The sequence below is a fragment of the Bufo gargarizans genome, chromosome 1 (genome assembly GCF_014858855.1).
Source record: "Bufo gargarizans isolate SCDJY-AF-19 chromosome 1, ASM1485885v1, whole genome shotgun sequence".
Classification (NCBI taxonomy): domain Eukaryota; kingdom Metazoa; phylum Chordata; class Amphibia; order Anura; family Bufonidae; genus Bufo; species Bufo gargarizans.
Window position 1 is genome coordinate 733,595,971 of NC_058080.1, and position 144,179 is coordinate 733,740,149.

Consider the following 144,179-nt stretch of genomic DNA (forward strand, 5'->3'; position numbering starts at 1 on the left):
TACAACTTTTCCCATTTTTTTTATACAAAGTTGGCATTTGACCAAGATATTTATCTCACCCAGCATGGGTATATGTAAAATGACACCCCAAAACACATTGCCCAACTTCTCCTGAGTACGGCGATACCAGATGTGTGACACTTTTTTGCAGCCTAGATGCGCAAAGCGGCCCAAATTCCTTTTAGGAGGGAATTTTTAGACATTTGGATCCCAGACTTCTTCTCACACTTTCGGGCCCCTAAAAAGCCAGGGCAGTATAAATACCCCACATGTAACCCCATTTTGGAAAGAAGACACCCCAAGGTATTCAATGAGGGGCATGGCGAGTTCATAGAATTTTTTTTTTTTTGCACAATTTAGCGGAAATCTTTTTGGGGGGGTATTTTCTCACAAAGTCTCCCTTTCCGCTAACTTGGGACAAAAATTTCAATCTTTCATGGACTCAATATTCCCCTCACTGAATACCTTGGGGTGTCTTCTTTCCGAAATGGGGTCACACGTGGGGTATTTATACTGCCCTGGCATTTTAGGGGCCCTAAAGCGTGAGAAGAAGTCTGGAATATAAATGTCTAAAAGATTTTACGCATTTGGATTCCGTGAGGGGTATGGTGAGTTCATGTGAGATTTTATTTTTTGACACAAGTTAGTGGAATATGAGACTTAGTAAGAAAAAAAAAAGAAATTCCGCTAACTTGGGCCAAAAAAAATGTCTAAATGGAGCCTTACAGGGGGATGATCAATGACAGGGGGTGATCAGGGAGTCTATATGGGGTGATCACCCCCCTGTCATTGATCACCCCCCTGTAAGGCTCCATTCAGATGTCCGTATGATTTTTACGGATACATGGATCGGATCCGCAAAACACATACGGACGTCTGAATGGAGCCTTACAGGGGGGTGATCAATGACAGGCGAGTGATCACCCATATAGATTCCCTGATCACCCCCTGTCATTGATCACCCCCCTGTCATTGATCACCCCCCTGTAAGGCTCCATTCAGACGTCCGTATGATTTTTACGGATCCACGGATACATGGATCGGATCCGCAAAACGCATACGGACGTCTGAATGGAGCCTTACAGGGGGGTGATCAATGACAGGGGGTGATCAGGGAGTTTATATGAGGTGATCACCCCCTGTCATTGATCACCCCCCTGTAAGGCTCCATTCAGACGTCCGTATGTGTTTTGCGGATCCGATCCATGTATCCGTGGATCCGTAAAAATCATACGGACATCTGAATGGAGCCTTACAGGGGGGTGATCAATGACAGGGGGGTGATCAATGACAGGGGGTAATCAGGGAATCTATATGGGTGATCACCCGCCTGTCATTGATCACCCCCCTGTAAGGCTCCATTCAGACGTCCGTATGTGTTTTGCAGATCCGATCCATGTATCCGTGGATCCGTAAAAATCATACGGACATCTGAATGGAGCCTTACAGGGGGGTGATCAATGACAGGGGGGTGATCAGGGAGTCTATATGAGGTGATCATGGGTGATCAGGGGTCCATAAGGGGTTAATAAGTGACGGGGGGGTGTAGTGTAGTGTTTTGTGGTACTTTACACAGCTACCTGTGTCCTCTGGTGGTCGATCCAAACAAAAGGGACCACCAGAGGACCAGGTAGCAGGTATATTAGACGCTGTTATCAAAACAGCGTCTAATACACCTGTTAGGGGTTAAAAAAATCACATCTCCAGCCTGCCAGCGAGCGATCGCCGCTGGCAGGCTGGAGATCCACTCGCTTACCTTCAGTTCTTGTGAACGCGCGCGCCTGTGTGCGCGCGTTCACAGGAAATCTCGGCCCTCGCGAGATGACGCGTATATGCGTCACTCTGCGCAGGGCTGCCGCCTCCGGACCGCACATCTGCGTTAGGCGGTCCGGAGGCGGTTAATTCAATTCTAGGGTTTTCCTGACAGGAATCCGGTTTTGGCTGGTTCCCCTAGTGATCTGCCTGGAAACGGGACGCTTTGAACAGCTGTGAGGATTGGCCAGCTGTCTCTGAAGTGGGAAATGCTGGACAGCTGATTGGCAGCTGTCATTTTGAGCGAGAATTTATGTGAATAAAAGTGACAGCGCACAGGTGCCCAGCTGTCAGTTCCAGTGGAGCACCCTTCAAGGAGCAGCGCCTGTCAAGACCTGGGATGGAGGACTTACTTCGCAGCCTGATCCTGAGAGCGAAGTCATCGGGAGGAGAAGAGTGTCTGAGGCGCTGCCTCGCTCAGCCTGTACCTGGCGGCGGAGTAGCGGCGGCGGATCCAGGAGAAGAAGAAGCGCTGGAGCCGGGGGAAGTTGAAGAAGCCGTCCTTCGAGTGGCCAGTGGGGAAGCGGAGGTGTTGGCGCCGCGCAGCAAAAGAGCTAAAAGACATGCGCGTGTCGGGACCCCGCCCCCTGAAGACATCACCGCTGCCGGATCATCGCCATGGCGACGTCATCAAAGAGCGCCGGCCGGCAAGGCTCCTAGAAACAGCCGGCGGCTCTCCACCGCAGCGATGGATCAATTCAGCGCTGAGCAGCCCTCTGCAGCAGCGCATGATGAGGACGACGTGGGTCATGCTGGCACATCTGTGCAGCATGCATTTGCTGTATCCGGCCAATATCCTGGGAAGATCAGGATGAAGATTCCTCAGTCCGGTTCTGGGCACGAGTCCATTCCAGTGGTGAGCATTCAAACATTGATGTCATGTTTAACAATGAAAAGTTTCTTTCAGGTCTTAACTCCTTGTTGGCTGAATTTCTAAAAAGTAAGCTTTCAACTGCGGGTGTGTGGTCATCCCTGCCAGCGCCGCAGTCAAAGAACTTGCCCATTTTAGAAAAAGGTTCAGGGGTTCCAGAACTCTGTATAAAAGAGGTTCTCCCCTGTGAAGTATCTACTCTGGGTTTCCATTTGTCTAATGGGATCAAAAAGAAGATATGGAGCTTTGAATTTGTGGATTTATTATCTTTGCTTCCTTCTAATAGGGAACAAAATGTGGAGAAAAAGGATGAAAAAAGTGAGGATGTAAGAAAGCGCCTGCAGCCAAGATCTTTTAACAATTGGTTGCAGGCTTTTTGTATATATGCTGCAGTGCTGGGAGAAAGGCATCCTGAGAAGTGTTCGGGCCTTTTCCAGCACTTTGATATCATACTGGAAGCATACAAGAACTTTGGTGGTATTGCATGGTTCCAGTATGATGAGACGTTTAGGCAAAAACTGGCAATCCACCCGTCCTTAAATTCCGGTGTTAAAGACATAGGCTTGTGGATCAATTTGATGCTGCCACAGAGAACTGTGCGGCAGAGGCAGACTCCTGTGAATCAGTCTCTTAGGAAGGGAGTTTGTTTCGCTTTTAACAAATCCACTTGCAAGTGGCTTTCCAGCTGTCGTTATAAACATGAATGCTCCCTTTGTGGGGGCAATCATCCTTTATTACGTTGTTTTATGAAAAATCAGCCTTCCTTTCTTGCTTCCAGGGAGCAATTATCAAAAAGCATGGACGCCAGTGAGATTAATAGAGTTGGTGCCATGGCTAAACAAGTACCCAGACAGGGAGAAAGCTAATTTGCTTTTTAATGGTTTTTTTTTATCGGGTTTGATATTTAGCAGTTTAAGGGTTCTGGTTGTATATTTGTTGTTAATTTGAAGTCTGTTTATGTTTTTCCTGATAAGATTAGTAAAGAATTAGAGAATGGTAGGTTAGCGGGCCCATTTCAGCACCCACCTTTTAAAATTTTTAGATTATCCCCTCTGGGTGTAGCCTCAAAGATGAATCCAGGGGAATTTAGGTTGATACACCACTTATCTTACCCCAAGGATTTTTCTTTGAATGATGAAATTGCCAAGGAAGAGGCGGCTGTTTCGTATGCCTCCTTTGATGAGGCGGTAGACTTGTTGAGGAGGTTCGGTCATAGAGCGTTGTTAGCTAAGGCAGATATTAAAGCTGCGTTTAGATTGCTCCCTGTAAAACCGTCTGGTTTTAATTCACTTGGTTTTAGTTTTGAAGGAGAATTTTTCTTTGATAAATGCCTACCTATAGGTTTTTCTAAATCATGTGTCTATTTTGAAGACTTTTCTTCCTTTTTAAATTGGGTGATTCAAGAATCTTTTCCTGATGGTGGAATTTTGCACTATTTAGATGATTTTTTTGTTTTTAGGTTTTGCGGATTCAGTGTGTTGTGAGCAGTTATTGCAGGGTTTTCTAAGCATGTGTTTGAAATTTGGTATTCCAATAGCTCAAGGAAAGACCATATACCCATAGGATCATTCCTATGGGGAGAGTATTTTCAAAGCGGTTATGCTTTGCCACAAGAGGTTTAACCACTTCAACCCCGCTAGCTGAAACCCCCTTAATGACCAGAGCACTTTTTACACTTCTGCACTACACTACTTTCACCGTTTATCGCTCGGTCATGCAACTTACCACCCAAATTAATTTTACCTCCTTTTCTTCTCACTAATAGAGCTTTAATTTGGTGGTATTTCATTGCTGCTGACATTTTTACATTTTTTGTTATTAATCGAAATGTAACGATTTTTTTTGTCAAAAAATGACATTTTTCACTTTCAGCTGTAAAATTTTGCAAAAAAAAGACATCCATATATACATTTTTTACTAAATTTATTGTTCTACATGTCTTTGATAAAAAAAATGTTTGGGCAAAAAAAAAAAAATGGTTTGGGTAAAAGTTATAGCGTTTACAAACTATGGCACAAAAATGTGAATTTCCGCTTTTTTAAGCAGCTCTGACTTTCTGAGCACCTGTCATGTTTCCTGAGGTTCTACAATGCCCAGACAGTAGAAACACCCCACAAATGACCCCATTTCAGAAAGTAGACACCCTAAGGTATTCGCTGATGGGCATAGTGAGTTCATAGAACTTTTTTTTTTTGTCACAAGTTAGCAGAAAATGATGATTTTTTTTTTTCCTTTCAAAGTCTCATATTCCACTAACTTGTGACAAAAAATAAAAAAATTCTAGGAACTCGCCATGCCCCTCACGGAATACCTTGGGGTGTCTTCTTTCCAAAATGGGGTCCCTTGTGGCGTAGTTATACTGCCCTGGCAATTTAGGGGCCCAAATGTGTGAGAAGTATCTTGGCAAAAGACAACTTTTCCAATTTTTTTATACAAAGTTGGCATTTGACCAAGATATTTTTCTCACCCAGCATGGGTATATGTAAAATGACACCCCAAAACACATTCCCCAACTTTTCCTGAGTACGGCAATACCAGATCTGTGACACTTTTTGGCAGCCAAGGTGGGCAAAGGGGCTCACATTCCAAAGTGCACCTTTCGGATTTCACCGGCCATTTTTTACACATTTTGATTGCAAGGTACTTCTCACACATTTTGGCCCCTAAATTGCCAGGGCAGTATAACTCCCCCACAAGTGACCCCATTTTGGAAAGAAGACACCCCAAGGTATTCCGTGAGGGGCACGGCAAGTTCCTAGAATTTTTTATTTTTTGTCACAAGTTAGCGGAAAATGATGATTTTTTATATTTTTTTCCTTACAAAGTCTCATATTCCACTAACTTGCGACAAAAAATAAAAAATTCTAGGAACTCGCCATGCCCCTCACGGAATACCTTGGGGTGTCTTCTTTCCAAAATGGGGTCACTTGTGGCGTAGTTATACTGCCCTGGCAATTTAGGGGCCCAAATGTGTGAGAAGTACTTTGCAATCAAAATGTGTAAAAAATGGTCGGTGAAATCCGAAAGGTGCACTTTGGAATATGTGCCCCTTTGGCCACCTTGGCTGCAAATAAGTGTCACACATCTGGTATCGCCGTACTCGGGAGAAGTTGGGGAATGTGTTTTGGGGGGTCATTTTACATATAACCATGCTGGGTGAGAGAAATATCTTGGCAAAAGACAACTTTCCCATTTTTTTTATACAAAGTTGGCATTTGACCAAGATATTTATCTCACCCAGCATGGGTATATGTAAAATGACACCCCAAAACACATTCCCCAACTTCTCCTGAGTACAGCGATTCCAGATGTGTGACACTTTTTTGCAGCCTAGATGCGCAAAGCGGCCCAAATTCCTTTTAGGAGGGCATTTTTAGACATTTGGATCCCAGACTTCTTCTCACGCTTTTGGGCCCCTAAAAAGCCAGGGCAGTATAAATACCCCACATGTGACCCCATTTTGGAAAGAAGACACCCCACGGTATTCAATGAGGGGCATGGCGAGTTCATAGAATTTTATTTTTTTTGGCACAAGTTAGCGGAAATTGTTTATTTTTATTTTTTATCACAAAGTCTCCCTTTCCGCTAACGTGGGACAAAAATTTCAATCTTTCATGGACTCAATATGCCCCTCACGGAATACCTTGGGGTGTCTTCTTTCCAAAATGGGGTCACATGTGGGGTATTTATACTGCCCTGGCATTTTAGGGGCCCTAAAGTGTGAGAAGAAGTCTGGAATATAAATGTCTAAAAAAATTTACGCATTTGGATTCCGTGAGGGGTATGGTGAGTTCATGTGAGATTTTATTTTTTGACACAAGTTAGTGGAATATGAGACTCAGTAAGAAAAAAAAAAAATAATAATTCCGCTAACTTGGGCCAAAAAAAATGTCTGAATGGAGCCTTACAGGGGGGTGATCAATGACAGGGGGTGATCAGGGAGTGTATATGGGTGATCACCCGCCTGTCATTGATCACCCCCCTGTAAGGCTCCATTCAGACGTCCATATGTGTTTTGCGGATCCGATCCTTGTATCTGTGGATCCGTAAAAATCATACGGACGTCTGAATGGAGCCTTACAGGGGGGGTGATCAATGACAGGGGGGTGATCAGGAAGTCTATATGCGTGATCACCCCCTTGTCATTGATCACCCCCCTGTAAGGCTGCATTCAGACGTCCGTATGTGTTTTGCGGATCCGATCCATGTATCCGTGGATCTGTAAAAATCATACGGACATCTGAATGGAGCCTTACAGGGGGGTGATCAATGACAGGGGGTGATCAGGGAATCTATATGGGTGATCACCCGCCTGTCATTGATCACCCCCCCGTAAGGCTCCATTCAGACGTCCGTATGCGTTTTGCGGATCCGATCCATGTATCCGTGGATCCGTAAAAATCATACGGCCGTCTGAATGGAGCCTGACAGGGGGGTGATCAATGACAGGGTGGTGATCAATGACAGGGGGGTGATCAGGGAGTCTATATGGGGTGATCATGGGTGATCAGGGGTTCATAATGGGTTAATAAGTGACAGGGGGGGGGGGGGGTGTAGTGTAGTGTAGTGTTTTGTGGTACTTTACACAGCTACCTGTGTCCTCTGGTGGTCGATCCAAACAAAAGGGACCACCAGAGGACCAGGTAGCAGGTATATTAGACGCTGTTATCAAAACAGCGTCTAATATACCTGTTAGGGGTTAAAAAAAATCACATCTCCAGCCTGCCAGCGAGCGATCGCCGCTGGCAGGTTGGAGATCCACTTGCTTACCTTCCGTTCCTGTGAGCACACAGGTGCGCGCGTTCACAGGAAATCTCGGCCCTCGCGAGATGGCGCGTATATGCGTCACTCTGCGCAGGGCTGCTGCCTCCGGACCGCACATCTGCGTTAGGCGGTCCGGAGGCGGTTAAAGTCCCTAAGGCACACATTAGACTATCTAGACCTTTAAAAGACGACTTATTGTTGTGGTTAGAATTTTTAAAGAAATGTAATGGTATAATTTGTTTTCAGGAAGAATTTATGGATTCGGATGCGTTACAATTGTTTACAGATGCAGCTGGTAGTGTAGGCTTTGGAGCTTTTTGGAATAATAAGTGGAGCGCTGGGGCTTGGCCTGAGTCTTTGATTGTAAATAAGTTTGTATCTAATCTAGTTATTGGAGTTATTCCCGGTAGTTGTAGCTATTGTTATCTGGGGTTCACATTTTAGTAATAGGCGGATTCTTTCGGTTCACGGATAATCAAGGGGTTGTTTTTGCGGTAAATACGTTATCTTCAAAGTGTGAGAGAACAGCTCGTTTATTGAGACATTTAGTATTATGCTGTATGAAGTTTAATATTTGGTTGAAGGCTAGATACATTACAGGAAAAAAGAATGACATTGCAGATGCATTATCTCGACTTCAGTGGAAAAGATTCCGGGAGTTCGCGCCAGAAGCAGACTTGGAAGGAGTCCCGAGCCTGGAGCATCTGTGGGATTTAGTTCTGATCTAATAATTAAAAAATCTCCAAAGGTCACTGGCACCTAGAACATGGGATGCTTATTCATCCGCATGGTATAGGTGGCTTTCTTTTAATCAAAGTGAAGGTGGGACTCTGAATATCAACACTGAGAATGAAGGTTTAGCCTTCATTTTATCTGTTAGAGAAAGATTGCTCCTTTTCTCACATTTTAAAGACAGTTGCAGGAGTTTCCTTTTTCCAAAAGTTGTAAGGTCAGCCATGCTAAGCGAATTCTTTTATTATTAAGCAGGTCTTGAGGGGTGTAAAGAGGAGCAATCAAAAGAAGGATAAGCGATGTCCAGTATCTCTACGCCTTCTATTAAAACTAGTTGATGTGCTAAGTACGATTACAAAAAATCTGTTTGAATCATCATTATTTAAAACTGCGTTTATTCTTGCCTTTTTTTGTTTTGTTTTGGAGCTTTTAGGATAGGTGAGTTAGTGGCTGACTCAAAAAGAGCGGATCCGAGTCTGCTCTCTTCTGATGTATCCTGGGGTCAAGAGAATGTTAGAATTAGGAAGTCAAAAAAACGATCAAATGGGTCGTGGTCAGATAATCACATTAAACAAATGGTTCAATTCTCCGTTTTGTCCTGTTAGTGCAGTGTCTTCATGGCTGGAAGTCCGGCTGAAGGTTAATGGGGCTTTCTTAATCCATGAAGATCACAGTCCATTGACAACATTTTCAATTTAATTCCATTTTTAAGAACTGCTTGAAGGCAATCAAGATGGATCATTTGCATTTGTCCTTGCATTCATTCCGTATCGGAGCTGCCACCGAGGCTGCAAATTTTGGTCTTGAAGATGCAGTCATAAAAATAATTGGTAGATGGGCTTCTAATAGGTTTAGATTATATGTTAGACCACAGTTATTATCGTTCTAAAAATGTTTTGTTTTGCAGGTTCCCGTATGGTTATTTGGTTAGTGGGACATTCTTTTATTTATTGGGCTCGAAAGAGAGCTTTGAAGAGGCAGTACACTGAAAATCTCTCATTTGATGTTAAAAAATGTTTAGTTTTATGGTTTGGTGTACGGGGTTTACAGTGGTATGACTTGCTTACTGTAATGCAGAAGTTATGTTCAAAGTGGCCTTTGCCTAACCTTATTGTCTTTCATTTAGGTGGCAATGATGTTGGGAGGGTCAAGACGGTAGATTTATTATCAAAAATGAAGCAGGACTTAGCCTCAATAAAAGGCATGTTTCCTGATACATTCTTGGTTTTCTCTGAAATTGTTAAAAGGATGGTTTGGGCTGGTGCAGAACAACGGAAATTAGAACAAATAAGGAAAAGAGTTAATAGAGCTATATGTAAGTTCATGCCATCAATTAGGGGTCAAAGCTACCGTCACATTGATTTAGAAGGTTTCGTCCCAGGGTTGTCCAGATCTGATAATGTACACCTATCAGATATTGGTCTGGACATTTTCAATCTAGGGCTGCAAAGCAGTATAGAATTTGGTCTGTGTTGCTTTTTTGGGGGAAGGGGCCATGCCTGTTAGGCATTGGCTTGTGGGGTGATCGGTCACCCAGCTCGTGCTGGGTGGACTTAATGGTCCATAAGTTAATGAGATTTAAGTATTTATTCAATTATTTATATTTTATGGTTGGATTATTTATTGATATTTATTAATTCAGTATTTTGATAAATTGGTATGATAACCTTGGTAAACCCCAAATAAAGCAACACGGCCTATTTATTCCACACTGGATTGTCTTGTGTTTTAATTATCTATTAGGTAAGGTTATACGGTTTCAAGAAATGTGTCCTCTGCCACCCATGAAGGTCGTGCCACTGACTATCACAGTCTGGAGGAAGAGGCAGTGGTGAGACCGAGCCAACAGCGTAGCAAAAGAGGGAGCAGTGGGCAAAAGCAGAACACCCGCCGCCAAGAGACTCCGCCTGCTACTGAACGCCGCCATCTGGGACCGAGCACCCCAAAGGCAGCTTCAAGGAGTTCCCTGGCATGGCACTTCTTCAAGCAATGTGCTGACGACAAGACCCGAGTGGTTTGCACGCTGTGCCGTCAGAGCCTGAAGCAAGGCATTAACTTTCTGAACCTTAGCACAACCTGCATGACAAGGAACTCACTCAGGCTCCCCCTGCTACCTCTTCTGCTGCTGCCGCCTCGGCCAATTCTGCTGCTGCCGCCTCGGCCTCTTCCTCCGCCTCTGGAGGAACGTTGGCACCTACCGCCCAGCAAACAGGGGATGTACCACCAACACCACCATCTCCGTCACCAAGCATCTCAACCATGTCACATTGCCGCGTTCAGCTCTCCATCTCACAAACATTTGAGAGAAAGCATAAATTCCCACCTAGCCACCCTCGATCCCTGGCCCTGAATGCCAGCATTTCTAAACTACTGGCCTATGAAATGCTGTCATTCAGGCTGGTGGACACAGACAGCTTCAAACAGCTCATGTCACTTTCTGTCCCACAGTATGTTGTTCCCAGCCGCCACTACTTCTCCAAGAGAGCCGTGCCTTCCCTGCACAACCAAGTATCCGATAAAATCAAGTGTGCACTGCGCAACGCCATCTGTGGCAAGGTCCACCTAACCACAGATACGTGGACCAGTAAGCACGGCCAGGGACGCTATATCTCCCTAACTGCACACTGGGTAAATGTAGTGGTGGCTGGGCCCCAGGCGGAGAGCTGTTTGGCGCACGTCCTTCCGCCGCCAAGGATCGCAGGGCAACATTCTTTGCCTCCTCCTCCTACTCGGCTTCCTCCTTCTCTTCTTCCACCTGCTCATCCAGTCAGCCACACACCTTCACCACCAACTTCAGCACAGCCCGGGGTAAACGTCAGCAGGCCATTCTGAAACTCATATGTTTGGGGGACAGGCCCCACATCGCACAGGAGTTGTGGCGTGGTATAGAACAACAGACCGACGAGTGGTTGCTGCCGGTGAACCTCAAGCCCGGCCTGGTGGTGTGCGATAATGGGCGAAATCTCGTTGCAGCTCTGGGACTAGCCGGTTTGACGCACATCCCTTGCCTGGCGCATGTGCTGAATTTGGTGGTGCAGAAGTTCATTCACAACTACCCCAACATGTCAGAGCTGCTGCATAAAGTGCGGGCCGCCTGTTCGCGCTTCCGGCATTCACATCCTGCCGCTGCTCGCCTGTCTGCTCTACAGCGTAACTTCGGCCTTCCCGCTCACCGCCTCATATGCGACGTACCCACCAGGTGAAACTCCACCTTGCACATGGTGGACAGAGTGGAGTTTCAGCTGCAGCACGCATGGGTCAGTCGCACTGCGGAACAGCACCACTTCACCACCAATGACTGGGCCTCCATGCAAGACCTGTGTGCCCTGTTGCGCTGTTTCGAGTACTCCACCAACATGGCCAGTGGCGATGACGCCGTTATCAGCATTACAATACCACTTCTATGTCTCCTTGAGAAAACACTTAGGGCGATGATGGAAGAGGAGGTGGCCCAGGAGGAGGAAGAGGGGTCATTTTTAGCACTTTCAGGCCAGTCTCTTCGAAGTGACTCAGATGGAGGTTTTTTGCAACAGCAGAGGCCAGGTACAAATGTGGCCAGCCAGGGCCCACTACTGGAGGACGAGGATGAGGTGGAGGAGGATGAAGCATGGTCACAGCGGGGTGGCACCCAACGCAGCTTGGGCCCATCACTGGTGCGTGGCTGGGGGGAAACCCAGGACGATGACGATACGCCTCCCACAGAGGTCAGCTTGTCCTTACCTCTGGGCAGCCTGGCACACATGAGCGACTACATGCTGCAGTGCCTGCGCAACGACAGCAGAGTTGCCCACATTTTAACGTGTGCGGACTACTGGGTTGCCACCCTGCTGGATCCCCGGTACAAAGACAATGTGCCCACCTTACTTCCTGCACTGGAGCGTGATAGGAAGATTCGCGAGTACAAGCGCACGTTGGTAGACGCGCTACTGAGAGCATTCCCAAATGTCACAGGGGAACAAGTGGAAGCCCAAGGCGAAGGCAGAGGAGGAGCAAGAGGTCACCAACGCAGCTGTGTCACGGCCAGCTCCTCTGAGGGCAGGGTTAGCATGGCAGAGATGTGGAAAAGTTTTGTCAACACGCCACAGCTAACTGCACCACCACCTGATATGGAACGTGTTAGCAGGAGGCAACATTTCACTAACATGGTGGAACAGTACGTGTGCACACTCCTCCACATACTGCCTGATGGTTCGGCCCTATTTAACTTCTGGGTCTCCAAATTGTCCACGTAGCCAGAGCTAGCCTTTTATGCCTTGGAGGTGCTGGCCTGCTCGGCGGCCAGCGTTTAGTCTGAACGGGTATTCAGCACGGCAGGGGGGCGTCATTACAGACAAACGCAGCTGCCTGTCTACAGCCAATGTGGACAAGCTGACGTTCATAAAAATGAACCAGGCATGGATCCCACAGGACCTGTCCATCCCTTGTGCAGATTAGACATTAACTACCTCCCCTTAACCATATATTGTTGTACTCCAGGGCACTTCCTCATTCAATCCTATTTTTATTTTCATTTTACCATTATATTGTGGGGCAACCCAAAGTTGAATGAACCGCTCCTCTGTCTGGGTGCCGGGGCCTAAAAATATCTGACAGTGGCCTGTTCCAGTGTTGGGTGACGTGAAGCCTGATTCTCTGCTATGACATGAAGACTGATTCTCTGCTGACGTGAAGCCTGAATCTCTGCTATGGGACCTCTCTCCTCTGTCTGGGTGCCAGGGCCTAAATATATGACAATGGACTGTTCCAATTTTGGCTGACGTGAAGCCTGTGTCACGGAAGGTGTACAGGAAACTAGAAGACACAAAATGAAGATCCGACTGACTGGATCCAAAAACTAAGGAACAAAAGGGACAGCCCTGCATCAGACCTGGCTCTCTCCCTAACTGCTCAGCATATGCGAAAATCCCAATAGTAGATGATCGCATATCCTCGTACCTCGACTGTATAACACCTGAACACCCTATAATAGTGAGGGGACATGACCTCCGGCTCCCTACACTTGATACGGAGGGAGTCAGGGTCACCTGGGATCCAGCAAACAGGAAAACACAAATGAACGAACAAAACTTATCTGTAGAAGACTCAGAAGTAGGATCAGCATGCACACACTCCAGGAAGGAATATAAACCTCAAAGTGATGCAGTATGGGGAGGGATTTAAAGGGATGCAATCAGTGCAACTACATGACAGCTGAGAGAGGCTAGCGAGATGAGAAAATGAAAGCAAAACAAAAGGAACCTCAAGGAGGAGGTTCTGAAGGACATCTGTCAGAGCTTCTCAGATGTCTGGTGGTGACAGCCTGATTCTCTGCTATGACATGAAGACTGATTCTCTGCTGACATGAAGCCTGAATCTCTGTTATGGGACCTCTCTCCTCTGTCTGGGTGCCGGGGTCTAAATATCTGACAGTGGCCTGTTCCAGTGGTGGGTGACATGAAGCCTGATTCTCTGCTATGGGACCTCTCTCCAATTGATATTGGTTAATTTTTATTTATTTTATTTTTATTTTTATTCATTTCCCTTTCCACATTTGTTTGCAGGGGATTTAACCACATTTTGCTGCCTTTTGCAGCCCTCTAGCCCTTTCCTGGGCTGTTTTACAGCCTTTTTAGTACCGAAAAGTTCGGGTCCCCATTGACTTCAATGGGGTTCGGGACGAAGTTCGGGTCGGGCCGAACTTCTCGAACCCGAACATCCAGGTGTTCTCTCAATTCTAGTCCTTAGCCTAAGGATGCCACATCTATTAGGTGGACAGATACCCTCACCTTAGGGTGCCGTCCTACTTGGAAGTGCGACCATACACTCCATCTGAATGTTTTCTCCTGGAACCAATCGTTCTCCTGATTATAAGAAACACTAGCCCCGTGTCCCCCTGATGAATGTGGGGCTATTTATAAATGGATGAAATGCGTTGGAACACATAAATCCTTTTTTAAGCACGTCTTTATAGTTTGTTGTGCACTCTTTACTATCTCTAGTGGTTGGGTTCTAGTACCCTTTGTTCTTTTATGTGTATCTCTACAAATATAGCTCCTGATGAAGGGGTCTCTTATACCCCGAAACGCGTAGAGAAAGATACCTTCACCCCACCCTGTGGTTTAAATAAAGAGGATTGACAAGAGGCTCGACTGGACTGCTGTCATTCCGTGAGATCTTATAGGCGACCCAGGCGCGGGAGGTGATCTGGTGGGTGTTTTGAGTTTATCCCATCCGGTACCTCCTGGGTCAAGTGAGTTAAAATTGTTTTTATTTTCATTTATAATATGACATCATAGCCGCTATTTGAGCCTGTGAATATATGTACTAGTAATTTTAAGCCTCCTATGAGTGAAAGTTACAGTGCATACATAGTAAGTATATTTAATAACGCACTAAACTTGAATTTTAATAACTTACCAAAAAGTTTAAATTTTATTATATATTTCTTATCCAAGGGATGGTGGCGCCGTGTAAAGGGGTGAAAAACATTTGTTTGTTCTACCTCTTGTGCTTATACCTCATCCATTAGGGGACCCCCCCGATGGTTTTTTTCCCCCTGGCAGCCTAATATCCCTCTAACAGCAAAAATACGAAAATACATAACACTTTTGCCTTGGCTAAATACATTTTCAGGTCCCTCCTCTGGCGCCCTGCTGGATACTCTCGAACTTCCTTTGGGAAGAATAGAGATTAACCACCCCTTCCTTTTTTATCTCCTTTATCCCTCAGACAGAGGCCGGTGCAGGCAGCGCAATGACCTCATCGCACTGCCTGAGCCGTACAGCGCGGGACACACACCGGAAGAGGTCTGCATCGCATCGCTGTGTGATTGAGGTAAGTATAAGTGTTGTTGTTTTTTTTTATGTGTACAATACTGGTGGCTACTGGCACATGATGGGGGGAGGGCTCTGGCTACTGGCACATGATATGAGGGGGGCTCTGGCTACTGGCACATAATAGTGGGGCTCTGGCTACTGGCACATGATATGAGGGGGGGCTCTGGCTACTGGCACATGATATGGGGGTCTCTGGCTACTGACACATGATATGGGGGGGTTCTAGCTACTGGCACATGATATGAGGGTGGCTCTGGCACATGATATGGGGGGCTCTGGCTACTGGCACATGATATGGGGGGACTCTGGCTACTGGCACATGATATGGTAGGGCTCTGGCTACTGGCACATGATATGGGTGGGCTCTGGCTACTAGCAAATTATATGGGGGGGCTCTGGCTACTGGCACATGATATGGGGGGCTCTGGCTACTGGCACATGATATGGGGGGATCTGGCTACTGGTACATGATATGAGAGGGGCTCTGACTACTGGCACTTGGGGCTCTGGCTACTGGCACATGATATGGGGGGCTCTGGCTACTGGCACATGATATGGGGGGGCTCTGGCTGCTGACACATGATATGAAAGGGGGGGCTCTGGCTACTGGCACATGATGGGTGGGCCCCTGACTACTGGCACATGATATGGGGGGGCCTCTGGCTACTGGCACATGATGGGGGGCTCTGGCTACTGGCACATGATGGGGGGGGCTCTGGCTACTGGCACATGATGGGGGATCTCTGGCTACTGGCACATGATGGGGGGCCTCTGGCTACTGGCACATGATATGGGGGGGCTCTTGTTACTGGCACATGATGGTGGGGGAGCTCTTATTACTGGCACATGATTGGGGGGCATCTATGGGGGCACCTATTACTGGCACATTATTGGGTGGCACCAGGGGCGTAGCTATAGGGGAAGCAGCTGCTTTGGGGCCCTGACCCAGAAGGGGGCCAATCCAGGAGGAGGACTAAAAGATTTTTCCAGGGCCCCCTCAACAGTATGAAACAATTAAAATGGGGGGGGGCATTATGGTGGGCTTTATTACTCCCCCATGGTATGAGCCCCTAGTAGCAGCACCAGCCTCTCCCTGCTCTGCTATCCCTCTGCCCCATCTCCAAATTCTTATTATGAAATCTTTCTCATTAGGATAAAACACAACATCAGCTCCACCGAGCCCCCGGCCAAAGTGTTGAAGTGGCGACCGAGACCCCCAAGGGTCAAGTAACTGTAAGTGTTCATGTGAAATATGTTTATGTTATACACATATAGCCTACACTGTGCCCCACAATGTACAGTATATCGCTACACTGTGCCCCACAATATACAGTATACCTCTACACTGTTCCCCACAATATACAGTATACCTCTACACTGTGCCCCACAATATACAGTATACCACTACACTGTGCCCCACAATATACAGTATACCTCTACACTGGGCCACACAATATACAGTATACCGCTACACTGTGCACCACAATATACAGCATACCTCTACACTGTGCCACACAATATACAGTATACCGCTACACTGTGCCCCACAATATACAGTATACCTCTACACTGTGCCACACAATATACATTATACCTCTACACTGTGCCCCACAATATGCAGTATACCTCTACACTGTGCCATGCAATATACAGTATACCTCTACTCTGTGCCACGCAATATACAGTATACCTCTACTCTTTGCCACACAATATACAGTATACCGCTACACTGTGTCACACAATATACAGTATACCGCTACACTGTGCCACACAATATACAGTTTCTTCTGTATAAACGTCCACAAATTAAATATCCAGAGTTAATACGGGACGTTAAAGTCAGCAAGTGTCATGGGGGGCCCTTATTGTTTTTCGCCGCAGGGCCCCATTTCACCTAGAACCGGCCCTACTGTGGGGCTCAGTCCTCACGTAATGTTTTATCAGGTGTTTACAGGCCTGGTAGGTCAGAAAACCTCTTTCTTATTTTTTTGCAGAAACTCCTTTACTTCTTTTTCTGGTGCCCTGACAATACCTCACAAATTTTTACTGGGGGAATTGGTTGCGACACCTCCTTAGTCATGGTCTGTGTGGCTACCAAGGATTCCCGTTCTTTCCACGGCTTGATCAGATTTACATGGTTAATCTGGAAGTGTTTTCTCCTTCCGGGTTGGTGCACCTTATAGTTCACCTTCCCACCTTTTCCACGATCTCGTAGGGACCCTGCCACTTACTCTCTATGGTGGGAATTAAGATCAGGACACTGTCCCCGGGATTCACAGACCCTTACCCTGGCAGATCTGAGCTCTTTGCAGAAGCTCTTTAACTATGGGCATCACTGTCGCTATCCTGTCTTGCATTTGAACCATATGTTCGATAACACTTTTATAGGAAGTAGCCTCGGTCTCCCAGGTTTCTTTGGCCACATCTATTAAACCCCGTGGGTGACGGCCATTGTTACGGATATCTTACACTACACCTGAGTAAATTCGTACAGTGTCTCCCGAAATCCAAGTAAATCCGAAGGTGTTGAGAATATATAGCTCCCAATCCCCCCCAAACAGGAGCCAAGACTTCAGGAAGATGTAAAATGATCTATTTTATTGATGGCCACAGCTCGGCCTTTTATGCAAGTCCTCCAGCAAGGGTTACTCCCACGGGTACCTTGTGGAGGACAGACACACAAAATACAGTGACCAATCAATATACAGTAAGATATAACACACTCCCACATGAACAGTAACATCTCTCCTCTCTATTCTGGAGATAATTGGATAAAGGGGCCGGACATAGTTCCATGCGGTCGATGACCAAGGCCATTGTGTTTGCTAAACGTATCACAGGCAATGCCCATTGTGTTTGTCAATTGCATCACAGGCAATGCCCTTTGTGTTTGTCAATTGCATCACAGGCAATGCCCATTGTGTTCGCTAACTGTGTCATAGGCAGACAGGGCGGTTTGTGTACATTTAAAGGGCGACATAGGGATAACTACATGAACAACAGACGAAATACAAAAGACTGGGCATTCCTAAAACAGGGGTTTTGTCACACACGCCCTCTATCTCTCCATTCCATGGCTGGATTGCAGGAATTATTTAAAGGTGCTTCCTCCTCCAGGTAGGCGCCTGAGCAATCTTGGTCACTGGTTTCGCTAGTTCCTAGTGTGAAGGTGTTTTTAAGTTCTGCTTTTCTGTGTACTGGACCCTGCTTCTTGATTTAATGGACTTTGCTTGCTCGCTACCTGCCCTGACTCTGGACTTCCTGACTACTTCTTTCTCCTCGATGCTTTGCACCTTTGTCTCTGACTTCCAGGTCAGCTGCCACTGACTCGGGGACTGCTCTGGAGTGGTATCTGGTGACTACCCTAACGGCCCAAGCCTATGCTCAACATCAGAGGCTCTAGTGAAGACCAGGTAGTTACTTAGTCACACCCCTCCTGGGTATAGCCGGTCAGTGGCACAGAGGGTCCACACCCGCTTGCTTACCACTGGCGCACATTTTAAGTGGGTATTTCTTTTTTGCTAGCACACATAAGGAGAACTATTACTACTGAGGGACTATGGAGAACATGATTACTAGTATGGGCACAATAGGGGCATATTACTATTGGGGGCACTGTTAAGACTATGCGCTCTGGCAGATAATTATTTCTATTGACAGGACTTTGGGGAGCACTATTATATCATTATATCAGAAAGCACACTGGAGCAGTATCAGCTTATCAGCAATATTTTTGGAGGACTGTTATGTTTACACTATTAGTGTCAGGGACACTATGTGCTGGGTGAAGTTTTTCTTTTTATGCTCTGTGTGCCAATAATTATTGAAGGGGCACTGTCTGTCTGGTAATTTTATTTTCAGGGGTTATCAGTTTTTTTTTGCAGTATAGTATTGGGGAGCACAGTGGGCACAGTATTGGGGGTGGCAGGATGGGGTGTTCATAAGGTTGGAGGATGATGGAAAAGTAGGAAACTAAGATGTCTGTTTGTCAAGCTCTGCAGAGAGAAGAGATGGCTGAAAGAAATAATCATGGCGGTCTGGTCTGAAAGGAGAAGATGCGAACAGAGAACGTCTATGTGGCAAACATCGCCACTTATCGAATGTCTTTCTTGTCTGTACCTCTTCCCTTCCCCCCTCAACCTCCCATCAGCCCTTGCTATTGTCTGACCCCACTTTTCCTTGTACCATAGTAATCTATGTATTGTATGTAAATGAGGCTGTTGGAGGTTTGAAACCAGGTGCACATGCCTAGTAAAGTCAGTTGACTCCCAAACTGTGTGTCGTCCAGTCACTAGGGAAATTGTCTCTTGAATATTGACCTGTTTCTTCAGCTACAAGTGGTTTAAGTGAAGCCCTTAAAAAGCTGCAGCCCTATTTGTATGGACAACCCTTTTCCTTACTCACAGATCACAACCCGCTGGTGCGGCTGAACAGGGTGTCAGGAGACAAGGAATTATTGGAAGCAAGGGGAAGAAAAGCCAGCAAAAAATCCAAAGCTACTCTTGTGGCCAAACTCATGGAGGGGGACAGAGCGACCACTGCGGCAACTCCACAGGAGACAGAGCCAACGGAATTTACAAGAGAGCTCAATAGCAGGTTAGCTTTTTACCCAAACACCCCCTCCGTGGAGACACTAGAAAGACTGATAGCAGATGTACACGAGTACATTGTAGCTAAGCAAAACGCTATTCAGCGAGTCGGGGAAAGAGCCCCAGCGCCCACCAGCACTACCCAGGGAAAAGCTAAGATTCCCTACCAAGCTTTTAAAAATTACACAGAAGGAGAAAGTGATATTGACAAATACCTACAGGATTTCGAAAGGTTGTGCCAGCTACACGACATCAGCCCAGCCGACCAAGTACCCATGCTGGCAGGTAGATTGTAAGGCCGCGCCACAGAGGCATACCGAACCGTCCCAGACGAAGACATCAGGAATTATCCCAAAGTCAAACAAGCCATCCTAGCACTGGTATGCCATTACCTCTGAGGCATACCGACTCAAATTCCGGGATATCAAGAAACAAACAAAAGACTCGCACACTGAATGGGCACACAGACTACAACGAGCCGCCATGGGGTGGATGGAAGCGACACGGGTCACAACTATTGAAGAGATGTTCAAGTTAATAGTAATGGAGCAGTTTTTTAATGGACTAACCACAGAACTGCAAAATTGGGTACGAGATCGCAAACCCCGTACCCTACCAGAGGCAGCCAAGCTAGCTGACGAGTTCCAAGACACCAGACGAGACCAACGCACACCACACAGGACCACGTATGGATCTACCATCCCCTCTGCCAGCAGTGACTACCTTGGCTCACCTACGACCAGCTGCGAGCCACAACCAGTACCCTCCTAGGTACAATACCCGACCACCGATCCGCTGCCACACCTGCAACCAACAGCGGCACATCCAGAGAAACTGCCCAAGTAACCGACCTTGCCAGAACTGGAAACACCAGGGTCCTCCTCCCCCCAATCGGGCTGCAGTACACTGCTGCCAAAGAGAATCTGTGCTTCCTACACGAGGTAAACCCCATACAATCCGCCTCAGACAACCGCCAGGTGGTACACATGGAGGGGAAGAGTATACAAGGATTACGTGACTCTGGGGCCACGTTAACCCTGGTCCGAAATCATTTGGTGCCTAAGCACACCCTCACCGGAGACTGTGTAGCTGTACGGGTGGCAGGGGGGGCAATTTACAAAGTTCCCACTGCCAAGGTGCATTTGAATTGGGGGGCAGGGCATGGAAACGTGGAGGTGGGAATTATGCAGGATTTGCCCGCTGATGTTATTTTGGGCAACGACTTGGGGGAGCTCACCTCTGCTTTTGTCCCTCAACCAACTGTCCAAGAGGCCTACCCGGTTGTTACCGGGCAGCAATCACGCACCACGGCTCCATCCGATCACTCTGAGGCTCAGGTAAACAATATGCCACACACCCCTCCTATTCTCCCCTGGGATGCCCCCCTGGAATTTGGCAGTGAGGTGGCCCTAGATCCCTCTCTGCATGTATATAAAGATAGGATAAACAAGGACCAAGGATGGTTGGAGGGAGAGAGATATGCTTGGGACAAAGGTCTCATATACCGCTATGCAGAGAAGGTAGTAGCAGGGTCCATACCCGTGCCCACTAAGCAGTTAGTGGTACCCCGAAAGTATAGACAAGAGTTGCTGCGCATTGGGCACAATATACCATTGTCAGGACATTTAGGAATCAGCCGAACGAAACATCGGCTGACGCAGAACTTCTTCTGGCCAGGTATTTCAAAGGATATTAGACAATACTGTCAAACGTGTGATACCTGCCAGAGGGTAGGGAAGAGAGGGGATCGCTATAAAGCCAAACTCAGATCCCTGCCCATAATTGAAGAACCCTTCAGTCGAGTAGCTGTAGACATAATAGGACACCTAGCGAAACCCAGTCCCTCCGGCAAGAAATACATCTTGACCAGTAGTGGACTACGCCACTAGATACCCAGAGGCAGTGGCGTTGACCAATGTACATGCAGAGACTATAGCCGATGCCCTTATGCGAATATTCTCCCGTATGGGATTTCCCCGGGAGATTATATCGGATAGGGGCACCCAGTTCACTGCAGAGGTCACCCACCAACTCTGGAAAGTGTGTGGGGTGAAACCGATTTTAAACTGCGCCTACCACCCCCAGTCCAACAGGCTCTGTGAACGGTTTAACGGAACACTTAAACAGATGATCCGCACGTTCATAGACACTCAAAAAGACTGGAAACGGTTTTTGCCCCACTTGCTCTTTGCCTATAGGGAAGTACCCCAAGAATCCACGGGATTCTCCCCTTTTGAATTATTGTTCAAGAGGAGAGTGAGGGGTCCCTTAGACCTTATCAGAGAACACTGGGAGGGAGGGGTAACTACGAATGGTACCCCTATTGTCCCATACGTGCTGGAGTTTAGGGAACGCTTGGAGGCTCTGACCCAGACGGTACGTACTAACCTCCAAGCAGCCCAACGACAGCAACATAGATGGTATGATAAGGGGGCCGCAGCTTTCAGGTCGGGCAGAAGGTGTTAATCCTACGGCCAGTCCCTAATCACAAGCTGCAGGCCTCCTGGCAGGGCCCATACAAGGTGGTGGAGCAAATCTGCGATACCACCTATGTGATCGGCCCGTGCGCTGGAGCAGGGGGCAGACGCATGCTCCATGTGAACATGCTGAAGCCCTACTACGAGCGCATAGAAGAGGTGACCGCTATTTGCACCTCTGCCGCAGATGACTTTGACAATTTACCTCTCCCAGACCTCCTAGAGAAAGAGGGCCAGAAAGAGGACCTGGAAGAGGTTCAGTTAGGTGAATGGCTGAGTCCCCAGGAAAGGGCGCAGGCTCATAGTCTAATAAGGGAAAAAGGAACCACTTTTTCTAATCTCCCCGGGTACACCCCGTTAGCCACCCACAGAGTAGAAACACCAGGGCAGACCCCTCTCCGCCAACCTCCTTACCGCATACCTGAATCCGTAAAGGATAATATGCGCAAGGAAATTGAAGAAATGCTACAACTAGGAGTCATAGAGCACTCTGAAAGCCCTTGGGCCTCCCCAGTAGTTCTGGTACCGAAGCGGGATGGGACTACCCGCCTCTGCGTAGACTACCGGAAGCTTAATGATAAGACCGTATCCGATGCCTACCCTATGCCCCGGATAGACAAACTCCTGGACAAAATGGCCAGGGGCCAATACCTCACCACAATAGACCTTTGTAAGGAGTATTGGCAGATTCCCCTAGCCGAAGACGCCATCCCTAAGTCGGCGTTTGTCACCCCGTTTGGCCTGTACCAGTTTAAGGTCATGCCATTCGGGATGAAAAACGCTCCGGCTACTTTTCAGAGGATGGTGGATCGGCTATTGGATGGGTTCCAGGAGTACGCTTGCGCCTATCTAGATGATATAGCGATCTTCAGCCACTCCTGGACTGAACACCTGACCCACATAGGAGCCGTACTAGACCGTATTAGGGAGGCAGGATTAACTCTGAAACCCAGTAAGTGCCATATAGGGATGGCAGAAGTCCAATACCTAGGACACCGGGTAGGGAGCGGCCAACAAAAACCCGAACCGGCTAAGGTAGAGGCTGTAGCCAAATGGCCAACCCCTCGTACCAAAACTCAAGTACTGGCATTCCTAGGTACCGCAGGATACTACTGTAAATTTGTACCCAACTACAGTACCCTGGCCAAACCCCTCACTGATTTGACCCGCAAGAATCTTCCTAAGATAGTAGTCTGGACCCCAGAGTGTGAGCAGGCATTCCAGCAACTAAAAACGGCTCTTGTGAATTCACCTGTACTCGCCGCCCCTGATCCAACTAAACGCTTTCTTGTCCACACAGACGCTTCTATGTTCGGATTGGGGGCAGTACTGAGCCAAGTCGGAGAAGATGGCGGCGAGCATCCAGTGGCTTAATTAAGCAGAAAACTTTTACCCCGGGAAGTAAGCTACGCCGCCATAGAAAAAGAATGCCTGGCCGTGATGTGGGCCCTTAAAAAGCTGCAGCCCTATTTGTATGGACAACCCTTTTCCTTACTCACAGATCACAACCCGCTGGTGCGGCTGAACAGGGTGTCAGGAGACAATGCCCGGCTGCTGCGCTGGAGTTTGGCGCTGCAGCCTTTTGACTTTACCATCCACTACCGCCCTGGGAAGCAAAATGGCAACGCCGACGGGTTATCCAGACAAACTGAAAGTGATCTGCGAGCGCTCCTCCGGACATCGCCAAGCCGATCCGTTGGGATCAGACTGTGTATGCCGGCTTGGTTCTGGGGGAGCATTGTGGCAAAAATCACCACTTATCGAATGTCTTTCTTGTCTGTACCTCTTCCCCTCCCCCCTCAACCTCCCATCAGCCCTTGCTCTTGTCTGACCCCACTTTTCCTTGTACCATAGTCATCTATGTATTGTATGTAAATGAGGCTGTTGGAGGTTTGAAACCAGGTGCCATGCCTAGTAAAGTCAGTTGACTCCCAAACTGTGTGTCGTCCAGTCACTGGGGAAATTGTCTCCGGACATTGACCTGTTTCTTCAGCTACAAGGGGATTTAAAGTGAAGATATTAAGGATATACCTTGAAGGTCCACAACAATCTACATCAGAGGAGACGTGACTGGATGTAAGAGGTATGTAGATCTGTATTTTCCTGTATGTTTTATAGCACTGTATGTAATGTATGTAATTTTTCAACTATGTCTTTAACAGTAGGGCTGGAGGACAGGGGTAAGGTTGAAAATATGGCACCCCTGCTCCTTGTCACAAACCACTGAGGGAATGGGGGCCCACATCATCCACAGGGTATTCAGATAATCCTAGAAATGTAGGATCTTATAAGGGGCAGTGAGGGTGTTGACGTTATAAGCCTGCCCCCTTCTAAGAATCCATTGACACTCAGTGGATTTTTAATGCATTATTTGAGAGTTTTGACATTTCTGCTTCCTGAACAACTTCCTGAGTCTGTAACATCAGAAGACTGAATGCTGTAAGGGTGGGAGCCGTAAAGACAACGCTGATGAGATGAGGAGATTCTACCTCTCGCTTCTTTTTATCTTGCTTTTGGGTAAGTCTGTCATTTGTGGTCACTCTCCCATGTGCCCTTATTGTGCCTTCCATTAATTTCCAGGGAGACTTACCAAATGACCTGCCTATCCGTCTCTCCACCATCTTCTATTCACTATTAGTGGCATCTGAGTAGTTGAACCCCACCAATCAGTGTGTATAATGTGGGGGTCCTAGCATCTGAACCCCACCAATCAATGTGTATAAGGTGGGGGTCCTAGCATCTGAACCCCACCAATCAGTGTGTATAAAGTGGGGGTCCTAGCAGATAAACCCCACCAGTCTGTGTGTATAATGTGGGGGTCCTAGCATCTGAACCCCACCAATCAGTGTGTATAATGTAGGGGTCCTAGCAGATAAACCCCATCAGTCAGTGTGTATAATGTAGTGGTTCCTAGGACCTGAAACTCACCAGTCAGTGTGTATAATGTGGGGGTCCTTGCAGATGAACCCCACCAATCAGTGTGTATAATGTGGGGGTCCTAGCATCTATACCCCACCAATCAGTGTGTATAATGTGGGGGTCCTAGCAGATAAACCCCATCAGTCAGTGTGTATAATGTAGTGGTTCCTAGAACCTGAAACTCACCAGTCAGTGTGTATAATGTCCTAGCATCTATACCCCACCAATCAGTGTGTATAATGTAGGGGTCCTAGGACCTGAAACTCACCAGTCAGTGTGTATAATGTGGGGGTCCTAGCATCTGAACCCCACCAATCAGTGTGTATAATGTGGGGGTCCTAGCATCTATACCCCACCAATCAGTGTGTATAATGTGGGGGTCCTAGCATCTGAACCCCACCAATCAGTGTGTATAATGTGGGGGTCCTAGAATCTATACCCCACCAAGCAGTGTGTATAATGTGGGGGTCCTAGCATCTATACCCCACCAAGCAGTGTGTATAATGTGGGGGTCCTAGCATCTATACCCCACCAAGCAGTGTGTATAATGTGGGGGTCCTAGCATCTATACCCCACCAAGCAGTATGTATAATGTGGGGGTTCTAGCATCTATATCCCACCAATCAGTGTGTATAATGTGGGGGTCCTAGCAGCTTAACCCCACCAATCAGTGTGTATAATGTGGGGGTCCTAGCATCTATACCCCACCAAGCAGTGTGTATAATGTGGGGGTCCTAGCATCTATACCCCACCAAGCAGTATGTATAATGTGGGGGTCCTAGCAGCTTAACCCCACCAATCAGTGTGTATAATGTGGGGGTCCTAGCAGCTTAACCCCACCAAGCAGTGTGTATAATGTGGGGGTCCTAGCATCTATACCCCACCAAGCAGTGTGTATAATGTGGGTGTCCTAGCATCTATACCCCACCAATCAGTGTGTATAATGTGGGGGTCCTAGCATCTATACCCCACCAAGCAGTGTGTATAATGTGGGGGTCCTAGCATCTATACCCCACCAATCAGTGTGTATAATGTGGGGGTCCTAGCATCTATACCCCACCAAGCAGTGTGTATAATGTGGGGGTCCTAGAATCTATACCCCACCAAGCAGTGTGTATAATGTGGGGGTCCTAGCATCTATACCCCACCAAGCAGTGTGTATAATGTGGGGGTCCTAGCATCTATACCCCACCAAGCAGTGTGTATAATGTGGGGGTCCTAGCATCTATACCCCACCAAGCAGTGTGTACAGTGAGTGGTAAATGTCTGGTCATGATGAATCAGATGTGCACTATATTGTTTTTGTCATGCTGACACAGGATGGTGGTTTGCATGTGTGGTTATGTGCAGTCAGTGACCCGTGTGCGGGGGGCTCTTAATGGTTTGATTCTATAGTGACGACAGCGCTGGGAGGTGTTGTGTTACTAGTAACTGTTAAGGAGCTTTCTCCACCAAAACCAGGTTGTTCTTCATCTCTGCTATGTGACCAGCAATGGCTTAATGTGTGAAGCTGATCCGTCATGGATGTGCCACAGGCCAGAGTCAGCTGAGAGAGTGACAGACAGGCCCAGTGAATGCTCAAGAGAAGTTTCTCTCTTGTGGTGGGCCCTCTACTGGCGGGGTGACCTGATGGCATGCTCATGGACCTCCTGGAACAAAAGCTCTTGAGTTTAACGCTATACTATACCTAACCAGAACCTGCTATCTATGGTGGACCTATACTACTGTCCCTGCTAGGTCACTGCTAAGGCACCTACAAGTGATGTCCCCATCAGCATGATCCCCCCTCCTCCAAATAAATAGATTGGAATTGTCCAAGTATTTTGAAAAAAAGTAAAAAAAAATTACAGCAAGCAAAAAGCCCCCAAAATAAAAGCTCCTTTATATATATATATATATCTACAGGGGCGTAGCTATAGGGGGAGCAGAGGTAGCAGGAGCCTGAGGGGGCCCAATTACCCTTGTGCCACATAAGAAGACGCTTGTATTATAGAACGTGCATGCTGGTCAAGTTGCACCTCTGGCTGGAGGGAAGGGGTTAGATCAAGAATTTGGCATGAACGGGGGTGTGGGGTATATGTTTCAGTTTTTGCCTTATGCAGAATGAAGGCTATGTGCACCCTGCCCCTGGCCTCAAAGCACTGAGGGAAGGGCGGCCTAAGCTGAACTCTTGCACCCGGGCCCACAAGCCTTTAGCTACACCCCTGTGCATATATATATACTGAAGAAGTAAGCAAGCAGTGCCAACCTGCGAATATTACATATATATATATACACTCACCTAAAGAATTATTAGGAGCACCTGTTCTATTTCTCATTAATGCGATTATCTAGTCAACCAATCACATGGCAGTTGCTTCGATGCATGTCGGGTTGTGGTCTTGGTCAAGACAATCTCCTGAACTCCAAACTGAATGTCAGAATGGGAAAGAAAGGTGATTTAAGCAATTTTGAGCGTGGCATGGTTGTTGGTGCCAGACGGGCCGGTCTGAGTATTTCACAATCTGCTCAGTTACTGGGATTTTCACGCACAACCATTTCTAGGGTTTACAAAGAATGGTGTGAAAAGGGAAAAACATCCAGTATGCGGCCGTCCTGTGGGCGAAAATGCCTTGTGGATGCTGGAGGTCAGAGGAGAATGGGCCGACTGATTCAAGCTGATAGAAGAGCAACGTTGACTGAAATAACCACTCGTTACAACCGAGGTATGCAGCAAAGCATTTGTGAAGCCACAGCACGCACAACCTTGAGGCGGATGGGCTACAACAGCAGAAGACCCCACTGGGTACCACTCATCTCCACTACAAATAGGAAAAAGAGGCTGCAATTTGTACGAGCTCACCAAAATTGGACTGTTGAAGACTGGAAAAATGGTTTCTTGAACATGACAATGAGTTCACTGTACTAAAATGGCCCCCACAGTCACCAGATCTCAACCCAATAGAGCATCTTTGGGATGTGGTGGAATGGGAGCTTCGTGCCCTGGATGTGCATCCCTCAAATCTCCATCAACTGCAAGATGCTATCCTATCAATATGGGCCAACATTTCTAAAGATGCTATCAGCACCTTGTTGAATCAATGCTATCAGCACCTTGTTGAATCAATGCCACGTAGAATTAAGGCAGTTCTGAAGGCAAAAGGGGGTCCAACACCATATTAGTATGGTGTTCCTAATAATTCTTTAGGTGAGAGTGTATATATAAATATATAAATACACAGGGGTGTAGCTAAAGGCTTGTGGGCCCTGGTGCAAGAGTTCAGCTTAGGCCGCCCTTCCCTCAGTGCTTTGAGGCCAGGTGCAGGGTGCACATAGCCTTCATGCTGCATAAAGCAAAAATTGAAACATAAATAACCCCCCCCCCCGTTCATGCCAAATTCTTGATCTAACCCCTTCCCTCCAGCCAGAGGTGCAACTTGACCAGCATGCACGTTCTATAATACAAATCGGATTCCAAAAAAGTTGGGACACTATACAAATCGTGAATAAATACTGAATGCAATGATGTGGAGGCGCCAACTTCTAATATTTTATTCAGAATAGAACATAAATCACGGAACAAAAGTTTAAACTGAGAAAATGTACCATTTTAAGGGAAAAATATGTTGAATCAGAATTTCATGGTGTCAACAAATCCCCAAAAAGTTGGGACAAGGCCATTTTCACCACTGTGTGGCATCTCCCCTTCTTCTTACAACACTCAACAGACGTCTGGGGACCGAGGAGACCAGTTTCTCAAGTTTAGAAATAGGAATGCTCTCCCATTCTTGTCTAATACAGGCCTCTAACTGTTCCATCGTCTTGGGCCTTCTTTGTTGCACCTTCCTCTTTATGATGCGCCAAATGTTCTCTATAGGTGAAAGATCTGGACTGCAGACTGGCCATTTCAGTCCCCGGATCCTTCTCCTACGCAGCCATGATGTTGTGATTGATGCAGAATGTGGTCTGGCATTATCTTGTTGAAAAATGCAGGGTCTTCCCTGAAAGAGATGACGTCTGGATGGGAGCATATGTTGTTCTAGAACCTGAATATATTTTCTGCATTGATGGTGCCTTTCCAGACATGCAAGCTGCCCATGCCACACGCACTCATGCAACCCCATACCATCAGAGATGCAGGCTTCTGAACTGAGTGTTGATAACAACTTGGGTTGTCCTTGTCCTCTTTGGTCTGGATGACATGGCGTCCCAGATTTCCAAAAAGAACTTCGAATCGTGACTCGTCTGACCAAAGAACAGTCTTCCATTTTGCCACACTCCATTTTAAATGATCCCTGGCCCAGTGAAAACGCCTGAGCTTGTGGATCTTGCTTAGAAATGGCTTCTTCTTTGCACTGTAGAGTTTCAGCTGGCAGCGGCGGATGGCACGGTGGATTGTGGTCGCTGACAATGGTTTCTGGAAGTATTCCTGGGCCCATTCTGGGATTTCCTTTACAGTAGCATTCCTGTTTGTGGTGCAGTGTCGTGTAAGGGCCCGGAGATCACGGGCATCCAGTATGGTTTTACGGCCTTGACCCTTACGCACAGAGATTGTTCCAGATTCTCTGAATCTTCGGATGATGTTATGCACAGTTGATGATGATAGATGCAAAGTCTTTGCAATTTTTCGCTGGGTAACACCTTTCTGATATTGCTCCACTATCTTTCTGCGCAACATTGTGGGAATTGGTGATCCTCTACCCATCTTGGCTTCTGAGAGACACTGCCCTCTGAGAAGCTCTTTTTATACCCAATCATGTTGCCAATTGACCTATTTAGTGTTAATTGGTCTTCCAGCTCTTCGTTATGCTCAAATTTACTTTTTCCAGCCTCTTATTGCTACTTGTCCCAACTTTTTGGGGATTTGTTGACACCGTGAAAATTTGAATCAACGTATTTTTCCTTTAAAATGATACATTTACTCGGATTAAACGTTTGATCCGTCATCTACGTTCTATTACAAATAAAATATTGACATTTGCCATCTCCACATCATTGCATTCAGTTTTTATTCACAATTTGTTTAGTGTCCCAACTTTTTTGGAATCCGGTTTGTACAAGCGTCTTCTTATGTGGCATAAGGGTAATATATATATACTGAAAGTAAGCAAGCAGTGTCGACCTGCGAATATTATATATATATATATATATATATATATACACACACTGCCCGTCCCCAAAAAAATGTCGCCACCAAAAATATTTTGTTGGACTGCCTTTAGCTTTGATTCCAGCCTGCATTCACTGTGGCATTGTTTCGATAAGCTTCTGCAATGTCACAAGATTTTTTTCCGTCCAGTTTTGCATTATTTTTTCACCAAGATCTTGCATTGATGATGGTAGAGTCTAACTTCTGCGCAAAGCCTTCTCCAGCACATCCCAAATACTCTCAATGGGGTTAAGGTCTGGACACTGTGGTGGCCAATCCATGTGTGAAAATGATGTCTCATGCTCCCTGAACCATTCTTTCACAATTTGAGCCCGATGAATCCTGGCATTGTCATCTTGGAATATGCCCGTGCCATCATGGAAGAACAAATCCATTGATGGAATAACCTGGTCATTCAGTATGTTCAGGTAGTCAGCTGACCTCATTCTTAGAGCACATACTGTTGCAGAATCTAGACCTGACCAACTGCAGCAACCCCAGATCATAGCACTGCCCCCACAGGCTTGTACAGGAGGCACTAGGCATGATGGGGGCATCACTTCATCTGCCTCTCTTCTTACCCTGATGCACCCAGCACTCTGGAACAGGGTAAATCTGGAATCATCAGACCATATCACCTTCTTCCATTGCTCCAGAGTCCAATCTTTATGCTCCCTAGCAAATTCAAACCTTTTTTTCTGGTTTCCTCACTGATTAGTGGTTTTCTTACGGCTACACAGCTGTTCAGTCCCAATACCTTGAGTTCCCTTCGCATTGTGCGTGTGGAAATACTCTTACTTTTACTAGTAAACATAGCCCTGAGTTCTACTGTTGTTTTTCTTCAATTTGATTTCACCAAACGTTTAAGTGATAGCTGATCACGATCATTCAGGATTTTTTTCCGGCCACATTTCTTCCTCGAATACGATGGGTCCCCACTATCCTTCCAGTTTTTAATAATGCGTTGGACAGTTCTTAACCCAAATTTAGTAGTTTCTGCAATCTCCTTAGATGTTTTATCTGCTTGATGCATGCCAATGGTTTGACCCTTCTCAAACAGACTAACATCTTTTCCACGACCACGAGATGTGTCTTTCGACATGGTTGTTTAAGAAATGAGAAGCAACTCAATGCAGCAGTTGGGGTTAAATAACTTGTTGCCAGACGAAAGATAATCCAATAGGAGGTTCATAACTATTTGCTTAGTTAAATCCAGGTGGCAACTTTTTTTTGAACAGGCAGTGTATATATCTTGCACAAATGGAAGGAAGCTTCAGCACTGCAGGTTGATCCACAAGCAAAGTTTTTGAAAATTTGATTTGGACGGTTCGACAAATTTTCCCCAAACATGCATAGCTAGTCCACTGTGGTAGTGCAACAGTTACTGTGCGTCATTATGATAGGCAGATGACAGGCGTCTCTCTTAGAATCAGTCCACACTGTAGTGCCCTGAAGCAGGGGTACTCTAAAGTCTGGACATTTGTGGACATTTGTCTATTTCTCCTATGTAAAGTTTTAAACGTCTTACTTTATCTCACTTGAAAGGATTAACTTATACTGTTTATTACATGTGATATATAGCCTGTTTAGTTGCACCTTTGCAAGGTTCTGTGGAAAGGGTTCATGAACACTGAGAGACTTTTGGGACTTTGAATGAGAAGCTGGTAATTTTCCACAGCTGCCATAGAGTTTAAAGAAGACCATGTTTTGGAGGGAAAAAGCTAGACTTATTTACCACCAAAACCAGACAGACTGACCTTGTAAATGTCTGGTTAAGCTCTGTTGTTATGTCTGGAAAAACTGCTGTGTCATTACCATTGAGTATCACTGAAGCTCTAATGTAAGTCTATAAGAGACATAAAGTGTTACAATGTACAGTTGCAAGAAAAAGTATGTGAACCCTTTGGAATGATATGGATTTCTGCACAAATTGGTCAAAAAATGTGATCTGATCTTCAGCGAAGTCACAACAATAGACAATCACAGTCTGCTTAAACTAATAACACACAAAGAATTAAATGTTACCATGTTTTTATTGAACACACCATGTAAATATTCACAGTGCAGGTGGAAAAAGTATGTGAACCCCTAGACTAATGACATCTCCAAGAGCTAATTGGAGTGAGGTGTCGGCCAACTGAGATGAGATTGGAGGTGTTGGTTACAGCTGCCCTGTCCTATAAAAAACACACACCAGTTCTGGGTTTGCTTTTCACAAGAAGCATTGCCTGATGTGAATGATGCCTCACACAAAAGAGCTCTCAGAAGACCTACGATTAAGAATTGCTGACTTGCATAAAGCTGGAAAGGGTTATAAAAGTATCTCCAAAAGCCTTGCCGTTCATCAGTCCACGGTAAGACAAATGGTCTATAATGGAGAAAGTTCAGCACTGCTGCTACTCTCCCTAGGAGCGGCCGTCCTGTAAAGATGACTGCAAGAGCACAGCACAGACGGCTCAATGAGGTGAAGGAGAATCCTAGAGTGTCAGCTAAAGATTTACAAAAGTCTCTGGCATATGCTAACATCCCTGTTAGCGAATCTATGATACGTAAAACACTAAACAAGAATGAATTTAATGGGAGGATACCACAGAGGAAGCCACTGCTGTCCAAAAAAAAACATTGCTGCACGTTTACAGTTTGCACAAGAGCATCTGGATGTTCCACAGCAGTACTGGCAAAATATTCTGTGGACAGATGAAACCAAAGTTGAGTCTTTTAGAAGAAACACACAACACTATGTGTGGAGAAAAAGAGGCACAGCACACCAACATCAAAACCTCATCCCAACTGTGAAGTATGGTGGTGGGGGCATTATGGTTTGGGGCTGCTTTGCCGCATCAGGGCCTGGACAGATTGCTATCATCGAAGGAAAAATAATTTCCCAAGTTTATCAAGACATTTTGCAGGAGAACTTAGGCTACTTTCACACTAGCGTTCAGAGCGGATCCGTTCTGAACGGATCCGCTCATATAATGTAGACGGTGGGTCCGTTCAGAACGGATCCGTCTGCATTATATTGTATAAAATTTTCTAAGTGTGAAAGTAGCCTGAGCGGATCCGTCCAGACTTTTACATTGAAAGTCAATGGTGGACGGATCCATTTGAAGATTGAGCCATAGTGTGTCATCTTCAAACGGATCCGTCCCCATTGACTTACATTGTAAGTCTGGACGGATCCGCACGCCTCCGCACGGCCAGGCGGACACCCGAATGCTGCAAGCAGCGTTCAGGTGTCCGCCTGCTGAGCGGAGCGGAGGCTGAACGCCGCTAGACTGATGCATTCTGAGCGGATCCGCGTCCACTCAGAATGCATTAGGGCTGGATGGAAGCGTTCGGGTCCGCTTGTGAGCCCCTTCAAACGGAGCTCACAAGTGGACAGCCGAACGCTAGTGTGAAAGTAGCCTTAAGGCCATCTGTCCACCAGCTGAAGCTCAACAGAAGATGGGTGTTGCAACAGGACAACGACCCAAAGAATAGAAGTAAATCAACAGCAGAATGGCTTAAACAGAAGAAAATACGCCTTCTGGAGTGGCCCAGTCAGAGTCCTGACCTCAACCCGATGGAGATGCTGTGGCAGGACTTCAAGATAGCGATTCACACCAGACATCCCAAGAATATTGCTGAACTGAAACAGTTCTGTAAAGCGGAATGGTCAAGAATTACTCCTGACCGTTGTGCACGTCTGATCTGCATCTACAGGAAACGTTTGGTGGAAGTTATTGCTGCCAAAAGAGGTTCAACCAGTTATTAAATCCAAGGGTTCACATACTTTTTCCACCTGCACTGTGAATGTTTACATGGTGTGTTCAATAAAAACATGGTAACATTTAATTATTTGTGTGTTAATAATTTAAGCAGACTGTGATTGTCTATTGTTGTGACTTCGCTGAAGATCAGATGACATTTTTATGACCAATTTGTACAGAAATCCATATCATTCCAAAGGGTTTACATACTTTTTCTTCCAACTGTATCTGTTTGTGCTGCGCTTCTCCACTCCACCTCCCCCACTAGAAGGTTCCCGTCTAGCTAGAAACTGTATATAAGGAGAGCAGTCGGAGACCCTAGTGTTCTGCAGTTAGGGAACAGTGCTGGATGGGGGACTCTGCCAGTTTGCATGAGTGACCAGAAGAAGACACTGAGATGGGGCTGCTGAGCCACAGACCATGAGTCACTAATATATTCCTGTGAACAAGGATCCACCCGGACTACTGAGCTACAGACCGCAGGCCTTTAACCAGGGTACCAGTCAGGGTACCAGCCTTCTGAGAGAGGGACAGATAGCTTAGGCCTTTACTCAGCATCAAACCCTTCTTCTGCCAGGGAGTAGACTAGAGAAGCCAGCCCTATGCCTCACCTGTTTTGTTGTGCACCTGAATTCCTCCAGTAAATAAGCACACTGGTTAACTGCAAACCCTGACTCTCTGGACTTATTTCCCATTGGAGTGACACCATGACTGTGTCCAGGGGACTCAGCATAGCGTTGGGGCAGCCCAAACATGGCCATGCAGCACTTCACTTATTTGGTTGGTTACAGGTCAAAAACTGATTAAATAACTGTGTGAACTCAGCCTTTCAGGTCAGTGTTAGCGTCAGGTAAAAAGAACCATGAAGTGGCCCAAGAATGTACTATAGAATGAAAGAGTGCACTCCTTTTACACTGTCGTCAGCTGATTCCACATAGATTTCTACAGAACCTGTTTTGTTACACGCAGAGGCAAGTAGTGTCCCCCTGACATAGTGGAAAGGGTGTCAGGAGTAAGTTTGTGTTCATGTCACTGTTTATTTTTCCCTTCCTCTGATCCATCATAAGAACAACCCCCAAAAAAATGATCCCTGTCTTTTGTGCATCCACCTTCACATGGTCAGTATTTGGTCTGTAATTTATCAGTATTGGCAAGGCCAAAAAAGACAGGAGTGGGTCCAAAACAGAGATGATATGTAAACCAAGTATTTGCATGTCTTCTGTGTTTTGTACCCACTCCTGCTTTTGGCTTCCAAATCATGATCAAATCCCAATGCAAAATACTGACCATGTGGTAGAGGGCTTATGGATACTCCAAAAACAGAATCTATTGTGTTTTTAATTTTTCATTCTGACAGATCAGAAGAAGTGTAAAATAATTGATGATGTCAACAAGGCCAAACAGGGACACTAGTGGCCCCATCAGAGAGTGGTGAGGGTGGCAACAGCATTAGGAGTCAACATAGTGGCCCAGTCACCGAGTGGGGAGGGTGGCAACAGCAAGAGGAGTCAACATAGTTGCCAAGTCACAGAGTGATTGTCACAGAGGATGTAACAGAAAACAAGAAGTTACAAATAAGGGTCCGACTGGCTTGATCCAAAACTAAGGAACAAAAGGGGTGACCCCTATTAAAGCCCTTAAGCTCTCCCTGTCTTCTCAGCCCATGCAAATATCTCTATGATAGATAATTGCATGCCCTCGTGCCTCGACTGTATGACACCTGAACACCCTATAATAGTGAGGGGACACGACCACCGGCTCCCTACACTTAATACGGAGGGAGTCAGGGTCACCTAGAATCAAGGCAACAGGAAAACACAAATAAATGAACAGACTTATCTGTATAAGCATCAGTTGCAGCTTGTAGCACACTCCAGGAAGTTGTATAAACCGCAAAGTGATGCAGTATGGGAGGGGATTTAAAGGGATGCAATCAGTGCAACTAGATGACAGCTGAGAGAGGGAAACGAGATGACAAAACAAAAGCAAAACAAAAGAACCTCAAGCAGGAGGTTCTGAAGAACGTCTGTCAGAGCTTCTCAGATGTCTGGCGGTGACAGTGATGAGGGTGGAAACCACATTAGAAGTCAACATAGTGGCCCAGTCACAGAATGCGGAAGGTGGCAACCACATGAGGAGTCCACATAGTGGCCCTGTCACAGAGTGGGGAGGATGGCAACAGCATGAGGAGTCAACACAGTGGCCCAGTCACAGAATGGTGAGGGTTGCAACAGCATAAGGAGTCAACATAGTGGCCCAGTCACAGAGTAGTGAGGGTGGAAACAGCATGAGGAGTCAACACAGACCCAGTCAACACAGACCCAGTCAACACAGACCCAATCACAGAGTAGCGAGGGTGGCAACAACTCAAAGTGCATCTAGACATTTGCGCAAGCGATTAGGAGGGACTCCCTGCCTTTATCTCCACTGCATACTGCCACGGTGTGTGAGGGTCATCTGCCTCCTACTCCTCCTGCTCCTCTCCTGTCACTTGTGCAGATAAATCACCCATTTCCGTATACATATAATATGTGGAGGGTGGAGTTCCAATGGGTGTAAACGTTGCATATGAGGTGATGTTGGGGAATGACGTTCTGCCTTTGCAGCTCTAGGAGGGCATGTTTTGCAGAGTAACAGTGGCTAAAGTGCGTGCACAGTTTCCTGGCTATTTTCAAGATGTCTTGCAGGGGGGGAAGAAGACTTCAGGAACTGTTTTACAACCAGATTAAAAACGTGCACCATGCAGGGTGCATAGGTCAGTCCTCCTTGATGCAGCGCCTACACAATCTTCTTCCTATTATCGGTGACCATGGTTTCGATCTTCAGTTGTTGAGGAGATAGCCAGGATTCGATTTACTCTTGAAGGATGTGGAGCAGTTCCTCCCATGTGTGACTCTGTTCACCCAGGCAAACCAGGTGCAGAACAGCATGACACCACTGTGCTCTGCGTAGGTGGTATGTTGGAGGACCAGTCCAAATTGTGTCTACAGTGGAAAAGGTTGAGGATGAGGAGGCAGAGGAGGACATTGGCACTATCACCGTGCTGGCTCAGCCGCTATCTCGCGCAAGATGCCATCCTCATCCCCTGATGTTGATGATGAAGCACCCTCTTCACCCGGCTCCCACGTACGATCGGCTACATCATCATCCACTACTGTCTGCACGTCACTGATGTCACCCTCACCAGTCTCATGACCTTGTGCCTGACCGCTCGTAACACCTGTCCCCATTCGACTCTCATCATTGTTACTTGCCTGCCTACAGATCTTTCCTACAAATCTTAGCTGGGCAGTAGCTGCTGACTGTCCTCGATAAGAGCTCGTCCTTGCTGAAAAGCGGAGCAGAGCCGGCAGCATACAATACTTCCCGAGCAGAAGGAACAGAAAAAGAAAGATGCAGGTTCAGGACAGGTGGGGACACAGAGCTTGTTCCTGGGCCATGCCAACTAAGCGTGGTGTCAGAGGAACCCACCGACTCCTGGCTGGGGGTGTCTGATATCAGTTGAGATCATGTTGAAGACTGAGTCGACCAGTCAAGGACAGCTGGGTTGCTGGTCAAAACACCACCGCTGGATGACACTGGCAGCTCTGACCTGTCGCTGCAACTGCTGCTGACCTGTCGCTGCAACTGCTGCTACCACCCCCTTCTTCTGCTGCTACTTCTGCCAGCTCCAGAAACATTTTTGCCACTGCCCGTTCCCTTAGAAGGCCCTGGCACTTGTCTGTCAGACTTACTGTACTGTAACAGTAACTGTAAGTGTAAAATAGCAGTAGGATTAGACCACTAATTCACCCCAATGCATAACATTATAGGTGATTCCTCATTCCTGGGCTTCTTACTTTCACTTTGTAACGTGCAACAGCCATTTAAAGAAAAATGTCATTCGTTACCATGAAGCGCTAGGAAATTCGGATTCGTGCCGAATCAAATTTTTCCTGAAATTCGGATCGAATTTCAGTTCATCAACTCCAATTCGCTCAACACTATACAAGACATTAGATGAACCCCAGCACTAAAAACACAACTAATCTCTCAAAAAACAAGCCCTCAAAAGGCTGTCGACAGAATAGTAAGTTATGACTTCTGAAAAATGGAGATGAAAAATAGAAAAAATCTCTCTGTCCCTACTAGAGATAAGCGAATTGATTCTAAATGAATTATATTTGTAACGGATCTCCTAGCACCCCGACTGGGTACCTCCGTTGATGGATGCTCCCAGTGCTTCCCGAGGACTCCAAGCTCTACACCAAAACCACCACAGGAGCCAGGAACAGCTCTTACAAGAGCTAGAAGTAATAGCCAGGGGAGTATACACGTATAGCAATCCCCACACACATGTGACGAGGCTCTATGTTGAATGTAAAACAGTAACTCTTTAATGGGTTATTTTTTAGCCTTTTATGCAGGTCTCCTAGCAAGGGACACTCCCCCTGAAGGCCCTTGTAGAAGACTGTGACAGTTTATATTTTAGCCAATCACATGCATTTACAGTTTTGAAACCTTCCCAGCAATTGTACACAAAACCCCCTTCCCTCTGTCTATAACGCAATCAACAAAATACAATGAGCATTGTCTTTGACGCAATTAACTAACACACTGGCATTGTCTGAGACGCAATTAACTAACACACTGGCATTGTCTGAGACGCAATCAACAAAATACAATTACCAATAACACAAAGGCTACAACCCACATAGAATCCTCCTCTCTGCCTGTGATATAATCATGGTACACCATGGTTAACATAATCATCACAGGCAGGAGAATACACAATGTCCTTTGTCCTGGAAACAACGAGTTATAATTCAATTATCTTTCAGGACAGAGGGCAATCGCCAATACACACAGCGAGACAATGGAACAGACCTCACTACTCAACGTATACAATGTCCCACCCTTTACAATACACATAGACATTTAACATCCCAACATAGCACAAATTAGTTGTAAAAGTCTCTTGGGCCTGGCTGTACTCATGGCTTTTCTGTCCAAAACAGTTCTACAGATTTAAGCTGTGCGGCCGGTCTGTCTTCTCCTTCAAAGTTAGTATGGGCCATAATCCTGGGGCAAGAGGGTAACAACCAGGCCCCTCCAAAACCCAGTGGCGAGGTTGGTTTTGCCACAATATTCATTATCAATTTCCCAAGCAAATCTGAAATTTTGGCCATTCGATTTGGACAAGTCATACAATGGCACCTTCCTTTTTACATTTCAAAATAGTACTATAGTGGGGGAAATGGGGCAGGAAAGATGAACACATCGGATCACAGGACCCTGGGAGGGACCTGGCGGATTTACCCATAATGCCTTACATTGTGGAGGAGGGAGGATATTGGCTGGATGATTAGGCACTATGTAAGGTCCCAAGCAGAGAACCCATTATGATCTCAGCGACTAATGTGATTGGACATGTTTGTCATGGACACCGCAATTAGACACTTAAGAGGTTTTAGGGTTTGGCAGTGTAGGGATTATAAAGAAGATAGATTAGTTAGGTAGATTGAATTACTAGGTAGAGAGTTAGGTTTTATACGGGACAGGGTAGGATCAGTTAGTGTACAGTGTGTCTTATGTAAACCGTGTACTTGGGTGGGCTCCCAAGGTTACAGTGAAGTCACGAACGAGGAAAGGAACCCCAACACCAGTTTCTGCCAAAACAGAATTTTACTTAGATGTGGCAATAACCACAAATGCTGGGCACATACAATAAGTTTACATATGCCCAACCTGAAGGCTGAGACCGTTGTGCTGCACAGCACGGCGCCCTCCGATGGATGCAGGAGGAAAGTACAGTAATTTACCTACTGGCAGGCAGAACTAAACTGCCACACCTTACCTGTTATTACCCTAAAAAACAAGAACCACTGTATGGATGTGTGGTACGGGTTGGCCTGTGGTGCAGCACAACAGCTTACAATCTTACAAGGCTCTACAGTATTCCCCCTCCCATAGCTGGTCCTGTAGCACCTGCCTGAGAATTCCTTCTGATCAAAACGCCAGCCTGGCTTAAGTTTGTGGGATTTTTATCAGCTCTCCAATGTGAAATGTCACTTTATGTTATGGAGTCCTTGCAATGAACAGTAATAACGCTTGTGGCCTGACACAAACAGAGACCCTAACTAACTACAGGCCTGGTCTCAGTCTCTAGGCGCCAACACTGTAATGAGGAGCAAGCACGATGCATGCGGTACCGCAGTGTATGTAGCTTTGCTCCTCAGCACTTAACAGCATTTCTGTAAGCAATTCTCGTTCTTCTGGACAGCATTAGGGTCTTGAACACAATCAGCTTCACTCAGCTTCACTTAGCTCTGGTCACTGAGGGATGCTCCCACATCTGGATGCTGTCAGATTCTCTGCTCCTTTTTTTCTCTAGGCTCTAAAACCCCACCTCTCTTGAATATAAAAATATATGCAGTCTGTTAGCTGTGTTTTGGAAACAACGGCATCTTGTCGCCAAACAGCAGAATGTCAGTCCAGATCATTTAATTTAATCTATACAGTGTTCAGACAATGAGAGCTGTTTCCCCATCTCACATGCCACCCCACTAGAGGTTGTAGTTTTCGACAACCCTCCCCATACAAACTTATCCTGGGCATAACGCTGTGGAAGCACCCCAGCATTGAGCCTGGTTGACCTTCACAGAGTGATAGGCTCAGAAGCGCTGGGGACATCAGGCACATCTAATGGAGCTGCTGACCGCTCAACACTTTCCCTGGGTGGCAAACCTGCCACAGCTGGAGCCTCTGAGGGTACCGGGGCAGGGACAACCCACCATTCCTCCTCCTCTAAGGGGATCTCCTCTGTACTCTGAGCAGGAGGAGGCATCTCCTCCTCACACACTGGCTCATCAAAATTACAAGTTTTGTGAGGGCCCCCCAGTCCCTATTGGCTCTACCTCATAGACCGGGATGGCAGAGTCTACCCTCCTCTTCACTGAGTATGCGACCGCCTCCCACCACCTATACAACTTCCCAGACAGCCGCTTGGCTTTGACCATCACTCGTTCACCTGGGGCATACCCATCCCTATGTGCTGGTTTTGGGTTAGGGTGTACCACTTGTCCCAGGCGCTCCACCACAACCTTGTAGATCGCTCTCAGCTGGCGGCGGTGCTCCTGCACCCATGTGGTGGTATTTCTCGGTGGTAGCTCCATCGGATCGGGCATGTGGAGATCTTCAATCTTCTGTCCGGCTCTCCCAAATATGAGCATATGTGGGGAGTATCTGGTGGTACTGTGTACTCTGTTGTTATAGGCCCACATCAGTTTAGGTAGATACTCGGGCCACCAAGCCTTTTGGCTGTCCTCCAGAATCTGCAGCATCTGCAGAATTGCTCGCACACCCCATTTCCCAGGGGGTGATACGGGGCGGTGCGGGAACGTTCGATCCCATATAGTTGGTGCAGCTCATTCATTAGAGTACCCTGAAAACATGCCCCTTGGTCTGAATGTATCCTCCGTGGACACCCGAACACCTGTATAAAGTGTTTGCAGACCGATTCAGCGGCCGACTCTGCCGTCTGGTCTCTGGTGGGTACAGCCACCACATACTTTGTTAAAATAATCTGTGATGACTAAACAGTATGAGTGTCCTGAGGTAGAGTACCCAATCTGTACATAATCGATCAAGGAGCTCTAGGGTCCGGATGGCCTGGACAGGACCCCTCTGTTCACTACTCTTACTCAGCCCGCAGGACCGACACTTAAGACATGCTTCGCCCTCCATGTCTGCCAAAAGTGGACAGTATACCAGCTGTTGGAGCCACTTGAATGTTTTATCGCTCCCAAAATGGTAACCTCTCTCATGGGCTTCCCGGGCAGCCTCTGGTCCCAATGACATGGGGATGACAATCTGTCGCCGATACTGCAAGTATATGGTCTGACACAGGAGGCCCTGGGTAACAGTCATCTTATCCCACTGCCTCAACAACTTTTGGCCCTCTGGAGTCAGACTGGTCCGCTCTTCTGGCCGAGGCCAGATATTGGTCCGGACCTATTTTTTCACTTTCCATTCTGGACCCTCTCCTAATCAGCTTTCCAACATCTTTCCCAGCACCATTGGCATCCCGGAAGCCACCCCACTTAAATGTGCCACGTCCTGGAACATGGGTAATATTCCAAGGTCAGGAGAGTTTAAGTGTCCTCTAGCTCCTCATCGGCACTCTGAGCCGAGAACCCTACAGGGACTCGGGAGAGTGCGTCGGCGTTGCCATTCTCCCTACCTGACCGGAACTTGATGCTGTATTGGTACTTAGAAAGGCAAGCCAACCACCTCGGCTCAAGCACACCGAGCTTGGCATTCTCCAGATGTGCTAACGGGTTGTTGTCCGTCATCCCGGTCACCTCTGCACCTGTCAGGTACTCCGTGAACCTTACGGTCATGGCCCACACCAGTGCCAGTAGTTCCAATTTAAAGGAGCAATAGTTGTCAGGGTTGAGCTCTGACTCCCTCAGAGACCGGCTGCCATAGGCAATGACTCTTTTACATCCATCCTGGACTTAGGATAACACGGCCCCCAGACCATGTAGACTTCCATCAGTGTACAGCAGGAATGGGGTGTCGAACCGCACATAAGCCAGAATCGGAAACTATACACAAATACACTGACCAACGTATATGTAAAGGCACATTGAACATTATTTACAATTAGTCACTAGGACTACTAGTTTGCCTTATCTTGACATACAGTATACCCTTTAAATTCCCTTAAAACGTAACTTTTATTTGTACTTATTATTCTTACTACTAACCATAGTGAACTACATTTAAAATATTCAGTGGTTCAGCTTCCTATTAGTTTATTCTTGCATATATTATCAGCTCCTCTATTGGGATACTACTGATATAATCAAAGGCTGGCAGCCGCGTTCTGGCTCCAAACCCATGAATAGCAAGCCTTGTATTGTTGTGATAACTCTAATAGCAATCGCTGTTCCGCTGTACTAAAATTGATCCCTCAAACACTGCCCCCGACATGTTTCGCCAGTAACTCTGGCGTCTTCAGGGGATCGGCAGTATGTGTTTTGTGGGAGTGGCTGGGTCTTTTAATTCCTCCTAATGTGACGTCATTTGTGTTAGCCTATCACATCCCGCGATATGGCTATTGCCAGATTGTATTTCCAAAAACGGTCTCGTCCATTGGTACAATGAACTTGTTCTCTTTCATACTCACCTCCTATATCCATGTCTCGCTTTTATCCATAATCTTGCTTTACTTCTCATATTCTCACGCATGTCAGGGAACTTCTAGCCTTCCCCCCATCATACGCCATTTGCGCCTGCTCAGAGACTTGAATTTCGAGGAGCAATTCCATTTTAAGTGTGCATGCTCGCTGACTTAGTATTTTTAGTATCTATGTTCATTCCACTGCGCCTGCTCATAGACTTAGATGTCACTATTCATATCTAGAATTTAAGGCTGATGTTATCTAGCTTATATTTATAATATATATTTTAATAACTCAGTTTGATACATTATCAGGATACATAATTAGTCACACTAAACTATACATTAGTATTTGTTTTCATGCTTAATTTTGACATAATTGATCATATTTCTGATACTACCTTGACCAAATTCTAAACATTAATTGATGCATAATCATGTGATCATTATTAAATAATTATTTTTGTAATTATTATTATTTTTTTATACATGTTTATCAAATTATTTGATTTATCTATTATTTTTTGTTTTTATTTTTTATTGTTATTGGTTTTATTGTATTATTTCTTAAACATATTTATCAATAAATAATCATGTATTCACATAATCATTATAGCATCAATCATGACAGTTTATTTTCTTGTTACTTATTGCTTTGCTCATACTGCGCACCAACTTATTAAAAAAAGAGCAAGGTCAAAAATAAGCACCATGGCGAGTTTCTTTCCCGTATGTAGACCTATTCCAACTTATTTCATCATCATATATTGGCACCTATGGTCTTGTTATTACTATGCTATATTTTGATTGTTCTAATTCTCTCTATACTGCATTAAACAAACGATACATAGGTGAATCCCTCATTAAGTCCATAGGGGGCTAGACTTTTTAATCGATAGATCCATCTGGCTCCTTCCTGTTGTAGCCTTTTATCAAGGTCTCCTTGTCTGGGGCCTAACATGATTTTCGTAATACCCCAGAATTGTAGGCTCTTAATTTCCCCCTTGTGTATATCTTTCATAGGTCTGGAAAGGGACGTATCTGCCCCTATGTTTATGTCACTTAGATGTTTATAGATCCGCCTTCGTAATTCTTGTGCGGTTTTTCCTATATACATCTTTGGACATCCACATTTGATAGCATACACTACTCGGGTGATTTTGCAATTAATAAACAGTTTTATTTGGTATTTTTTGCCATCTATTGGATTATCAAACTCTTTTTGAGTCAATACCATATTACAAAAACTACAACCACCACATGGGTATGAACCGTTAACTGTAAGCCATGTTGTCCTTTGTTCTTTTTTCTGATTCCATTAAAAATGGCTGTGAACTAGTTGTTCTTTGAGGTTTGTACCTCTCCTGTAGGTCACAACTGGATACTCTGAAATTATACTTCTCAGATCTTCATCTGCTCTTAAAATTTGCCAGTATTTTTTCAGTATTTCTCTTACTTTGTGGTACTGCACATCATATGTGCCTATACATCGTACCGCAGTATTTGTATTGGGTTTTTCTCTGTCCCTTGAAGTGTCCTCCTCTGTAATTTTAGCTCGTTTATACGCTTTGTGTAACACCTTTTTTGGATATCCTCGTTCAATAAACCTACTGTATAAGGTCTCACTTTCACGTTCAAACGCTTCTTCTGTAAATACTGTCCTATATGAATTCCACTCTTAAGAGCTTGTGGGTGATAACTTTGCCAGTGCAAAAGGTATTTGTGGCTGTAGGTTTCCTAAACACCTCTATCAAAACGCTCCGATCAGTTTGTAGGGTCAAAGTCAAATCCCAAAATTAAGTCTTCTTTCATCTATTTCTGCTGTAAGTTTGATACCTAGTACATTATTATTCAATCACCTTACAAATTGTAGAAAAATATCTGCTCTGCCTTCCCAAAAAATCAAAATGTTGTCCATATAACGACCGCAAAATGTGATGGATTTTTGTGAAATGGATGAATACAAACCTTTCTTCCCACCACCCTAGAAATAAACTAGTGAAATTAGGCACACAAATTGTGCCCATAGTGGTCCCCGTGACCTGTAAATAATATTTACCATCAAAAATAAAATAATTGTGCGTTAGTAAGAATTGTAATAAGGTGAGAACAAATTGATTGTGTTTCTTGAAGTGTGTACCCTTCGTGCTCAAATAATAATTGATAGCTTCCAATCCTAGGTGATGTTGATGCTTGTGTATAAGGCCTCCACATCAAGGCTAGCTATTAGTGTATTTCTTCCGACTTGAATATCTTGTAACTTAGAATTACATCTTTAGTATCTTTTAAATAGGATGTCAAACTCGGGACAAGTGGGGATAATATTTGATTCATGTAATTACTGATGCCCTCACAGAGGCTTTTATTCCCCAACGCGATAGGCCTTTTATATGTACTTTTGGAATTGTGTAGAAAGTAGCTATTACTGGTTTTTGTTTGAATAGGAACTTTGCACTCTTCTTTAGTTATTAGGCCTTCTAGTTGCGCAGTTTGTAATGTCTCTTTTAGTTCTTGTATAATCTCATCGTGGGATTATCTGAGTTTTTTTATATGTGTTTTCATTTTTGAGAAGGTCCATCACCGTTCTTTTATATTCAGTCTTATCTATCACTACCACGTTGCCTCCCTTATCTGACGGTTTTATTTCTAAATCCTGATTTGCCATGAGATCATACAATGCATTTTTCTCTTTTTGGGTTAAATTATTATTTATACTTGATCTTGGTGTTTTAATTTGTTGAAGATTAGCAGTCACTAGGTCCACAAATATTTGTATATTACCATATTTAGTAAAAGGTGGCTTAAATGTTGTTGGGGAGTCAATGTGGAAAAATGTGCTGACGGGACGGTAAATTCACCTATCTGTTCTTTCTGTGACTCTTTCAAAATTTGTATTGCTCTTTCCTCTCTATGGATTTCTTGTGGGTCTCTTTATTTTTAGTCTTTGTGTAGGGCCAGTTTTCTTGCGAATAAATGAATGTCCTTAACCCATTTAAAACACTAGGCACTGGGGTAAATGATAACCCCTTTTGAATCCAATTCATATGTTCAGAACAGGGGCGTAGCTAGAATTGCATGGGCCCCATAGCAAAAATAATTTTATGCCCCCCCCCCCCAGTGCCATCCACAGATCCCCCTCCCCTAAACAGTGCCATCCACAGATCCCCCTCCCCTAAATAGTGCCATCCACAGATCCCCCTCCCCTAAACAGTGCCATCCACAGATCCCTCTCCCCTAAACAGTGCCATCCACAGATCCCCCTCCCCTAAATAGTGCCATCCACAGATCCCCCTCCTCTAAATAGTGCCATCCACAGATCCCCCTCCCCTAAACAGTGCCATCCACAGATCCCCCTCCCCTAGATAGTGCCATCCACAGATCCCCCTCCTCTAAATAGTGCCATCCACAGATCCCCCTCCCCTAAACAGTGCCATCCACAGATCCCTCTCCCCTAAACAGTGCCATCCACAGATCCCCCTCCCCTAAATAGTGCCATCCACAGATCCCCCTCCTCTAAATAGTGCCATCCACAGATCCCCCTCCCCTAAACAGTGCCATCCACAGATCCCCCTCCCCTAGATAGTGCCATCCACAGATCCCCCTCCTCTAAATAGTGCCATCCACAGATCCCCCTCCCCTAAACAGTGCCATCCACAGATCCCTCTCCCCTAAACAGTGCCATCCACAGATCCCCCTCCCCTAAACAGTGCCACCCACAGATCCCTCTCCCCTAAACAGTGCCATCCACAGATCCCTCTCCCCTAAACAGTGCCATCCACAGATCCCTCTCCCCTAAACAGTGGCATCCACAGATCCCCCTCCCCTAAATAGTGGCATCCACAGATCCCCCTCCCCTAAACAGTGCCATCCACAGATCCCTCTCCCCTAAACAGTGCCATCCACAGATCCCTCTCCCCTAAACAGTGCCACCCTCAGATCCCCCTCCTCTAAATAGTGCCATCCACAGATCCCCCTCCCCTAAATAGTGCCATCCACAGATCCCCCTCCCCTAAATAGTGCCATCCACAGATCCCCCTCCACGACGCTCACAGGAGCACATTTATAAACTAATCAGTAACTTGAACTTTAATCATTGACATTGCTGAATGCTGATCTCCTTACTTGGATTGGATACCTTACTCTGTCTTAGCTCTGGCAACGGTACAGCAGGCAGTGTGGGCGGGCGGCGCTCACTCACTGACGTCACGCGCCTGCGCCGCCTAGTGGGAGGAGCCCGTCCGCACTGCCTGCTGTTACCGTTACCGGAGCTAAGACAGAGTAAGGTATCCAATGCAAGTAAAGAGATCAGTTATTCAGCAATGTCAATTATTAAAGTTCAAGTTACTAATTAGTTTATAAATGTTCTCCTGTGAGCGGCGTGGCCCTGTATATTCTAACCCCCAGGCAAGCGTCCCTGTCACCATGGGAACGCCTGGGGGTTAGAATATGATCGGATCTTCCTTATTCAGTGGCCTGGCTGGAGCCTCCCCAGCCTCTGTGTCGGCCCGGCCCTGCATGCGCCCTGCTCCAGTCCAGTCCTCTTCTCCCCAGCCAGGCCCGAGCCGCAGACCGCCCGCACCCCGCCCCGCCCACTACATTAGTGTAGTGGGCGGGCAGTCTGCAGCTTGGGCCTGGCTGCCTGTTTGTAGTGTGTGTGTTTAAAAAAAAAACACTGCTATGGTTGCTATGGCGATCCCTACGCCACTGGTTCAGAACGTAAGACGGTCTTAGATAGGTTAATGATCTGAATTCCCATCGCTTGTTGTTGGATGCCTATGTTTTTTGATAGGCCCAGTTGTCCCGTTCCCTCAACTGTATTCCTGACATTAAAAAAAGAAGCAGCCGGTGTAAAAGGTTTTGCTGCAGAGGTATTTGTTGCGACAGCACACCACCAGAAGATGAGGATAAGGGTATTGACATACCCTCTCCAGTCTGTACATTTTGTGCGCCCTTGGTTAGGTGTTGGGTTGATTCCCATTTTGAGGAGGTATTTGAACTCTACCTTCTTATTGGTGGGCCTGGTTTATTTCTTGCTTTACGTTTTGTTCCTGTCTTTGAGTTATATCCAGACACTTCAGATTCAGATGTTCTGAGATATCAGTATAAGGTGTACGTTTCGTTGGGTAGTAATTACCACCCCTATTTCCTGTGTTTTTAATATATATCTGACCTGATTCAAAGTCTTTCTGATCGCGATTGTATTTGCGATGTTTTCTTTCATTAATCTCACTTTGTAGACTCTCAATATTTTTCTGAAGTCTATTCTCTAAGTGTTTAAACTCTGAATGAGTTTTTAATATTTTTATTTCACTTATTTCTTTTTCCAACTTTTTTCTTTTTCCCCAAATTTTTACCAGTATTCTTTCTTCATAATCTAATAAATATGATTGCATACAGAGGGAATTTTGAGTTAGCAACGCTTGCCATCATTTAATCAATTTCACATCCTCTTGATGCGAGTTCGGTGTAATATTAATTCACATCCCCCTGTACACAATGTTTTGCTGTAAATATGTTTCTACACTGGTAATCTCCCATATGGACCTAATATAACATTTATATGTTTTATTCAATTCTTTAAATGCTTGATTGATATCTAGCACGTTTACTGGTAGTCTTTCTGTGGAAAATACTTTGTTCACTCCGGGCAAAAAAACAACAACTGAGTGGACGGTTGGTTTGATAGAAAATTCTGTTGTCCCAGAGAAAGGGTCTTGCAGTCCACCGCCACCCGGGCCATGATCACTCGACCATTCCACTCTGCTGTCGGGGTCTCCCTTTGATGGACCTCTACAGCATAGATCCAGGCTGATCTCCTATCTGGCTGTAGTGTGAAGCCCCTTCATCAAGGGATGTCCACTTCAGACATATACACTTTGGCCAGCAAGGTATTCCCAGGAACGGTTAACTCACAGTCTTCAACATTGAGGCAGCATACAGGCACACATCCATCCTTCACAATAGCGAGGGCTCGGGCTACCAGTGGGCAAGTCTGAGTTTCCTCTTGGTAAATGGGCTCGATCAGGACCTCCAGTCCATTCAACTGTCGTCCAGCCCCCACCAGCAGCATCAATATTTGTTCCTGTCGAGGTGGGATCTTCACCGGGGTCCTCCGCAGCACCTTCACGTGTCCAATGGGCCGACCAGACATGTTGCTCTTTCGAAGACTACAGCTCCTCACCATCTGCTATAGAACCTTCTGGGTTGCCCAGTGTGTGGTGGCCCGTTGCCAATATTTCAGCCCCTTCTTTGGCACAGAGTTGATGGTCTAGGACTCTCAGCACATTCATATCTAGTGTCACATCCATTCCTCTCCAGGACAAATGGTCCACCACCACGACACCCTTCTTGCCGATGTCTTGCCCAAACAGTCGGACCCGCATCCAGACTATGCCTCGGATGTCCATCTCTCTGTTATTGGCAGCTGTCAGTCTGATGACGCTCCCATCTTACGGCTCCATCATATGTCCAAAGTATCTTTCGAAGAACTCCAGAGGCATAATGGTGAACTCCAACCCTATATCAACTAGGCAGCGTACCTTCTGGCCTTCCAATTCGGCTTCCATAATGGGGCTGCTGGCATACAGGTTGTGTTCCTCACGCATAGGGCTTAGCTTCAGGTGTACCGCCGGAGGACGCCCAGCTAATGCTGCAGTACACAGCCCTGCAGGGTGAGCGATGGTGAGGTCACAGGGGTAGTTACTAACCGAGGGAGTATTTGGTACTCACAGTTTTTCATATACCCTGGGCAGGCGTACAGCAGTGATGGAGAGGCTGGCACAGGGATCCTCTGAGGCACTCTCTATGTATAGGGACCAGGCCGGGTGGTAGGTGAGGTGCTCTGGGTGTTGCAGGTTTAATGTGGCAAGATCCCTTTAAGTTGGGACGCCAGTGCCGGTAACAGTGGCACACCGATTTATTGTAGTAATAATTGAGGAACACAAGTTGCAGTAAACCAGAACTTCCTTTTACTGAAACAGTTCAACTATTTACAGTCTTTAGTTGGTTCCACATGTAAAAGAGTGTAACAGGCAGGCTTTATATAAACTGCAGGCAAAGTCTTTGCAAGATATTAAGAGGGAATAACACTTACAGATCAGGCTGTATTTTCCTCAGTTCCTGTCTGGCTTTCTCCAAGGCGCGTATACCCTATTGCTGGCTTTATCCTTGGGTAGGGAAACCTTCCTCTGGTATATGTCTCCTTGCTGTAGAATATCCTTCTGCCCTTCAGCTCTCTGTTTGGCTGGAATAAACTTGGCTCTGCACTGTACTTTTAAAGGAACTTGGTTTCTCAGGAGGCAAACTCCTCCCCTGGATGCAAGCTAGGAACCTGGGCTATCTAGCTGCATGTTGGAACTGAATCTTCAGCTCCTCTCTAGCTAAAGTGCTAGCTTAACTCCCTTCTAGACTGACTCTTTCCTGTCCTGGACCTGACAATATATACTAGGGGTTCCTTAGCTCCCTTTACTGTCTAGGAGGAAGAACAACCCCTAACAGGCCTGGTACAGGAGATAACAGGAAAAATACATAAAAACATCATATAAAATACAATGACCATGTTCCACAAAAAGGTGGGGAACAACGTGGCCCAATTGACCCTTGTGTAGTGCCCACGTTTACCTAGTGGGACACTACACTGCGGCGGTCGGAAGTTTAACGTTGACTCGGACTCTCAAGTTCTCTCAATTCTCTCTGCAAGGCCTGGACCACATTCTTTAAGGACTCTGAGTCTTCAGACCCTGACCGGTCCCTGTAGCATGGGTGCTACTCACTACTCTTGCCGCCATAGGCATGTGCTCTTCCTCGCTCCGCATGGCAGCTTGGTAGACACTGTAAAATGTCATGTCGGACGTCATCTGGGTCATCTCTTGCAATTTGTCCTGTAAGAACTTGTTAGAGAGCCCCACTGGTCTTGTAGTAGCCGGCCCACCTCCCGGAAGGCTCCCATAGCCTCTGGGTCTCGCCGCTGTATTTCATTTAGCGTCTCCTGTAGGGCATTGGAGTACTGCATCAGGGTTAGGGTTAGGGTCTCAACCTCTCGCTGTGGTCGGGTAAAAGAAGTGGCTCCACAACTGCGCTACTTTAGCATGCCCCCCCGGGCTCTCTCCAGCAGGGAGAATATTTTCTCTAGGGTGTCTCTCTCGGATTCGGGCCTTACAATCACTGTCCGTCTAATGTCACCCTCTAGAGCCGCCAATGCAACCTTTGTCCGCAACTAGGGGGTCAGGTTTCACATTCTAACCGCACTTCGCGCCCTTTCAGTCCAGTCATGCAACGTCATGTTTTAATGTCAAATTTTGGCACATGATGCAACAGCGCCCCCATGGGGATGTACCCTACTGGTGCGGGCATGGCAGGGGGCAAGCTGTTTCAGCGGTGTTGGGGCCAGTTATCCTTGCACTAGAGCACCCTGAGCTGGTTCCTGGACCGGTGCAAGTGGCCCGCCGCGTTCCCACCCATAATGGTCGCTGTATCCTGCTGACAACGCCAAAATGTAAGCCATGTACAGGGGTGGGCTCCCCAGGATACAGTGAAGTAACGAACGAGGAATGCAATCCCAACATCAGCTTTTGCCAAAACTGAATTTTACTTAAATGTGGCAATAAACAACCACAAATGCTGGGCACATACAATAAATTTAAATACACCCAGCCCGAAGGATGAGACCCTTGTGCTGCACAGCACGACGCCCGATGGATGCAGGAGGAAAGTGCAGTAATTGACTGTGATGGTATCATCCACATCACCGTCTAGTATTCCCTTCTTCCCTTGGCAAAGAATCCACAGAGCAATAAATCTTTATTATCGCTGGTATCGCCGGTATAGCTGGTATCGCCAGTATCGCTGGTATCGCCAAATAAGTCCATACATGAGCCAAAGCTGAATGCTGGAACAAGACTTTACTTGAAGCCACCCAGGCATTCAGAACTACACTTTCTTTTCTACCCTGCTCCCATGCAAGGGAGACACCCACAACAAATATACATTAACCAATAACACAAAGGTACAACCCACGTATAATCCTCCCCTCTGCCTGTGATATAATCATGGTACACAATGGTTAACATAATTATCACAGGCAGGAACATACACAATGTCTTCTGTCCTGGAGACAACCGAGGTATAATTCAATTATCTCTCAGGACAAAGGGAAATCGCCAATACACACGGGGAGACGATTGGACAGACATCACTACTTAAATATAAAATGTCGCACCCTTTATAGTGCACATAGACATTTAACATCCCAAAATGGCACGAATTAGACCAGGGGTTCAAAAGTTAGTAAAAGTTTCTTTGGCCTGGCTGTACTCATGGCTTTTCTGCCCAAAACCGGTCCTACACAGTCTTTTGTCCTGGAGACAATTGAGAAGTGATCCACTTACCTCCCAGGGACAGAGGCCAGACTCCATTAGTCACATGGTAGTAAAAAACAGCAAAATACCTTAACTTATATAACTATGCAGCTATTACATAAAACAGGCACATTCAACATGGGACCGTAATCACATGGTAAGAGGCTTGCAAGTAGTCCTCTCCAAGTACTCGTGGCAAACTCAAAAGAGGGGGATTTGTCACATTGACCTACTGGTGGGCACAACTAAACTCCACACCTTACCTGTTATTACCCTAAAAAAACAAGAACCACTGTATGAGTGTGTGGTACGGGCTGGCCTGTGGTGCAGCATAACAGCTTACAATCCTACAAAGCTCTACAGTATTCCCCCTCCCATGACTGGTCCTGTAGTACGTGCCTGAGTATTCCTTCTGAGGAAAACGCCAGCCTGGCTTGAGTTTGTGGGAATTTTATCAGCTCTCCAATGTGGAATGTTACTTTAAGTTATGGAGTCCTTGCAATGAACAGTAGTAACACTTGTGGCCTGACACAAACAGAGATCCTAACTAACTACAGGCCTGGTCTCAGTCTCTAGACGCCAACACTGTAATGAGGTGCGTGCACGATCTTACCGAGCCGGGTCTGCTAAGCATCCGCTGGTAACTCTGAACAGAACAGATGGCTCTCCAACAAGCATGCGGTACCGCAGTGTATGTCGCTTTGCTCCTCAGCTCTCATCAGCATTCTTGGAAGAAATCCTCATTCCTCTGGACAGGATCAGGGCCTTGAACACGATAAGCTTCACTTAGCTGCAGCTCTGGTCACTGAGGGATGCTCTCACACCTGGATGCCATCGGATTCTCTGCTCACACAGTTCCTCAGTCTCAGCTTCCTCTAAGATGGCTGCTCCCTTTTCTTCTCCAGGCTCTGAAACCCCACCTCTCATGAATATAAAAATGTATGCAGTCTGTTAGCTGTCTTTTGGAAACAGCGGCATCTTGTGGCCAAACAGCAGAATGTCAGTCCTGAATATTTAATTTAATCTATAGAGTGCTCAGACAATGAGAGCTGTTTCCCCATCTCACAGTTACACGCAGAGTGGGAGCTGCTCACATGTATACAGACATACAGTGTATTTGTGCTGCAGACATTGCACCTTGTCTTCTACGGTTTATAAGTGTGCATTTTTGTGATGAGTTAACAGTCATGTTGTAGGGGGTTGTGCAATTGTGGCTTTTTTTTCATAAACCTTTTGCAAAGCTTCCTCATTTATTAATCATTGTACCAAACCTGTGACTTCCTCATTGTTTAAATAGGCTTTATAAAAAACATTAATAGTAAAGGACAAGAGTGGCAACAGACAGAGTAAAATGAAAGACCAGTGCCACGTCATCCACAAGTGAGAATGTGGTAGCACAGTTGGCACCAGCTGTCTGGCAAGTAGTAGTAGCAGGCCACAGTTCTCCCTCACTTCTGGTAGCTGCCAGATTATTATGAAGGCAATAAAGAGCAGAGCCAGTGTATGGCAGAAACATCCAAATAAATGGCAGGGCAGCTCGGATCAAATCCAAAAGAAACATTGTTGGTCAGCTCACCGCATACTGGAAACCTAAGTGCAAGGAGACAATGCTGCACTGGAAACAGGTTTCTAGAGAACTCGCAGAGAAATACATCCATCCAAATACAGCTTGGCTACTTGTAGCTCTTTTAGGGTATGTCTCATATGCCACTTTTCCTTTACAGTACCTGCAGACAAAAACCACAGCCATGTGCAAGATCTGCAGGATGAAAATAACAAAGGTACCAGAGCTGTTTCGCAGTATATGACGTGGCATCACAAGATCACAGCTTCCACATCTGGCACGTTGCCTTATAGTTGTTGGGAACCCACAGGAATGAAGACTCATGGAGGAGGAAGTGAAGGGCGATGAAGATGAGGAGCTACAACTTGGGGAGCAGTTGGTGGTGCAAGGGATATGGACTTTTCCCGGTACAGTTAGGGGAAGAGGCTGACATTTGTTATGACAGACATGCTGATGACAATGACGACAGTGGCCATGACCAACCATCGCAATGGGGGGGAGGAACCTGAAAGTCCACAGAGTCCTCAATCACACTAGTGAGCATGGCAAGCTGCCCACTTGGTTGCTTACATTCTGACAGGCAAATCATTAGCATCAAGCAAAGTGATGGTTACTGGATAGCCATGCATTTAGACAAAGCAAAATGGCAGAATGTTTCATATTGAAAGGTAGGCAAAATTGTTGTATTACCAGGACATTCTGTATACACAGTGCTCCAGACAAAAAGAAATATACAGGAGCCATTGGCTCCTAAACTGAAACATTTAGGAGCCAAATAAAAATTTTTGTCGCCAAATTGAAAATATATATAATTTAAAAAAACAAAAGACTCAGAGAATAGTGTTGAGCGAGCATGCTCGGCCGAACATTCGGTTCGAGCATCGCTATGCTCGGCACATCGTGTGTGCTCAAGTCAGTGTATCTAAATCTAATTTAGCCTCTATTTCTGAAAAGTTTCTGGTGGGATTTGAACTCACAACCTTCTACATTACAGCCAACAACATTACAGGGGTTTTACCATCTTGCAGATTCATCCTCTCCTGCAGCCTGATCTGCTGTTCACTTCCTGGTTTCCTGCTTCTGAGGCTGGGCAGGCTTAGGCAGTTTGATTGATGGGCTGCGACGCCTCCTTATGACATCACCCCCATTCCTGCTCTTTCATGTAGTTACGTGTGATGTTGCCCAACCAATCAGAGATCACCTTTCATCTCTCTCTCTGGACGTCTTCTCTCTGCAGGTCAGTCTCCGATGTCCGCACTGCAAACAGAGCATGCACTGTTTTAGATGCGGCCCACGGAATAAAGCTTTGCGCATGCGTGGCCTCCCGGCGGCATGTGCGTTCATATAATCAATGAGCGGCTGGCCAGGGGAAAAAAGTGCTTCTTCTGTGCAAGCGCGGCCCATGGAATCGCCCGAGAAGCGGTGGCCGTAACTACGGGGAACCAAAGTGTAACATTGGGGTAGGATGGAAGTAATTTTTATTAAGAAAGGTGGGAATTTGCTAATACATCATATTTGCAAAAATGATCACGGGCACATCAGTAACAAATTAAACTATGATGATTGTGATGGGAATACCCATTTAACCACTACACTATAGAGCTGCATGGCCAGTTTTACTAAAAAAAAAATATATATATATATATGAGACTTCTGCTGTACAGGAATACTACTATACAGCAGAAGTCTCATTTTATTTTTTATTTTAAATAACTGGTCATGCAGCTCTATAGTGTAGTGGTTAAGGTTCTTGGCTGTAATGTAGAAGGTTGTGAGTTAAAATCCCGCCAGAAACTTTTCAGAAATAGAGGCTAAATTAGATTTAATTACAATGGGTGTCCCAAAGCACTGGGCCCATATATGGACATAGCTATATATGGAGTCAGAACAGGGACTCCTAAGCCGAACTAGAGTCCGGACACCCTCCCCTCTTCTGAGCAGGGGGTGCCTGGTTCATTGACTTCCATTGTGCTCGGGGGCTCTACATCGCGAAGTGTCCTATGCGAGCACACAAGCACTTTGTTGCTCAATCAACACTATTGGAGAAGATGAGACGCAGGTCACAGTAATGAGCTAGCACTTCATATAGGAGAATACAGCACCACATACCTATTACATCCACTGACATCTTCTGTCATGCAGACCTTCTCTTTCCTCTTCTCCATTTGACAAAGACCTCCATGACAAATTCTTTAAGCCGCATCTCATCTCTGCAGAGTTTGTTACAGACACGTTCGATTTTGACATTTTTCCATCAACCCCCCATCCTGGTGTCCCAGCAATGTCATCCTGCTGCCACCCCCAATACTGTGTCCGTGGTGCTCCCCAATGCCCCAGGTGCTATACTGCTGACAAAATAGTGACCCCAGTAGAAATAATGTCCCTATAGTGTCTGCAGCAATTATAAATGCCACCTAGAGTGCCCCCAGTAATAATCATGAAACCTTAGATTAATTCCCTCCCCCCACACTGCCCGCGCAGTAGTAACTTCCCCCCTCACTGCCCTCACGTAGTAATTTTCTCCCACACTGCCCCCGTATAGTAATTTCCCCACACATAGTAATTACTCCCCCACTGCCCACATTATCCTGCTTATTCACTCTGATGCAGGGAAGAAGCAGGGTAATCTGGGCAGGGCTGGTGACATCAGAGTGGTGAAAAAGAAGGGTCATCTGGACAGGTGACATCAGAGTGAAAAAGAAGGGTCATCTGGACAGGGCAGGTGACATCAGAGTGAAGAAACAGGGTAATCTGGGCAAGGGCTAGTGACATCAGAGTGGGGAAGCAGGGTGATCTGGGGAGGGCAGGTGACATCAGAGTCATGAGCAGGGTAATCTGGGGAGAGCAGGTGACATCAGAGTCAGGAGCAGGGTAATCTTGGCAGGGCAGTTGACATCAGAATGAAGAAGTAAAGTAATCTGGGCAGGGCTGGTGACATCAGAGTGGTGAAAAAGAAGGGTCATCTGGACAGGTGAGATCAGAGTGAAAAAGAAGGGTCATCTGGACAGGGCAGGTGACATCAGAGTGAAGAAACAGGGTAATCTGGGCAAGGGCTAGTGACATCAGAGTGGGGAAGCAGGGTGATCTGGGGAGGGCAGGTGACATCAGAGTCAGGAGCAGGGTAATCTGGGGAGGGCAGGTGACATCAGAGTCAGGAGCAGGGTAATCTTGGCAGGGCAGTTGACATCAGAATGAAGAAGTAAAGTAATCTGGGCAGAGCTGGTGATATCAGAGTGAAGGAGTAGGGTAATCTGAGTAGGGCTGGTGACATCATAGTGAAGAAGCAGGGTAATCTGGGCAGGGCTGGTGACATCATAGTGAAGAAGCAGGGTAATCTGGGCAGGGCTGGTGACATCAGAGTGAAGCAGTGTAATCTGGGCAGGGTTGGGGACATCAGAGTCAGGAACAGGGTAATCTGTGGAGGGCAGGTGACATCAGAGTGAAGCAGGGTAATATGTGCACAGATGACATCAGAGTGAAGGAGGAGGGTAATATGTGCAGGGCTGTTGACATCATGCAGTGTCCCACTACCCTCGTGGGTACTGCAAAGTTGTTGTGTTATGCTTTGTATGCTTTATATAGCCTGTTCTTATGCTGCAGTGCATCTTTATGCATAATCCCTGCCTACAGGTGTATTAGATTGCATTACACTGAGCCTACCACTAGGGGGAGATAACACCTCCTATATATATATATTTATATATATATATATATATATATATATATATATAGCCCAGATCAGGCCTAGTTAGTCGGTTAGTCGGTCTACAGTTCAGTCTGAGTCTGAAGTCTTTATCTCTCAGCCAGTCTTCAGCCCGGAGCTGAAGTGGGCCACATAGTCAGCATTAATTCAAAAAGCACTAAAGAAGCAGACACCCAAAGGGTTACGGCCATCTCTATAAGCGCCTTAGGACCTTTGGAGTCAAAAGTGAAGGATTTACCAGCGTCCGGCAGCCTCACTAACCTGCACTGGGATAACCAGGACCAGCTTAGTATAAAATCGATATCATGTAATAGCTAGAGAGACATTACACCTGTCAGCAGAGGACCTGTTGCAGCTTTAGGCTAGGTCTACACGACAACATTTGTTGCGCAATATTTTGTTGCACCAATGTCGCGTGACAATTTTTATAATGGCAGTCTATGGTGTCGCACTGCAACATGCGACATACTGCAACTGCGACAGCCACTGAAAATCCATTCGAGATAGATTTTTCTGTGACTGTCGCAGTCGCAGCATGTTGCAGTGCGACACCATAGACTGCCATTATAAAAATTGTTGCGTGACATTGGTGCAACAAAATATTGCGCGACAAATGTTGCAATGTAGTTGTGTCTTATCTGTCGCACGACTTATTGTCCCGCGACAAATGTTGTCGTGTAGACCTAGCCTTACCTCTATCTATCTTAAAGAGACTGTTTAATACTTGGATATTACTGTTACCAGGAGCAACGTTCAGTAAAAGTTATAAGCTGGATTGCACCATCCTTGTCTCAGTCTCCAGTTCCTCAGTTAACACTACAGTAAATGGTTGTACCACCATAAAAGGTACTGGCGTCACGACTAAAAGCGACCTTGCCATAGGCACATTAATACAGACCACCAAGGGCACCTCGAACCACCATCTGGCCGGTGTCCCTTACTTCAGAGTGTGACCCAGAGAATTCCTGTGTCGTTCTCCTTATCACTTATGCGAGCCGCCCAGGGACAACATAACCGTGAGTAACCAGAACTGTATTGACCTCGGCCGACCTAATGCTCACACCGTGACCTCACGTGTAATTCCCCTGTCGGTCTGGCATACCGCAATCAGAGTGAAGAAGCAGGGTAATCTGGGCAGGGCAGCCGACATCAGAGTGATGAAGCAGGGTAATCTGGGCAGAGCTGGTGACATCAGAGTGATGAAGCAGGGTAATCTGGGCAGAGCTAGTGACATCAGAGTCAGGAGCAGGGTAATCTGGGCAGAGCTGGTGACATCAGAGTGATGAAGCAGGGTAATCTGGGCAGAGCTAGTGACATCAGAGTCAGGAGCAGGGTAATCTAGGCAGAGCTGGTGACATCATAGTCAGGAGCAGGGTAATCTAGGCAGAGCTGGTGACATCAGAGTCAGGAGCAGGGTAATCTGGGCAGGGCAGGTGACATCAGAGTGATGAATCAGGGTAATCTGGGCAGGGCTGGTGACATCAGAGTGATGAATCAGGGTAATCTGGGCAGGGCTGGTGACATCAGAGTGAAGAAGCAGGGTAATCTGGGCAGGGCTGGTGACATCAGAGTGAAGAAGTAAGATAATCTGGGCAGGGCTGGTGACATCAGAGTGAAGAAGTAAGATAATCTGGGCAGGGCTGGTGACATCAGAGTGAAGGAGCAGAGTAATCTGGCCAGGGCTGGTGACATCAGAGTGAAAGAGCAGGGTAATCTAGAGTTGATCGGACACCTGGATGTTCGGCGGAACTTCACCAAAAAGTTTGAGTCCGGGACCCGAACTTGACCCCGAACCCCCTTGAAGTCAATGGGGACCCGAACTTTTGAGCACTAAAATTGCTCTAAAAATGTCATGGAAGGGGCTAGAGGGCTGCAAATGTCCGCAAAATGTGGTTAAGAGCATGGCGAGTGTGCTGCAAACAAATGTGGATAGGGAAATGACTTCAAATAACATAAAATATGTAAAAATAAAAAATAATAATCTTGATCTATGAGGACGAGGTCCATATGGAGTAGTGATGAGCGGCAGGGATATTTCGCAAATATTTTGTAGAATATTCGTCGAATATTCACAAATTCGAATATTCATTATATTCTATGATTTTTTTTACTCGAAAAATTGTTTTTGATTATTACGAATATTCGAAAAAACCCGAAGTTATAGCAATATAGCGAATATTAGAAAAAAATAAACAATATAGAGCAATTTAGCTAATATAGTGCTATAATCTTCTTTGTCTAATAGTTGTAAGTTACGAAAATTCGCAAACAACACTATTCCTAAAGTCAAGTATACTGCAGCCTTCTTATTGGCCCACAAGCTATAAGCAGGGAGGAATCATGTGTACTGATTAAAAAAAATAAAAAATAAAAAATAAAATAATCTAATAAAAAAAATAAAAATAAAAGCGAATATTCGAAATTACGAATATATATCAATATATTCAAAATATTCGCGAATTTTCGAAGTACCTATATTCGCGATAAAAATTTGAATATTCGTGATCAACACTAATATTATCACGACCGGCGTGTCTATCACATACGTGACGCAAAGGGAGGGAAAAGGGAAGGCCCTGTCCAAGGGAGAGGGAAAGGTGGTGACCCCTGACTCACCTTGCGGCTGGCACCTGACTGCCCTGACGTCCCTAGACGGGTTCCTCACCCGTACGCCGATCGCGTGCCTAAACCCTGGCTTTCCCTAAGATGAGCCCTAGGTAGTGAACGGGGCGGTGGGATCGCTAGTCCGCACCACTGACACTAAGAGGAAAACACCAAGGAGAGGACAGACAATACAGACAAACACATAAACCCAGGTGGGCGACCACAGCAGACCACAAAGGCCCAACAGGGATCCGGAGGGGAACGTTCTGGACCAACAACCAGAGAATGCAGCAACACAGCTCCAGTGGGTCAGTATAGAAGTCCAGGCAGGAAGCTCTATATCTGGCAACCAGAGAAGTGGGAGAGGGGAATATAAGGAGGTTGGGAGTGCTGGACAAGGAATAGCTGAGGAGAAGGAGCTACGGATCCCTGAGTGAGCCAAAAAGGGTTGCAAGGCAAACCCAAAGAGCTACCATTAAGAAACAGCACTATCTGTAGACATAGAGCGCGCAGCCACCCGCTGCAACTTCCTGACCCCGGGTATAAAGGAGTCAGACGTGGCTCTTGACACCCTCGTGACAAATATGGAGTAGGAGGTTGAGGAGGCGGTGGATGTGGCGGTGTAGGTGGACGCGGCGGTGGAGGAGGAGGAGGTAGCCAACACTGCTTTTTGGCTTAAATTTTTTTTATTAGGGTACACTCCAAAAGAGTGTGAAATATCCAAAATACAACAATGAGCAATTGTGCTGCAGTATAACAATGGCTGGGTAAGGCTACTTTCACACTTGCGGCAGTGTGATCCGGCGGGCAGTTCCTTTGCTACGGTTTTATATTTTGCCTGGTCAGTCAAAACGACTGAACTGAAGACATCTTGATGCATCCTGAACGGATCGCTCTCCATTCAGAATGCATGGGGCTATGCCTGATCAGTTCTTTTCGGGTGTAAAGCCCCTGTGACGGAACTCAGTGCCGGAAATGAAAAACGCTAGTGTAAAAGTAACCTGAGGCCGGTATACATGTCTATTCTGCACAAGGTACGGACAAGTCCTGAGGGATCCATGCCTGGTTCTAATGAACGTGAGCTTGTCCACATTGGCTGTGGACAGGCGGCTGCGCTTGTCTGTGATGACGCCCCCTGCTGTGCTAAACACACGTTCAGATAATACACTGGCTGCAGGGCAGGCCAGCACCTCCAAGGTGTAAAGGGCAAGCTCAGGTCATGTGCCCAATTTGGAGACCCAGAAGTTGAAGGGGGCAGACCCGTAATTCAGTCCGTGTAGGTGTGTGCACACATACTGCTCCACCATGTTGGTGAAATGCTGCCTCCTGCTAAGACGTTCCATATCAGCTGGCGGAGCTGGTTGTTGTGGCGTGCTGACAAAGCTTTTCCACATTTTGGCCATGCTAACCCTGCCTTCTGAGGTGCTGGCGGTGCCCCAGCTGCGTTGGCGACCTCTTCCTCTGCCTTCGCCTTGTGCTTCCACTGTGCCCCCGCTGTCAGGTGGGAATGCCACCAGCAGCGCGTCTACTAGCGTGCGCTTGTACTCGCGCATCTTATGATCACGCTCCAGTGACAGAATTAAGGACAGTACGTTGTCCTTGTAACTGGGATCCAGCAGCGTGGCCACCCAGTAATCAGCACAAGTTAGAATGTGGGCAACTTGGCGGTCGTTGCGGAGACACTGCAGCATGTAATCGCTCATGTGTGCCAGGCTGCCCAGAGGCAACGACAAGCTGTCCTCTGTGGGAGGTGTATCGTCTGTGTCCTCTATATCTCCCCAGCCACGCACCAGTGATGGCCATGAGCTGGTCTGGGTGCCACCCTGCTGTGAACATGGTTCCTCCTCCTCCATCTCCTCATCCTCCACCTCGTCATCCTCCAGAACTGTGCCCTGGCTGGACAGTTGTGTACCTGGCGTTTGTGGGTGCAGGAACCCACCCTCGGAGCCACTTGGGAATGACTGACCGGAAATCATATGAAATGATCCCTCTTCCTCCTCCTCCTCCTGTGCCACATCCTCTTCCATCATCTCCAGCAGCGTTTTTTCAAGGAGGCAAAGAAGTAGGATAGTAACGCTGAGAACGGCATTATCGGCACTGGCCATGTTGGTGGAGTACTCAAAACAGCGCAACAAGAAACACAGGTCTCGCATGGAGGCCCAGTCATTGGTGGTGAAGTGGTGCTGTTCCGCAGTGCGACTGACCAGTGCGTGCTGCAGCTGAAACTCCACTATGGCCTGCTGCTGCTCGCACAGTCTGTCCAGCATGTGCAAGGTGGAGTTCCACCTTGTGGGCACGTCGCATATGAGGCGGTGAGCGAGAAGGCCGAAGTTACGCTGCAGCGCTGACAGGCGAGCAGCAGCAGGGTGAGAACGCCGAAAGCGCGCACAGACGGCCCGCACTTTATGCAGCAGCTCTGACATATCGGGGTAATTTTTAAGGAATCTCTGCACCACCAAATTCAGCACATGCGCCAGGCAAGGGATGTGCGTCAAACCGGCTAGTCCCAGAGCTGCTACGAGATTTCGCCCATTATCGCACACCACCAGGCCAGGCTTGAGGCTCACTGGCACCAACCACTCATCGATCTGTTGTTCAAGGCCGTCCACAGCTCCTGCGCGGTGTGGGGTTTGTCCCCCAAACAGATAAGTTTTAGGACTGCCTTCTGTCGTTTACCCCCGGCTGTGCTGAAGTTGGTGGGGAAGGTGTTACGCTGACCTGATGAGGAGCCGGTAGAGGATGAGGAAGCGGAGTAGGAGGAGGAAGCAACAGGAGGCAAACTGAAACGCCCTGCAATCCTCGGTGGTGGAAGGACATGCGCTAAACTGCTATCCGCCTCAGGCCCAGCCGCCACTGCATTTACCCAGTGAGCTGTTATGGTGATATAACGTCTCTGACCGTGTTTACTGGTCCACGTATCCGTAGTCAGGTGACCTTGCCACAGATGGCGTTGCGAAGTGCACACCTGATTTTGTCCCCTACTTGGTTGTGCAGGGAAGGGATGGCTCGACTGGAAAAGTAGTGGCGGCTGGGCACGACGTACTGTGGGACAGCCACCGCCATAAAACTCTCTGTCTCCACCAGACGGAATGACAGCATTTGAAAGGTCAATAATTTAGAAATGCTGGCATTCAGGGCTAGGGATCGCAGGTGGGTAGGGGGGTACTTCCTCTTCCTCTCCAGTATTTGGGGGATGGAGAGCTGAACGCTTCTGTTGGACATTGTGGAGATGCTTAGTGACACAGGTGGTGGTGTTGCTGGCAGATCCTCTGTTTGTGGGGTGGCAGGTGGCACTGTCACTCCAGAGGTGGATGAAGAGGCCGAGACTGCAGCAGAAGAGGAAGCAGGAGGAGCCAGAGACCTTTCTTGGTTTTTGAGGTGTCTACTCCACTGCAGCTCGTGCTTTGCACTTAGATGCTGGTCATGCAGGTTGTGCTCAGGTTGAGAACGTTTATGCCTCGCTTCAGGCTCTGATTGCACAGCGTGCAAACCACTCGTGTCTTGACGTCAGCACATTGTCTGAAGAACTGCCACGCCAGGGAACTCCTTGGAGCTGGGTTTGGTGTGCTCGGTCCCTTTCTGCGGTGGGCAGTAGCAGGCATACTGTCTAGGGGACGGCCGCTCCCCGTTTTGCACCCTGCTCCCTCTTCTGCTGTGCTGTCGCCTGTACTTGTTCAGGCCTCACCATTCGTAGAGCCGCTTTAGGCATGACCAAATACCGCTGCAGGTTCTGTTGCCTACTCGCACCTGAAGAAGGGGTTTCACTTGTGCGTGTAGCTGGCACAGATCGACCACATCCTCTCCCTGCAACAGGAGCTCCACCAGCAGAACCACGACCGGGGCCACGTCCCTTATTTGACGCTCTCCTCATATTTCTCAAATTTAGGATCTTGTCCAAAATTGGTGTTTTTTTAATAACAGAATAGAACACCAGTATATAACGCGTGTATCTCACAATGACAGATGCAGCAAATGCCGCAAAATTTGGATTTTGCCCTAAATGGGTGTTTTTTTTTTAAATAACAGAATATGACAGCTGTATTTAACGCTTGAATTTCATACTGACAGATGCAGCAAGGGCTGTAAAAGTGAGTACAGTATTTTGCTCAAAAAGGGTGTTTTTTAAAACCCAGAAAATTATGGCTATATTTCTAGCTTAAATTGCACACTGACTAATCCTGTTGGGCACCAGATGTTGTATATTGCCAAAAAAGGGTGTTTTATTAAACCCACATTATTATTGCAGTATTTCAAGCTTGGATTTGAATGTCACAGAAGCTCAGATGCAGTGCTGGTGCACGGAGCTTGCATAAAATGGCCGCCGCCGCCAACCTCCTAAGTAAAAGACTGATAAAAGTTATTTTTCTCTGGGCTCAGGGCAGGGTAAACTAATTGTATGTAGATCGCTGAGTTAGATTCCAGTTCTGATCACAGATTCTCTCCTATTCTCTGCCTCACAGCAGCAGCATCCTCTCCCTACACTAGTAACAGCAGAGTGACGTGCAGCGCTACCTGACTCCAGCTTATATAGAGCCTGGGTCACATGTTACACTGGCCAATCATAGCCATGCCATTAGTAGGCATGTGATGGCTTCTAATGGCACAGAGTTAAACGCTTGTTGATTGGCTGCTCTTTCACAGCGTAGAGAAGACAATAGCTGGTTAGCTTTCCTATTATTTCACAGAGAGAAAGGTTTTAGAGACAGGACTCAGTGTCATATTATTATTTTTTTTATAAACTTTCTTTATTTGGATGTTACATCAGTGTGATCACAATCCATGAGACCCAAGTCTCATAACATATTTTCCTTATGAAATACATTCATTTTATCCAATTTTCTTTTTCATTTTTGATGCAGATAGAAATTTCAAAGCCATATAACAGTTCACCCTCCTCCCTCTCCGCAGCTTGCTCCTGCTGAAATCCTAGCACAGTTAATGTTTATATATAAAGAAACTTCCATTTTTATTGTCTCCATTAAATTTCCAACTTTCCTAGTGTACCCTTTAATGTTGTCTCCAAGTACCATTTGGTTTTCGTGAAAGGAGAAATTAGTTCGCTAATTTCATCTCTTGATAGTGAGTGTTCAATAAATCTTCTCCATTTTATAATGAATTTAGCTATGGCTTTTTCTTTGCTTTTACAAGCCTCTAATCTTTCTAGATAAAGCAACTGTTTGACGAGCCCCAACACCTCATCTTTTGCTGGTATTATTCCAATGGCGTAGCAGACATAAGGACAATATGTATCACAGGTTCCGCTGCTCCCCTCCCCTGGGATTCATCCTGACTTACTGGTGTATATTGAAATATACATTGTTGTGGTTCAGCCAAAATCTCGACATCCCAAACCTCACTAATATATTGAATGATTTCCTGCCAAAGGGGTTTTATGTGTGGACAGTTCCATAGTCCGTGTAGAAGATCCGCCTTAGGTTGTGAACATTTAGGACACTGTCTAAGGTAGTGCGCCGGGGCATCTGTATAAGAGAGGCTATATGCAAACGTAGCTTTATGCATAATTCCGAGTTGCGACTCGCCCCATTGTTCGCTTGAAATTGCTCTTCTAATGTAATCTAATCCTTCTCTCATTTTGAGGGACAAACCTGGATCTTTAAGTTCTTTTTCCCAATGAGAAAATACCCCTTTGACTAGACCTATGGTACTGGTATTTTCAATATAGGGATATAATTCCGAGAGCGATGTCGATCCCTTATCTTTAACAATCAGTGCTCCAAACCACATCAATCTTTCCGTTTCTCCCAAGGTAGCCGATTGAGCTCTACAATAAGATTTCAGTTGATGACATGGTAGATAATGAGATGTTGCAAAATGATATTTCGCTACAAAGTCTTCCCAAGACAATATATTCTGATCCGATATGTTTAACATATCGTTTAATCTGTTTATACCTTTCTCCCTCCATTCGGTGTACATCTTGTTATATCTACCTTGGGGAAAAGCTGGCAATGACCACAAAGGCATCTGAGGTGATAAATATATGGGAAGCCTTCCAGGCCATGATCGCATCTCTGAGTAATATTGAACTCTTGATGTCAGTAGGAATATTTTTGATCTGGTGTGAAGTAGGGCCGTTAGTTCCCACGGTTGTGCCAGTTCATTCTCTATCCGCCCAGCCGAGAAGTAAGAGGAATCCCACATCCAATCCCTAACATGCCGAAATAATGCAGCCAGGTTGTACTGTCTAATATCTGTTATTTGTAGCCCCCCTCCCATTTTATCAAACATAGTTTCCTATAGGCTATGCGAGGCCTTTTCTTTTTCCATAGAAAAGATGTGAAAGCTGATTGTAGCTTCATCACATCTACACGTTTCAACAACATTGGGATCGTCTGTAAGGGATATAGTATCTTAGGAAAACTTAGCATTTTTATCAAACAAGCTCTCCCACATAAGGTTAACGGTAAATCCTTCCACTTGTCCAGTTCCTTTACAATTTTGTTTATAAGCGGAGGGTAATTTAGTGAATAAATGGAGGCTGAAGTTTTAACAATTTTAATCCCTAGGTACGTAATATAATCCTTTTGTACTTCCACTTCCAATTGGGATGCAGGAGGAATCCCCAGATTTCCCAAGAATAGGAGTTGACTTTTCGTCACATTTATCTTATATCCCGTTACTGAACCATAAAAAAGAAAGATATCCAGAATCTTTTTTAAATGCAGCCCTGGGGATTTCATATATATTAGTAAGTCATCTGCAAAACTCGTTCATTTTAAGACTTCCTTGCCCACTGCGATCCCTTTGTAAACATCGGATTGTATGAGATATAAGACCAGTGGTTCCAGGGCTTGATCAAAAAGCAGAGGCGACAAAGGGCATCCCTGCCTTGTCCCTTTGTTAAGAACTATGATACTAGACAGATATCCAGGAATATGAACCTGTGCCTGTGGATTAGCATAGAGAGCTGATAAATAGGTTCGAAATGCCCCCTGTATTCCTACTACATTCAGCACTTCTGCTAGCCATTGCCAGCTAACATTATCGAATGCCTTTTCGGCATCAGTTGCTAAAAGCGCTGGAGAATTACCTACAGATTTCCCCTTTTGGCTGTCCTGAGCCGCTAATACTGAATCCTACCTGATGATTACCAATTAGATCTGGCATAAAGGTAGCCAATCTATTCGCCAGTATATTTGAGACTAACTTTACGTCTTGATTAATTAAAGATATCGGCCTAAAGGAATCAGGGCAGGTTAAGTCTTTATCTTTTTTCGGGATTAACTTTATATATGCTATATTACCTGTGGGTGGCAATCTCTTTCCCTGCAATATATCAATAAAAAGAGCAGCAAGTGAAGGTGCAAGCTCCTCTCCCAAAGCCTTATAAAATTCCGCCGGGTATCCATCTGGACCTGGGGATTTTCCGTTTCGAAGAGATTTTATCGTCGATATTATCTCTACCTCAGTTATTCTAGCATTTAATATAGCTAGGGAATCTTCAGATAGTCTCGGGAGTTGTATCCGCTTTAAGAGATCCTGAGCACAAGAGCTATCATATGGATCTTGCTTATACATGGACGTAAAATATTGTCCCATTATTTCTACAATTTTTCTTGGGTGGGATTGGAGAGTCCCTGCATTATCTTTTAAGGGATAGATTTGTGCCTGACGTGTATTAGGGCGTGTTAGGTTCGCTAAGAATTTGCCTGCTTTGTTACCGTATCTAAATAATGCTGCCTGCTTGAGATCCGCGAACCACTTGACGTTACCTACTTGGAGATAGTCATATGTAGGTTTGGCTCAGTTTGTGTGTTTCCGTTGGGTCGCTAAGGCAAGTTGTCTATGCTTGCCTAACCTGTTGTATTGCCTGTTCATATTTACCAATCATCTCTTCTTTTTACCTATTGTGTGAGATATAATACGCCCTCTCAAATTTTTGCTGCCTCCCAGAACACTTCTCGATTTTGTCTGTAGGCTTCATTGTCTTGGGAATACTCCCACCACCACCTTCTAAGCTGATCTATAAAATCTTCATTATACATCAAGTGTCTCCGTAATCGCCAAATGTGGTCCGAGCCTTTTGGTAGAGCATTGGCAATATCCACCCACACTGGAGCATGGTCTGAGATCAGCAAATCTGCGATTTCAGTTTTTTGGGATTTTCGAAATCAATACTGGCGTCAGTAAAATATAGTCTAGTCTTGACCATGACCGCTGTGCGTGGGAGTAGTGAGAGTATTCCCTCGTAACCGGGTGGTGATGTCTCCAAACATCAATTAGACCTGTTGCCATTATCAATGGGAACAGAGTGTGAGTCCTTTTCAGGGTTGTGTAATGATTTACCTTGTCCTGTTTGTCGTCTATCTTCTACAGTATTCCTCACTCTATTGAAATCACCTGCTACGATCATCTGAGAATTCCCTTCCTGCAGAATAGATGTCTCTAATTTTTGATAAAATCCTGTTTGGGAGGTGTTGGGAGAGTAAATATTATATATGGTTAAGGAACCGCCCATTAGCTCCAATTCCAATTTCAAGATCCTACCTTCCTTGTCTGTCTTAATCGTTTTCACCCCTACTTTTCTTCCCTGGGATGGGGATCCCACCACCTGGCCCACCCATAGTTTTTGTAGTCGCCAAAAATCTTGTTCCTCTAGATGTGTCTCCTGCAACAGAGCAATATCAGTTTTTAACTTCTTAAGATGCCGCAATACCATGATAGGCTTGGCTGTGAGCGCAGACCCTTAACATTCCATGAAATAACTTTCATGTTAATTCTAGTTTCAGTAATATCCCAGGAGACGCATCCAAGGAAGATGAAACTCCCCCATCATTTCTCATCTGGTGCAATTATCAGCAATGAGCATTAACATTCCCCAACTGAGCAACCCAACCCATTCCCTACCCTTCGCCAACCATTGAACACTTAATATGTTCATTAACTATATCAAATTAAAACGTTTTGACTAGAGTTGAGCGGACACCTCGATGTTCGGGTTCGACGGGTTTGGTCGAACATCGGAAAAAAGTTTGAGTTCGGGACCCGAACTTGACCCCGAACCCGAACCCCATTAAAGTTAATGGGGACCCAAACTTTTGAACACTAAAATGGCTGTAAAAATGTCATGGAAAGGGATAGAGGGCTGCAAATGGCGTCAAAATGTAGTTAGGAGAAATGGCTTTGAATAACATAAAATACCTAAAAATAAAAAATAATAATCTTGATCTAGGAGGACCGGGTCCATATAGAGTAGGAGGTTGAGGAGGCGGTTGATGTGGCGGTGTAGGTGGAGGAGGAGGAGGACGTAGCCTACATTGGTTTTTGGTTTTAAATTTTATTTTTAAAATTAGGGTACACCCCAAAACATTGGGAAATATAACCTGCGATAACCCCCTCCAGTCGTGCTAAACACACATTCAGCATTAATTACTGAATAATATAGTACATTTTATTCCCTGTCACCTGTGCAGAGCAGGCGTTTATTCACGTCTAAAATTGAATAATATCAACCCAAGAATGTAACAGAAAAATTATTGAAATTTATTAAGCTGTCTACTAGGTAGAGGAGGGGTATATTACGCCCAAAAATTGGTGAATTTCACCCAAAAATGTAACTGACATTTTTTTTTAACCTGTCTACTAGGTATAGCAGTGGTACTATACACCCAAAAATTTGTTAATTTCACCCGAAAAAGTAATATTTTTTTTTAACCTGTCTACTAGGTATAGCAGTGGTACTATACACCGAAAAATTTGAGAATTTCACCCTAAAATGTAAATGACAATTTATTTATTTTTTAACCTGTCTACTAGGTATAGCAGAGGTACTATACGCCCAAAAATTGGTTGATTTCACCCGAAAAAGTAATATTTTTTTTAACCTGTCTACTAGGTATAGCAGTGGTACTATACACACAAAAATTGGTGAATTTCACCCTAAAATGTAAATGACAATTTATTTATTTTTTAACCTGTCTACTAGGTATAGCAGAGGTACTATACACCCAAAAATTGGTTAATTTCACCCGAAAAAGTAATATTTTTTTTAACCTGTCTACTAGGTATAGCAGTGGTACTATACACCGAAAAATTGGTTAATTGCACCATAAAATGTAACTGACAATTTATTTTTATTTTTTTACTGGTCCACTAGGTATAGCAGTGGTACTATACACACCAAAATTGGTGAATTTACCCTAAAATGTAAATTACAATTTATTTGTTTTTTACCGGTCTACTAGGTAGAGCAGTGGTATTATACACCCAAAAATTGGTTAATTTCACCATAAAATGTAAATGACAAAGTAGTCAAATGATATAAAATAAAAAACGTACAAAACAAAAAAAATGGATTTATAAGGTGGAGTTCCATATGGAGTAGGAGGTTGAGGAGGCGGTGGACGTAGCGGAGTAGGTGGAAGCGGCAGTGGAGGAGGACGAGATGCAGTATAACAATGGCTGGTTAGTGCAGGTATACAGGTTTATTCTGCACAAGGTACGGACAAGTCCTGAGGGATCCATGTCTAGTTCTTTTTAATGAACGTGAGCTTGTCCACGTTGGCTGTGGACAGGCGGCTGCTCTTGTCTGTGATGATGCCCCCTGCCGTGCTAAACACACGTTCAGATAATACACTGGCTGCAGGGCAGGCCAGCACCTCCAAGGCGTAAAGGGCAAGCTCAGGCCATGTGCCCAATTTGGAGACCCAGAAGTTGAAGGGGGCAGACCCGTAATTCAGTACGTGTAGGCGTGTGCACACATACTGCCCCACCATGTTGGTGAAATGCTGCCTCCTGCTAAGGCGTTCCATATCAGCTGGTGGTGCCGGTTGTTGTGGCGTGCTGACTAAGCTTTTCCACATGTCGGCCATGATAACCCTGCCTTCTGAGGTGCTGGCGGTACCCCAGCTGCGTTGGCGACCTCTTCCTCCTCCTCTGCCTTCGCCTTGTGCTTCCACTGTGCCCCCGCTGTCAGGTGGGAATGCCACCAGCAGCGCGCCTACCAGCGTGCGCTTGTACTCGCGCATCTTACGATTACGCTCCAGTGACAGAATTAAGGACGGTACTTTGTCCTTGTAACAGGGATCCAGCAGCGTGGCCACCCAGTAATCAGCACACGTTAGAATGTGGGCAACTCGGCGGATATTGCAGAGACACTGCAGCATGCAATCGTTCATGTGTGCCAGGCTGCCCAGAGGCAACAAAAAGCTGTCCTCTGTGGGAGGTGTATCGTCTGTGTCCTCTGTATCCCCCCAGCCACGCAGCAGTGATGGCCTGCTGTGAACATGGTTCCTCCTCCTCATCCTCCACCTCGTCATCCTCCAGAACTGTGCCCTGGCTGGACAATTATGTACCTTGGGTTTGTGTGTGCAGGAACCCACCCCCGGAGCCACTTAGGAATGACTGGCCGGAAACCCTACGAAATGATCCCTCTTCCTCCTCCTCCTCCTCCTGTGCCACATCCTCTTCCATCATCTCCAGCAGGGTTTTTTCAGGAGGCATAGAAGTGGGATAGTAATGCTGAGAATGGCGTTATCGGCACTGGCCATGTTGGTGGAGTACTCGAAACAGCGCACCAGGGCACACAGGTCTCGCATGGAGGCCCAGTCATTGGTGGTGAAGTGGTGCTGTTCCGCCGAGTGACTCACCCGTGCGTGCTGCAGCTGAAACTCCACTATGGCCTGCTGCTGCTCGCAGAGTCTGTCCAGCATGTGCAAGGTAAAGTTCCACCTGGTGGGCACGTTGCATATGAGGCGGTGAGCGGGAAGGCCAAAGTTACGCTGCAGCGCTGACAGCCAAGCAGCAGCAGGGTGAGAACGCCGAAAGCGTGCACAGACGGCCCGCACTTTATGCAGCAGCTCTGACATATCAGGGTAATTTTTAAGGAATCTCTGCACCACTAAATTCAGCACATGCACCAGGCAAGGGATGGGCGTGAAACCAGCTAGTCCCAGAGCTGCTATGAGTCACCTCTGCTGCGGAGGATAAGTTCCTCCGAGTCACCAGCCTCAGAAATCGCAGGTTAACAGCAGCTCAGATTAGAGACCAGGTCAATGCCACCCAGAGTTCTAGCAGCAGACACATCTCTAGAACAACTGTTAGAGGAGACTGTGTGAATCAGGCCTTCATGGTAGAATATCTGCTAGGAAACCACTGCTAAGGACAGGCAACAAGCAGAAGAGACTTGTTTGGGCTAAAGAACACAAGGAATGGACATTAGACCAGTGGAAATCTGTGCTTTGGTCTGATGAGTCTAAATTTGAGATCTTTGGTTCCAACCACTGTGTCTTTGTGCGACGCAGAAAAGGTGAGCGGATGGACTCTACATGCCTGGTTCCCACCGTGAAGCATGGAGGAGGAGGTGTGATGGTGTGGGGGGGGGGGGGGGCTTTGCTGGTGACACTGTTGGGGATTTATTCAAAATTAAAGGCATACTGAACCAGCATGGCTACCACAGCATCTTGCAGCAGCATGCTATTCCATCTGGTTTGCGTTTAGTTGGACCATCATTTATTTTTAAACAGGACAATGACCCCAAACACACCTCCAGGCTGTGTAAGGGCTATTTGACCATGAAGGAGAGTGATGGGGTGCTGCGCCAGATGACCTGGCCTCCACAGTCACCGGACCTGAACCCAATCGAGATGGTTTGGGGTGAGCTGGACCGCAGAGTGAAGGCAAAAGGGCCAACAAGTGCTAAGCATCTCTGGGAACTCCTTCAAGACTGTTGGAAGACCATTTCAGGTGACTACCTCTTGAAGCTCATCAAGAGAATGCCAAGAGTGTGCAAAGCAGTAATCAAAGCAAAAGGTGACTACTGTGAAGAACCTAGAATATGACATATTTTCAGTTGTTTCACACTTTTTTGTTATGTATATAATTCCACATGTGTTAATTCATAGTTTTGATGCCTTCAGTGTGAATCTACAATTTTCATAGTTATGAAAATAAAGAAAACTCTTTGAATGAGAAGGTGTGTCCAAACTTTTGGTCTGTACTGTATACTCATAAGCATTTCCTACTTTGCTCTTGCTATATATATGCTGTGACCTGTGAATAGTAACGCCTTCTAGTGCAATGTTTTTTTTTTTGTTTTTTTTTATAGTGTAATGCTTTAGTTTAAATGTCAGTTCTTGTTCCTCTGTCCATGGCATCTAGGATTGCTCCAAACAACATTTCATTGTATTGTACATTGTATTGTACAGTGACAATAAAGGCATCTTATCTTATCCTCTTTGCACAAAATGGCTGTATTTCAAATACCTGATTCAAACCCTGTATGTAGAGGGGGTATCTTACACGGTCTGAACCAGTGTAGGCCTGAAGTAAATATTTCATTGCCCAAAATGGCTGTATTTTAAATGCCTGAATCAAACCCCGTATGTAGGGGGGTATCCCACATGGCCTGAACCAGTGTAGGCTTGAATTCAATACCTAAAATGGCTGTATTTCAAAGGCCTGATTCAAACCCCTGTATGTAGAGAGAATATCTCACACGGCCTGAACCAGTGTAGGCCTGAATTCAATATTGGTGCACCAAATGGCGGTATTTAAAATCTCTGAATCTAACCCAAGTGTGTTTAGGGTGTATCTCACAATGACATCTGCAGTAAAGGCTGCCAACTACATTTTTTGTTCCCAAACGAGTGTTTGTTTAACAACTGAATTTGACAGCAGTATATAAGCCTGGAATTTCACACGTGCTGATGCTGCAAGGCCTGAAAATAGTGTTTTTTGTCAAAAGAGTGTGTTTTTCAAACCCCAGAAAATTATGGGTGTATTTCTACCTTAAATTGCACACTGACTAATCCAGATGTTGTAGATTGCCAAAAAAGTGTTTTTTTGGTAACAGAAAATTGGCTCAGGGCAGGGTAAAACGATTGTGCCCTGCACCCACACCACTATTTCTCTGTAGATCGCCGAGTTAGATTCTTTCCTATTCTCTCCCTGAAATCACCAGCAGCAGCCTCTCCCTACACTAGTAACAGCAGAGTGACGGGCAGCGCTAAGTGACTCCAGCTTAAATAGAGGCTGGGTCACATGCTGCACTGGCCAATCACAGCCATGCCAATAGTAGGCATGGAAGTGATGGCCTCTTGGGGCAAGTAGTATGACGCCTGTTGATTGGCTGCTGTGCAGCCTTTCAAAAAGCGCCAAGAAAGCGACGAACACCGAACCCGAACTCGAATTTTTCCGTAAACGTTCGGGTTCGGGCCTGAGGTCCAACTTTACAGTTCGGGTTCGCTCAACCCTAGTTTTGACTTCTCTTCTTTCGCACCTTTTCCGGAGCTATCGTAACTCCTTGCCCTCTCAGTATATCTTACCATCCTTTCTCATAAAATGATCTCCTTTCTCCCATAGCCCTATGCGGGAATATATATTTACCAGGCCTCACCCCTCAACAACCATTCCCCTTATTATTATTTTTTTTATTTTTTGTTTTTAGGCTTTCGTTTATCCCCTACATTTGTGAACCCCAAATCCCCTCATGATAATCATACCATACTAGCATCAAATTATCAACTGTCATGACCAAAAGTCCCTATCCAGGGTAGATGTAAGCTTATAACAGGCATTTAAAGTAATACTCCACATAGCTCACATGACACTCGCTAAATTCTCTAAAGACAATACCAGCGGACATTCTACTCATCTCAGTCACCATGTTTAATCTTGTGAATCATCTGTGGCTACGATGACATTCGGTGATCTCTGGGAATGCCTTCTCCCCGGAGTTTTCTCGTTTCTGCGTCGATCATCTGATCCTTCCTGAATTGAGGGAAAATCAACCTCCGTGTCCAAAGCCTCCAAAGCTTCTTTTGGTGTGAGGTGTCTATACAGCCATCTGAGCGAAACACCCTCGACGTCGTTGGATACAATAGGGCGAATTTTATCTTTCTTTTGACCAGTGTGGAACATATCTGCAAGAAAGATCTCCTGCGTTTGGTGACTTCTACCGAATATTAGCACTTTGGAGTCCCGTATCACTAGTGGATGCTGAAATCTTTTATATTTGCTTAGTATTGCTTCCTTAGCCGCGTGGTTGAGATATTTTGCTATTGCTGGTCTCGGTCTGGGCTGACCCATATCTGAATCAGGAGTTCTAGCTGGTCCCAGCCTGTGCGCCCCTTCAACCGTAAATGTTCCCTGTAATCCCAGGGCTTGTGGAATTTACACTGCACATATTAACTGTTTCGGAGAAATGTTCTCTGGTAACCCCACTATACGCAGGTTACTCCAGATCCTCTAGTTTATCTTTGAGAGTCCGGTTGGTACTAAGGACTTCTCTTATCTGTGTGTGTGTCTTCTCCAACTCCTCTTCTACCATATTTACTCTTTGCTCCAATTCTACAAGCTGGATGGAGTGTTGAGAGACAACTTTCGGAATCTGCTGAAGCGCTGCAGATACTATCGCTTCCAGAGTTTATGTCCGGTGCTAAAAGCTTAGCCACTTCAATGGCCATAATGCGGCATGATATAGTGAGGTCTTGGTCAGGAGCTAAGTTTACCTCCATTTCCATGTTCGCCGCTTCCTGTTGTTATACAGAAGGCTGCGTTGCCGACCTCGTAAGTCTCTGTGATTTTTATGCCGTCACCATCTTGCCTCGTGGTTGGCGCTCGTCACTCTGCACTTGTCGCGTATTCATCTAGCTTCCCTCTTAGTATTTAGGGAAACATGAGCCAGAGAATGGCGTCTCTTAGGGTGAGTTTGTCCCTATTTGCGGGCTCTGGGTGCCGGAGCTCCGTCTGCTTTCACCCTCTCATGCGTGCGCTGGAACCGGAAGTCAGTGCGTCATATTGTGTAACTCATTCAGGCCGCACCAGGAAGCCACACTAATCAGATGTACCTATTTAATTCTGCTGTTCAGAGACATATTGTCCTGTGTCAGTTATACAGCAATCATACTGGACTCTGTCCAACAATACGCTGCACTTGTAGCGGATAGGCTGTGTGACTTCTGTTTTTTTTGCCTAAATAGGCTTAAAAAAAATGGCTGGTATACGAAAGAATTGCAATAGACGGGGCACAAAGTAAGATGAAACTTCTGTTTCCCACTATCAGCTGTAGTGCGAGCAGCAGCAGCACTGTCAGCAGTATGGTCAGCAGCACTGTTAGCAGTATGGTCAGCAGCTCTGTTAGCAGTATGGTCAGCAGCTCTGTTAGCAGTATGGTAAGCAGCACTGTTAGCAACACTGTTAGCAGCACTGTTAGGAGCATGGTCAGCAGAAACAACAGCACTGTCAGCAGCAGCAGCCTGATCAGCAGCACTGTCAGCAGCAGCAACCTGATCAGCAGCAGCACTGTCAGCAGTATGGTCAGCAGCACTGTTAGCAGCATGGTCAGCAGAAGCAACAGCACTGTCAGCAGCAGCAGCCTGATCAGCAGCACCAGCAGCACTGTCATCAGCATGGTCAGCAGCACTGTTAGCAGTATGGTAAGCAGCACTGTTAGCAGCATGGTCAGCAGAAGCAACAGCACTGTCAGCAGCAGCAGCCTGATCAGCAGCAGCATGGTCAGCAGAATTGTCAGCAGCAGCACTGTCAGCAGCATTGTCAGCAGCAGCAGCACTGTCAGCAGCATTGTCAGCAGCAGCAGCACGGTCAGCAGCATGGTCAGCAGCACTGTCTGGCCAGTAGTAGTAGGCTGCAGGTGTCTTTTGCCTCCAGAAATTGATTATTATTAGGAATGAGTGAATTTACTTCGGATAGTACTTCTGAAGTCGATTCACTAAAAACTTAATTCTAATAATTTACGGGGATCCCGCTTCGTACAGTATTAGAATGTATTGGCTCGGATGAGCCGAAGTTGCGAGAGACTTCGTGTAATAACTTTGGGAATTAATTATTACTGTAAAAAACATTGGTTCCAAACTCGGGTTTGCTCCGAGTGGTAGCTCGTCCTGGCGTCCTAATAAAAGTAATCCTTTTCTGTGTCTTCACACGACGCGCCGAGTGGGCAGCCTTTTTTCTTTTACGAGACAGAACCCGGCTGTTAATGAAGATATTCATGAGCGTGTGAGAAGTTATATGAGAACCCTCAGTGTTGGACAGTTATGGAGGGGATGCTATATGAAATGCACAGTAGTGTTGGTGGTGGTAGTAGTGGTTGGTAGTCACAGTCAGGGCATGAGGTGGGAACCATGAGCGGGCCAAGGAGACCTCAGCGCAGACTCTTCCATCCTCCTCCACAATTTATACCATAGATGAGATGTGTGAGGAGGAAACACTGAAAGAAACCCAGAAAGGTTTGTGTAAGGCCGCTCATAAGCTGTGACTGGCTCAATACCGCCCAGACCCCGATCCAGCGAGCGGTGGGGTCTCCATGCTGGGCCTGGAGGGATCTAACACTATAATGCTATGTATGTAAAGATCTGTGGTGACAGGAGAGAAGCGGTCTGTGGATGAGCACTTACCCCAGTCACTTACCTGCAGGGACCTGCACACTGGGCTCCAGCAGAGAAGATGAAGATGAACAACCTGACAGTGATGATGAGGAAGAGGAGGAGGACCCCAACGGTGATGACGAGGACCCTGGTAATGAAAACACAGGTGATTACAATGACGATGATAGTAGTAGTGATGGTGATGATAATAATGATAGTAGTAGTGATAGTGGTGATGATAGTGATGATGGTAATAGTAGTGATGATGGTAATAGTAGTGATGATGATAATGATGATGCCGATCATGGTGATGATGGTAATAGTAGTGATGATGACGATAATGATGATGGTGATAGTAGTGATGGTGATGATGGTAATAGTAGTGATGATAATGATGATGATGGTAATAGTAGTGATGATGATGGTGATCGTGGTGATGATGATAGTATTAGTGATAATGATGATTGTGTTGATGGTGATAATAGTGGTGATGATAGTGATGGTGATAATAGTGGTGATGATAGTGATGGTGATAATAGTGATGATGACGATAATGATGATGGTGATGATGGTAATAGTAGTGATGATGACGATAATGATGATGGTGATAGTAGTGATGATGACGATAATGATGATGGTGATGATGGTAATAGTAGTGATGATGATGGTGATGATGATAGTATTAGTGGAATGATGATTGTGTTGATGGTGGTAGTAGTGGTGATGATAGTGATGGTGATAATAGTGGTGATAATGATGATGGTGATGATGGTAATAGTAGTAATGATGATTTTGATTGTGGTGATTATGATAATAGTGGTAATAATGATAGTATTAATGATAATGATGTTTGTGTTGATGATGGTAATAGTAGTGATGGTGATGATGATCATGGTGATGAGGGTAATGACAAACCATTCTCACTGAGTAAAGCCTCATTCACACATCAGTGTTTGGTCAGTGATTTCCATCAGTGATTTTGAGGCAAAACCAGGATTGGAGCCTCCACAGAGATCAGGTATAAGGGTCCATTCACACATCCGCAAAATGTGTCCGCATACCTCCCGCAATTTTGCTGAACGGGTGCAGCCCCATTCGTTTTCAATGGGGCCGGAATGTGCTGTCCGCATCCGCATTTGCGGATCCGCACTTCCGCATCCGTGCTTCAGTTTCCGCCAAAAAATAGAACATGTCCTATTCTTGTCCGCAATTGCAGAGTAGACAAGATTAGGCATTTTCTATTATAGTGCCAGCGATGTGCGGTCCGCAAATCGCAGAATGCGCATTGCTGGTGTCCGTGTTTTGCGGATCCGCAAAACACTTACGGACGTGTGAATGGACCCATAGGGAGAGATCTGCTCCTGTTCTGTGCTTAGAGCTGCACTTGGGTTTGGCTTAAAATCACTGATGGAAATCACTGACCGAACACTGACGTGTGACTGAGGCTTCAAACTGGATGAGATTTCGGCCTCATGCACACGGCCATGTTCTGCGGCCGTGAGCGGTCCGTGGTAACACGGCCAGGATTCCTGCCGACAGCAGGAGCGCACGGCGTCATTGGTTGCTATGATGCCGTGCTCTTCGAGCCGCCGCTGCACTACAGTAATACACTGGTATAGATCATACGGGTGTATTACTGTAGTGCAGCGGCGGCTCGAAGAGCACGGCATCATAGCAACCAATGACGCCGTGCGCTCCTGCTGTCGGCAGAACATGGCCGTGTTACCACAGACCGCTCACGGCCGCAGAACATGAGGCCTTCTCTGAAGAAAGTTGCAGGATTTCACTAGACACACAAGTCCTTTCTGAAGGCCGAGGCCCCGCGATCCTGTAGAGATGTATTTGTAGCGATTCCTTGTCGGCCTGTTCTTGTAGGATTATTTTTGTAGGGCTGTTCTTGTAGGATTATTTTTGTCGGCCTGTTCTTGTAGGATTATTTTTGTCGGCCTGTTCTTGTAGGATTATTTTTGTCGGCCTGTTCTTGTAGGATTATTTTTGTCGGCCTGTTCTTGTAGGATTATTTTTGTCGGCCTGTTCTTGTAGGATTATTTTTGTCGGCCTGTTCTTGTAGGATTATTTTTGTAGGGCTGTTCTTGTAGGATTATATTTGTCGGACTGTTCTTGTAGGATTATTTTTGTAGGGCTGTTCTTGTAGGATTATTTTTGTAGGGCTGTTCTTGTAGGATTATTTTTGTAGGGCTGTTCTTGTAGGATTATTTTTGTCGGCCTGTTCTTGTAGGATTATTTTTGTCGGCCTGTTCTTGTAGGATTATTTTTGTAGGGCTGTTCTTGTAGGATTATTTTTGTCGGCCTGTTCTTGTAGGATTATTTTTGTAGGGCTGTTCTTGTAGGATTATTTTTGTCAGCCTGTTCTTGTAGGATTATTTTTGTCGGCCTGTTCTTGTAGGATTATTTTTGTAGGGCTGTTCTTGTAGGATTATTTTTGTCGGACTGTTCTTGTAGGATTATTTTTGTAGGGCTGTTCTTGTAGGATTATTTTTGTAGGGCTGTTCTTGTAGGATTATTTTTGTAGGGCTGTTCTTGTAGGATTATTTTTGTCGGCCTGTTCTTGTAGGATTATTTTTGTCGGCCTGTTCTTGTAGGATTATTTTTGTCGGCCTGTTCTTGTAGGATTATTTTTGTAGGGCTGTTCTTGTAGGATTATTTTTGTAGGGCTGTTCTTGTAGGATTATTTTTGTCGGCCTGTTCTTGTAGGATTATTTTTGTCGGCCTGTTCTTGTAGGATTATTTTTGTAGGGCTGTTCTTGTAGGATTATTTTTGTAGGGCTGTTCTTGTAGGATTATTTTTGTCTGCCTGTTCTTGCAGGATTATTTTTGTAGGGCTGTTCTTGTAGGATTATTTTTGTAGGGCTGTTCTTGTAGGATTATTTTTGTAGGGCTGTTTTTGTAGGATTATTTTTGTAGGGCTGTTTTTGTAGCCAGGCTTCTTCATGTCTCATACCCGTGTTCTGTGTGTTCCTTGTTTCCACTCTCGGCCTGGGATCTGATTGTGACAAATATTGCACAGAAAACAAACAAACTGGAAAAAAAATGAAAAAAGAGAAAGAGAAGCCCAAGGAAGATCCCAAAAAGAATAATAAAAAAAAACATTGTGATAGTGGAGAAGAGAGAAGCGTTGGTAAGGAGCCGCCCGACACAAGGTAGGTCCACTGCTTCCTGGAAGCCTGCCTGTTCCTCATGCTGCGCCTCGATCCCGGACGTATGACATGAAGGGGGGGGGGGATAATTTCATTCACCTTACACAGCTTTGGACGTGGTGGACGAGGAGAAGAACCTCCCTCTACACTGGAACCAGTCCAGTCATCCGCAGCTCACAGTCTGCCCCGCTGTCTATGTAATGGGTATTATTACAGCCAATCAGAGACGTGAACCCAAAAATATCCTTCTGTCTGCAAGGACACTATGGGCGGGTCCTCCACTAACGAGCTCCGCCTTCTGTATGTGACACCGGCTCATACACCGCTATATGTGACACCGGCTCATACACTGCTATATGTGACACCAGCTCATACACCGCTATATGTGACACCAGCTCATACACCGCTATATGTGACACCGGCTCATACACTACTATATGTGACACCGGCTCATACACCGCTATATGTGACACCGGCTCATACACCGCTATATGTGACACCGGCTCATACACCGCTATATGTGACACCGGCTCATACACCGCTATATGTGACACCGGCTCATACACTGCTATATGTGACACCGGCTCATACACTGCTATATGTGACACCGGCTCATACACTGCTATATGTGACACCGGCTCATACACTGCTATATGTGACACCGGCTCATACACTGCCATATGTGACACCGGCTCATACACCGCTATATGTGACACCGGCTCATACACCGCTATATGTGACACCGGCTCATACACCGCTATATGTGACACCTGCTCATACACCGCTATATGTGACACCGGCTCATACACCGCTATATGTGACACCGGCTCATACACCGCTATATGTGACACCGGCTCATACACTGCTATATGTGACACCGGCTCATACACTGCTATATGTGACACCGGCTCATACACTGCTATATGTGACACCGGCTCATACACTGCTATATGTGACACCGGCTCATACACTGCCATATGTGACACCGGCTCATACACCGCTATATGTGACACCGGCTCATACACCGCTATATGTGACACCGGCTCATACACCGCTATATGTGACACCAGCTCATACACCGCTATATGTGACACCGGCTCATACACCGCTATATGTGACACCGGCTCATACACCGCTATATGTGACACCGGCTCATACACCGCTATATGTGACACCGGCTCATACACTGCTATATGTGACACCGGCTCATACACCGCTATATGTGACACCGGCTCATACACCGCTATATGTGACACCGGCTCATACACCGCTATATGTGACACCGGCTCATACACCGCTATATGTGACACCGGCTCATACACCGCTATATGTGACACCGGCTCATACACCGCTATATGTGACACCGGCTCATACACTGCCATATGTGACACCGGCTCATACACCGCTATATGTAACACCGGCTCATACACCGCTATATGTGACACCGGCTCATACACCGCTATATGTGACACCAGCTCATACACTGCCATATGTGACACCGGCTCATACACCGCTATATGTGACACCGGGTCATACACCGCTATATGTGACACCGGCTCGTACACCGCTATATGTGACACCGGCTCATACACCGCTATATGTGACACCGGCTCATACACCGCTATATGTGACACCGGCTCATACACCGCTATATGTGACACCGGCTCATACACTGCTATATGTGACACCGGCTCATACACCGCTATATGTGACACCGGGTCATACACTGTTATATGTGACACCGGCTCATACACCGCTATATGTGACACCGGCTCATACACCGCTATATGTGACACCGGCTCATACACCGCTATATGTGACACCATCTCATACACTGCTATATGTGACACCGGCTCATACACCACAATATGTGACACCGGCTCATACACCGCTATATGTAACACCGGCTCATACACCGCTATATGTGACACCGGCTCATACACCGCTATATGTGACACCAGCTCATACACTGCCATATGTGACACCGGCTCATACACCGCTATATGTGACACCGGGTCATACACCGCTATATGTGACACCGGCTCGTACACCGCTATATGTGACACCGGCTCATACACCGCTATATGTGACACAGGCTCATACACCGCTATATGTGACACCGGCTCATACACCGCTATATGTGACACCGGCTCATACACCTCTATATGTGACACCGGCTCATACACTGCTATATGTGACACCGGCTCATACACCGCTATATGTAACACCGGCTCATACACCGCTATATGTGACACCGGCTCATACACCGCTATATGTGACACCAGCTCATACACTGCCATATGTGACACCGGCTCATACACCGCTATATGTGACACCGGGTCATACACCGCTATATGTGACACCGGCTCATACACCGCTATATGTGACACCGGCTCATACACCGCTATATGTGACACCGGCTCATACACCGCTATATGTGACACCGGCTCATACACCTCTATATGTGACACCGGCTCATACACTGTTATATGTGACACCGGCTCATACACCGCTATATGTGACACCGGCTCATACACCGCTATATGTGACACCGGCTCATACACTGCCATATGTGACACCGGCTCATACACTGCTGTTTGTAACACCGGCTCATACACTGCTATATGTGACACCGGCTCATACACCGCTATATGTGACACCGGCTCATACACCTCTATATGTGACACAGGCTCATACACTGTTATATGTGACACCGGCTCATACACCGCTATATGTGACACCGGCTCATACACCGCTATATGTGACACCGGCTCATACACTGCCATATGTGACACCGGCTCATACACTGCTGTTTGTAACACCGGCTCATACACTGCTATATGTGACACCGGCTCATACACCGCTATATGTGACACCGGCTCATACACTGCTATATGTGACGCCGGCTCATACACTGCCATATGTGACACCGGCTCATACACTGCTGTTTGTAACACCGGCTCATACACTGCTATATGTGACACCGGCTCATACACCGCTATATGTGACACCGGCTCATACACCGCTATATGTGACACCGGCTCATACACTGCTATATGTGACACCGGCTCATACACTGCTATATGTGACACCGGCTCATACACTGCCATATGTGACGCCGGCTCATACACTGCCATATGTGACGCCGGCTCATACACTGCCATATGTGACACCGGCTCATACACCGCCATATGTGACACCGGCTCATACACTGCCATATGTGACACCGGCTCATACACCGCTATATGTCACACAGGCTCTTGACATGCATACGTATACCCTACTCAGCTCTTGACCACAGATTCATGTAATGCTATAGTGGATTCAATCTAATACATGAAAATAAGTGACACAGTGACTATATGTGCCTCAGATTCATACAGTTACGTCCCCTACCTGCAGATTACTTAGATATTATTTGTCTGTAGCTGACGACAAGCGCCATCGAGCTGCTTCCTGTCTAGATGAGAGGTTGGTCATCTGTGCTGCTCAGGATGACCTGACATATAGACATGATAGTTTCTGACACATGTTGCGCTCTATATGATTGATAGCTGGGAAGCTGAGGCAGCAGAACATACTGACGTGAGGCGCATAATGTAAGATACTACATGCTTAGTACATGATGAGTGCAGCCTGCCTATTTTTTCCTCTGTAGTAAAATGTCAACCTCAACAAGAACCCCAAGCAGTACCTCAACAGGAACACCAACAAGAACCCCAAGCAGTACCTCAACAGGAGCACCAACAAGAACCCCAAGCAGTACCTCAACAGGAGCACCAACAAGAACCCCAAGCAGTACCTCAACAGGAAACCCAACAAGAACTCCAAGCAGTTCTCCAACAGGGATACCAGGTGGAATTGACATGTATGTGGTTATGTATTACCTGTCATCTGGGGGGTGAGGGATATGACGTCTGAGATACAGTTCTGTGAGATGTAAAGGGTTACTCCTATGTCAGTCTTTCCTGGTTGCTATGCTAGAGCGTTCTCTGGCTAAATCCGACACAGGGAGATAGATGACAATCTATAAAAACACACACACATCCTAAAATAAAATGTCTGCATAATAAAATTTCCACAACAATACCCTAACCGACCTAGGGAGGCCAGGAAAAGGATCTTTGGGGCTTACTAACCTAGGACTGAGTAAAAGCTGAGATCTGAATAACCTTACTGAGTGCCGGCCGGTGATGGGCAGAGTTCCAGATACTTCAGAGGAGCTGTGCTCTGCTGCCTGTGCAGCTCCCGTTTACTAATGGAGTCATGGAAATAGAGGTGTTCAGCCGGCTCTGCTTGCGATTACCCTTAAATCAGTTTTTGTTGATGTACAACTTTCGTAGGACACCACCTGTGCCACTAGTCAGCTCAAGAATTGTCTGATCGACCTGGCCCTGTAACCTGTAAGTGCTATAAATATGAGGTGGAAGCATCTAGGAGTAGCAGCAGCTCACCCATGACGTGATGGACCAAGACGGGCCACCAACTGCTGAAACGCCTGGTGTGTAAAAGTCACATATGCTATGTTACATCTCTGGGGGGTTACAGCAGCTCCTGCGAGCTAGAAGCTCCACAGCTCCTCACTATCTGATTGGTGGTCCAACTCTGGCACCCCTGTCAATCAGTTGTTTGAAGAAGCTGTGGAACTCGGATGAATGCCAACCACAGTGCCGTACATTGTACAGTGGCTCTCAATGGTATTGCAGTTCTGTCATGTTCATCTGAATAAGACTAAGATGCACATAGGCCATGTGACCAACGGATGTGATGTCACAGGCCGAGGAAGACGCTTTGGGGTTGAGCTGAGTGCTGCAGTGAGCCCCTGTGGGAGCCAGTGAAGAGGATAGGAGTGGTAGTGGCCCTGGTGAGATGGTGTTGTGTCACGTGTCCTGCCTCAGGCAATTTCTCCCTGGGGTTTGATGCACTGAAAATGGTGATGATGAAAGGAACCAGGCAGAGATAGTAGATAAATGATGTCTTCCTTTACTGAGTGCAAAAACGGATATCAGCACATTCATTAGCAGTTTGTACAAAGTGCATTTTCTCCCTCCCCCTTCCGAGATGATAGGGTATGGTGGCTGGCAATGCGGCAAAGGTGACACTCATAAACTTGCTAGCTGATGATATCTCTCTGTCCTGATTCCCTTCCCTACGGCTTTACTCTGGCACCTGTAACTGTAGGTGTCCACTGAATGACTCAGGCTTCTAGCTATGCCTGACCTGAACTCTCTGAACGTGTCTGAACGTGTTACCCACCACTTTGCAGCAGAGCTTTGATAGCTTGGTCGTTTGATCAGAACTGGTTAATCCGCCACCAGTTAGGCCAGATACATGTAGGATAGGCAATCAATAAAAAATCACAGCAAAAATAACATCCCCTAAAAAAATAACCTTTATTAGATCAAACACAAAACAAACCACATCAAAGGTAAAAAGTAAAGGATATTCCTGGGGACCTATGCTGGCATATCAATCCACTGGATCACTCAGTCCAACAGACAGGGGATCTAGCCCCATTCTGTCCTTACCCAAAGCGGAACAGGCGCCCTGATAAGAGCGATCCCACTGTCTTCGGAACTGGCCCTGAATACTGTTGTAGAAATATTAATAGTTGTAATCAGCGCGCATCAAAGTTTGTGTAAGGAAAAAGGTAAATCCCCTTTCCCTCAGCCGCAGTCAGAGACAGACCCAGCTGTTACCATCTTGCTTGAAATTCTGAGCAACTCCTCTCCTCCCTGCTCAACCTGTTCCTTTTATTTACTCACAAAAGGTGTAAAAGGGGCTGGCCCAAGACAAGGATACAGGAAGTGATAACATACAGGAAGTGATGACACACAGGAAGTGATGACATATCAAAGGACAGGGAGGGGCAATCAATGTGGCTGGGCAGACAATGCACACACCCCATCGCTGTATAAGTTAGGATGAGTCATGTCCATTGTCTGACCAGCCAGGTGGCCGCCCACCCCCCATCACTGTCAGCATGGACCTCATTCAATACTGCTCAAAAGTGATCAGTATCTAGTGAAGATCATTCTACTGGTTCTTATAGGTTTGAGATTATCTGCGAGACATTGCTACGGCTATTGTCAGTATACGGTACGAGTATACCGACAAGGCAGATGTGCATGTCTTAAAAGCAGATATGTATCCAGTGTAGGAGAGTCCCCGGAATAATAATGGACGGACGATACGTGCCACCAGAGGTCCTGGCCTCGGTGGAGTAAGAACCGGATCATTGCGGTTACAGTGGCGAATGCTGCTGGCGCAGCGTGTCCGGGCCGGTTCTTACTGGGAACAGGTAAAGAGTGGGGGGGTGCCTGTTCCCCACGGCCAGCCCAGGTTTTTGGTGGAGCTGGGCCTTTAAAGAACCCAGCCTGCTGATGATGGGGGTGGGGTGTGTCGTGCTGTGCTGGAGATTTCCACAGACAGAGTCAGTGCTGGTGAAGGAGAGTCTGGGCGCAGCACACATTGAAGGATAGCCCTGGGACCTGTGGTGCTAGGAGCCGAAGGGGCTCTGGCCTGAGGGAGACAAAGGCAGGTAGCTTACAAGCCTGCAGAACTGCTGTGGTCTGTCCAAACCAAGGTGACTCAAACCTGATGTTTATTTCCTATGGAAGGACATTTGTTTTATGCACGATGTGAATACGCCCCTGTGTGGTCTGCACATTGCCTGTTATGCCTTTGGTGTGAATAAAGTCACGGTGTATCACAAAGACTGTCTGTGATTGCCTCAATACTGCCGCCGCTACCGTAGCCTACCACGAGCACATCCCCACACCAGAAAGGGATAGCGAAGCCGCAGCAGAGGTATAATATGTATCTCTCGTTATGCAGACTTCACTTCTCTAATGTGTATAGACATTTGAAGGGAAGAAGCCCAGTGCATTGCACTTAGTGCTCACAAACCGGCAAACGCCCCCCTACACACTGAGAACACGTCACCAAGCCCATGAGAAGGTTTTCATACTGACGGTTTTACCACTGGTCCCGATTCAGCCAAAGTACCCTCTGCTAGAGCGTTCCTCGGTTAAATCCGGCAAAGGGAGACAGATGACAAACTATAAAACACACACACATCCTAAGATAAAATGTCCGCATAATAAAATTTCCACAACAATACCCTAACCGACCTAGGGAGGCCAGGAAAAGGATCTTTGGGGCTTACTAACCTAGGACTGAGTAAAAGCTACCGGTACCTGCAATATACAATGCCGATAATATTACAGATGACTAGAACGCTCCATATACAGTATATTCCAAGACAACTCCCACACAACAGCTTGTACCTGCTACTGATATGAAACACAAACTATGCAGGGAATGTACATGGGAAGCACGACCCAACGCATCTCCACCAGAAATATTCAACTCCTGAGGTCATCAGGGACTATATAATTGTCAATTAATAGTATAGGTTCTGCCATATAGGTCACTAATAATGACAATAGAACTGCTAGGGCTAACCGAGGAAACAAAGCTAATATTGATACCAGTCACAACATTATGTATCATATGTTCCTCAAAGGTAAAATATAACTCAGAAAGACAATTGCCAGCGGATAATTAGCAAAGTTTCTAGGTAAGCAGCAAGGCTATGATAGTTGTTACATAACACACCATAGCCTGAAACTCCTCTATGGCCTAGGACCCTGCAATCTCCCTGGGGCAATTATGTCCTCCTAGGTGAGCTGCCTCTGTGGGCCACCTGGGGCAACTACGTCCTCCTAGGGGCACCTCCACTGTGGTCCACCTGGCATTGAGGAGTGGGAAATGGATCACATTCTCCCTCACTCATCAATCTCCTCCCTACATTACTAGACTGACTTTCTGGGCCAGTCAAACCCTTGGTGGGAAGTGGGACCACCCTAGTCATACCAAGAGAGCAGGAAGGAAATGGTAAGATCCATTCCTGTTACCAAACATTGCCAATCGTACCGCATCGGCTGGTGAACAAGGTGCATTACATTCACATTGCATATAAAACACAATAATAGCAGATACCATAGAAGTACCGCAGTTCTGGGGTATTACATACCCCCTTCAAACTTTCTGCTATCAATGGGGAAAAGAAGTGGAAACTGCTGCTTGTTTTAATCAGGTAAAACAGAAAAATTACATACGGAATAGTCGATCACCTGGACTGCAATACAATGGGAGGAGCTCCTGTCACCACGCTACCCACGTAGCACATGGCAGATGCCCTATGGTAATACAAGAGAGAGACAGTGATCTACAACATCCTACCTGGATGATGTTCTCAGCAGAGCTCCATTCTTTGTCTTTGTGCACACAGGTTTATACCTTTCAGCCCCTCCTCCTAAACATGTCAAGTGTGGAGTATGCATGTCCGACGACTCAACAACTCTTGAATGTGGCCTTCACAGCACAATGGGGGGTTTGTGTATGTTACCTACCTATCCCTAACTCACAATATTACAAGGAAAATAGAAGGTAATCTAATATTCAGAGGGGAAGAAGTACTTAAGTACACGTATGTCCAACACACTGCTCTGCTGCCAGTGAGGGAGGTGTGAGGGTGGGAACCGGTGCTGGGGAGATAAGAAGTGGAAACTGCTGCGGCCAGTGAGAGTTACCTTGACAAAGAGCTTATTTTGCCTTGGACAGCAGTCGGGAAATGTAGTAATACACTGAGGCCATTCAGGTGCAGGGTCATCTATGCCTCATCTAACAAGTAAACCACCACTGTGACATCTATATGTCCTAATAGGACAACCTGCAATAGCTTCCACAGTATGTAATTAGACTTTCTGTGAATTCCTTACATTTTGTGGAGCAGAGTTCGGCACACGTAGATTTTAGATTGTACTATCACATATCTTCTTCTCCCTCAGGGTGGCCATCTTTGTTCCGCTATCCATCTTCCTGTTGCTCCTGGTTCTTCTCGTTGCTGTTTTTCTCTGGAGATATTCTGAGAGGTTCCAATGTAAGACATGTTCCTTTGTGTATATGTGACCAGAAACGTAACTTTTCACGTCTAATACTTCACATTCTTATTCCAGGTCTGAGGAGATTCCGATGGAAAGATGGGAATACAGTGAAGGTAAGTATCTAAAAGGCACCTTACATCTCTATCATATGGTTCCTCAGAACCATACACATGGAGGTCACTAAAATGTACCAGCTGCATAGAATCAGTTCCTTTGTCCTTAGGTCGAGAACCTGGAGGGAGATCTTGTAGTTGCTAGGAAATGTAATACTACATGGTGCCTCTGAAATGAATGAAAGGGTAGTGAGGCTCTCCCTGTATAAGAATAGTCAACCCCTTTAAATACCTCAACTGTTTGTTGATGCCACTTTGGCTTATAGGTAACTAATAGCGCTTCGGGTCCCCCGCTATGATCTGATCATCACCACTTCTGGTCCCTGCTGGAGTGGAGGATTAATGTGACATCAACATGGATGTCACCACTGCTGATCACTTAGTGGCCTTAGTGGTGACCTGTGCAGCTGTGGTCACATGCCATTCCTGCACCACTGAAGCCATTGATTAGCCTGAAGTGGTGACATGAATGTTGACGATATGGCACGCTACCGGTCCAGTGGTAAACAGAAGCAATAGGGACAGGAGCCCAGCAGTTGACTCGGATGTTCCTCCACCACCTTGTGTTCTGGTCTTCCCATCTAGGCTCCTTAGGGTTCCTGCTGTGGAATTATGGTCAGAAAACCTCCAGTACATTACAGTTCCAGCAAAGTGGATGAGATTTTACCAATCTGCAGTGGATAGTGCTCCCCCCATTGTCATTTTAAAACCACTGCATGTTAATGTGGCCATATGCAAAATGTAGGGTGAAATCCATGGCAAATCCTCTAGAAATCTATGTAATGATGGCTCATGATTTATGGATATACCTGCAGAAATAACATTGCCCTCAGAGTCTCGTTCTGTGTTCGGTGAGGATTTGCTCTGGCAGTACAGAGGCAACGACAACATCTTTAACTTAAACAGTGCAGTGCTTTATTCACACAGACGTAAAGTGACAACAAAAAGTCAGTTTCAATGAAAAAACAGTCACCTTGAGTCTGGTGTTTGTTCACACCAGGCAGCGACACATAAGTCCTTGGGTGAAACAGAAGTCCACGTGCTTTCATCCAAGCAAGATAGCAGGCCTTAATGCCGGCCCAAACTCTTAGGCCCCTTGCAGACGAGCGTGTCTGGATTAGGTCCGGATGCGTCCCGGTGCATTGCGGCAAACCCGCGCGAGTAGGTACGCAACTGCAGTCGGTTTTGACTGCGATTCCGTTCCGTTGTTTAGTTTTTATCGCGTGGGTGCAAGGCGCGTGATAAAAAACTGAATGTGGTACCCAGACCCGTTGAGGTTTGGGTTCAAGGTTGTGTAGATTGTATTATTTTACCTTTTAACATGGTTATAAGGGAAAATAATAGCATTCTGAATACAGAATGCATAGTACAATAGCGCTGGAGGGGTTAAAAAAATTAATAAAATTATTTAACTCACCTTAATCCACTTGTTCGCGTAGCCGGCATCTCTTCTGTCTTCTTTTGTGAGCAATAGGACCTTTGATGACGTCACTACGTTCATCACATGGTCCGTCACATGAGCCATCACCATGGTAAAAGATCATGTGACGGACCATAGCAACCGTGCGTGAAAATCCCACCGCATCTGCACTTGCTTGCGATTTTCATGCAACCCCAGAGGAGCATGCTGCGATTTTCACGCAACGCACAAGTGATGCGTGAAAAATCACCGCTCATGTGCACAGCCCCATAGAAATGAATGGGTCCGGATTCAGTGCGGGTGCAATGCGTTCACCTCACGCATTGCACCAGCGCGGAAATCTCGCCCGTGTGAAAGGGACCTTAGGCCCCAACACAGAGACTGGCAAAGCTCCACTGTCAGATGGAAGACAATCCACACCACCTGAGACTGCTGGCTGGGTGGAACCTCGGTGACATATATCTTCCGTCAATGATGGCCCCTTGCGCTTTCCTACAGTTCCTTTTTTCTCATAATCTCACTCTTATTTTTTGTTTTGCTTTTGGAAGATAAAGCCTGGGAGTGATGTCATCACCATCTACGCCACAGCCAGTCACCCGCTAGACAGTGGACACCCCGGGCAGCGTCCACTATCTGGACACGTCTACCAGGAGATTTCTGATGTCCACGTGGGGGTAAGATCTCTGTCAGGGTGGGTGAACATGGTGGGCACTTACTGACCTTTTCCATGTGGGCAGTTTTCAAGTGAAGGTGGTGAGTACATAAGACATGGGGCAGCAGCGCATACATACCCTTGGGGAACCTTGTGGGTCTGGATCTCCATCATTTCTCCTGCATCGTGAGGACATCTCGTCACTTTACACTGAAGCCAAGGCCACATGTTATATGTAGATAGCTGTGGATATGAAGTTGTTTCCTACTGAAGGTGAACTATTTCATTTTAGGCATCTGGACCCGGTTCATCGTACTCCACTCTTGGATTTCAATTCCAGGACCAGAAGGCAGCAGCTCAGCAGCCGGCGGATGGACAATATAGTCTAGTGGGATTACCCGCCAAGTGATACAAAGAATAAACCTGCACAGATTATCCTGACTGCTGTTGATGGATCCTGCATTACTGAAGGTTCACGGTATCATTCTGTAATGCAGTAATGAGTCAGTTGTGGTGGTGGCGGGCCACCGTGCCCCATGATGGCGTTGTTATTCTCTTTTCTTATAATAATAAATGTTCTGCTGGTTGCTGGAAAAATAAAAATGACCGCGACTAACCATAAATCCCGCACATGAACCTACAGCATTAGCCCAATGCATGAGAAGGTGTCCACAGATCTCACCCATGTAGCCCCTTCACTCTGGGGTGGTGCCACCTTCTTCACAAGAGTTGGCACCATACTGGCGAGTCTGTGTCAGGACGCTGGTGCAGATTTCTTCACCTGAAACAAATCAGAGCATCTCCCCTGGACCGGTTGAGTCTAAACTCCATGCACCATAAGGTCTTTGTGATGTCACAGGGTCATGTGACATGCTACAGTCACATTGGTTTGAAGCAGCCACAGGAGGAAGGGTTGCCAACCAGAATTTTCTTAATTCTGGACAATTTATACCAAAATCACGGACAGCCAACATTTTTTACGGACAAATTTGAAAACCATAATGAATGATACAGATTATAAGTAACACATGTCTAAAGCTTAATGTACTGATCCAAGCTCAACAACATTTACTGAGAGCTGTAAAATGATGATAATTACCCCCAGAAGAATCTAGTCAAAAACCGCCAGCGTCAAAAATATCACAGACACATCAGAAAAAAAGTCACCGATTTTTACGGACTGTCCAGAAATTACTGGACGGTTGGCAACCCTGGCAGGAGGTAAGTGTAATATCTACATCCCAGGTGCTGTGGTAAAAATAATTACTAATATAAAATAATAATACCGTGATCACGGTGTTTAGGGCGAGGCGCATGGTCACCACTGAAATTGAGGCTTTGAATGACATCACTAGGTCCCTACGGTGCATGGAGTTTAGACACAACCCCCCGAATCCCATCACAACCTGTTTCCATCATATGTCACATGGGAGCAGGTAGAGGCCGCTGTGTCCCGGAACAAGTCACATGACCCAATCGGACGAGCCGCCGGAAGAGAGAGAGAGAGAGACGAGCAGCTGGAAAAGAGAGCCGAGCCGCTGGAAGAGAGAGAGACGAGCCGCCGGAAGAGAGAGAGAGACGAGCAGTTGGAAGAGAAAGACGAGTCGCCGGAAGAGAGAGAGGCGAGCAGCCGGAAGACAGAGACGAGCCGCCGGAAGACAGAGATGAGCCGCTGGAAGACAGAGATGAGCCGCTGGAAGACAGAGACGAGCCGCTGGAAGAGAGAGACAAGCCGCCGGAAGAGAGAGACGAGCCGCCAGAAGAGAGAGACGAGCCGCTGGAAGAGAGAGACGAGCCACAGGAAGACAGAGACGAGCCGCTGGAAGAGAGAGTTGAGCCACTGGAAGAGAAAGAGATGAGCCGCTAGAAGGACATGCACACAGTCTCAGAAGGAAAGTGTACTACTACACCACCTGGTGGTCACAGCAGGGAGCAGCAACAGAACAACCCAAAGTCTGCCCATCAACACACACCAATATAAAACATGGCTTGGTGAAAAATCATCAAAAATAAACCGGGCCTGTTTTCATTTTTTCATTTTCTTTTGTTCCTCCCCATGTTCCAATAGCCTTAACTTGACCTCTGGGCACCCAGGACCGACCTTATCACAATGTACCCTGTGAAAGGCCTTCAGAAGGCGACTAGCACTGACATCAGTTGCCGGAACCCACATTCTTTCTTCTAGACCGTAACCCTTCCAGTGTACGAGGTACTGAAGGGAACCATGAAGAATACACGAGTTAATTGTTCTGGAGATCTGAAACTCAAGATTACCATCTACCATGACAGGAGGAGGTGGCAAGGTAGATAGTTCAGCAGGTTCCACATAATTTTTCAACAAAGACCTGTGAAACAGATTATGGATCTTCCATGCCTGCGGAAGTTCGAGACGAAACGCAACCGGATTAATAATGGCAGAGATGTTGTAAGGACCAATAAATCTTGGGTCCAACTTCCAAGATGGTACCTTCAACTTAATGTTCTTAGTGGAAAACCCTCACCAAATTACCCACACACAGGCCCGGACCAGTCATATGTTTCTTGTCAGGAATACGTTTGTATCTTTCACCCATTTTTTCCAAATTGATTTGAATCTTCCACCAGATAGATGACAATGAAGAAGAGAATCTTTCCTCTTCAGGTATACCAGAGGACTCTGTCCCAGAAAGCCGAAGAGAAGGACAACTGAACTCCCAGAGGAGTACAGAATGCCCTCCAGAACCTGAAAACAAATTGCGTCCCCCTATGAGACACCACATCAGAGGGAATGCCGTGTAATTTCACGATGTTATCAACAAACACTTGAGCGAGGGTTTTGGCATTGGGCAAACCTGATAATGGTATAAAGTGCGCCCTCTTACTGAAGCAGTCCAAAACCACCAAAATCACCATATTCCCAGAGGAACTAGGCAAATCAGTGATGAAGTCCATGGACCAATGCGTCTAGGGACGGGATGGGATGGACAAAGGAAGAAGAGATCCTGAAGGCCGAGTATGAGTCACCTTGGCACATGCACAGGTCTCACAGGCTGCCACATAGCCCTCCACACCTTTACATAAACCTGGCCACCAGAATCTCCGGGAAATAATATCCACAGTGGATCTGCTCCCAGGATGTCCCGAAATGACAGTATCATGATGTTCCTTCAACACCTTGTGCCGAAGTTCAGGAGGAACAAACAACCTTCCTGGAGGACAGGAATCAGGTGCCTCTCCTTGAGCTTCCAACACCTCTGCCTCAAGTTCAGGATAAAGGGCAGATACAACCAAACCATCAAACAAAATCAGAGCAGGATCCTCCAAATCCCCCCCCCCCTCCCAGGAAAGCTACGTGACAAAGCATCAGCCTTGAAGTTTTTGACCCCAGGGCGATAAGTAACCACAAGATTAAATCTGGTAAAAAACAATGACCATCTGGCCTGCCTTAGGTTCAGACTTTTTCGCCAATTGCATGTAAGCCAGATTCTTATGATCAGTAATTACCGTAATGGGATGAATCACTCCTTCTAACCAATGACGCCATTCTTCGAAGGCCAATTTATTGGCCAGCAACTCTCTATTACCAACATCATAATTTATTTCGGCAGAAGAGAGTTTTTTTGAAAAAAAAAAAAAGCACAAGGACGCCATTTGCCAGGAGAAGGACCCTGTGACAAAACTGCTCTGACTCCCACTTCTGATGCGTCAACCTCCACAATGAAAGGCTGAGACACATCAGGTTTCACCAGAATAGGAGCAGAAGCAAAACATTTCTTTATTGCAGAAAAAGCATGTAATGCCTCTTCAGACCAGACTGAGAAATCCACACCTTTCTTGGTCATATCGGTCAAAGGCTTGACTTGACAACAGTAGAATAATTCAGGATAAATTTTCTTTAGTAATTAGTAAACCCCAAAAAACGCATCAGCGCTTTCTTATTCTCAGGTCGATCCCAGTCCAATACTGCACTGACCTTTTTGGGATCCCATACGAAAACCTGAGGAAGAAAGCAGGTAACCCAGGAACTGCACCTCCTGAACAGCAAACACACATTTTTACAACTTAGCATATAACTTATTCTCCCGGAGGATCAGTAATACTTGTCTTAAAGGATCCTGATGAGTCTCCATATCGTGCGAGAAACTTACTATGTCATCGAAGTAAGTAACAACAAACCTCCCCACCAAATGATGAAAAATGTAATTGATAAAGTGCTGAAAGACCGCAGGAGCATTAGTCAACCCAAAGGGCATGACCAAGTTCTCAAAGTGGCCCTCAGGGGTATTAAAGGCCGTCTTCCATTCGTCCCCTTCCCTGATTCTTATCAGATTATTAAACCCCTCTTAATTCCAACTTGGAAAACATCTTGGCTCTGACAATCTGATTGAATAAATCTGGGATCAAGGGAAGGGGGGATAAGGATCACGGACAGTGATAAGATTTAGCTCCCAGAAGTCTAAACAAGGTCTAAGGGTCCCATACTTCCTTTGAACAAAATAGATGCCGGCAGCCACCGGTGACTTGGATGGTCTAATATGTCCGTTTGCCAAACTCTCGGTAATATACTCTCGCATAGCTACTATTTTGGGGGGGGAAGATTATACTACTGAGACTTTGCCAATTTAGCTCCGGGAATAAGGTTGACTGGACAATCATACTCTCTTTGAGAGGGTAACTCCTGATTTCCACTCTCAGAGAATACGTCAGAAAAATCTAAAAGAAACAGGGGTAACATCTTAGTGGATACCACAGAAAGTGATGCGCCGAGACAGTTGTCCATACATAAATCACTCCAATTACTGATCTGTCTTGCTTGCCAATCTATGGTAGGATTATGTCTGGTCAACCATGGTAAACCTAGCACTAGAGGGGCAGGCAAACCCTTCAGTACAAAACAAGAAATGTACTGAACATGGGAATTACCCACCCTCAAATGAATATAATGCACCATATGAGTCAGACACTTTTGAGAGAGAGGGGCGAATCAATAACAAACACAGATATCCCCTTGTTTAATGCGCTTGCTTTAAAACCATAACTCTGAATGAACTGATAATCCACAAGGTTAACCCCTGCCCCACTGTCAACAAATACTTCCAATTCAATATTTTCAGAGTCTAGCGCCACCATGGCAGGCAGGAGAAATCGGGTACTACCGGTAAAAGACAAAAACACCTTATCCGACTCCCCACCCACACTGCCAAGGGTAAGAGAACTAGACCCATTAGTTACAACCTTTTTTGTTTTCTTTTTCACCTTGAGGTTTCATATAAGAACATATGTTAATAAAATGTCCGTCTTTACCACAGAAGAAACGAGGTTGAGTGTCTCTGTACCCTGAGGGACAGAAGAGACTGCTTCCCCTTATGGTAGTGCATCTCGAGTGAAGGGAACCTTGCACCTCTCTCTCAGGCGTCTATCAATTGTACGACTTAGGGACATAGAATCTGGTTCTTTTGTGGAATGCCAGGGCGTCTTTTAGGTTCTCAGACAGCCCTTGACAGAATTGACTATGGAGTGCTGGGTCATTACGTTCCGAATCAGTCGCCCATCTCCTAAATTCAGAGCAATATGACTCTGCAGAACGTTCCCCTTGAAGCAAGCTACGCAGCTTAAATTCGGCCAGGGAAACCCGGTCTGGGTCATCATAAATAAGGCCCAGGGCTATGAAAAATGTATCCATTGAGGGATTGGGAACCAATTGGTAGAGAAAAGGCCCAGGACTGAGCATCACCTTTCAGCAGAGAATTAATAATCCCCACTCTTTGATTCTCGTTCCCAGAAGAGAGCGCGGACGCAGTCGAAAATACAGTTTACAAGATTCTCTGAACCGAACAAAATTATCACTCCCTCCAGAAAACCTATCTGGTAGGGCGATTTTAGGTTCAACGCTGATCTGGTTCCCACTGGCGGAACCAGACGCCTGAGAATTCTGAAACTGTGCAACAGAATTACAGAGGTCAGCTACCTCCAAAGATAATCCCTGCATGCGATCCACCAATGCAGTAACAGTATCCATATCTGCACAGAGCAAGGAAAATAATAATGGTAGGGGCGTTTGATAATGTTACGGTAAGTGGGGATAAGAGGAACACCAAATAAACAAACAGCGACAGGAAAGCAAACTAGGCCTCAAAGCTAGGGAGGAGGGAATGGTAACCTCCTAACAACCCCTGAACCTCTCCGTAACTGCTGACAGTATGAGCAAGTCCTGGTGAACGAACTCATATGCTGGAACCTATGACCTGCTGATACTGTCGCAAACCCTAACTTATGGAGCAGGGAATGAGACAGCCGTATCTTCCACCGTGAAGGGGCCAGCGTCTCCCTGAGACCTAGAAACAACAGAAATAGAGTTGAGCGAACACCTGGATGTTCGGGTTCGAGAAGTTCGGCCGAACTTCCCGGAAATGTTCGGGTTCGGAATCCGAACCCGACCCGAACTTCGTCCCGAACCCCATTGAAGTCAATGGGGACCTAAACTTTTCGGCACTAAAAAGGCTGTAAAACAGCCCAGGAAAGGGCTAGAGGGCTGCAAAAGGCAGCAATATGTAGGTAAATCCCCTGCAAACAAATGTGGATAGGGAAATGAATACAAATAAAAATAAAATAAATAAAAATTAACTAATATCAATTGGAGAGAGGTCCCATAGCAGAGAATCAGGCTTCACTTCACCCACCACTGTAACAGTCCATTGTCATATATTTAGGCCCAGGCACCCAGGCAGAGGAGAGAGGTCCCGTAAAAGAGAATCTGGCTTCATGTCAGCAGAGAATCAGTCTTTATGTCATAGCAGAGAATCATGCTTCAAGTCACCCAACACTGGAACAGTTTATTGTCAGATATTTAGGCCCCGGCACCCAGGCAGAGGAGAGAGGTCCCGTAACAGAGAATCTGGCTTCATGTCAGCAGAGAATCAGTCTGCATGTCATAGCAGAGAATCAGGCTTCACGTCACCCACCACTGTAACAGTCCATTGTCATATATTTAGGCCCCGGCACCCAGGCAGAGGAGAGAAGTCCCATAACAGAGAATCTGGCTTCATGTCAGCAGAGAATCAGTCTGCATGTCATAGCAGAGAATCAGGCTTCACTTCACCCACCACTGTAACAGTCCATTGTCATATATTTAGGCCCAGGCACCCAGGCCGAGGAGAGAGGTCCCGTAAGAGAGAATCTGGCTTCATGTCATAGCAGAGAATCATGCTTCACGTCACCCAACACTGGAACAGTCCATTGTCAGATATTTAGGCCCAGGCACCCAGGCCGAGGAGAGAGGTCCCGTAAGAGAGAATCTGGCTTCATGTCATAGCAGAGAATCATGCCTCACGTCACTCAACACTGGAACAGTCCATTGTCAGATATTTAGGCCCAGGCACCCAGGCAGAGGAGAGAGGTCCCATAACAGAGAATCTGGCTTCATGTCAGCAGAGAATCAGTCTACATGTCATAGCAGAGAATCAGGCTTCACGTCACCCAACACTGGAACAGTCCATTGTCAGATATTTAGGCCCCGGCACCCAGGCAGAGGAGAGAGGTCCCGTAACAGAGAATCTGGCTTCATGTCAGCAGAGAATCAGTCTTTATGTCATAGCAGAGAATCATGCTTCAAGTCACCCAACACTGGAACAGTCCATTGTCAGATATTTAGGCCCCGGCACCCAGGCAGAGGAGAGAGGTCCCGTAACAGAGAATCTGGCTTCATGTCAGCAGAGAATCAGTCTGCATGTCATAGCAGAGAATCAGACTTCACGTCACCCACCACTGTAACAGTCCATTGTCATATATTTAGGCCCCGGGACCCAGGCAGAGGAGAGAGGTCCCATAACAGAGAATCTGGCTTCATGTCAGCAGAGAATCAGTCTGCACGTCATAGCAGAGAATCAGGCTTCACTTCACCCACCACTGTAACAGTCCATTGTCATATATTTAGGCCCAGCACCCAGGCAGAGGAGAGAGGTCCCGTAACAGAGAATCTGGCTTCATGTCAGCAGAGAATCAGTCTCCATGTCATAGCAGAGAATCATGCTTTACGTCACCCAACACTGGAACAGTCCATTGTCAGATATTTAGGCCCAGGTGCCCAGGCAGAGGAGAGAGGTCCCATAACAGAGAATCTGGCTTCATGTCAGCAGAGAATCAGTCTCCATGTCATAGCAGAGAATCATGCTTTACGTCACCCAACACTGGAACAGTCCATTGTCAGATATTTAGGCCCCGGCACCCAGACAGAGGAGAGGTTCATTCAACTTTGGGTAGCCTCGCAATATAATGGTAAAATGAAAATAAAAATAGGATTGAATGAGGAAGTGCCCTGGAGTACAATAATATATGGTTAAGGGGAGGTAGTTAATGTCTAATCTGCACAAGGGATGGACAAGTCCTGTGGGATCCATGCCTGGTTCATTTTTATGAACGTCAGCTTGTCCACATTGGCTGTAGACAGGCGGCTGCGTTTGTCTGTAATGACGCCCCCTGCCGTGCTGAATACACGTTCAGACAAAACGCTGGCCGCCGGGCAGGCCAGCACCTCCAAGGCATAAAAGGCTAGCTCTGGCCACGTGGACAATTTAGAGACCCAGAAGTTGAATGGGGCCGAACCATCAGTCAGTACGTGGAGGGGTGTGCACACGTACTGTTCCACCATGTTAGTGAAATGTTGCCTCCTGCTAACACGTTGCGTATCAGGTGGTGGTGCAGTTAGCTGTGGCGTGTTGACAAAACTTTTCCACATCTCTGCCATGCTAACCCTGCCCTCAGAGGAGCTGGCCGTGACACAGCTGCCTTGGCGACCTCTTGCTCCTCCTCTGCCTTGGCCTTGGGCTTCCACTTGTTCCCCTGTGACATTTGGGAATGCTCTCAGTAGCGCGTCTACCAACGTGCGCTTGTACTCGCGCATCTTCCTATCACGCTCCAGTGCAGGAAGTAAGGTGGGCACATTGTCTTTGTAGCGTGGATCCAGCAGGGTGGCAACCCAGTAGTCCGCACACGGTTAAAATGTGGGCAACTCTGCTGTCGTTGCGCAGGCACTGCAGCATGTAGTCGCTCATGTGTGCCAGGCTGCCCAGGGGTAAGGACAAGCTGTCCTCTGTGGGAGGCGTATCGTCATCGTCCTGCCTTTCCCCCCAGCCACGCACCAGTGATGGGACCCGAGCTGCGTTGGGTGCCACCCCGCTGTGACCATGCTTCATCCTCATCCTCCTCCACCTCCTCCTCATCCTCGTCCTCCTCGTCCTCCAGTAGTGGGCCCTGGCTGGCCACATTTGTACCTGGCCTCTGCTGTTGCAAAAAACCTCCCTCTGAGTCACTTCGAAGAGACTGGCCTGAAAGTGCTAAAAGTGACCCCTCTTCCTCCTCCTCCTCCTCCTCCTGGGCCACCTCCTCTTCCATCATCGCCCTAAGTGTTTTCTCAAGGAGACATAGAAGTGGTATTGTAACGCTGATAACGGCGTCATCGCCACTGGCCATGTTGGTGGAGTACTCGAAACAGCGCAACAGGGCACACAGGTCTCGCATGGAGGCCCAGTCATTGGTGGTGAAGTGGTGCTGTTCCGCAGTGCGACTGACCCGTGCGTGCTGCAGCTGAAACTCCACTATGGCCTGCTGCTGCTAGCACAGTCTGTCCAGCATGTGCAAGGTGGAGTTCCACCTGGTGGGCACGTCGCATATGAGGCGGTGAGCGGGAAGGCCGAAGTTACGCTGTAGCGCAGACAGGCGAGCAGCGGCAGGATGTGAACGCCGGAAGCGCGAACAGACGGCCCGCACTTTATGCAGCAGCTCTGACATGTCGGGGTAGTTGTGAATGAACTTCTGCACCACAATGCAGCACATGCGCCAGCAAGGGATGTGCGTCAAACCGGCTAGTCCCAGAGCTGCAACGAGATTTCGCCCATTATCACACACCACCAGGCCGGGCTTGAGGCTCACCGGCAGCAACCACTCGTCGGTCTGTTGTTCTATACCCCGCCACAACTCCTGTGCGGTGTGGGGCCTGTCCCCCAAACATATGAGTTTCAGAATGGCCTGCTGACGTTTACCCCGGGCTGTGCTGAAGTTGGTGGTGAAGGTGTGTGGCTGACTGGATGAGCAGGTGGAAGAAGAGGAGGAGGAAGCCGAGTAGGAGGAGGTGGCAACAGGAGGCAAAGAATGTTGCCCTGCGATCCTTGGCGGCGGAAGGACGTGCGCCAAACAGCTCTCCGCCTGGGGCCCAGCTGCCACTACATTTACCCAGTGTGCAGTTAGGGAGATATAGCGTCCCTGGCCGTGCTTACTGGTCCACGTATCTGTGGTTAGGTGGACCTTGCTACAGATGGCGTTGCGCAGTGCACACTTGATTTTATCGGATACTTGGTTGTGCAGGGAAGGCACGGCTCTCTTGGAGAAGTAGTGCCGGCTGGGAACAACATACTGTGGGACAGCAAGCGACATGAGCTGTTTGAAGCTGTCTGTGTCCACCAGCCTGAATGACAGCATTTCATAGGCCAGTAGTTTAGAAATGCTGGCATTCAGGGCCAGGGATCGAGGGTGGCTAGGTGGGAATTTACGCTTTCTCTCAAATATTTGTGAGATGGAGAGCTGAACGCTGCCGTGTGACATGGTTGAGACGCTTGGTGACTGAGGTGGTGGTGGTGGTGGTACATCCCCTGTTTGCTGGGCGGCAGGTGCCAACGTTCCTCCAGAGGCGGAGGAAGTGGCCGAGGCGGCGGCAGCAGAAGAGGCCGAGGCAGCGGCAGCAGCAGAAGAGGTAGCAGGGGGAGCCTGAGTGACTTCCTTGTTTTTAAGGTGTTTACTCCACTGCAGTTCATGCTTTGCATGCAGGTGCCTGGTCATGCAGGTTGTGCTCAGGTTCAGAACGTTAATGCCTCGCTTCAGGCTCTGATGGCACAGCGTGCAAACCACTCGGGTCTTGTCGTCAGCACATTGTTTGAAGAAGTGCCATGCCAGGGAACTCCTTGAAGCTGCCTTTGGGGTGCTCGGTCCCAGATGGCGGCGGTCAGTAGCAGGCGGAGTCTCTTGGCGGCGGGTGTTCTGCTTTTGCCCACTGCTCCCTCTTTTGCTACGCTGTTGGCTCGGTCTCACCACTGCCTCTTCCTCCGAACTGTGAAAGTCAGTGGCACGACCTTCATTCCATGTGGGGTCTAGGACCTCATCGTCCCCTGCATCGTCTTTCACCCAGTCTTGATCCCTGACCTCCTGTTCAGAGGATGGGTTTGTTCAGGAGCAGCAACACAAACGGCTTGTAAAGAGAAAAAAATGGTTAATATGCAGCAGCTGGGCAGGGGATCGCAGATCCAAAGCGGTCCAATGGCATGTAGAAAGAATGGAGGGCCACAGCAGCGTCTCGCCAGAAAACTTCTTTATTCAGGAACACTCCTCATAACAAGGCATATAAAATAGTTTGCAGCAACGTTTCGGCTAAGAATAGCCTTTGTCAAGCATGTTACCAAGTTAAAATCACAGCCTATAAGTAGCACATGATAAGCCCACCCACACCGCTAAGCAACCAATGAGATTAAGATTTACGTATAACACACCTGTGTGGAAAATCAATGGGGACCAACATGCTAAAACAAATTAGCCAGCTGTAACAAGACATACCTATGTGGGGCCATCATATACAGAGCTCCTCCGTCCATCCAGCGTCCCATAGTCGGCAATGCGCATGTCTGCATACGTCATCGCATACGCCACCACAAGGCGGCGTGCGTATGACGTGCCCAAGTGAATCAGGATGCATAGTCCACGCCGGGCCACTTACGTCATCAGGCAGCGGCCGACTAACGTCACAAGGCCACTCCCACCTGGGGCTGTACATGGAGGGCGATCGCACCACTGTGACACATGAACAGTGTGCAAAAGCGCTCGCCAAAGATAACAACAATAAGGCATAAAAAAGCGCACTGCCCTTGCTACTAGCGCAAGGAAAGAACAGGGAGACATGCAAAAAACGTATAGGCATCACATAGGTACAGCAGGCATAATAAAAAAATAAGAATCACTAGATGTTGATAACAGATAGTGTTCTCACTAAGCACAAGTTCCCATTGATAAATGATATACCATATACAGGTGTGTGTGGAAAAAAACCACAATAATCATCATGATGCTATAAAGAGGTGTGATTAGGGCACATAATTAAAAAAACAAAGCAAAAAATACTGTAACAGAGGAGAAATATGAAGTCAGCCATATAGAGAATATTTCTTGGTTAAATCCAGATTTTAGCTGATGCCGGCCACATTAAACTCTAGATTTAAACCAAATGGCTGTAAGGATTTCAGTGTGTAGATCCATTTGAGTTCCTTCTTCCTTAATATCGCATCCCTGTCACCCCCTCTCCGTAACGGGCCCACACTGTCAATAACTCTAAAGCGAAGCTGGTTAACAGAATGCCCCGCCTCCACGAAGTGTTTCGCAACGGGCTTATCCATGTTCATCTTGCGTATGGTACTCTTGTGTTTGTTAATACGTTCTCTAATCTCCATGGTGGTCTCTCCCACATAAATAAGGCTGCAGGGGCACTGGATAGCATAAATCACATCCCGTGACCTGCAGGTGTAATAGCCCTTGATTTTATATTTTTTCCCACTGTAAGGGTGGGAGAAATATTCACCTTTGAGAACGTTACCACAATTACAGCAAGATAAACATGGATTTGCGCGGTGCAAGAAGTTTTTGTGTCGGTGACTGGCCACCTACATCGGATTTAACCAGTCTATCACGGAGACTAGGGTTCCGTCTGTATGCCATCAGCGGCGGGGATTTAAACTCTTCTATATCTGGCAATCCCCGTTGGTACAACTGGCGCAATCAACAGCCACAAGGGAAGCCCAGGAGGAGGCGTAATAAGAGGTTTGACCACAACCATTTTGGTTTCTCCACCGTCTCCAATTCTACTGATGAACCTTCCACGTCAGCCCCTTTTTTAGGTCAACTAGGCGACGGGGATGTCGCCGGGGTGGAAGAAAACACCATCGGTCACGTAAAAGGGAAGCCACCTCAGAATCAAGTGATGTCTGCGAGATCAACCAGACGCAATCCACGGAGATAACACAATTAGTCATTAATATCTCCTCAGTACCACTCACCCCCGTACAGACACGGGTATTGAGTCGGGGACTAAGTTTTTCTCCTACTGTCGATAGAGACTGGTTTTCTTTAGAGTTAGATCTACAACGTTTCTTTAGAAACTTACGCTTAAAATGTTTTTTTGCATCTAAGAATGTTGAAGTTAATAAAATACCTGTGATTAGCAATAACAACACAGTGTTACTTACATGTAAAGAATTTCAACTTAGGAAACCCAGTGTCTTTTCACCACCTCATACCAACCATGTGGTTGAATCGTATATTCACATAGTGCATAAACAGATCGAATCTTTAAGTCCCACTGGTGGTAGGAATAACCTCTCGATGCCGGAACGACAGGCTATCATGTCATTGGAACGAGACACCCACATTACCATCAAGCCTGCAGATAAGGGTGGGGCGGTGGTCGTTATGGACACTGCGATGTACATTGGAGAGATAGACAGACAATTGAGTGATCTTGAGGTATATAAGAAACTACCTGGGGATCCCAAATGGGATATTATGCGTGACATCGGGGTGATATTGGAGGAGGCACTACAAAGTTCTATTATAGATGATGGTTTGTACCAATATCTTATGGTGCCCCACCCTATCACCCCGATGTTATACATACTCCCCAAGATTCACAAGAGATTGATTGACCCACCGGGCCGACCGATTGTTTCTGGTAGGGGCTCGGTCTTCAATCCATTGTCTGTCTTTCTGGACAAGTTATTGCAGGTCCGTGCGACCTCCGCCCCATCCTATATCAAGGATACTGGGCATTTTCTTTCTAAATTACAGGATTTACAACTGCCCGCCGAATATTTGTTGGTCAGTTTCGATGTAGTGTCTTTGTACACATCGATTGACCATACATATGGGTTAGATGTCGTCGATGTGGCCCTGACCGACATGGGGCTCTCCCCGGGTGTGTGCCGATTTGTCCTCCGCCTCTTGGAGGTGGTCCTGAAGAGGAGTTATTTCCTCTTCGGGGACACCTTCTATCAGCAGCAGCGGGGTGTGGCCATGGGGTCCAATGTGGCCCCCACCTACGCTAACATCTTTATGGCTGAGGTGGAGGACAAACTCGTGTATCACTCCCCTTTCTCTGGGAGAGTCCTATGTTGGTGGCGCTACATCGACGACATCTTTATGATCTGGACAGGCACTATGAATGAACTTGACATTTTTAATCTTCATTTGAATGCGGGGGTCCCGGGTCTGCAATTCACTATAACTGTTTCTCCTAGTGAGTTGCAGTTCCTTGATGTGCGAGTCTATGTGATGGAGGGTCTTTTGGCTACGGACCTCTATCGGAAGCCTACTGACCGCAACACTTTACTTATGCATGATAGCTATCACCCACATAGAATGCTTGACTCCTTTCCATGGAGTCAACTCTTAAGGGTGAAGAGAATTGTCTCCGACGAAGAAACGTGTGCACAGAGGATTGACACAATGTGCACACGTTTCCTGGAACGAGGTTACCCGAAACCCCTACTCACTCGAACTAAACAGAGGGTGAGGCTGGTTGACAGGTGCACCGCACTACGGAAATCAACAAAGGCGGTCTCTGAGACTAGGGTTCCGTTTGTGTCCATCTTCGGCCGGGATAGTGGCAATATTGCCAATATCCTCAGAAAGGAATGGCACATACTCCAACGGGGATTGCCAGATATAGAAGAGTTCAAATCCCCGCCGCTGATGGCATACAGACGGAACCCTAGTCTCCGTGATAGACTGGTTAAATCCGATGTAGGTGGCCAGTCACCGACACAAAAACTTCTTGCACCGCGCAAAAACGGGACTTATCCATGTTTATCTTGCTGAAATTGTGGTAACGTTCTCAAAGGTGAATATTTCTCCCACCCTTACAGTGGGAAAAAATATAAAATCAAGGGCTATTACACCTGCAGGTCACGGGATGTGATTTATGCCATCCAGTGCCCCTGCAGCCTTATTTATGTGGGAGAGACCACTATGGAGATTAGAGAACGTATTAACAAACACAAGAGTACCATACGCAAGATGAACATGGATAAGCCCGTTGCGAAACACTTCGTGGAGGCGGGGCATTCTGTTAACCAGCTTCGCTTTAGAGTTATTGACAGTGTGGGCCCCTTACGGAGAGGGGGTGACAGGGATGCGATATTAAGGAAGAAGGAACTCAAATGGATCTACACACTGAAATCCCTACAGCCATTTGGTTTAAATCTAGAGTTGAATGTGGCTGGTATCAGCTAAAATCTGGATTTAATCAAGAAATATTCTCTATATGGCTGACTTCATATTTCTCTTCTGTTACAGTATTTTTTGCTTTGTTTTTTTTAATTATGTGCCCTAATCACACCGCTTCATAGCATCATGATGATTATTGTGGTTTTTTTCCACACACACCTGTATATGGTATATCATTTATCAATGGGAACTTGTGCTTAGTGAGAACACTATCTGTTATCAACATCTAGTGATTCTTATTTTTTTATTATGCCTGCTGTACCTATGTGATGCCTATACGTTTTTGCATGTCTCCCTGTTCTTTCCTTGCGCTAGTAGCAAGGGCAGTGCGCTTTTTTATGCCTTATTGTTGTTATCTTTGGCGAGCGCTTTTGCACACTGTTCATGTGTCACAGTGGTGCGATCGCCCTCCATGTACAGCCCCATTCGAATCCTCATGCATATGCCAATCTGGAGCGCCAGGTGGGAGTGGCCTTGTGACGTTAGTCGGCCGCCGCCTGATGACGTAAGTGGCCCGGCGTGGACTATGCATCCTGATTCACTTGGGCACGTCATACGCGCGCCGCCTTGTGGTGGCGCATGCGATGATGTATGCAGACATGCGCATTGCCGACTATGGGACGCTGGATGGACGGAGGAGCTCTGTATATGATGGCCCCACATATGTATGTCTTGTTACAGCTGGCTAATTTGTTTTGGCATGTTGGTCCCCATTGATTTTCCACACAGGTGTGTTATACGTAAATCTTAATCTCATTGGTTGCTCAGCGGTGTGGGTGGGCTTATCATGTGCTACTTATAGGCTGTGATTTTAACTTGGTAACATGCTTGACAAAGGCTATTCTTAGCCGAAACGTTGCTGCAAACTATTTTATATGCCTTGTTATGAGGAGTGTTCCTGAATAAAGAAGTTTTCTGGCGAGACGCTGCTGTGGCCCTCCATTCTTTCTACATGACCTCCTGTTCAGTCTGCACACTGCAGAAAGACGCAGCAGTTGGCACCTGTGTTTCGTCATCATCAGAGACTGTCACAACCAGACAGCTGAGAAGCTCTGACAGAGGCCTTTCAGAACCTCCTCCTTGAATTTCTGTGTTGTGGTATTCAGCTCCTCCTCTCGTCAGCCTCTCTCAGCTGTCATGTCTTAATTGCTTCCCTTTAAATGCCTCCTCAGAATGCTTTTCTGGGCGGCTTATATTTCCTCCTGGAGTGTGTGTGCACGCTGATCTGTCCTCCTGTTTGCTTCAAAGCTAAGTGTACTTTTATATGTTTATATCTGTTTGCTGGATCCCAGATGACCCTGACTCCCTCCGTGTCTTGTGTAGGGAGCCGGTGGTCGTGTCCCCTCACTATAGTAGGGTGCTCAGGGCTTTATAGTCAAGGATCGTGGATATGCAAACCTCCACCATTAGGATCTTTGCATAGGCTGAGCAGCCAGGGAAAGTGCCAGGTCTTCTGCAGGGGTCTCCCTTGGTTCCTTAGTTTTTGGATCCAGCGAGTCGTTTATACATGTTGCTTTGCCTTGTTACCTGTACACATTCCGTGACATTATAAGCCGCCCAGAACCGTCTTAAGCATGGATCCGGTTTCACTTTTGGCTGAACGCTTCCAGGGTCTTTCATTGGAGGTAGCTGACCTCCGTAAGACTTTGTCTCAGCTTCAAGTGACCGGTTCAGCTTGCGTTCATGGAGCTTGTTCTGAGCCTAAGATCTCGCTCCCGGATACGTTCTCCGGGGGTAGTGAGAATTTTGTGCGTTTTAGAGAGGCTTGCAAACTCCATTTTCGCCTTCTTCCCCATTCTTCTGGTGATGAGGAACGGAGGGTGGGGATCATTATATCGCTGCTCAGGGGTAACGCTCAGTCCTGGGCCTTTTCGCTGCCGGAGGGGGCACGGCCCCTCCGTTCAGTGGATGAATTCTTTTTAGCCCTGGGTCAGATATATGATGATCCGGATCGTATTGCTCTGGCGGAGTCTAGACTACGTCTCCTATGCCAGGGTAAACAATCCGCAGAAATATACTGCTCAGAATTTCGGAGTTGGGCAGCTGATACTGGTTGGAATGATGCTGCACTCCGAAGTCAATTTTGCCATGGTCTTTCAGAGGGATTGAAAGATGCATTTGCCTTTCATGAAAGGCCTATTTCTTTGGACTCTGCTATGTCTCAGGCCGTTCGTATTGACAGGCGTCTTAGAGAGAGAGGAGAGATCTCTCTTTCCTGTCATACTCGGTCCCAGGACTGTGCAGCGGTCCCATTCTCTGCGCAGGGGTCTCAGTCGCTGTCAGCCCCTTCTGAGCAGGAGCCCATGCAGCTGGGGTTGATTGCTTCTGACAATAGAAGATTCAGCCCGCATGAGAGGGTTTGTTTTTGTTGTGGAGGTATTAATCATTTGGCAAATATTTGTCCCTCTAGGAGATTCAGGCAGTTCTCTGGGTATAATAAAGAAACAAAGAGGAAAAAATCTTTGAAAAATGTTCCGTCTGTTACTATTGGCAGGATTGAGGCGGAAATTGAAGATTTTCCGTTTGCTTGTAGTTCCCGTTTTGTCCTGCCGGCTAGGGTGGCGCTAGAGAGCAAGAACATTTTTTGTGAGATTTTTGTGGATAGTGGAGCAGCGGTTAATCTCATTGATAATCACTTTGCGATAACTCATGGTTTCCAGGTGTGCGCTTTGAGAAAGGATATTCCTGTGTTTTCTATCGATTCCGCTCCACTTTCTCAGAAGTCATTAAAGGGCATAGTTCACAATATCCGTTTAATTGTGAGTGATGCTCATGTTGAGGATGTGTCATGTTTCGTCCTTAGCGGTTTGCCGACTCCTCTAGTGTTGGGGCTACCCTGGCTCACTAAACATAACCCCACCATTGATTGGCAAGCGAGGCAAATAAATGGTTGGAGTGACTTTTGCAGAGAGAATTGCCTCACGACATCTGTTTCTGAGGTTGCTACTAAGACTGTACCATCTTTTCTCTCTGAATTTTCGGATGTCTTCTCTGAGAGTGGAGTTCAGGATTTGCCCCCTCACAGGGAGTACGATTGCCCTATTAATCTCATCCCAGGCGCCAAGCTGCCTAAACCTCATTTATACAATCTTTCCCAACCTGAGAGGATCGCTATGCGTACTTATATCTCTGAGAGTCTGAGAAAGGGACACATACGACCCTCAAAGTCACCTGTTGCCGCTGGTTTTTTCTTTGTTAAGAAAAAAGATGGTTCTTTAAGACCTTGTCTGGATTTCAGGGAGCTGAACAATATCACAATTCGTGACCCTTATCCGCTTCCTCTGATCCCGGACCTGTTTAACCAGGTTGTTGGGGCTAAAGTCTTTTCCAAATTAGATTTAAGAGGGGCATACAACCTGGTCAGGGTCAGAGAAGGGGACGAATGGAAGACGGCCTTCAATACCCCTGAGGGCCATTTTGAGAATTTGGTTATGCCTTTTGGGTTGATGAATGCCCCAGCCGTTTTTCAGCATTTCGTGAACAGCATTTTTTATCATTTGATGGGAAAATTTGTATTGGTGTATTTGGATGACATTTTGATTTTTTCTCCCGATTTCAAAACTCATAAGGAACATTTACGTCAGGTCTTGCTCATCCTGCGGGAGAATAAACTATATGCGAAACTGGAAAAATGTGTGTTTGCGGTTCCAGAAATTCAATTTCTGGGGTTTCTTCTCTCCGCTTCTGGTTTTCGCATGGACCCCGAGAAGGTCCGCGCTGTGCTTGAGTGGGAGCTTCCTGAGAATCAGAAGGCGCTGATGCGTTTTTTGGGCTTTGCCAATTATTACAGGAAGTTCATTTTGAATTATTCTTCTATTGTTAAACCACTCACTGATATGACCAGAAAGGGGGTAGATTTTTCTTCTTGGTCAGTAGAGGCGCGTAAGGCCTTTTCTGATATCAAGGAGAGTTTTGCTTCCGCTCCCATCTTGGTGCAACCTGATGTTTCATTACCCTTCATAGTTGAGGTTGATGCTTCTGAGGTGGGTGTGGGGGCGGTCTTGTCTCAGGGTTCCTCTCCTGCCAATTGGCGACCGTGTGCCTTTTTCTCAAGAAAACTCTCCTCCGCAGAGAGAAATTACGATGTGGGAGATAGGGAATTGTTGGCCATCAAGTTGGCTTTTGAGGAATGGCGCCATTGGCTAGAGGGGGCCAGACACCCTATTACCGTATTTACTGACCATAAAAATCTGGCCTACTTGGAGTCAGCCAAGCGTCTGAACCCGAGACAGGCCAGATGGTCGTTGTTCTTTTCTAGGTTTAATTTTGTTGTCACGTTCCGCCCTGGAGTTAAGAATGTGAAGGCAGATGCCCTGTCACGTTGTTTTCCGGGAGGCGGGAATTTTGAAGACCCGGGTCCCATTTTGGCTGAAGGTGTGGTGGTCTCTGCTCTTTTTCCTGAATTGGAGGCAGAGGTGCAGGCAGCCCAGTCAGAGGCTCCTGATCTTTGTCCTCCTGGGAGGTTGTTTGTGCCTCTCGCTTTAAGACACAAGATTTTTAAAGAACACCACGATACGGTCCTTGCTGGGCACCCGGGGGTAAGAGCCACACTGGATCTCATCGCTCGGAGATTCTGGTGGCCTGCGCTTCGTAAGTCGGTTGAGGGTTTTGTGGCAGCCTGCGAGACTTGCGCTCGTGCCAAGGTCCCTCATTCACGGCCATCAGGTCCTCTCCTTCCCTTACCCATTCCTTCCCGTCCTTGGACACATCTGTCCATGGACTTTATCACGGACCTGCCTCGTTCCTCGGGGAAGACTGTGATTCTGGTGGTGGTGGACCGTTTTAGCAAAATGGTGCATTTCATCCCTTTTCCTGGTTTGCCCAATGCTAAGACGCTGGCGCAGGCATTTGTTGATCACATTGTCAAGTTGCACGGTATTCCTTCAGACATAGTCTCTGATAGGGGCACGCAGTTTGTTTCCAGATTCTGGAAGGCTTTCTGTTCTCGCTTGGGGGTTCGGTTGTCATTCTCATTCTGCTTTCCACCCGCAGTCGAATGGCCAGACAGAGCGCGTCAATCAGAATCTGGAGACATATCTGCGTTGTTTTGTGGCGGAGAATCAAGAGGATTGGTGTTCTTTTTTGTCCCTTGCTGAGTTTGCTTTAAATAACCGTCGTCAGGAGTCCTCTGATAAGTCACCATTTTTTGGTGCATATGGGTTTCATCCACAGTTTGGGACTTTCTCGGGAGAGGGGTCTTCTGGTTTACCTGATGAGGACAGATTCTCCTCGTCTTTGTCATCTATTTGGCAAAAGATTCAAGAGAATCTAAAGAGCATGAGTGAGAGATATAAGCGTGTGGCTGATAAGAGACGTGTGCTTGGTCCGGACCTGAATGTTGGTGATCTGGTGTGGTTGTCTACCAAGAATATCAAATTGAAGGTTCCCTCCTGGAAGTTGGGTCCTAGGTTTATTGGGCCTTACAAAATCCTGTCTGTCATCAATCCTGTTGCATACCGTCTTGATCTTCCTCAGACTTGGAAGATCCATAATGTTTTTCATAAGTCCTTATTGAAACCTTATGTTCAACCCATTGTACCCTCGCCTTTGCCTCCTCCTCCGATTATGGTTGATGGGAATCTTGAATTCCAGGTCTCTAGGATTGTGGATTCTCGTCTTGTCCGCGGTTCTCTTCAGTACCTTGTTCAGTGGGAGGGGTATGGTCCTGAGGAGAGGATGTGGGTCCCAGTGACGGACATTAAGGCCTCTCGTCTCATCAGGGCATTCCATAGGTCCCATCCTGAGAAGGTGGGCTCTGAGTGTCCGGAGTCCACTCGTAGAGGGAGGGGTACTGTCACAACCAGACAGCTGAGAAGCTCTGACAGAGGCCTTTCAGAACCTCCTCCTTGAATTTCTGTGTTGTGGTATTCAGCTCCTCCTCTCGTCAGCCTCTCTCAGCTGTCATGTCTTAATTGCTTCCCTTTAAATGCCTCCTCAGAATGCTTTTCTGGGCGGCTTATATTTCCTCCTGGAGTGTGTGTGCACGCTGATCTGTCCTCCTGTTTGCTTCAAAGCTAAGTGTACTTTTATATGTTTATATCTGTTTGCTGGATCCCAGATGACCCTGACTCCCTCCGTGTCTTGTGTAGGGAGCCGGTGGTCGTGTCCCCTCACTATAGTAGGGTGCTCAGGGCTTTATAGTCAAGGATCGTGGATATGCAAACCTCCACCATTAGGATCTTTGCATAGGCTGAGCAGCCAGGGAAAGTGCCAGGTCTTCTGCAGGGGTCTCCCTTGGTTCCTTAGTTTTTGGATCCAGCGAGTCGTTTATACATGTTGCTTTGCCTTGTTACCTGTACACATTCCGTGACAGAGACGTGCTGAGGTGGTATTCCCATGTCCTCATCATCAGGAAACATAAGTGGTTGTGCGTCAGTGCATTCTATGTCTTTCACCGCTGGGGAAGGGTTAGGTGGATGCCCTTGGGAAACCCTGCCAGCGGAGTCTTCAAACAACATAAGAGACTGCTGCATGACTTGAGGCTGAGACAGTTTCCCTGGTATGCATGGGGGTGATGTGACAGACTGATGGGGTTGGTTTTCAGGCGCCATCTGTGCGCTTTCTGCAGAAGACTGGGTGGGAGATAATGTGAACGTGCTGGATCCACTGTCGGCCACCCAATTGACTAATGCCTGTACCTGCTCAGGCCTTACCATCCTTAGAACGGCATTGGGCCCCACCAAATATCGCTGTAAATTCTGGCGGATACTGGGACCTGAGGTAGTTGGTACACTAGGACGTGTGGATGTGGCAGAACGGCCACGTCCTCTCCCAGCACCAGAGGGTCCACTAACACCACCACGACCATGTCCGCGTCCGCGTCCCTTACTAGATGTTTTCCTCATTGTTACCGTTCACCACAACAACAAAAATATTATTTGGCCGAATGTATTGTATTCAAATTCAGGCCTTTTTTTTACAGACACCTAACACTATCTGGCATCTATTTAGGTTCCGTATTACACTAATACAGGCACAGCAGTAATGACAGATTTAGCTGAATATAAATTGTAGGCCTAGTATTTAGGCGCTGGGTGACAGGTATAGGTTTACTGACAGAATTAGACTTGGAATTGCACAGTAGTGTGTGTGTGAAGTTATTGAGAATGACCCTATCAGCACCTTCAATCTAATATACCCTTTTATGGATAGATTTAAAGTAGGTCTGATACAGCAGAAACCACTAATTTAGGGAATTGCTAAGTTGGGAATTGTATTTCAACCCTGAACAAAAATATATCCTTTGCCAGACAGCAGACAGTATTACAATTGGCTAGTCACAGCTGAAACACCAGATTTAGGGTACTGCTATTTTGGCAATTGTATTTCACCCCTCAATAAAATAGCAAGCATAGCCAAGCCCCTGATGTAGTATATGGCCAAAAAAACAACCACACTATTGCTGGTTAAATGCACTTGGTGACAGCTTGACCCTGATGTAGGATATAGCCAAAAAATAACCACACTATTGAGGGTTAAATGCACTTGGTGACAGCTTGACCCTGATGTAGGATATAGCCAAAAAACAACCACACTATTGAGGGTTAAATGTACTTGGTGGCAGCTTGTGCTGGCGCACCACAAGACACAAAATGGCCGCCGATCACCCCAGAAAAAAGTGACAGAAAAACGCTCTGGGCAGCCTAAAAACAGTGAGCAATTGAATAGCAGCAGCTCAATCATCCACAGCTGCAGATCGATCTCTGAATGAAGTCTTTTGGAGGAGTTAATCACTGCCTAATCTCGCCCTAACAGCAGCCGCAACCTCTCCCTACACTAATCAGAGCAGAGTGACGGGCGGTGCTATGTGACTCCAGCTTAAATAGAGGCTGGGTCACATGGTGCTCTGGCCAATCACAGCCATGCCAATAGTAGGCATGGCTGTGACGGCCTCTTGGGGCAAGTAGTATGACGCTTGTTGATTGACTGCTTTGCAGCCTTTCAAAAAAGCGCCAAGAAAACGAACACCAAACCCGAACCCGGACTTTTACTAAAATGTTCGGGTCCGTGTCACGGACACCCCAAAATTCGGTACGAACCCGAACTATACAGTTCGGGTTCGCTCATCCCTACACATAAGACATACAAAGACAAACATATAACAGCTGCCCTGAGGTACCTGCCCACATGAGTAGGGTGTCCTAAGTAACAGTTACCCTCTCGGTATACCCAGTGAACCAAAGATCTGCACAAAGCACTCACTACTGATTGACTTTTGGAGTATTGTCCACCAATACCATAGAAAGCATGGGGGTGTCTTTACTCTGTAATCCAACTATTATGTAATGAAATGCCCGCAAATGGAAGGGTGGTGTTATCCTGTATTCCCTTCCCTGCACCAAAGTCAAAATATAAGGCTTATAGCACGATCACTATGGTGACTATGAGTAGCTAAAATGGCTCTAAGGTTTGAGGTGCCATACCTTAGGAAAGCCGCAGAAGGGGAGGTATTAGCTTCTACATGCACTTTTGGCAGTCACAGGAGGAGGGTATGATAATCCCATGAAACTCCTGGAAGACACCTCAGGATGGGAGCAATCCTGAACATATAACAAACGGGAATGAGGGGTCAAAAACTCCTTTAACCATTCCCGAAGCAGCGGGGTTACCCGTGTAGTTTCTGAACCTGCCGGGACTTACCACTTGGTCCTACCCTGGGTACCTATGGGCATATAACACCGGGTGTAGGTCATTAGTATTAAGCGTCCAGATAGGCAGTCCGTATAAAGGGGGAAGAGAACAAGAGCTGTAAAGCAAAGCACACAAGTAAGGTGCTACATATCTGGCTAAGTGCAAAGTTAAGTGCAATTTCACAAAAAGTGTATAAAGGTCACATTGCGGCACCTAGAAGAGAATACACACAATGGGCATGTGATCCTTAAACGTTGCTCAACCTGTAAACTGGTAATGAAATTAGTGCAAAAACATAGTGCATTTATTAGTGCAATCAATATTATTATAATGCGCTCAAATATGACTTGAGTCCTTTTTACTTTGAAGTGCTTTCTGTAGAATCCTCTGGAAACAGGTAAAAGTCAATTGTAATCCACAGGAACAATAAAGTTAAATGTAATCCAATAAGAGGCATAAAATGTTATATAAAAGCAGCAGGATGAGAACCATAGTTCCATGAGGCTATCAAGTAAGGCTACTTTCACACTCGCGTTTGGTGCAGATCCATCTTGTATCTGCATAGACGGATGCTCACTGATAATGCAAACGCTTGTATCCGTTCATAATGGATTCGTTTGTATTATTATTATTATTTATTATTTAAGCGCCATTCCTTCCATAGCACTGTACATGTGATAAGCGGTGCACATACATAATACAGACAATTGTACTAATCATAAACAAGATGAGTTACAAACTGGTACAGAAGGAGAGAGGGCCCTGCCCGTGAGGCTTACAATCTACATGGTATGGGAGAAGGACACAGTAGGTGCGGGTGAAGCTGGTCCTGGCGGTATAGAGGCAGCAGGGTCACGGGTTGTAGGCTTGTCTGAAGAGGTGGGTTTTCAGGTCTCTTTTGAAGGATTCCACTGTCGGTGAGAGTCTGATATGTTGGGGTAGCGAGTTCCAGAGTATGGGGGATGTACGGGAGAAATCTTGGAGTCGATTGTAGGAAGAGGCGATAAGAGGAGAGAAGAGAAGGAGGTCTTGTGAGGATCGGAGAGTGCGCGTGGGGATGTATCGGGAGCTCAGAGATGTAGGGAGGGGGCAGGTTGTGGACGCCTTGTATGTATTTGTTAGTACTTTGAAGTGGATTCGTTGGGCAATGGGGAGCCAGTGAAGGGATTGGCAGAGGGGAGAGGCAGAGGAATAATAGGGTGAGAGGTGGATTAGTCGGGCAGCGGAGTTGAGGATAGATTGGAGGGGTGCAAGGGTGCTAGATGGAAGGCCAGTCATTGAAAGACAATGGGGGGCGGATCCGTTTTCAATTGCCCCATGTTGTGTCAGTGAAAAACTTTTTACATACATTGTAAGTCAGGACGGATCCGTTTGGCTCCGCATCGTCAGACGGACACCAAAATGCTACAAGCTGCGTTTTAGTGACCGTCTAAAAAACGCAACGGAGACCAAACGAAGCCAAATTGATTCATTCTGAATGGATCCTTATCCATTCAGAATGCATTGGGGCTTAACTGATCCGTTTTGGGCCGCTTGTGAAAGCCCTGAAACGGATCTAACAAGCGGACCCAAAAACGCCAGTGTGAAAGTAACCTAACCTGAGAAAGGGGATAAAACAATGTGAACTTGGATGCAAAGGGTAAAAATAGTTGGGGGGAGTCCTCACAAGAGTGGCCATCAGCTGAGGCTGTAACTAGTGGCAATGGATTAAAACAAAACTGGCCAACAGTCTCTCAGTTTTCAAGACCAGTCTAAGCTGTGGCTCCCAATAGTCCTTTATTTTTAGAATGGAGCATTTTTAGAGAAGGACTTCCAGGTCCTCCTCGATGCTAGAGCTACTGAAGCTCATTAGAGGGCGCTCTTGCTTTTGGTAGCTCAACTAAGCAGCTGTAGTGGTGCGGCCACTGCCCTCTTGTGGTGTCTTTTGTAATTGGTCGAGCAGTCAGCCTAGTGAATGCTGCAGTGACCTGCTGCAAGCCGGAATCCCTTGCCGGTGCAGAGGTGGAAGGCAAACTGGGGGTGCCTGTGGGAGCTTCCATGGCAGAACATAAGGTTGCACCCTCGGGTTAAAGGTTACAACAGAATTGTTAATCTGGCCCACCCGTAGTGTTGGTGGCGTGGCCAGGTCAGGGATGAGGGGCTCCGGTTCTGGCTATAGTTGTTCCCTGAACCTCATCCTGCCGTCTGGGGTCTCCTGTAGGCAGCGGACTCTCCCTGCAGAGCCTGGGTCTTCCTGCCAGGTCTCTGGGGTAAGTGCAGGGAATAATGGTTTGGCCAAAAGGGTCACTCCTGCGGCGAAAGGTCCTTGGATGGAGCGCATTGGGGTGTACTCGACTTGGTCACCCACATACAGGTTGTGACGGGCCTGTGGCAAGTAGAGGCGCTTAACAGAGCGGCGGCCCACAAATATTTCAGCTCCAGAATTATTGTCTTGGAGGAAGCCCACTCCTCTCTCCACAGCAAACCATAGGACTGTCCCGGTGCGTCTGATGAGCTTTGGGTCACCGGGCCGGGGATCATCTAGGACCTGCTTGACCCACTCCTCTATTGCCGTTTTATATTCCCATTACGCACTTCCGTAATCCAACATGACATTGTCACTGAGCCTCAGGCAAAAGTCCGGTTAAAGCCATACCGGGTACCCGAGGCTCGGCGAAAAGCCATCTCGGAGGAAGTGCAGCTCATGCTGCGGCTAGACGTCATTGAGGAGTCTAAAAGTGAGTGGGCCAGTCCTATAGTCTTAATTCCCAAGCCATACGGGATGTTACGATTTTGTATTGATTTTCCGAAATTAAACAAAATATCTAAATTCGATGCATATCCCATGCCTCGGGTAGATGAACTAATTGTGAAATTAGGCCAAGCCAGGTATTTTTCTGTTCTGGACCTCACCAGGTACCCTTGATGGAGGCTGCCATGGAGAAAACTGCCTTTATTACACCAGAGGGGCTGTACCGGTATAAGGTGTTACCCTTTGGCCTGCATGGCCCCCCTCACCACGTTCCAACGTCTAATAGATATCGTACTTCGTCCACATTGGCGGTTCGCCTCGGCTTACCTGGAAGATATTATCATTCACCATACCTACTGGGAAAGTCACCTGCCCAAAGTACAGGCCATAGTGGACTCCCTTCGAAAGGCGTGACTAACAGCTTACCCAAAGAAATGTGCGATAGGGTTAGAGGAGACTAAATACCTTGGGTATGTCATTGGGCGTGGAGTCATCAAACCCCAAGTAAACAAAATAGAGGCGATACGGAATTGGCCCTGACCTGCCACCTCTAGAAAAGTAAAGTCGTTCCTGGGAATGGTGGGCTATTACATGAGGTTTGTTCCCCATTTTGCCACTTTAGCGGCTCTGTTCACAGGGCTCTTAAAGGGACAGAAGTCCGCGATAGTCCGCTGGAATGACCAGGCGGAAGAGGCTTTCTCTGCTTTGAAGTCGGCCATGTGCGGGTTCCCGCTTTTGGTGACCCTGGACTTCAAGAGGGAATTTGTGGTACAGACAGATGCCTCCGACGTAGGCCTTGGTGCGGTGCTGTCTCAGGAATTCAACGGGGAGGAGCATCCCGTTGTCTTCCTCAGCCGTAAGCTCACTCCAGCGGAGACCCGGTACAGTATAGTGGAGAGAGAGTGCCTGGCCATCAAGTGGGCACTCGAGTCTCTCCGCTATTATCTGTTGGGGAGGAAGTTCCATCTGATGACCGATCTCTCCCATCTCAAGTGGATGAGCCAGGCCTAGGAGAGGAATGCTCGGGTCACCAGGTGGTTCTTGTCTCTGCAAAACTTTAAGTTCACAGTAGAACACAGGGCAGGCCGGGTACAGGGAATCGCGGATGCCCTGTCCTGGGTACACTGTCTGGCATGTGTTCACCCCCTCAGGGTTGAACAAAGGGGGGAGGTATGTAGGAAGGCGCAAGGGTCAGTCATTGATGGAAGGCACGTGTCACCGAGGTTCCTGGCCGCGGTGAGATAGGAACTGGTAATTTTGTCTGTCAGCGGAAGCTAGTGCTCGCTGACACTGTGTTACTTAGTGTGGCTGTAAAGCCGATCCGGGCCGGTTCTTATTGGGAGCAGCCAAAGAGCAGGGTGGGTGGCTGTTCCCCACGTCCAGGACAGGTTTTGGGCTGGGATTTAAAATCCCAGCCAGCAGCTCAGCTGGGTGTAGAATGACCCTCCAGATGATAGGGGAGCTGTGGAAGCTCTGTGTTTGGGAGCTGAGGAGTTCCACCATGCTGCAAGGCTGAGAGCCGTATAAGAGCCGCCTGCTGGGAGTCAGGCGCCCTAAAGCCTGCTGTGGACTGCCAGGTGATGTGTGTTGTTCTGTGGACTCTTGCTGTGTAAATTAACACCAGGGCTCTGCAAAGTATTGTTTTTCTTTTCTGCCGTTTTGTGTAAATAAACACTGAACTTTTGCTTTTCAACCGTGGTCTTGCCTCTGTATTGCGTCCGCTTACCCTGCCTACCAGAGCAAATCCCTACAGCGGTTATACAGGCGAATGAATTACAGAAATGGAAAACTTCTACATGGGGCAAAAATGATGGCAAAAATGGTTAAAACATAAAACTTTTTTTATTAAAAGTCATAAAACATATAATAAACAAATCTGAGTCCCCATAGTCTTAGCGCCCGGTGCAGTAATGTCACAAGTTAGTCGCACAATGATAGAAGAAACGCACAACGCTGATAGGACATCTCGTTTCATTCCATCCTGAAGAAATGAAGGCAAAGCTATTGCAATCACTGACACCACAGGATACACAGTACATCATAGAAGTCAGTCACCTCTCAGGGCCCTGCACCTGCTGTATGTTCAGAATGGGGCCCCCAAACCCGTCCCTGTCCGATTGGGGCGTCACCGGCTGCTGCATCCAAATGCACTTCTATGAAAGCTGTGGAAACACCAGAGAATGCCTGTACATGTACGTCTACTACTGGATGCTGCAGACAGACAGACGTACTGTACAGGTGTACAGACATACAGACGTGAAGGTGTACATATATACAGGTGTACAGACATACAGACGTGAAGGTGTACACATATACAGGTGTACAGATATACAGACGTGAAGGTGTACATATATACAGGTGTACAGACATACAGACATGAAGGTGTACATATATACAGGTGTACAGATATACAGACATGAAGGTGTACATATATACAGGTGTACAGACATACAGACGTGAAGGTGTACATATATATAGGTGTACAGATATACAGACGTGAAGGTGTACATATATACAGGTGTACAGACATACAGACGTGAAGGTGTACATATATACAGGTGTACAGACATACAGACGTGAAGGTGTACATATATACAGGTGTACAGACATACAGACGTGAAGGTGTACACATATACAGGTGTACAGACATACAGACGTGAAGGTGTACATATATACAGGTGTACAGACATACAGACGTGAAGGTGTACACATATACAGGTGTACAGATATACAGACGTGAAGGTGTACATATATACAGGTGTACAGACATACAGACGTGAAGGTGTACATATATACAGGTGTACAGACATACAGACGTGAAGGTGTACATATATACAGGTGTACAGACATACAGACGTGAAGGTGTACATATATACAGGTGTACAGACATACAGACGTGAAGGTGTACACATATACAGGTGTACAGACATACAGACGTGAAGGTGTACATATATACAGGTGTACAGACATACAGACGTGAAGGTGTACACATATACAGGTGTACAGACATACAGACGTGAAGGTGTACATATATACAGGTGTACAGACATACAGACGTGAAGGTGTACATATATACAGGTGTACAGACATACAGACGTGAAGGTGTACACATATACAGGTGTACAGACATACAGACGTGAAGGTGTACATATATACAGGTGTACAGATATACAGACGTAGTGTACAGGTGTACAGACATACAGACGTGAAGGTGTACATATATACAGGTGTACAGACATACAGACGTGAAGGTGTACATATATACAGGTGTACAGACATACAGACGTGAAGGTGTACATATATACAGGTGTACAGACATACAGACGTGAAGGTGTACATATATATACTGTAGGTGTACAGATATACAGACATGAAGGTGTACATATATACAGGTGTACAGACATACAGACGTGAAGGTGTACATATATACAGGTGTACAGACATACAGACGTGAAGGTGTACATATATACAGGTGTACAGACATACAGACGTGAAGGTGTACATATATACAGGTGTACAGACATACAGACGTGAAGGTGTACATATATACAGGTGTACAGACATACAGACGTGAAGGTGTACATATATACGGGTGTACAGATATACAGACGTGAAGGTGTACATATATACAGGTGTACAGACATACAGACGTGAAGGTGTACATATATACAGGTGTACAGACATACAGACGTGAAGGTGTACATATATACAGGTGTACAGACATACAGACGTGAAGGTGTACATATATAAAGGTGTACAGATATACAGACGTGAAGGTGTACATATATACAGGTGTACAGACATACAGACATGAAGGTGTACATATATACAGGTGTACAGACATACAGACGTGAAGGTGTACATATATATAGGTGTACAGATATACAGACGTGAAGGTGTACATATATACAGGTGTACAGACATACAGACGTGAAGGTGTATATATATACAGGTGTACAGACATACAGACGTGAAGGTGTACATATATACAGGTGTACAGACATACAGACGTGAAGGTGTACATATATACGGGTGTACAGATATACAGACGTGAAGGTGTACATATATACAGGTGTACAGACATACAGACGTGAAGGTGTACATATATACAGGTGTACAGATATACAGACGTGAAGGTGTACATACATACAGGTGTACAGACATACAGACGTGAAGGTGTACATATACAGGTGTACAGACATACAGACGTGAAGGTGTACATATATACAGGTGTACAGACATACAGACGTGAAGGTGTACATATATACAGGTGTACAGACATACAGACGTGAAGGTGTACATATATACAGGTGTACAGACATACAGACGTGAAGGTGTACATATATACAGGTGTACAGACATACAGACGTGAAGGTGTACACATATACAGGTGTACAGATATACAGACGTGAAGGTGTACATATATACAGGTGTACAGACATACAGACGTGAAGGTGTACATATATATAGGTGTACAGACATACAGACGTGAAGGTGTACATATATATAGGTGTACAGACATACAGACGTGAAGGTGTACATATATACAGGTGTACAGACATACAGACGTGAAGGTGTACATATATACAGGTGTACAGACATACAGACGTGAAGGTGTACATATATACAGGTGTACAGACATACAGACGTGAAGGTGTACATATATACAGGTGTACAGACATACAGACGTGAAGGTGTACATATATACAGGTGTACAGACATACAGACGTGAAGGTGTACATATATATAGGTGTACAGACATACAGACGTGAAGGTGTACATATATATAGGTGTACAGACATACAGACGTGAAGGTGTACATATATATAGGTGTACAGATATACAGACGTACGTGAGGACAGATACACAGACTTAAAGGCGTACATATATACAGGTATAAAAATATACAGATGTTCAGATATGCGGTACAGACATACAGGTATTTAGATGCACAGATGATCAGATGAACCAGTATACAGATATACAGGTGTACAAGTATACCGATATACAGAGGTAAAGATATACAGGTGTACAGATATACAGGTGCACAGATATACAGACATACATATATACGGTACAGATGTACAGGTGTACAGATATACAGACGTATATACGATACAGACGTACAGGTGTACATATAGACATACAGTTATTTAGATGCACAGATGATCAGATGAACCAGTATACAGATATACAGGTGTACAAGTATACCGATATACAGAGGTAAAGATATACAGATGTACAGATATACGGTACAGACGTACAGGTGTACAGATATACAGGTGTACAGATATACAGACGTACAGGTGTACATATAGACATACAGGTATTTAGATGATCAGATGAGCCAGTATACAGATGTACCGACATACAGATACACATTTGTACAGATATTTAAATGTGAGGGTTAATGCTAAGACCAGGCTAAGTCTGTCAGTCCACTGGTTTTCACCCTTTAACCCCTTATAAGGGACCTGGCTTTTGCTGTAGGGGGACCACCAGGCCACCACCTCTTGGAATCATCCTGGTGTAGCTGACTGCTGACCCACTGGGATCAGAGATACTGGTCAGTGGCAACAAAGGAACAAGCAATACTAGTACTCTGTAATGGTCATGGTCAGAGTTGGCTTTGGAGCAATCCAAAAGGTCAGGCAGGAGGCACAGGATCAGTACGGTGAACAGGTATGGGTCAGGCAGCTGCAGGTCAGAATCAGGCAGAGGTCAGGTACACAGGCAGACAAACATTATAGCTCTATTACAAATTTAGCAAGCTGACAAAACCTAGAAATATCTGTAGAGAGAACATTGCACAGGCAAGGAAGCGAGGTCAGCAGCACGGCTATATATGAGCTCATTAGTCAGGCAGCTGAGCACAGGGTCAGAAAAGGAATTAACTCCTGCAGGGAAAAGTCTCTCTCATACACACACAGGAGGAGACATTTTAGCCAGACTGTGGCCTACAGCATGGTACATAGGAGTCTGGTGGACGGGCAGAAACTAGGTCAGTGATCTGGTGCCCATGCCCACCACAGAGAGCAGAATGGTGGATGGCACGGAGTGTCACCATGACGATAGATTTCCGCATGTTACATGTATGTCACTATTCAGGATGATGGCCGGTTCCATGTATCATGGTTATGGTTAGTCTTTCCCTATATATTCTGGATTATTGAATGCTTTGGAGTCTCTCAGTCTGGAGGACGTGTCCTGCTCCCTTTCTTTTCCTTCGAGGTTTTGTCACTGATTGTAGATTCCTGGCGATTTTTGGTGAATTTTTTGTGGATTTTTCTTCTATGCTGATATTTTGTGAATCGGAGAGGTGACGCGGCGGCATCCTGCTGTGCGACGTATCTAACAGAATCAGTATGGGCGTCTACATTCATACTCCAGGTCCCACAAAGAAAAGCCGAAATATTTATCATTGTACTTTTCGCGAGTCTTCATAGACGTTAGTAGCAGATTCTTTTGACAGATGCATTTATTCTTGGATTCACAGTTCTCAGTCGTAAATCTTCCATTACTTAGTTTCCAGCAATTTTTGTAATATCTGGAAAAGATGAGATCAGATCGTCAGTGAGCGCGAAGAACAAGAAGGATCAGTGACAGGACAGAGAGAACTGTCTGTAATACCGCAGATAGTGTCACATGAGCCCTCAGCTCATCCCATTCATCCCTATAGGATTCATGCTCATACAAAGCATCACTCTCCATCCACCAGAAACCCCGATGTGATCTCTCTCTGAAGGGACAGAGGTTACTACAGCTTTCCCTCAAGTTACAATGGCCTCCGGAGACAATATTTCCTACATGCAATGGTCTTTCCTGGGCCATCATAACCAGACCCAACATACAACGTCATAGACCCGGCTGATATACGGCACCGGTGACTGACCATCAGCCATGAGCATTGGCGCTTCACTTGGGTGCTGTCTAGTGGCCTCTCTACAATGAGTGGTACTACATGTTCTCTCCTGCGCCATTGAGGGCGGCTACATTATTTTGGTGTGTTACATCGGTAGTAGTTCCCTGAAGTCAATGGTAGCAGCGCTGTATTACCAAGCTCACCTCAATACAATATTGATGGGTGTTGTAGTTCCGGTGCTCCACCCGAAGAGCTGATTGGTAGAGGTGGAGAGTGTCAATCATCCCTCAATCAGCTAGTGATGGCTTATCCTAAAGAAAGGCTAGACAACCCCTCTAAGGAGGACGGAGCTCACCCCAGTTGTGTTTAACCCTTTGTCTGCCAAGGACATCATTAACATCTCAGCATCAGTACATTGGACATTTACACCCAAGTACATGATGTTCACACCCTGGCTTCGCACAGTCCAGGACTCCACAGTTGTGGTTAGAGTCCTGGTGTTGGTGCCATTTGAAAGTCAAGAGTCTTCACTATCAAGGAGTTTATAAAGGAGTCTGTAACTGTCTGCACAGAAAGTTGCATAACGTGGTATAGTGGGGGGGGACCGGGGAGGTGCTGACCGCACGCAGGGACATGGACATCCTGAATCCAGTTAGAACACCTGACGAGACAGGACTGCTGCCTACATCTGGTGGACAGCCCAAGCTGGATGACGTGAGACAGGAGGAGCTGTGGACATCATGTGTGGGCTCGGTGCGGTACACTACCTGTCACTGAGGACGATGGAAGACTCACGTGTAAACATAGTATTTTGGCCATTTCCATTCTTGATTCCAATTTGTCCCTTTTAATTCTTTGCCGACCCAGAAATCTTCTTGTTTTTCAGCTAAAAAATCCTGAAAGAGACGATTAAAGAGACGGTCAAAATACGGAAAAGAGCGAAATACTGTACATGGACAAGACATTTTGGATGGGGCGACGGAGAAGTGGTCGGTGTAACCTGGTGACTGTGAGCTGTCAGTAGTACCTGCGGCCCATATCACTGTCTGTACCAAGGACCCGGACTGGCCATAGACCTTACAGGGGAAGTTTTTGGGGATGTATTTTGTGCTGCTGGCGGTATTTTGTGATGGACTGTGGTATTTGGCTCTGCAGTATGGTATTGCTGGCATGCCTTCCATCAATTTGAACCCTTATTTTTAAGTTCCTAGTCCGCCCCTTAAGGAGCCTGTTCTGTTATATCTCCTGAGTGTCCTACAGGGACAACGTATATAGGAAGGAACAGAAGGAGCAGAGTTCACACTGCTTATGGCAGAGGTGCAAGTTCCAGAAAACTGTAACCTGTTAGGCTGTATTCACACAGACGCATCCATAGGGCCGACTGACCGCTCTCCTTTTCCCTCGGCCAGGCCTCTGTACATTGTATGGACAGTAGAGCTGATGGCACTGTCCACACCCAGGCATCCAGTAACCCGGCAGATGGGTCCTATGGACGTCCCTCCAGATGAAGGCTCTGATGTGACCACTTCTGTCTGCACTGATGGACGGTCTGGATGCTTTATTCTTCACGGGCGCAGCTTTTATTTCACCCCCGTCTCTGGATTTGTATTAAGAATTGTTTAACCCCTTAACCCAAAGTCCTGTACATGTATGGGACATTAATGAATGGTCCATCACCAGAACAGTCCAGGAGGGTTGAGCTCAACATCCTTTATTTCCTCAGAACGGAATAAATCTCCTGATTGTAAACTTGACTGTTAAAATGGGAAAGAGACCCATGAGGGGCCGGGATCAGCAACCTCTGGATGCAAAACTACAACTCCCAGCATGCACACTTGGCTGTTCTTGTAACTCCCAAAGCAGTGAAAGGAGGATTCTGGGAGTTGTAGTTTCAGAAGAGCTGGAGGCCGAAGGTTGCTGATCCCTGTGGTAGGCAAATGTCATTAGTAGAAACCTCTGTAAAGATATTGAGGGATGAAAAAAGTCCTGAATCCTGAAAGCCAAAGTAATCCGCGGCCATAACCTCTTCTTCCATCTGAGGTTCGCCTTTTTGTGGGTAACATTTGGTACAATTTTGGGGCGCATACAACTTATTATTCCGTTTCTTGGAAGGTGGGATGAAAAAATTCCAACACTTTTGCTTATTTTTCTTATTTTCTTCGGCATTCACCATGAAGAATAAATCACGTGTTAGGCTACACACGAACGTTAGGGCTCCATGCCCGTGTAGACCGTGGGGCTGCCGCATGCATATCGCAGACCCATTCACTTGAATGGGGTCCGCGATCCGCATCTGACGGTCCGCACCGCAAAAAAGTAGTACATGCGCTACATTTTTGCGGTGTGGTGCAGAGGCACGTCCAGAAACACCACGGAAGCACTCTGTAGTGCTTCCGTGGGGTTCCGATCCATGCCTCCGTTCCGCATCTCCGTGATTGTGGACCCATTCGAGTGAATGGGTCCGCGATCTGTGATGCAGAATGCACACGGCCGATGCTCGTGTATTGCAGACCCGCTGTAAGCGAGCCGCAATACGGCCACGGGGGGCACATGGTTGTGTGTATGTAGCCTTAGTCCTATAGTATGGGTCAGTATTAAGGTAAGGCGTCAGATTACCGTCAGTGTTAAAATTACAGTTAGTACTAGGTTACAGTAAGGGTTAGTTTGACATCAGTGGAAGGTTATAGTTAGTATTTAGTTACACTCAGTATTAGGATACACTCAGTATTAGGATACAATTGGATTGGGAGAATTACAGGTAACAGCACACGGCTAGTCAATTGCACAAAGATATAAGCAAACACTGAAAATAATAGCAGCTTGGTGGCCATACTTACTGCAAGGGCAGCTAGAAGCTCTTTGCGCATATAATTGATCAAAAATATGTCGGGCCCATCTACCAGACGACAAGGTGGCTTCTAATCAGATGGGGCCTACTCTAACATGCCTCTCCTGGGCTTACAGCCTACAATCTGGGCAAAGTAGCACCAAGCTGTATCCTACGCATGCCTCTCCCAGGCTTTGAGCCTGCAGTATGGGCAAAGTAGGATACAGCTGTACAATCTATCTAATTAAAAGCACATGGTAAATGGGTGGTGGTGCACGGTTCAAACTCACCACCAGGGGGCGTCCCCCCCCCCCCCCAGTGGCAGTGACCATATGGCCACCAAGCAGCTATTTTTTTCAGTGTTTGCTTATATCTTTGTGCAATTGACTAGCAGAGTGCTGTTACTTGTAGTTCTCCCAATCCAATTGTGTTTCAGCCAAGGTAGCGTGCACCTGCGTCCTCAAATTCACTTATTATGGAGGTGCTGTTTCGTTTGTTCCCCCCCCCCCCCAGTATTAGGGTACAGTCAGTATTAGATTACAGTCAGTATTAGGTTACAGTCAGTATTAGGATACAGTCAGTATTAGGTTACACTCAGTATTAGATTACAGTCAGTATTAGGTTACAGTCAGTATTAGGATACAGTCAGTATTAGGATACATTTAGTATTAGGTTACAGTCAGTATTAGGTTACAGTCAGTATTAGGTTACTGTCACGGCTGTAAGTGAGCAACAAGAGCCTACACAGTGAATAGCAACTGACCGGACCCAAACTAGGGAGGATAAAGGGTGACCCCTGTCAGACCCTAAAAGCTCTCCCTAAGCTGCTAAGCACATGTCCGGATCCAGATGGTGGATCGAGACATGCCCGCGTACCTAAGGCTGATGACCACTGAAACCCCTACAATAGTGGAAGGGGCACGGCCACCGGTGCCCTGCTCAGTATATGGACGGAACCGGGGTCGCCTCGGATCCAGTCAGCAAAGAAACAGAAACACACAATGTCTGAACACTTAACTGAAGGAGCTGCGGCTGCAGTGAAAACAGATCCAAAGTCAGCAGACAATATCCGAAGTACTTGCTTCAGCAGAACACAGATCCAAGGAAAAGATACAGACGTGGACAAAATTGTTGGTACCCTTTGGTCAATGAAAGAAAAAGTCACAATGGTCACAGAAATAACTTTAATCTGACAAAAGTAATAATAAATTAAAATTCTATAAATGTTAACCAATGAAAGTCAGACATTGTTTTTCAACCATGCTTCAACAGAATTATGTAAAAAAATAAACTCATGAAACAGGCATGGACAAAAATGATGGTACCCCTAACTTAATATTTTGTTGCGCAACCTTTTGAGGCAATCACTGCAATCAAACGCTTCCTGTAACTGTCAATGAGACATCTGCACCTCTCAGCAGGTATTTTGGCCCACTCCTCATGAGCAAACTGCTCCAGTTGTGTCCGGTTTGAAGGGTGCCTTTTCCAGACTGCATGTTTCAGCTCCTTCCAAAGATGCTCAATAGGATTGAGGTCAGGGCTCATAGAAGGCCACTTTAGAATAGTCCAATTTTTTCCTCTTAGCCATTCTTGGGTGTTTTTAGCGGTGTGTTTTGGGTCATTGTCCTGTTGCAAGACCCATGACCTGCGACTGAGACCAAGCTTTCTGACACTGGCTAGTACATTTCTCTCTAGAATTCCTTGATAGTCTTGAGATTTCATTGTACCCTGCACAGATTCAAGACACCCTGTGCCAGACGCAGCAAAGCAGCCCCAGAACATAACAGAGCCTCCTCCATGTTTCACAGTAGGGACAGTGTTCTTTTCTTGATATGCTTCATTTTTTCGTCTGTGAACATACAGCTGATGTGCCTTGGCAAAAACTTCGATTTTTGTCTCATCTGTCCACAGGACATTCTCCCAGAAGCTTTGTGGCTTGTCAACATGTAGTTTGGCATATTCCAGTCTTGCTTTTTTATGATTCGTTTTCAACAATGGTGTCCTCCTTGGTCGTCTCCCATGTAGTCCACTTTGGCTCAAACAACGACGGATGGTGCGATCTGACACTGATGTTCCTTGAGCATGAAGTTCACCTTGAATCTCTTTAGAAGTCTTTCTAGGCTCTTTTGTTACCATTCGGATTATCCGTCTCTTAGATTTGTCATCAATTTTCCTCCTGCGGCCACGTCCAGGGAGGTTGGCTACAGTCCCATGGATCTTAAACTTATGAATAATATGTGCAACTGTACTCACAGGAACATCTAGTTGCTTGGAGATGGTCTTATAGCCTTTACCTTTAACATGCTTGTCTATAATTTTCTTTCTGATCTCTTGAGACAGCTCTTTCCTTTGCTTCCTCTGGTCCATGTCGAGTGTGGTACACACCATATCACCAAACAACACAGTGATTACCTGGAGCCATATATATAGGCCCAATGGCTGATTACAAGGTTGTAGACACCTGTGATGCTAATTAGTGGACACACCTTGAATTAACATGTCCCTTTGGTCACATTATGTTCTGTGTTTTCTAGGGGTACCATCATTTTTGTCCATGCCTGTTTCATGAGTTTATTTTTTTTACATAATTCTGTTGAAGCATGGTTGAAAAACAATGTCTGACTTTCATTGGTTAACATTTATAGAATTTTAATTTATTATTACTTTTGTCAGATTAAAGTTATTTCTGTGACCATTGTGACTTTTTCTTTCATTGACCAAAGGGTACCAACAATTTTGTCCACGTCTGTATCACACAGGTGAAGATACTCAAACGAGAGATACAGCTCAAATGAAAAGTATAATCTGCACCTCTACAAAGGAGGAGGGGTGATTTAAAGGCAGCAAAATCAAACACAGGAGGGACAGCTGGGAGGAAGGAAACAGAAAGTAAAGACCTCATCACAGGGGCGGAGAAACAGGGCAGAGGGAACTCCTCCAAGCTCTAGTAGTGACATCATCACAGGGGTGGAGAAACAGAGCTGTGAGAACGTCTCAAAGCTCTGGTAGTGACAGTACCCCCCCCCCTCTACGGGTGGACTCCGGACACCCAGGACCAACCTTCCCAGGATGAGCCCTATGAAATGCCCTGATGAGGCGAGTGGCTTTAATGTCCGACACCGGAACCCACATCCTCTCCTCAGGACCATAACCCTTCCAATGAACGAGGTACTGAAGAGAACCGCGGAGAATGCGAGAGTCCACAATTCTGGAAACCTCAAACTCCAGATTGCCATCAACCAAAATCGGAGGAGGAGGCAAAGAGGAGGGTACCGTGGGCTGGACATATGGTTTTAAAAGAGCCCTGTGAAATACATTATGTATCTTCCAAACCTGTGGAAGATCAAGACGGAAGGCAACAGGATTGACGACTGACAAGATTTTATAAGGCCCAATAAACTTGGGACCCAATTTCCAGGAGGGAACCTTCAGTTTAATATTTCTTGTAGACAACTACACCAGATCACCCACATTCAGGTCCGGACCAGGCACACGTCTCCTATCAGCCACACGCTTATATCTCTCACTCATCTTTCTAAGATTACTCTGAATCTTTTGCCAAATGGTAGACAAAGACGAGGAAAATCTCTCCTCCTCAGGCAAACCAGAGGGAGCCCCTCCCGAGAATGTCCCAAACTGCGGATGGAACCCATATGCACCAAAGAATGGTGACTTATCAAAAGATTCCTGACGACGGTTGTTCAGAGCAAACTCGGCAAGAGGGAGAAAAGAACACCAATCCTCCGGGTTCTCTGCCACAAAACAGCGCAAATATGTCTCCAGATTCTGGTTGACGCGTTCAGTCTGACCATTCAGCTGCGGGTGAAAAGCAGAAGAGAAGGACAGCCGAACCCCCAGGCGAGAACAGAAAGCCTTCCAGAATCTGGACACAAACTGCGTGCCTCTATCGGAAACAATATCCGAGGGAATGCCATGCAATTTAACAATATGGTCGACAAACGCTTGCGCCAACGTTTTAGCACTGGGTAAACCAGGGAAGGGTACGAAATGAGCCATCTTGCTAAAACGGTCCACCACCACCAGGATCACCGACTTCCCTGAGGAACGAGGAAGATCCGTGATAAAGTCCATGGAGAGGTGTGTCCAAGGACGGGAAGGTATGGGTAACAGGAGAAGGGGACCTGAAGGCCGTGAACGAGGGACCTTAGCGCGAGCGCACGTCTCACAAGCAGCCACAAAACCCTCCACCGACTTACGAAGAGCCGGCCACCAAAATCTCAGAGCAATGAGATCTACCGTGGCTCTACTCCCGGGGTGACCAGCAAGAACAGTATCATGATGTTCCTTGAAGAGTTTGTGACGTAACTCAGGAGGCACAAACAACTTCCCAGGAGGACAACGGGCAGGTACCACAGTCTGGGCAGCCTGGACCTCGGCCTCCAAATCAGACTACAGAGCAGAAACAACCACCCCCTCCGCCAAAATGGGACCCGGGTCCTCTGAGTTTCCTCCTCCCGGAAAACAGCGAGAGAGAGCATCAGCCTTCACATTTTTGATCCCAGGGCGGAATGTAACGACAAAATTGAATCTGGAGAAGAACAGAGACCATCTGGCCTGTCTCGGATTCATACGCCTGGCCGACTCCAAGTACGCCAGATTCTTATGGTCAGTAAAAACGGTGATAGGGTGCCTGGCCCCCTCCAACCAATGGCACCATTCCTCGAAAGCCAACTTGATGGCCAACAACTCCCTATCTCCCACATCATAGTTTCTCTCTGCCGGGGAGAGTTTTTTAGAGAAAAAGGCACAGGGTCACCACTTGGCAGGAGAACGGCCCTGGGACAAAACCGCACCCACACCCACCTCGGAAGCATCCACCTCAACAATAAAAGGTAAGGAAACATCGGGATGCACCAAGACAGGAGCAGACGCAAAACTCTCTTTAATCTTAGAAAAAGCTGCAAGCGCCTCCTCCGACCAAGAGGAAAAATCCGCCCCCTTTTTTGTCATGTCAGTAAGGGGTTTGACAACAGAAGAATAATTCAAAATGAACTTTCTGTAATAGTTCGCAAAACCCAGAAAGCGCATCAATGCCTTCTGATTCTCAGGAAGCTCCCACTCCAGCACAGCACGGACCTTCTCCGGATCCATGCGAAAACCTGAAGCAGAGAGGAGAAAACCCAGAAATTGAATCTCCGATACCATAAAAACACATTTCTCCAGGTTGGCGTACAATTTATTCTCCCGCAGAATCCGCAGAACCTGAAAAAGATGATCCCGATGGGTCTGAACATCAGGGGAAAAAATCCAAATATCATCAAGATACACCAATACAAATTTCCCCATTAAATGGTAGAAAATACTGTTAACAAAATGCTGAAAGACGGCCGGAGCATTCATCAGGCCGAAAGGCATAACGAGATTCTCAAAATGCCCGTTAGGGGTATTAAAGGCCGTTTTCCATTCATCCCCCTCTCTGACCCTGACCAGGTTGTACGCGCCTCTCAAATCCAATTTGGAAAAAACCTTGGCCCCAACAATTTGGTTGAAGAGGTCCGGGAGGAAGGGGATAGGGATCGCGAATCGTGATACGGTTCAGCTCCCTAAAATCTAGGCAAGGTCTCAGAGAGCCATCTTTTTTTAACAAAAAAAAAAACAGCGGCAACAGGTGATTTTGTGGGACGAATATGCCCCTTATCGAGACTCTCAGAGATATAAGTTCGCATTGCGATTCTTTCCGGTTGTGAGAGATTGTAGAGGCGTGCTTTTGGCAGCTTGGCGCCGGGAATGAGGTTAATGGGACAGTCAAACTCCCGGTAAGGAGGTAGCTCCTGAACACCGCTCTCGGAAAACACGTCCGAGAAATCAGAGAGAAATGATGGCACCGTTTTAGTAGACACCTCTGCAAAAATCGCTGTGAGACAATTCTCTCTACAAAACTCACTCCACTCATTTATTTGCCTTCCTTGCCAATCAATAGTGGGGTTATGTCTAGTGAGCCAGGGTAGCCCCAAAACTAGAGGAGAAGGCAATCCGTTAAGGACAAAACAAGATATATCTCCACATGAGAGTCAACTACCGCTAACCGGATATTGTGAACAATGCCCTTCAGGGATCTCTGTGAGAGTGGGGCAGAGTCAATAGCAAAAACAGGTATATCATTTTCTAATGTGCAAACCTGAAAACCATGCATGGCTACAAATTGAGTATCAATAAGATTGACGGCCGCTCCACTATCGACAAAAATCTCACAAGAAATGACTTTGCTCCCTAGCGCTACCCTGGCAGAAAGGAGAAAACGGGAACTGCAGGTCAGAGGAAAAGCATCAATTCCTACATCAACTTTGCCCAAAGTAGCAGATGAAGCAGAGTTTGATGATTTACCTTTTGAGGTTTTTCTCTTATTATAACTCTTAGAACAGTTCAAGAATTTCCTAGACGGACAAACATTTGCCAAATGACCTATGCCCCCACAACAAAAACACACCATTCTCTGAGGACTAAATCCTCCTTTATCAGGGGCAAGTCGGCCTAGCTGCATGGGCTCCTCCACAGAGGGAACCGAGAGAGGATGAGGCCCCTGCACAGTGAATGAGTCCGCACCACTGCCCCTAGACTGAAAATGACTGGACAGAGAGGTCTTGTTTCTTTCTCTTAGACTCCTGTCAAGGCGTACCGCCAATGACATGGCAGACTCTAAGGACGTTGGTCTCTCATGGAAAGCAAACGCATCTTTCAATCTCTCTGAGAGACCATGAGAGAACTGACTCCGGAGTGCAGCATCATTCCAACCTGAATCAGCTGCCCATCTCCGAAATTCAGAACAATAAAGCTCCGCAGACAGTTTGTTCTGGCATAAAGAACGTAAGTTAGATTTGGCCAGAGCAACACGATCCGGGTCATCATATATCTGCCCCAGGGCCACAAAAAATCTTTCCACGGATCGAAAGGAGGGATCCCCCGATGGCAACGAAAAAGCCCAAGTCTGAGCATTACCCCTGAGCAGGGAGATGACAATCCTTACCCTCTGTTCCTCATTACCAGAGGAGTGGGGACACAAGCAAAAATGGAGTTTGCATGCCTCTCTGAAACGAACAAAATTCTCACTGCCCCCGGAGAACGTCTCCGGAAGTGAGACCTTTGGCTCGCAACAGACTCCATGGGCCGGAGCAGAGCCCAATGCTTGAAGCTGAGTCATAGATTGATGGAGATCCGCTACCTCCAAAGAAAGACCCTGCATGGGGGCGGAGCCAGCGCCGGTCTGAGATGGCCGCTTGTTTCTGAGCTCCGTGCTACAGATCGTTCATAGCACCAGCAATCTTTCGCTCCACACCTGAAAATGGTAAAAATAGGCAACCCTAAGGCTGGGGAGCACCCAAGCTCCAACAAAAGCCATGCTCAAGGTGGTGACATGGACAGATTCATCAAGAAAGCGGCTGAAGCGTTCGTCGGTCGTGACTCCAAGATGGCGCCGGTCCAACAACAGAAAGCTGGCCAGCAAGACAAGTCGGATGAAAAAAATGACACCGAGGAGCTGCAAGGTAGGGGGGCCCTTCCGATCACTAGAAATTACCTAAAGAACACTTTAAATAAGGCTCTGGAGCCCTTGCTCAGTGAATTCGCCGCAATACGCCAGGATATGAGGCAAGTGGGTGAACGAGTCGAAGCGCTTGAGAATAACCAGGCCCTGAAATTGAAGCACCAGAGGGCTACAACAAGTTCATTCCAAAAGTGCGGCACTTACCTGAATGAGATGCAGAATGCCTTAGAAGATCAGGAAAATAGGGGCCGCCGGAACAACTTGCGTATAAGAGGGATCCCTGAATCCGTTCTGCCTGGTGACATTCCTGCTGCAATCATCTCCCTCTGCTCCTCTCTTCTTGGCCCTGAATTTGCTCTGGAGATCACGATTGAGAGGGCTCACAGAGCGCTGCGGCCCAAGCCTAAAGTGGATGAGCCCCCAAGAGATATCATTTGTAAATTCCTGAATTTTCAGGTCAAATCAGCAGTTCAGGAGGCCGCCAGAAATAGATCTGACATATTGGTTGAAGGAGCACTAGTGTCAATATACCAGGATCTTGCCCCCTCTACCTTAAAGAATCGCAAATACCTTAAACCACTAACAGAATGGCTGCGGGCTAACAGAATCCTATATAAATGGAATTATTTCCTTCGGACTTTCCTTTTCACAAGGAGGCCACCGCTTCAACATTACATCCCATGCAGATTTGGACGCTGTCTATGATCATCTTCAAATCTCTCCCCTGCAGATAGAAAACTGGGAGCAGTTCCAAGACCTCTTCGCCTTACCAGAAGTTCCAGATGTGGCAACCTTCACCTTACAACATACTCCCAAGGCCCATAAAGTGGGGAAGAGGAGCCGACAACTGACTCCCAAGAGACTAGCCCAAGATTGATACCCTTGATCTTCCAGCTATAACCAATGAAAAGGGTGATGTTCCTTCCTAGGACTTCATTGGATCTATCCAGAGAATTCGCTTCTTTAAAATAAGTGATCTTTAGTTATAGTCTGTTTAGATTAGTTCCATTCTGCTAGTAGATCCATAACATAGCCTGTTTGAAGTCAGGTTTAAGCTATCTCCTATTAGATGATGCTTCTGTATTACATGCTTCACTTGCCTCTCTCCCCTTTTAGTCCTCATTACCTTTTGGGTCACCTCTGACTCATTTGCCCCTGGGCTTTCCTATTTTGGCTTAAATGGGCCCTTGCCTTTCTTCCCTTTAAGGGTCCTGCTAGTCACCTGTCTAAATATAAGCCCCTTTCCAGGTTGCAACTATACGTGCTGAACGTCATGTATACTGGTCCTCGACCAACTTTCCCCCATGCTTTACACCAGTGGGTCAAACCCCACACCATGTTATGTTATAATTATTTGTTTCGTTCTCACTGTTTCCCTTGTCCCGTTGTTTTATTTTAGGTACCTGACACAGCCATCCTTGGTTTCTCTGAGGAACATGCAGGTTGATGGGGATCCGACTTAAGGAGGGTGCGGATGTGCTGCTCCTCCAGGAGACACATTTCAGGTTCAACCATTACCCCAATATGGAATTCTCTCATTACCCCCTTTGGTTCCATTGTGGAGGGGCCACTGCCTCGTCCGGAGGAGTAAGCATCGGATTTAAGAGGAAAATACCTTTCAAACCCACTACCCATCTTCAGGACCCTGAGGGCAGATTTATTATGGTTAAAGGTCACATAGGTCCTCAGATGTATTCCTTTATTAACCTGTATGTCCCTAATACTAATCAAGCAATATGGCTCTCTTCCATTGCTCAAACAATTTCCTCTTTTAAGGAAGGTATAGTCGTATTGGGAGGTGATCTTAACATGGCCCTCGACCCCCAGATAGACTCCTCCTCACATAAAACTCCCCATTCTAGACGCTCCTTAAAATTTATTAAGAACATTTTTGGGGATTTCCATTTAGTGGATGTCTGGCGCACCCTCTATCCCAACACCCTAGATTACACATTCTACTCACATGTTCATTGTTCATATCACCGTATAGACTACCTCTTCGTCTCCAAAGAACATCTCCAATTATGCCAAAAGGCCAATATTGGGTCTATTCATCTATCAGACCATGCACCTATATACCTTATGATAGCCTCTCCTATGCGAAAAACCAAAAGTCCATCCTAGGTAACTCTGAATCCACTAAAAAAGTAGCCACACTATTAGATGAATATTTTAAATTAAATTCCCTTCCTGAACTGTCACCCCAAGTCGTATGGGACGCTCATAAACCCTTTATTAGAGGTGAGTTTATTAGCATTGGTTCCCATTTGAAAAAACTTAGGGAGGGCAATATTAACAGTCTCCTTTCCAAGATAGATAAGCTAGAAGCGGTCCATAAAAAATCCCTGTCTGAAGCCCAATTCCAAGAACTTTCCAAATCCAGAGCCGAATTAAAAGCCCTATTACAGAGTAACTCAGCAAAATATTACCTTAACTCCCAATACAATTTTTTTGCGCATGGAGACAAAGCTACTAACAGAATTAAAGCCAGAAGGGCAGACAATTACATATACCAACTTTCCTCTCCAAAAGGTGAACCAATTTTCGCTTCAACAAAAATAGCTGCTCAATTTAGGGATTTTTATGAAGCCCTTTACAATACCCCTTCCTCCTTCTCCTCCACAGTTCATTCCTCATTAGTTGACACATTTTTAGATTCAACGTCCTGCCCGATCCTGTCTACAGCTCAAAAACAATCTTTGGAGGCCCCATTTACTATCGACGAGCTATCCATAGCTTTAGCCCAAATGCCCCAGGGTAAAAGTCCAGGGCCGGATGGCCTTCCCGCCTCCTATTACAAAACTTTTAAGAAACAACTCCTGCCTCACTTGCTTACTGTATGCAACCAAACCTTGCAAAACGTCCCCCTATCCAGAGACATGACGACTGCCCATATAGCTTTAATTCCTAAAGAGGGGAAGGACTCTAAATTGTGTGCTAATTATAGGCCTATATCTCTACTTAACATCGATCTTAAGCTATTAGCAAAACTTCTGGCCAATCGTTTGGCAGTCCTTCTCCCTCTTTTGGTGCATATGGACCAGGTAGGCTTTGTCCGAAACAGGGAGGGCAGAGACAACACTGCCAGAGTCATTAATGTACTCTGCCATGCCAAACACACTTCCTCTCCTCTAGTACTTCTCAGCACTGACGCTGAAAAAGCGTTTGATCGCATAAATTGGAACTACTTAAGTCATGTTTTAGAGTTTTTTGGCCTGCCTGGTCCATATATTAAAGCAGTATTCGCCATGTACAAGCAGGCTACAGCACGTGTCATGGTTAATGGTGATCTCTCCTTTCCCTTTCAAATCCACAATGGAACGCGGCAGGGATGCCCCTTATCTCCCCTCTTATTCATCTTAGCAATGGAACCCCTCCTAGCAAAACTTCGGGCAGACACTGAGATTAAAGGAGTGTTACTGGGGGGCAGAAGTCATAAACTAGCTGCCTTTGCGGACGATGTTATGATCATGACCTCCAATCCCAGAGTTTCCCTCCCTTTAATTCAGGAGCATCTAAAAAATTATAGTGATGTTTCTGACTTTAAGATCAACGAAAGTAAATCTATCATAATTAGCACTGGCCTATCCCCACAACTTAAACTCTCCTTAATGGAAAATTCCCCATTTAATTGGTCCTCCCCAACCATTACCTATTTAGGAGTAAAAATCAGCCCAAACATTTCTGATCTCTTCTCACTCAATTTTACTCCCTTAAAATCTTCCTTATTCGCAGCCCTGGATAAACTTAACAAATCAGCTCCGACCCTTTCGTGGTTTGGTAGGAAAAATCTCCTTTCTTCCCTCATCATTCCTCGTCTCACCTACCTCCAACAAGTCCTCCCAATTCCTATCCCAAAATCTTACTATACTTCCCTAAAACAAAGATTTAGTGCATACATATGGAATGGTAAAAGAGCTAGACTCTCCTATTCCTTCCTGTCTCGTTCATGCTCGACAGGCGGAATTGGTCTCCCAGACCCTGAACTTTATGGGAAGGCCATATCAATGTCTAGAGTCATCGACTGGTTGAGAAACTCAAATAGCAAGTCTTGGGTAGCCTTAGAACAAAGCATCATTGGCATGCCAGCTCGTGCAGTATGCTTAGGCTATTATACCCCTCCCCCTATCAGCCTTCAACCATACCCAATAATTAGAGCTACTATTGAAGCCTGGAAATGGTGGAACCGCTCTCATTGTTCGGTCCCTTTTCCTTCTCCTCTTACCACAATCAGACCTCGTAACACCTCGTAACACCTTCTTCTAGACCTCGTAACACCGTCTCTAAATCAATCAGATCATCAACGGTGCTAATCTCAAATTTTTTGGAGCCCCAATGCTTAATGCCTTTGTTTGACTCCATTAAATCCTTTCTAAACCCGCAGCCCTGCGACCTTACCCTCATCCTACTTATCATGGCCTTCATTCGTAAAAACAATACAAATGGTGATCTCTTACGTCCTCTTACCTGGTTTGAAGCTTTAATAGCAAATCCAAATCCCCCGAAAAAGCCTATTTCACTTATCTACAACAAACTGAGATCCCCTCCCCTAATTATCAAACCGGCCTCTATCCATTACGGGTCTAGACCTCCCTTTTCAAATTCTTCCTTCACTATTCGAATCCCCTCATAAGTCATCCAGGTGCGTAAGGGCCCAGGAAAATGGCTACAAAATTTTGTCACAATGGTATATCACGCCAATCAAGTCAGCTTGCTTCACTAGACCCTCCTCTAATAAGTGCTGGAGATGCCAAGAGGACGTAGGCACTTTCCTCCATATATGGTGGTCGTGCCCCCCCTATAAAAAAATGGTGGAAAGAGATATTCAAAAAAAAAAAAATTCTTTGCGACACATAATCAACAACAATGCAATGAATTGGGTGTTGATATACATGACCTGCCGGACATCCAACTACTGGTATCCCTTATGGAAGAAGGGGAGAGGGATGTTGGTGAGGGTCCATTTACGGATCTTAAACTGCCCTCCACAAAAAACCCACCCCTAAGTGATGGTACACTGCCTGACATTTTTCTTAAGGTCGTGACAGATCAACTGAGAATGCTTGACACATCCGGGGGGATTGAGTCCAATCTCCAGAAAAGGGAGATTGATGCCCTAATCTCACTGGAACGTGACAACTCCCTTGTCATTAAACCATCGGACAAGGGAGGGAATATTGTCGTAATGAATTGTGAACAGTACAAGACCATGTGTCTCAACATTCTCAGTGATGATTCATGTTACCGTGTACTGGAAATGAATCCAACTGAGACATTCAGGAGGCAATTGAAGGACCTCTTGGACACAGCACACGATCATGACCTTATTAGTAGGTCTGAGTTTGACTTTTTGTTCCCCAAACATCCCCAGATCCCTTGCTTCTATGGGTTACCCAAGGTGCACAAGGGACTTTCCCCATTAAAGGGACGTCCTATTGTTTCAGGGACTGGGAGTTTGACACATCCAATCAGTACATACGTAGATTGGATTCTACGACCCTTTGCGGTGTCCCTATCCTCGTATGTACGTGATTCTATGGATGTGATCAAAAAATTGGAGGGAATTCATCTTGGTGAGAACGTTATGCTGGCCAGCTTGGATGTTGAGGCCCTGTACAGCTCCATACCCCACGACAGGGGGTGTGGAGTTGTGGCCTCATTTCTCAGTCAACGTGGCACCCATTGCTGGCAGCATAACGAGTTTGTCCTTGAACTAATGAAGTTTATCCTTGAACACAACTGTTTCATTTTTGACCACCGCATGTACCACCAGCTCAGGGGAGTGGCGATGGGGAGCCCTTGTGCCCCGACCTTCGCCAATCTCTACCTGGGCTGGTGGGAACGGGAAGTTGTGTTTGCGGATAATCAGAGATGGGCTGACCACATTAATTTGTGGTTACGCTTCATCGACGATGTGCTGATTCTATGGTCGGGGAGTGTGGAGGACTTCAATCGGTTTGTTTCAGACCTGAACTATAATACCTATGGGACTATTCTTCACATCGGAGATCCAGGAATCTCAAATCAATTTTCTGGATTTGACCGTCTTCAGGGACAAGATGGGTAACTATCGGCACACGACTGTTCCGCAAGGAGACTGCGACCAACAGCCTCCTTAGATGGGACAGTTGCCATCCCTTGCCCCTGAAGAGGGGTAATTCCCAAAGGGCAATACCTTCGGGTAAGGCGCAACTGCTCCTAGTATGTCGGATTTCAGAACGGCGTCCAGTGATCTACAGACTAGGTTTAGGAGTAGGGGGTACCCGCAACATGTACTAGCCAAGGCGTACCATCATTCGCTGGCTCAAAATCGGGATGCCCTTCTCACCCCTAAACCAGGATCATTGGGAGTGGAGCAGTTGCGCATCATAGCCACGTATGATGAAGCACACAACACAGTGAGAGAGTTGTTGACGACCTATTGGGGTATTTTAAAATCAGACCCAGATATTGGAGATATGATAGGCGACGCACCTCTGATCACGTACAGACGTGGACGCAGTTTGAGAGATCGCTTGGTCCACAGCTTCTTTCAGGCCCCTACCACATCCACTTGGCTGAATACCAGCCTCAAAGGGACCTTCTGCTGTGGTGTGTGCGTGGCTTGCCCTGCAATCCAGACGGGCGCTACATTCATTTGCAGCGTCACTGAACGGAGATTTACCATTAGATCATTTGCAGATTGCAAAACGAGAGGCCTGGTATACTTGGCCACTTGTGTTTGCAGAAAACAATATGTGGGTAAAACCACAAGGGAATTCCATAGAAGAGTAGCAGAACACCTAAATGACATCCGCAAAGGGGCTGACACCCCTATTGCCAGACACATGTCAACTGTACACAATGGTGATGCGGATGTCATTAAATTTCAGGCTGTGGAGGTGGTTAGAAGATCGCCAAGAGGAGGCGACTTTGACAGGCGTCTATTACAAAAAGAGACACAGTGGATTTACCGCCTGTATGCACTCCAACCTCATGGATTGAATGAGTATAACTCCTTTGCGTGTTTTCTCTAAATCCCTTGATAGGGAGTGCAACGGGGGGAATATTAGGGGTGATGGTATACTGCCCGCGATCCCTGTGTCTCAGGAGTATTGACCACCAGTGATTCATGGCCAGTAGGTCAGCAGAAGTGTGATCACCTGGGCCCCTGATAGGGCCACAAGATAGCAGGGGTACGGGAGTGTAACCACTAGTTTTGGTTTGTCTATACCATATTATACTAAACACCCCCCCTGTGTAACTTATAGAGGGATTACCACTTAATATTCGCCTGATCACTGTGTTACCACCTAGGATTAATAATGCTGCAGGGTCCCCTCTGCGATCCTGTGGTGTTGTTCCGACCATTACCGATTGGTGTCCTCAACATAATGTACCGAAGACCGCCCTGCGGTCCTCGTCCCGACCGGTGCTGTACCGTGCCGCCGGATTAGTAAGTCGCCGCATATATCAACTCTATCTTTAATGTATGAATGTTGTGACATTCATCTGGGCCCGTCTCATAGAGGGGGCGGTACAATGGGGGCGGGATGGATGATGCGGCGGTGCCGCGCCTCCTGCATCCTCATTGGCCGCCCTGTAGGCGTGGCTCAGCAGAGGGGAGGAGGACTCTCCTTATATTCTGTGCACTTGAGCGGCCGCGTTCGGCCACCTCGTACTGACAGCTGCAGCCTCTGTCACGGAGGCTTAGCAGCTTTGATCATTTGTCCTAATATCCACAGATTTACGCTCCTGACGAGCCGAATATGGCGAAACGCGTCGAGTATGGTGTGGGGATAAATTAATGTCCATGTTGCTTGTATTGCGCTCACACTGCAGTTGAGGTCTGCGGTTCTCAGCCCTCTGCAGTTGATGAGCAATTGCAATCTAGCCCTTCTGTTCCACCCAGCTTAGCCTAGTGTCCCTTGATTTGTGCCTGCAGGGCCGACACTCAGACATCTGATTCACACTGAACGGATGGTTTCAAGTGAGGTCGGCTTCTGCAGGCAGATGTTTATCAATGGATTAGTCTATCTTAACTTTTAGTCCAGGGCTCCATTAGCTGGGAGTGGTTCAGAGCACCTTGACTGCGCCACAGTGCATACTTCTGGTGGATTGGATCTAGCACGGCCTCATGGCCTTATGATCCAGCCTGCAGTACAGCACTAGTTGTGGCATTTCTAGTGACCCCATCCACAGTTGCATGTACCGCACCTTGCGGTTTCATAGGTCTTATCCATCGACCCAATACTGGTCAGATGGCGTCCTAGAATTTTAATATAGGTTAGTTCCCTTTCCCTTCCCTTGTTTTGAATAATAAAGTATTCGTTTTAACAGTAACATAGCGTTCCAAACGACAGTGATATAATTTTGATAGGTGGAACGTATACCTCATACCAGTTATACCAGTGAAATTTTATATTTCAAATATGCAATCAAATCTGTTCCTCGGACGTAACTACTTCC

General features: G+C 46.4%; 1 protein-coding gene across 2 annotated transcripts; it reads left to right on the plus strand.

Annotated features, from left to right (window-relative positions):
* Nucleotides 1-24,458: 24,458 nt before the first annotated feature.
* LOC122937756 lies at nt 24,459-92,494 on the plus strand. Of its 2 annotated transcripts, none has more exons than XM_044292774.1 (8): nt 24,459-24,577; nt 77,644-77,760; nt 80,623-80,755; nt 84,411-84,620; nt 89,608-89,699; nt 89,776-89,816; nt 91,785-91,910; nt 92,181-92,494. In XM_044292774.1, exons 1-8 carry the CDS (start codon nt 24,535-24,537, stop codon nt 92,295-92,297), a joined length of 879 nt encoding a protein of 292 aa, XP_044148709.1. In that variant the 5' UTR covers nt 24,459-24,534; the 3' UTR covers nt 92,298-92,494. The 2 variants fall into 2 exon arrangements, with proteins under 2 accessions (XP_044148709.1, XP_044148717.1); XM_044292782.1 differs by having other exon boundaries at nt 77,644-77,745.
* The last annotated feature ends 51,685 nt before the right edge of the window (nt 92,495-144,179 follow it).

Bases quoted from the DNA above. Each gene is read 5' to 3' on its own strand.
- LOC122937756 (XM_044292774.1), top strand. From the start codon at position 24,535: ATGAGGAGATTCTACCTCTCGCTTCTTTTTATCTTGCTTTTGG. The intron at 80,756-84,410 runs GTAGGTCCACTG...TTTCCTCTGTAG, and splicing joins AAGGAGCCGCCCGACACAAG to TAAAATGTCAACCTCAACAA. The intron at 91,911-92,180 runs GTAAGATCTCTG...ATTTCATTTTAG, and splicing joins TTTCTGATGTCCACGTGGGG to GCATCTGGACCCGGTTCATC.